The sequence below is a fragment of the Liolophura sinensis genome, chromosome 3, assembly GCF_032854445.1.
Source record: "Liolophura sinensis isolate JHLJ2023 chromosome 3, CUHK_Ljap_v2, whole genome shotgun sequence".
Taxonomy (NCBI): Eukaryota; Metazoa; Mollusca; class Polyplacophora; order Chitonida; family Chitonidae; genus Liolophura; species Liolophura sinensis.
Window position 1 is genome coordinate 20,640,204 of NC_088297.1, and position 144,179 is coordinate 20,784,382.

At 38.5% G+C, this 144,179-nt stretch overlaps 5 protein-coding genes across 8 annotated transcripts; 2 read left to right on the top strand and 3 right to left on the bottom strand.

Moving 5' to 3' along the window:
- Positions 1-6,039: 6,039 nt before the first annotated feature.
- Positions 6,040-22,650, bottom strand: LOC135463630 (F-box only protein 9-like). Its single transcript, XM_064740975.1, has 14 exons — positions 22,544-22,650; positions 20,733-20,957; positions 20,343-20,400; positions 19,847-19,930; positions 17,972-18,005; positions 17,249-17,348; positions 14,751-14,852; positions 13,634-13,695; positions 12,909-12,994; positions 12,560-12,673; positions 12,238-12,356; positions 9,625-9,738; positions 8,601-8,680; positions 6,040-7,722 (listed from the first exon to the last, which is right to left on the bottom strand). The coding sequence occupies exons 1-14, from the start codon at positions 22,544-22,546 to the stop codon at positions 7,608-7,610; spliced, it is 1,296 nt and encodes a 431-aa protein (XP_064597045.1). The 5' UTR covers positions 22,547-22,650; the 3' UTR covers positions 6,040-7,607.
- Positions 22,651-23,318: 668 nt separating this feature from the next.
- Positions 23,319-63,328, top strand: LOC135464237 (phosphatidylinositol 4-kinase beta-like). Of its 3 annotated transcripts, XR_010443646.1 has the most exons (16): positions 23,319-23,411; positions 41,582-43,585; positions 48,191-48,308; positions 49,648-49,782; positions 50,076-50,221; positions 50,409-50,581; positions 52,458-52,548; positions 53,221-53,357; positions 54,649-54,882; positions 55,446-55,598; positions 56,903-57,085; positions 57,553-57,818; positions 58,212-58,347; positions 59,050-59,170; positions 59,678-60,284; positions 60,381-63,328. XR_010443646.1 is itself a non-coding variant. In XM_064741742.1 (15 exons), the coding sequence occupies exons 2-15, from the start codon at positions 42,451-42,453 to the stop codon at positions 59,860-59,862; spliced, it is 3,213 nt and encodes a 1,070-aa protein (XP_064597812.1). In that variant the 5' UTR covers positions 23,319-23,411; positions 41,582-42,450; the 3' UTR covers positions 59,863-63,328. The 3 variants fall into 3 exon arrangements, 2 of the variants coding, with proteins under 2 accessions (XP_064597812.1, XP_064597813.1); XM_064741742.1 differs by having other exon boundaries at positions 59,678-63,328; XM_064741743.1 differs by lacking the exon at positions 23,319-23,411 and adding an exon at positions 35,764-35,871 and having other exon boundaries at positions 59,678-63,328.
- Positions 63,329-65,019: 1,691 nt separating this feature from the next.
- Positions 65,020-67,655, bottom strand: LOC135464238 (cytochrome b-c1 complex subunit 7-like). Its single transcript, XM_064741744.1, has 4 exons — positions 67,605-67,655; positions 67,115-67,177; positions 65,769-65,935; positions 65,020-65,247 (listed from the first exon to the last, which is right to left on the bottom strand). Exons 1-4 carry the CDS (start codon positions 67,636-67,638, stop codon positions 65,170-65,172), a joined length of 342 nt encoding a protein of 113 aa, XP_064597814.1. The 5' UTR covers positions 67,639-67,655; the 3' UTR covers positions 65,020-65,169.
- Positions 67,656-67,729: 74 nt separating this feature from the next.
- Positions 67,730-72,695, top strand: LOC135464111 (HCLS1-binding protein 3-like). Of its 2 annotated transcripts, none has more exons than XM_064741602.1 (6): positions 67,730-67,862; positions 68,367-68,529; positions 69,900-70,107; positions 70,390-70,617; positions 71,744-71,918; positions 72,247-72,695. In XM_064741602.1, exons 1-6 carry the CDS (start codon positions 67,837-67,839, stop codon positions 72,626-72,628), a joined length of 1,182 nt encoding a protein of 393 aa, XP_064597672.1. In that variant the 5' UTR covers positions 67,730-67,836; the 3' UTR covers positions 72,629-72,695. The 2 variants fall into 2 exon arrangements, with proteins under 2 accessions (XP_064597672.1, XP_064597673.1); XM_064741603.1 differs by having other exon boundaries at positions 68,367-68,445.
- Positions 72,696-83,209: 10,514 nt separating this feature from the next.
- Positions 83,210-139,484, bottom strand: LOC135463958 (protein PHTF2-like). The gene is given in 18 exon segments (XM_064741429.1): positions 83,210-83,370; positions 83,882-83,977; positions 84,606-84,761; positions 86,327-86,413; positions 86,899-87,030; positions 87,471-87,567; positions 90,100-90,355; positions 90,953-91,007; positions 94,997-95,104; positions 98,765-100,166; positions 100,168-100,173; positions 101,223-101,347; positions 102,513-102,627; positions 106,957-107,053; positions 111,455-111,524; positions 112,184-112,240; positions 126,409-126,591; positions 139,413-139,484. Coding segments are annotated over 17 exon segments (3,051 nt in total). The 5' UTR covers positions 126,451-126,591; positions 139,413-139,484; the 3' UTR covers positions 83,210-83,220.
- Positions 139,485-144,179: the final 4,695 nt, after the last annotated feature.

The window sequence follows — 144,179 nt, forward strand, 5'->3', positions numbered from 1 at the left end:
GGATGTCAGTACACTGACTGGTTGTCATGTCTGGTGTCAGTATACTATGGCCGGTTGTCATTATCTTATGACTGGGTGTCATGTCTTGTGTCAGTATACAATATGTGTCATGTTTGGTGTCAGTACACTGACTGGGTCTCATATCTGGTGTCAATATACTATGGCCGGTTGTCATTATCTTATGACTGGGTGTCATGTCTTGTGTTAGTATACAATGTGTGTCATGTTTGGTGTCAGTACACTGACTTGGTGTCATATCTAGTGTCAGTATACTATGGCCGGTTGTCATTATCTTATGACTGGGTGCCATGTCTTGTGTCAGTATACAATGTGTGTCATGTTTGGTGTCAGTACACTGACTGGGCCTCATATCTGGTGTCAGTATACTATGGCCGGTTGTCATGTCTGGATTCGGTATCTTATGTCTGGGTGTCATGGTTGGTTTATTATTTGATTGGTGTTTTACGCTGTACTCAAGAATATTTCACTTATACGCCAGCAATATCGTGGAATGACACCAGGTAGAGCCTGGGGGAAATCCAGGACAATCTGCAGGTTGCTGGCAGACCTTCCCTTGTAGGGTTGGAGAGGAAGCCAGCATTTGCTGGACTTGAACAATGACCTCTTTGGTGAGAGGTTCCTGGGTCATTGCGCCATGCTGGCGTGCTAACCCCTCGACCAAGGAGGCCCCTGTCAGGGCTGGTGTCAGAATACTATGTCTTGATGAGGCGTCTTGTCTAATGTCAGTATACTGTGTACTGCTCCCAATATTCAATCTTTGTAACAAACCACTTTGAGGAAAACCACAGATATGGCAAACGATTAATGTGCATTTTTATTTTGTGTCTCACTTGAATTTTCACTAATCATACATCAACACTTGAGTTTCAGGTAACCACATGTCAACAATGAGTTTCCAGTAACCACATGTCAACAATGAGTTACCAGTAAAGACACATTACCAATTAAGTTACCGGTAACCACATGTCAGCAATGAGTTACCAGTAACCACATGTCAACAATGAGTTACCAGTGAAGACACATTACCAATTTAGTTACCAGTAACCACATGTCAGCAATGAGTTACCAGTAAAGACACATTAACGTGCATAAGTTTACCTCAGCTAAAGTTAATGTGCACAACTGAGTTACTGGTAACCACATGTCAACAATGAGTTACCAGTAAAGACACATTAACGTGCATAAGTTTACCTCAGCTAAAGTTAATGTGCACAACTGAGTTACTGGTAACCACATGTCAACAATGAGTTACTAGTGAAGACACATTACCAATTAAGTTACCGGTAACCACATGTCAGCAATGAGTTACCAGTAAAGACACATCAATGTGCATTAGTTTACCTCAGCTAAAGTTAATGTGCACAACTGAGTTACTGGTAACCACATGTCAACAATGAGTTACCAGTAAAGACACATTAACGTGCATAAGTTTACCTCAGCTAAAGTTAATGTGCACAACTGAGTTACTGGTAACCACATGTCAACAATGAGTTACCAGTAAAGACACATTAACGTGCATAAGTTTACCTCAGCTAAAGTTAATGTGCACAACTGAGTTACTGGTAACCACATGTCAACAATGAGTTACCAGTAAAGACACATTAACGTGCATAAGTTTACCTCAGCTAAAGTTAATGTGCACAACTGAGTTACTGGTAACCACATGTCAACAATGAGTTACCAGTGAAGACACATTACCAATTAAGTTACCGGTAACCACATGTCAGCAATGAGTTACCAGTAAAGACACATCAATGTGCATTAGTTTACCTCAGCTAAAGTTAATGTGCACAACTGAGTTACTGGTAACCACATGTCAACAATGAGTTACCAGTAAAGACACATTAACGTGCATAAGTTTACCTCAGCTAAAGTTAATGTGCACAACTGAGTTACTGGTAACCACATGTCAACAATGAGTTACCAGTAAAGACACATTACCAATTAAGTTACCGGTAACCACATGTCAACAATGAGTTACCAGTAAAGACATATTACCAAATGAGTTACCGATAAGCACATCAATACTTCAGTAAATGTTCAAAAACTGAGTTAACACTAAAGTTACTGGTAAGTAAATGTCAAAACCAAGTAACCAGTAATCGCACATTAACACTTGGATTACCGGTAATGACATAGGCCTATTACCATTGATCAGAGTTATCAGAGTTATTACCAGTATTACAATTTGTACATGCAACATGTATTGATGCCATATAGCAATAATTAAGAAGAATAAAAATCAGTGAAACATCAATTACTTACTAGATGCCAGTATGAATGAAAGGATTGGGGCCAAACACTGACACAAACACATCATCCTTGCAACAACAACACTTAACTGCCTCTTAAGAATTTGAAACAATGTTTTTCCAGCTGCAGCTCAGCTGCCTATTAATTACCCTAATTCCTCAACACTTTCGCATATGAAAGAGCAACTTTCAGTGCAATTTATGCACAATTTTAATTTGATTTTGGGGACAAAACTACATTGATTGGAACGGCCAGTTTCAGGGCTTCACAGAAAGTATAATTTTATCAGTCTACACAGAACAATGCCTCCAGGATATTCTTGAATGAACACCCTGCAAACATGCAAAAAGGTTGAAAAATTATAGTAGTATGATGTACCTAGACAAGCTCAACAAATTACAAAACCCTAAAACCTGCCTCAATCTCACCCATACACCAATAAAGCTGCCTGTAGTGATGTAATCATAGCATTTCACCTAAAGTTCTGGCATAAAAAATGCACTTTAAGAAGAATACAAAGACATAAAAATGATACTTTTGATCTCACACCAGTCAAACAGAATTGATTCCGTATCCTTTTAAGTGACTGTATAAGGTGGATGAATCAATCAGAATCAAGCAGAATGTGTCACCTGTCAAAGATCAGGTGAAATACCCCAGGTGTCAACCACACTCACAGGCAAGCACAGGTTAACACTTGTAATGAAGACAACACTTATCAGATGGTAATACCAGATGTACAGAGAAATCCTTCTGTAAACAATGCATGACGTATCTCTAACAATTCACATCACACCTTTCTGTGAGTGCAGTAAATAACCCCACACTTTCACCCTAAATAATGTATTTTCAGACATTTTTCACAAAATGATTTCTTGTGTTAAAACGTAAATTTTTCAAGAATGATATCATCCATATATCATCGTAACACCTTTTCTTAGAGCAATCAAACTGTAAGAATCAGAACTAAAATATACAACTTTTTTCAAATTTTCGAACCTTAATAATCATATACTGTGTGGTTAACTCGTCACATCAGCAATATTTGGTCTGCGACAGTTAATCATCCCAGGTTAACACAGTGTATGTTAACAGTGTACATGTTAACACAGTGTGCATGTTAACACAGTGTACATGTTTAACACAGTGTACATGTTAACAGTGTACATGTTAACACAGTGTACATGTTAACACAGTGTGCATGTTAACCCAGTGTACATGTTAACACAGTGTGCATGTTAACACAGTGTACGTTAACACAATGTACATGTTAACCCAGTGAACATGTTAACCCAGTGTACATGTTAACACAGTGTACATGTTAACCCAGTGAACATGTTAACCCAGTGTACATGTTAACAGTGTACATGTTAACCCAGTGTACATGTCAACACAGTGTGCATGTTAACACAGTGTACATGTTAACACAGTAAAACATGTTAACCCAGTGTACATGTTAACACGTGTGTAACAGCCTCATCAGAAAGCAGAGAGCAAGTTTTCAGATAAAGTGTTTACTGTAATAAGCTAAACTTGCCGTGTCAGTTATCCGTGGACTTCATCTGCTACAAAACACTAATTCCAGTTTAACCAAGATCTACCATAACATCAATAACATTCAAAACTGGCATCACCTGGAGTCCACACATGAAAAAAAAGCTTTGCCACACACTTTCATCGTCTTGGCGATTGATCAGAAGTCGGGAAATGACTCCCACAATTTATTTCATTATTGTGTCACACTGTACTAAAGAACTGTAACTCAAGCTAATGGGTGGAGAAAACCAGCTGGAGAGTCGAGAATAAACCACTGGCCCTTGGCAGGTACCTGAAAAAGTTCCTGTCACCAAAGTTTCAGCCAAACTACTGTAATTCTTCAATCTTTTTGCATGTTTGCAACATGATTATTCTCTGTTGACTGATAAATTATACTTTTTATGGAGCCTGAAATTGGCCAATCCAACCAATTTAGTTTTGCCTGATCAGATTAAAAATAAGCATGACATGCAATAAAAGGTGCTCTTTCATATGCGAAAAGGTTGAGGAATTAGGGTAGTGAGAGCTGGATTTTTAGATCTCACCATATCATTTGTCAGCCACAGATGGGCTAGAACCAGTCTTCCACCGAACGAACCTGCGAGCACCTCATGGTGCATATTCTTAATTAGTCAAACAAATTCACACAACAAACAGTTTGGCAGGGACTAGTATTTTGTCAGACATTCACACCATAATTTATAACTACAGCTTATATTTCATCATGGGGTCCGCCATAGTAATCATGGCAGCTCGGCGCAGTAATGCAAGAGCCTCTCACCAATGCAATCGCTGTGAGTTGAAGTCCAGCTCATGCTGGCTTCCTCTCTGGCTGAACGTGGAAAGGTAAGACAACAGCCTGCAGATAGTCAACGGTTCCCCGCGGGCTCTGCTCGATCTCCTCCCACCATAATGCTGATCGAAATTGTATAACTGAAATATTTTTCAGTATGGCGTAAAACACCAATCAAATATATAAATAAATAAACATTTCACCATGTGACACTATTATTGTGGCAGAGGTTCTTTTTATTTGACAGAAACCAATCAAAATTGACTTTACACTCCAGTTAATGAATATTATGAGTAACTGTAGCAAAATATAATTCACAAAGACAATATAAAGTACATACAAATGTGCATACAAAATGCTATTAAAGCCACTGAAAAATATTAAACATATTTTTTCCTTCATTATGTACATTCCACAGAGCTTCCTCTAATGTTTGCATGTACGTTAGGAAAGGAAGTTTGTACACAGATAACAACACAGTCAAAACAAACTGTATATAGAATTAGGCAGTTAATTACAAGAAAGAAATCACCTACTGTAAAAAAAAAGAGCAAGAGAAAAAAAAACACTCCAAAAAAAGTGTCATAAAACAATTCAAACTGAAATGATATGCGGTACTTGCTCTGATATCAGCTCACAGCATGAGTTGGTAGAAAAGGATATTAAACCTTGAAATGAAAAAAAGAAAATGACGGTAAAAGAAATTGCCCTACGTATGATGATTGATTTATATCTAGAAGCTATCTCTGTTGAACAAAACATATTCCTGTACAGTTACTGTATTTCAGCTCTGGCAAGAAAAATGCTGCTACGGAAGCAAATACAGGCCCTCGGATCGTACTGTGGACGCCAACACGTCAGCTTTTCTGATAAGAAATTAATCAAACTCAAGCAAAAGCAACACACAACATAAAATGTTAAAAAAAGGATTAAAAATTCATCTACTCCTGTTATTAAAGATGCCCTGCAGGCAAGATATGAATAGACTTAATGTTACACTACTGGCCAGTGTTTGACATGCTGAAGAAGGGCCTACACTGTCTTAGAAAGGTGCACATTTAAACCAGAACAAGCTATGACCTGGAAACTTTGTCCACCCAATTCAGAATTTAGAATAAGCCATTATGATCATTTCTATTTAAAAAAAAGGACATAAAATAAAGAAAATTGCCACCCCTCATAATTTCTGTACGTAACGGTATGCAATGCTTTTTACTTATTTATTTATTTGATTTGTGTTTTACTCCCTACTCAAGAATATTTCACTTATACGATGGCGGCCAGCATTATGGTGGGAGGAAACCGGGCACAGCCCGGGGGAAACCCACGACCATCCGCAGGTTGCTCCAGACCTTCCACTTACTTCCAGGGAGAGGAAGCCAGCATGAGCTGGACTTGAACTCACAGCGACCGCATTGGTGAGAGGTTCTGGGTCATTACGTTGCGCTAGCGCGCTAACCAACTGAGCCATGGAGGCCCCGCAATGCTTTTAAATTCAAACAAAAAATCTTGCAAACAAAAACAAAAATTTATTTATACATTTGATTGTTGTTTAAAGTGAATTATGCTGAAGAATTCTTCATTTATAAGATGGTAGTCAGGTTTATAAGCTGAAGAAACCCGAGTGCCCGGAGGAAACCTGAGTGTCTGGAGGAAACCTGAGTGCCCAGAGGAAACGTGAGTGTCCGGAGGAAACTTGAATGCCAAGAGGAGACTTGAGTGTCCGGAAGAGACTTGAGTGCCCGGAGGAAACCTGAGTGTCCGGTGGAAACCCGAGTGCCCGGAGGAAACCCGAGTGCCCGGAGGAAACCATTGCGCTTCGTCAGGTTCCTGACAAACGTCCTGACATAAAGCTGTCGACTAAAATTCAATACTGTGACTGTTTTCATTCAAATTCAACTTCTTCGAAGTTTTAAGATAGTAACAGCATGAAAGTATCTAGAGATGAGACAGTGGTTTCCTCAAGTTTCCTCTAAAAACTAGCTAAAACACTATCATATTGGTTTTTTACCTTATTGATCTCCCTCAGAAAATAAAGCATTATTATTGTTATTATATCAGCAAACTGCCAATGACTCCAGCAAAAACACCAATCAAATGCACACATGATTTTCACAGTCTAAACAGTTTTCACTTTGTTTCTTTATCAGTCTGATATTGTAGGGGGGGGGGCGGCGTTGTGAAAGATGAGTACAAAAGAACAAGGACAGCAACAGTAAATCTACAAAGTCTTGAAAATCTTCAAGTTACTGTGAAACTGTCAAAATTGATTTATATAAGTGATAACTGTTTTCTGCTGTTCTCAAGAATATTTCACTTATACGACAGCGGCCAGCATTATGGTGGGAAGAAACCAGACTGAGTCTGAGGAAAACCACAAACATCCACAGGTTGCTGGCAGACCTTTCCTTGTGTTATCAGAGAGAAAGCCAGAACGAGCTGGGCTTGAACTCACCGGGATCACATTGGTAAGAGGTTCTTTGGCCATATATAGAATATGAACCACTAGGCCGGCAGCCATATTAACCTAAGGGCTTTGGGATATTAACTTTTATTAAAATTATCAAAACTAAAAATTTTTTATCATTATGACCTGTGATGGTTGCAATTACAGGTTGCTAGGGTTTACAGGCTTACAATCTTTCACTGAAAATCTTTTCCAAAATGCTGATAAATCTTTGCAAAACCTCTAAATAGGCATGTACATGAATAACTCAGTAATTAGCTACCATTATTGAAAACAATTTTTATCAACGTTTGTCATTTATTTTCAAAAAACCATGTGAAAACAAGCTCTGGTTGTGTCTGGTTCTGTACATGATAACTCAATAAAAGACACCCATACGAGTCAACAAATTCTTGAAATCCTCTAAAAATTTAAGTATACACAACCATAGGAGGGGTCAACTAAAAATAACCATTTGTGCAGGGTTTCTGACCAAAAATTCCATCTTTATAGACCCACTTAAGGGACCATCTCCAAATCTCTCCTCGAGGCTCTCAATCACTGTAGGGGGCGATCTGCGGAGGCGGTGTAGCTTTTGACCCGAGAGAAGTACAATGGTGGATATGTCTTGTTGTTGAGATCAAACTCCGCCACAGACTCCTCACCAGTTAACCTGTAATAAAAATCAGTCCACTCTGTCTAAGTGATAATTTGAATATTTGAATATATGCCTGAGTTGGTGGCATGCCATGTCTGAAGAGAAGGTGTGTACCTTTTAGCTGCTAGCTCAAACCTGATGTTAGTTCTATCCCAGTCACAGATAGAGAATTTTCTAGATTTCATACATCATCCCTGCTTACCCACCCAAGAACAATGAGAGGGGGATATCCAAGTAATGTCAGTACACTGGGTGTCATGACTGGTGTCTGTAGCAATATAAAAGAATTACAGCAGAGACAGTAAAATCAGTGCAACAGCTCTACTATAGTCATCCGGATTTGCATCTGACATTACTTGAGAAAAATCCCGAGTGCTGATGTGAAATGCTGTAGGTATAAATCAGCACTGTACTTACAAGACACCACTGAACTAAAAGTGCTGCCACTGAAGCATCATGCCAAAGACACCCGATATGACAATGCACCAAGTCACATTATACTGACACCGGGCCAACTAATCCTGTTTCCTTACTCTAACCTCTCAGAGTGTCAAGCGAGGCAGCAGCAAGTACCATTTTTAAAGTCCTTAGCATGAACCAACCCAGGTCTTTTGACTTCGAAGCAGACACTCTCACAATTAGGCACTAAACCTGTGCTTGCGCACATGCTAGTAAGATGACAAATGGTAAAAACAAGCCTCCTATAGTCATCCTAAACAACTTCACCTCAGAAAAATCCCCAGTGCTGTAGTGTATGCATAGACCAGCATTGTAGTTACATTTTCTGTACTATTAGTCTAAACACCGAACATTAACAATTATAATTCAACATTTACGTTTCATAGCATCATCAATGAGGACATGGCACATGAGAATATGATGTCGTTTCCTACCTCCTCAGCTGATGTACAGAGTAATGGGTCCATACCATCTGAGCATACTTCCTTCTCCCAGCGTTACAAACCTCCAGCTCCTAAACAACACATACCGTAGAAAGTGACTGACTGATTTACAAATAACGCCAAATAACACGAAAATGTGGACTGTTGTTGTGAAGCTTGTGACTTTTTATTTATTTCATTGGTGTTTTACACCGTACTCAAAAATATTTTACTTATATAACAGCCAGCATTTTGCTGGGAGGAAACTGGGCACAACCAGAGAAGACCACACAGCCATTCACAGGTTACTGGCAGACTAGTTTCTTGTCAAAAGCCTGTTATCTTTCATAATGTGTTTAAAATGTGAAGAAAAGACCAGATAATGACAAAATTATCTAACCTTTATAAAACTTTGAGAAGGGGTTATACAGCACAAACAGCAACAGTTTTATCAGATACTGAGATATCTCACCGAGAAAAAGTACTATGAAAATTTCTTTGAAAGCTGCCCCACTTTACAGACACTCTATGTAATCTTAGGTGTCTTTTACATTATTATCCCGCAGATAAAACAACCCTTAACATGTTCTTTATGCTGATGTCACCATGAAAACTTAATACGCATGTTTCAAGGTATGACGTTACGACGACAGAGTGAAGTCCCTTTATGATATGACGTCGTCACTTTACAGCACGGTAGGACTAATCTGGTAATTTTAACATGGGGTGGCATATAGAATATTGAGAACTAATTGAAAGGATTACACTGATCTTCTGAATTGTGTTCAGGGGTGAATTTGCGTTCCCAATATTGCACAAAAAATGATGATCTGCCGTTACTTTGATTTAAACACGATCACTGCCATGTTAAAAGATAGGCAAGTAGCCCTACTGTGCCATAAAGTGGCGACGTCATTTTGCACCGGGACGTCATTCGGTTGTCGTAATGTGGTAACTCGAAAACTGCGTATAGGTACTCAGTGTGCATCTAGGCAGATTTCAAGCGTTCAGTGCTGAGCGTGCTCATTAGCCTTACGAGGTGGAAGGTCCTCTCTGGTTCGTTCTGGTTAACATTGAGAAGTCGCCGCTTGTAACGAGCATAGCCAGATGTCAGGTACTCCGTCTTCACTCTCTTCAGCACTGCCGTTACCTGTGGTGTAAACAAATGAATGCATGAAATCACTACATGTAATTAATAACACAGCTTGTAACCAGCAATTGTTCGGTAGTGCGAAACTGATAATGCATTTACTAACAGGCCAGAGATATTTATTTATTTGATTTGAGTCTTTAGGCCACACTCAAGAATACTTCGCTTATACCATAGCGGCCACCATTACGGTGGAGGGGAAGGACAGATCCCAGAAGACTTACATGTAGACTGTGTTTGCAGTCAATATATTGAAGAAAACAATTATAAATCGGGCTTCAGAGTGTGACATCGTCGTCATATGACTGAAAAATTGTTGAGTACGACGTTAAACCCCAAGCACTCACTCACTCAGAGTGTGACATCTGTGTCTATACATTTAACTTTTCTATCTCTGATAGGGCCTTATATATAGCCTTTCTATCTATGACTTCATGCACAATATTAACCTTTCTATCCATCAGTGTTCCCACAATACGCATTTCTAGTTTCCGCTGCCTACACTGGTCTTGTCTCTCCGTGAGTACTCCACGACAGGCCTTCCCACAATACGCATTTCTAGTTTCGGTGCCTACACTGGTCTTGTCTCTCCGTGAGTACTCCACGACAGGCCTTCTCACAATACGCATTTCTAGTTTTCGGTGCCTACACTGGTCTTGTCTCTCCGTGAGTACTCCACGACAGGCCTTCCCACAATACGCATTTCTAGTTTCCGGTGCCTACACTGGTCTTGTCTCTCCATGAGTACTCCACGACAGGCCTTCCCACAATACGCATTTCTAGTTTTCGGTACCTACACTGGTCTTGTCTCTCCATGAGTACTCTACGACAGGCCTTCCCACAATACGCATTTCTAGTTTCCGGTGCCTACACTGGTCTTGTCTCTCCATGAGTACTCCACGACAGGCCTTCCCACAATACGCATTTCTAGTTTTCGGTACCTACACTGGTCTTGTCTCTCCGTGAGTACTCCACGACAGGCCTTCCCACAATACGCATTTCTAGTTTCCGCTGCCTACACTGGTCTTGTCTCTCCATGAGTACTCCACGACAGGCCTTCCCACAATACGCATTTCTAGTTTTCGGTACCTACACTGGTCTTGTCTCTCCATGAGTACTCTACGACAGGCCTTCCCACAATACGCATTTCTAGTTTCCGGTGCCTACACTGGTCTTGTCTCTCCATGAGTACTCTACGACAGGCCTTCCCACAATACGCATTTCTAGTTTCCGGTGCCTACACTGGTCTTGTCTCTCCATGAGTACTCCACGACAGGCCTTCCCACAATACGCATTTCTAGTTTTCGATACCTACACTGGTCTTGTCTCTCCATGAGTACTCCACGACAGGCCTTCCCACAATACGCATTTCTAGTTTCCGGTGCCTACACTGGTCTTGTCTCTCCATGAGTACTCCACGACAGGCCTTCCCACAATACGCATTTCTAGTTTTCGATACCTACACTGGTCTTGTCTCTCCGTGAGTACTCCACGACAGGCCTTCCCACAATACGCATTTCTAGTTTCCGGTGCCTACACTGGTCTTGTCTCTCCATGAGTACTCCACGACAGGCCTTCCCACAATACGCATTTCTAGTTTTCGGTACCTACACTGGTCTTGTCTCTCCATGAGTACTCTACGACAGGCCTTCCCACAATACGCATTTCTAGTTTCCGGTGCCTACACTGGTCTTGTCTCTCCATGAGTACTCCTACGACAGGCCTTCCCACAATACGCATTTCTAGTTTCCGGTGCCTACACTGGTCTTGTCTCTCCATGAGTACTCCACGACAGGCCTTCCCACAATACGCATTTCTAGTTTTCGATACCTACACTGGTCTTGTCTCTCCGTGAGTACTCCACGACAGGCCTTTTCACACGTATAATTCATTACAGGCTTACTCAGTGATTATTATACTTGTGAATACACCAAATAAGGCCTTTTTATAAGTGAATACCACATTCAGGCCTTTCTATTCATTTATGTCCCCCAATAAGGTCCCTTTTGAGGGTACAAATGTACGATTTTTTTTTTTTTTTTTTTTTGATTGGTGTTTTACGCTGTACTCAAGAATATTTCACTTATACGACGTCGGCCAGCATTATGGTGGGTGGAAACCGGGCACAGCCCGGGGGAAACCCACGACCATCCGCAGGTTGCTGCAAGACCTTCCCACTTACGGCCGGAGAGGAAGCCAGCATGAGCTGGACTTGAGCTCACAGCGACCACATTGGTGAGAGGCTCCTCTCCAGACATGACTGTGTCCCCCATCCATAAAACAGATAGCCATCATATTAGTAAAAGATTTTTGAACATGACCTTAACCAATAATAAAATAAATAAAATATATAGAATGAATAAATAAATAAATAAATAAATAAATAAATAAATAAATAAATAAAACATATGGCATTTTCCTGCGAACACGCTCTACATCAGAGCTTTTCTACATAAGCCTGCTCCTAATAAATCACTGTTGTCTTATTCTTAATCTAACCTTATTATCCGTCATCCTGTACACTCCCCGTAACAAGCCCTGCGGTTTGCCTCCTCTGTGTTTCAGTTTGTGTAAGATTTTTACAGGATCTTCAGGGCTTGTTATCATCAGGATCGTACCTGGTGGAGAAAGACACAGGTAAATGTCAGATTGATATCTTAAAAGGATACATCAAAAGGCACTGTAAAACAAAAGTTTGGTTTTAATGAAAAAAGACATTCCAAAACAATGAGACAAATTTTCATTTTTGAGGCATATTTTACCCATCTATCCGATGCATCATTTCGCTCAATACGTTCCAAATGCCCCATCAGAATCTCACCTTCAGGGAAGAACCTCAAATATCTGTAGTACTCCACCGTGTGCCATGCCCGGTAAAGGTTGTCCACATTCCTCTCTCCTGGACGCACGTACGATGCCTTACTGATGTAACAGCCTGCCAAAGGAAAGATAAACGTCATATCATTCATTTTTGACTGAAATCTGTCTTTTGTAGTTACTACATGCACATGTAATTGATATCCATACAAAGACTGGAGAGATGTAACTCTTCTGAAATGGAGGGGAGGTTAGGTCATGTATTCTGTATTCTCTTGTTACAATTATTATTGTTATAATTATTACGCTCATTCACATTTACCACGTATTGTGCTCTACATGTGTGCACTCACCATTGTATCTGAGATGAGGTCTTTCAATATACATGTTTCTCCAGCCCCCATATTTTTTGCTCTTTCCAGTGTTGACTCCCCATATCCTGTCAACAACAACAAAAATTTACTTTACTGACTTAATGTTTTGATGTGCTCATGTTTGAGAGTAACTGAATTTATCCTGATAGCTGCCGCATGTAATGGTAAATGAAAATATAGAGAACGTTAGTGTGATGCAAGCAATGAAATTATTCTTGGCATTAAAAAACTGCTTATCCACTAAACATCCAGGACTGCAGACAGCTACATGTGTAGTCAACTGGACAACTTTCTGATTTTAAAAACTGAATTGTTTCAAAATTAACTGAAGACAAATTCGAAACAAACCCATGAAAAATGATGACATTCACTGGCACTGTGACAAGAATAGATGGCTAGAAGGAGAGCCGAGATCTTGCCTGCAACACTGCACCTATGTCATCTCAGAGAGACAGTATAAAATGCTGGTCTTGTATTCAGTTCTCCATCTCCAAGCACCTTTCTGGAAACTGGTTACAGACCACTATAAACCGAAGGCCAATGGGTTCCCATGTTTAATTTATTTTTCTTTATTTGATTGGCGTTTTAATCAGGCTTCAAGAAATTCCTCAGCAACAATCTAATAAAACACTTGTACATAAACATTTAATGATGCATTTATAGGAATGGGGAGAAACGAAATGGAGAAATTGGACAAGACTCACTTGAGACAGGCACGTCTCCAGATCTCATCATCACGGGCACACAGGTAAAAGCCTCGACACACCTGGAAAAGAAAAACATGGGAGTAGTATTAAGTGGACAGTGGTTAAAACACTGAAAAAAAAAAATTGACTGTATGTAGAAATCTGCTTTAAAATAAATTCTTTTACTTGGATGACTTCTGCCATGGTTATTCTGTGTTTTCGTAACACAGAGATTGCTTCCCTTTTCATGGATTATCCCCCTGAAGGTGTCAGTTCAACTATCCAATGCTATTAGCATTTGGAAGTACTGGTGTGATGGAATTTAAACAACCACAATGATTAACTGTGACTAATCTGCTTGCAAAATTTCTTGTAAGGTTATTTACTTCTGAATTATTGCATTTACTCCTGTGCTTGGAGAAACTGACAAAGTAAACGCTAATATTTTCCTTAGTCCCATATATTTTAATTCTGAAAAGAAAGACAGATACCTACCATCAAGGAAAGTAACCCATGTATTATGAAAATAGGTAATTAAAGGATGGAGGAAAGTATGTGACAAACGGTTGAATCTGTCTGCACTGGATGAGATCACCTGACCTCATGGGTGAAAACGTCAGGACAATGCTATTTTGTACAAGACGGAGCATGATGTCAAAGTGGTTTATTGCTTTGGGATTTGCAGTTGCAAACACCAACGCCTTCTATCCAATCAATGCTGCACATTTGTTTATTTAAATTGGTGTTTTATACTGTACTCAAAATTATCCATCATCAGACAAAATACTGCTTTTTTCATTAAACAGAATTGGCCACGTGGCGAGGCGTGTATATACCCAAATCCTACAGTTGATGTCTGCCGTCATATGTCTGCCGACTAAGTTATTTCCCTTGGTTAAGTTGTAAAAACAATGGTGACATCGCTGAAGCAATTCACCTATTCATCTGTTTTTTGTGCTGTTACATTCATTACATGCTTACTCAGTATTAGGATATGGAAATATTGACACCATATATTTCCATATCCTACCACTGAATAATCATGCAACTAATAATACTTCACTTATACGACCGTTGCCAGCATAATGGTGGGAGGACACGCTAGCTGTACAATGCACTCTGTCCTTCAACTTACCATTGCAACATTCTCCAGGGCTATCATGTCAAGGTCATTAGTGATGACCCATTTGAAGATGTAGACCAGAACTTCCACAGGTAGGACAGATATGTGGACAGACTGAGAAAAAAAACAAAAAAAAACAAATCAGGGAATAAAAAATTAAGGGCAAATACAGGCCATAGGCAGAACAGATATGTGAGCAGACTGAAATAAAACATTTAAACAGAAAGTTCATGAGAATAGGATTCCATGCATTGGGCTAATGCTTTTCAGCATTTTGTTGCCAAATCATCTAATTTTACAGGAAGGAGTCTTTATGCCTATACTTTGATTTTCTCGCTCATCTCATCAACTCCACCTGCTACGTGTATAAGCCATATTTGCATTTCAGAATGCACGCCACTACACTCGACAAAACAGAGCAGCCGGAAGTTAGAAGTATGAGGCTGTAGCTGCTTTTCACAGCCAATAAAATGGCAACATTTCAAAGTAACACTTTCTATTTGGCATTTTCAGTCAATTTTATTTGGCATTTTCTCCATTATTTTTACTAAAAGTTACTGCGAATGGGGACACGATTTCAAATGCACAATTTCAATGGTACAGATATGTAGTGTAGTAAGCATGCTGCCACTGGGTTAAAGCATAGATGGATGAGTGAAAATTAGCACCCAGCACTTAGCTCCTGTGGAATGTGAAAGTGACTTAGTGCTCAGGACCCAAAGAATTCTAGTGTCCAGTCTTTAAAAAACTTAAGGCTAATAAGGCAATGATAATGTTATACATACCTTCCTTAGCAGAATGAATACTACACAAAGTGGTGGCATTACACTTCCTTCTATAAGACCAGGATTACCAATGGACACTGTACCAATCTTTCTAAAAGGAAATACCTCAAATTCTTACCACCCCACAAGGCCTTCTAAGAAACATCTCCTCGCGATCTATACCCTGTCAACACCCCTAATCTTCACTGTTTCCAGTCAGACTGACAGATAGTCATGGACTGTAGCTTTGTGAACTTCACCCTGTCGCAGCAACACCTCCCCCCCCACCCTCGATCTTACCCTCTGTTCTCAGTCAAACTGACAGATAGCCATGGGCTCCACCTGTAGCAATATGAATACCCTGACACAACCCTCACTGATCTTACCTTCTGTTCCCAGTCAAACTGAGAGATAGCCTTGGACTCCACCTGTAGCAATATGAATACCCTGTCACAGACCCCCAGATCTTATCCTCTGTTCCCAGTCAGGCTGACAGATAGTCTTGGGCTCCACCTGTAGCAATGTGAATACCCTGTCACAACCCCCCAGATCTTACCCTCTGTTTCCAATCAGGCTGACAGATAGTCTTGGGCTCCACCTGTAGCAATGTGAATACCCTGTCACAGACCCCCAGATCTTATCCTCTGTTCCCAGTCAGGCTGACAGATAGTCTTGGGCTCCACCTGTAGCAATGTGAATACCCTGTCACAACCCCCCAGATCTCACCCTCTGTTCCCAATCAGGCTGACAGATAGCCTTGGGCTCCACCTGTAGCAATGTGAATACCCTGTCACAACCCCCCAGATCTTACCCTCTGTTCCCAATCAGGCTGACAGATAGCCTTGGGCTGCACCTGTAGCAATGTGAATACCCTGTCACAGACCCCCAGATCTTACCCTCTGTTCCCAATCAGGCAGACAGATAGCCTTGGGCTCCACCTGTAGCAATGTGAATACCCTATCACAGACCCCCTGATCTTACCCTCTGTTCCCAATCAGGCTGACAGATAGTCTTGGGCTCCACCTGTAGCAATGTGAATACCCTGTCACAGACCCCCAGATCTTACCCTCTGTTCCCAATCAGGCTGACAGATAGTCTTGGGCTCCACCTGTAGCAATATGAATACCCTGTCACAGACCCCCAGATCTTACCCTCTGTTCCCAATCAGGCTGACAGATAGCCTTGGGCTGCACCTGTAGCAATGTGAATACCCTGTCACAGACCCCCAGATCTTACCCTCTGTTCCCAATCAGGCTGACAGATAGCCTTGGGCTCCACCTGTAGCAATGTGAATACCCTGTCACAGACCCCCAGATCTTACCGTCTGTTCCCAATCAGACTGACAGATAGTCTTGGGCTCCACCTGTAGCAATATGAATACCCTGTCACAGACCCCCAGATCTTACCCTCTGTTCCCAATCAGGCTGACAGATAGTCTTGGGCTCCACCTGTAGCAATATGAATACCCTGTCACAGACCCCCAGATCTTATCCTCTGTTCCCAGTCAGGCTGACAGATAGTCTTGGGCTCCACCTGTAGCAATGTGAATACCCTGTCACAACCCCCCAGATCTCACCCTCTGTTCCCAATCAGGCTGACAGATAGCCTTGGGCTCCACCTGTAGCAATGTGAATACCCTGTCACAACCCCCCAGATCTCACCCTCTGTTCCCAATCAGGCTGACAGATAGCCTTGGGCTCCACCTGTAGCAATGTGAATACCCTATCACAGACCCCCTGATCTTACCCTCTGTTCCCAATCAGGCTGACAGATAGTCTTGGACTCCACCTGTAGCTTCATGAACTTAGCCACCAAATCCAGTTCTTCCTCATCTTCTTCGATCACACTGGTAACAGAGAAGATCACAAAATGTTCTATTAGATTTAAATAAAACCTAATGAAGTGGATTTGATGTTATTGTTTTTTTACTTTATATATTTATTTTTTTCTTTTGATTAGTAATAGCATTGCACAGAAGAATATATCACAAACATGAAGATTATTACATTTATTGTTGGAGGAAACAAGAGTGTCTTTAGTAAACCACCATCATTTGCCCTGTACCTGAAAATTCTCCTGAATTACAGCCACAACCAAATCAGCTGAAGTTGGATTCAAACCTGTAACCTTGGACACAAAACCTAACCAAAAAACCCTGGTTAAAAAAAGACTGAGCAGGATTTGATCCTGTCCATGTGAGAAAGTTTAAGTTTGCAAATTAGAATATTTGTCATGCTACTGAAGTCACAATTATGACTTTGGCCCTTTTCCTTTGGTCAGTGTATTTCAATAATATTGCCAATCTTTATCATTAAAAAGAAAAGAAGACAACGTACTGATGTTTTTCTTTCAACAGTTTCATTTAATCACCAATAAAACTTACACAATCATGTCATTGTTTTCGTTGTCTTTTTTTTTGGTTTCTTTTGTAATAAAATTAGCAACACTATATGTAAATAGCACACTCACCAGCCTTCCACAGAGTTTTCACTCTCTTTCCTCTCTGTGTAAAAAAGATATATTCAATATAAGTAAAAATCAGGTTTATGTGCGATTCCAGCTAGAGAGAACAGCTGGGGAAGAAGCATTAATGTCAGATGCTTTGAGTAAACCACCAGCTTTTGGTAAGTAACTTTCAAAACAAACTTTAGCAAGAACTGTCCAAATTATTTGCCATTAAGTAAATATCAGACTCATACCTGTACAATTTATCTGGTTAAACTGATTCTAAAATTTGAAATAGTTATATTGCAGCTCACTTCTGAAATTTTGGGAATTTCATCACTGATTTTGAAAGGTAACAAGTGCACAGACGAGGGTAATAATTTGGGCTATTCTAAAATAAGGGCAAAAATTGTACAGGATTTGCGACAGTCAATTAACATATGAATATGTTATTTATTATATGGACTAACCCTGTGGAGAAAAAATTACAATTACATGTATATGGCTAAAAAGAGCAGACGAGGTGTCCCAAAAATGAGAAGAATTAGGGTTTTGAAGTGGAAAGGCAGGTACAAGTATAGATCTGAGATTTGTTTCGTTCTTCCCAGCTTAGCTTTCAGAAACATAGATCTGTACTCTTCCATTCACTAACCTGGAACACAGTGTTTTCAAGAGTAATAAAGACCATAAAGTCACAATTAACACAAATGTATCTGTTAAATTTTCCAATGAAACTTTCTGAGCTTTCTGAGTCCTACTGACAAATGTGTAGCTATTGTTTTCGCAGGTGGCACTTGCACACACGTGGCTGACGTTTAAGTGGTACAAAAAAAAAAAAGCTCAAAGAGCGTCAATTTCTGTTCATTTTAAGAGCATCTGGCACTTCATACTTCTACATGTACTTCATACACTCAACAATTAGCTTTCAAAACCTCATTGTCCACTTTTGCGTCCTGAGCTGTTCTATAGATTGGAATACTTAAATAACATTGTGATATACTTATACAAGATGTCAGATTTTCAATAGACGTCAGCGTGATTGACATACCAGTTTAGGTCTATCGGGTAGACAGTATCACGCAGTGAGCAGCTCAAAACAGACCTTATTTTTTAATATGACTGAGATTTTCTGATCAAGAATCGACTAAGGTCAGTGTCAGTGGTTGCAATAGGTGCAAAAATGTCTTAGCTTGCGGGCAGACCACGTACTATTTATTTATTTCATTGGTGTTTTTACGCTGCACTCAACAATATTTCACTTATACAACTGCCGCCAGCATTACGTTGGAAGGAAACCGGGCAGACCATGGGGAAAGCCACAACCATCCGCAGATTGCTGACAGACCTTCCCACATAAGGCCGGAGAGGAAGCCAGCCTGAGCTAGAGGCTCCTGGGTCATTACGCTGTGCTAGCGCGCTAACCAACTGAGCCACGGAGGCCCCGGCCAAGTATTAAGTGGATCTGGATATTATAAGTATTGCATATGCAGCGAGATATGCTGTTGGGGTAGCAGAATACAGATACAATGTCATAATCGGGTGCACACGGCGTCTGGGCTAAGGGTATATATATATATATATATATATATATATATATATATATATATATATATATATATACACATACATACATTTATCAGTAAATATAAGCCATCCTTAGACTGATTTTTCAAAAATTATGTACCTAGAAAGAGTGCCTGTCACCTGTATAAACACAGTGACATTTCAAACGATCAGCGAAAAGAAAAAAAAAAATGAAATAAAATAAAATAATTTAGCATCTGTAAAAACACGAAAAAAAATTCCAGTCAGGCCTTTTTTAAGGGCCGGTCGCATAGCATCACACATGTAATATTTTAATTTTAGCCTATCCTACATAATCTACTAGAGGAGCCTTACCTCTAGCAGATGGGACTGGCCTGTAGTCAATCATTGATTCCACCTCAGGAACCAGCTGTATAGCTCTTCTGTACAAATCCACAGCTAAAAACCAAAAAGTCAAGTTTAAATTTAACATTATTTATCAATTTCCACCTTGCAGTACAAGTCGTTTGTTCAGTTGGTAGTTGAACACCCGTCAAACGAAACTTAAGTGAGGGGTGAAAATGAAAGATAATACTAATTTGATATAACAACTACTTGTTATATCTTTAATTTATCATACGGATTTGTCTACAGTATACTTCTGTATGACATGTTGTAATATTTCAATTCAATTCTCCAAAAAAATTCTACGTTTAAGGCACTATTAAAGTCAATAGTCATGTGTATTTAACAAATTTTGTGTCAATTTATACAAAGTGTTTAACAAGATTGTTCAAGTTCATACCATGTGTTTAACTTGTGTTGTGAGAGTATAATATATATTTGAAACAAAATGTTGATCAAATCTCACCTTCTAAGACATTTCCATTCTCTTCAGCTTTAATTCCCTCCACAAACAGCAACTTGGCCTGAAAAAATATAAATAATAATTAAATAATAATTGAATAATAAGGCTAGTATTGAACAAAAACATTAAATCTCACTTGATTCAAGCTCCTTACCACTGAGCCACATCTGTCCCATTTTCTTTAGTAGTTTAGTATCATAACAAGCAAGTATATGTAATTTTTTCACAAAATAGTCTACCTGTAAGCCATTTGCACAGTCCACACGGACTCCTTAGTCTCAATGAAAAATAGTTTTAGAGTTTGGTGAAGACTTTAGGCAGACACAACAACAATCAAATAAATAAACAGATAAATAAATACATAATAAATAGTAAATAAAATTATCATCATACCTTGTCCTCTTTGCTGAGCTTTGCCAGTTGAAGCTCCTTCACATTGTGCTCAGTGATGCCACCATCGATGGGGCTGTTCCGGGCACTGGACTCACTGGATGACGGCTGACGCTCGATGATCTCGCGCTGCCATGCCATTCGAAACTGGCTCAACTGATTGTCCAGGCTCGGGGGATCAGCCAGTGAGAGATCGTCAATCTCTGCTGGTAATCCATTTTCTGATGCCTGCAGGAAAATGTAATCACATTTACACATGTATGATTGGAATTTTAAACTTAAAGGGAAGCGAACATATATGTGTAGAATTTACAACTGTGTGGTTTTGGCCTTATAAAAAGACAAAGCAGAATGAAGAATTCAGCTTTCGAGTGCATCAAATACTCTAATTTTCAAATCCTTCTTTTAATGACCTTATCTTTCATTTGATAACCTCACTATTTCATGATGACCAGGATGGTTGGACACTGTAATCATGATGGCTGTAGGATGGTTGGATACTGTATTCGTGATGGCTGAATTTATTTACTGATCTCTTTATTTACATGATTGCTGCTTAATACCATACTCGGAAATCATTAACCTTCGGCAAATTATGGGTGGAAGACGAATGTACAAACAGCCACACAAGTGTCATCCAATGATCATTGTCAGCAAGGCCCGAAAAGCAGTGAGCCCAGGTAAATTTACAATTTACCTGTATAAGGCCAGGTTCAAACCCACAACTCGCTTGTCCTTGCAATCAAGGGGCAAGCGTGTCTAACTACCACAATGTAGTATCATGATGGCTGCAGGATGATTCATTGATGAAAAGTCAGGTACAACTTATATAAAACATGGATCAAATTAAGACTTAAACACGTCTGTGTTCACTGTTGTGAGACACATCTGCATTTCAGACTGTGTGCTCCTGCACTCGCCAGAGGGACTGTGAATAGACGAGCACCCAGTCGCCACCACTCGGCTTTGAAGTTTGAAGCTTAACCTGCTTTCTTTGGCCACTGAACACAGTACATGTGCCTGCAGGGTATCCAAGAAACGCTTTTGGGAGATCTATTTGCAATGTGAAATTTCAATAAAACTAACATTTGGCATCAAAAACATGCTGCCGCAAACAGATAAATAGAGAGAAAATTATATCCAAGGCCACGAGTAAGGCGTGATCTCGCAACATTTCGACTCACAAAAACAAAATGGCACAGAGAGCCATCTGAAATATGAGTGTAGCTTATAAAAGTTGTACTCCACCATAACTTAGGATCATGTTATTATTTATCATACACAATTGACAGGTGCTCTTACCTGTCTGCAAGAGTCATTAATTACAGTCACGTGTAAAATATGAACCTACAAAATGAAACTGAAAGGTCATAATCAATGATAAAAATACTTTCAACGAAAAAAGGCGTAAATCTATAGAATGTGATGCACAATATCAAGGCTGTGATTTTTTGTTTTTTGGTTTCTTCCTTGTTGAGTGCTGTTGACCTGTGAAAGTTTCCCCTCTTTCTTTTTTTTTGTTGCTTTTATCTGGTTTGTCCTTGCGCGCTTATTTTCACCTGACAATAAGTTGTGTCTTGGTCTTAGCGTTTTTGTTACTGACACTTCAGTAAAGCTATCAACCTTGTTGATTAAAGATAGATTGTCTACGTATTTCATCATAAAGCTCTCCGGTTTCAACTTGTCAACAGACTTGTTGTTGTTGTTGTACGTTATGGCTTAGCGAGCACCCATTCAACTTTGTCCTTGCCTTTTTTCACCCTTGACAGTCTTAATGATAGCTATATTTTACCTCGGGCACATTACTAACTCACCATTTTTTCCAGCTGGGGAGCTGAAAAGGCTCAAATAAATAGCTCACGGAAGGAAAATACGATAACAGTGGTTGAAAACAATCTTGCTTTGCGTACGGCTGCCATCTTGAAAACGACTGATTTAGCTGTCAACATGAAAACTGCTTTTCGTCGCGCAAGACAAAAAGTGTTCGAACAAAGTATCACTACAATCACGCAGACAACTGTTACCGACCTTAGAAACGTATTATTCTTGCCATATGACAAACGGGTGCAAACCACAAGTAATCAATTCCAGGGCTAACTTATAAATATTATATTAATCAGTGAAAACAAACCCTAGAGGTAACAGCTGTAAAACATAAATAGATATGACAAGATCAGCTCGGTCGATGTCAGAGGCACCAAAGTAATCATTGTAGCAACGTGAAATTTATAGTCAGGGTCACTTGCGATCTGTTAGTGTTTCTTTTGTTTCATGTTTATCTCAGAACATTTTTTTTAATCTTAAACATATTGACGTGCATAGGGAAGCTATATATTTAGCACATGTGGCAAATGACTCTAATGTTACATCCTTTCGCTTCATTAATGCATGTTTTTTAGTTTTTAATTTTCATTTTAAATCAAGAATATGTTTTCAATGTTTTGACATTGCCTAAAAGAATGCACAAGGAGCGAGAGGACTGTTGCACTTTTAAAATATCTCGTCTCTGGTAGGAGTACAAGGGAAATGACCTCATCGGCACGGATCGCCATAACGAGGCTCTTCATATTCCACAAGATGGCGTCTTGTCATTAGTACAAGCCGAACGATCGGCTTCTCTCTTCAGTAGTTTTTCTTGAGGAAAAGCGGATTTTTTCTTTCCTCTTACTGTGGATCCGTTAGGTAAGTGTTTAATGTCCTTGTGGAATTTACATCTATCCTCATGAAGTTATATATTAGTCTTTAAACTATTCGAATGAGTGCACTGATTTCTAAGTTTGGTTGCGGTTTTCCGGTTGGGGGTGTCAACAGGGAGCCCTAGGGGGAGAAAAGTAAGGGTTCCGTGGGGGTGGGGGTCAGGGACCGCGAAAGTGGGTGTGAGGGAGGGGACCTGAGGTGAGTGGATTATAAGAAAGGCCATGTCTTAACTGCTGGTCTTTGTGTGAGTGGTTTGACTGAAATGCACAGTAGTCAAGTAAAAACTGTCAATTAAATTGTTCACTACCGTCTACCGGTTTGAAACTCATGTCGTTTAACTCTCATATTTGATTATGAGATCCACTTGAGTTACACTAGTTATAACTTTTATTTTATTAGCTGATCATTTTTATTTGATGAAAAAGAACCAAATATGAAGAAAAAAAAAAACGAAAACAATAAAGTAGTCAGCAGTACATCGACTTTTGGTTAAGGAATATTTGGAGATTCAAATACTGCAGATATTAGCGCAAAATATTTAATCCTCTTCTTGGTGCCTAGATTTAATTCTTACCGTTTCTTCCTTGTTGGGACATGAAGTGTAGTCAGTGTATGGGCCATAAACTCAAAAGCTGAAGCAGTAGTTGCTAAAGCAACACTACACACACATTGATTTCCATGGCTGTTGACCTAGGGAACCCTTCCCTTAGAAAGTAAACTGTCAAAATGTAGTGCAAAGCGACACCTGTTTCCTGATTTGTGCAGAAAACAAAAGGGCATAATCTAAATAGAAAAATCCGTCGAGGGACCATGCATATTTCACCAAGAATAGAATAATCTCCATTACACTTATAGCTGTAAAATAAAGACAGACATCGGTAAGAATATATGACCTCTAGAATAGTTTGCCATCTTGGATTCTGGCATATTCTAAATCAAGGGGCGGAGAAGACCATCTTACCATTCGTTTGACCATCTGCAGGTGAGTTGTTGTTTGGGCCACCACCTGTTTCCCACCATTTAGATAACGTTGTTGATCTCAGGCGGTAGGTTGACAGCAAACAGCTCCATGGAACCTACAGACTCCACAGTGCAAGAATTAGGCCTATATACAGTTTAGCAACTACACTAAAATCTCGCCTTTAAGCCGCATTAAGTTGCCAGTGCTTCTGCCTCGTCTCATCTAAACAGCCATGAACCTCTGAGACCCCTGAAATGCCGATTCAGCTTTTACGAAAACCCATACATCTAAATGAAAATCAACATATTGTTGCTCACCCTGCTAAAAGACAAAATGAACTAACTTGCCATATTTATCATTTTGTAGTAGAAGTTAAATCTGTTGAAACTAAATGTACTGTGGTTAGTATCCATTTGTAGCCCCCCAAAAAATTTATCTGTTGTGATTGAAAATCTTACATGTAAGATCTTATGACCATGGTGCTCTACTTGTAAAGGTATGTTGGTGAAAGGTGGTTAAAGTTGTTCGGGATGGAACACAGCTGGGTACTTTCCCTCATGCTCCTTCACAGCTAGGTGAAATATACATCTAATAATAAATGCGGACAAGGAAATGGTCAACTTGTATTTCAAGAATCCTACACAGGGCCTCTCAGTACAACTGGAAAAAGAAAACGTATCCAAAAATCCAGTGTTGTGCTTATTTCGCATCATTTATTAGATTTCCTCTTAAAGAACCAATCCATAAATGTATCTAACAGTAATGCTATTTTAAGTTTTTCCCTGTTTGGAATCATCGCAGTGTTGTTAGTGGATTCTTATTTCTATATTTTGTTTGTGTTCTATTTTTGTATTCTTCAAAATCAGATAGTGACTTCACCAAAACACTGGATGTACACAAGTAACACACATCAAATAAGATTACAAAAGGCTTCTTTAGTCTTTTAAGATCTACATTTTTACACCATGAGGTGTATTAATGTATAATGGTGAGATCACTGGTTATTCCCTTGAGCTTGTCTCTCGTCCTGTGGCCTGCATGTATGTACACCTTTTGACCCACATGCGCATACATTATCAGAATTCAGTACATGCCAATTATGTTACATGCAAAGTTCACAGAGATATGGAGATGATTGACCTGAATGCCCTGGATATTCGCTTAATTTGACCCTTGTAACAGTATATCGTTTGTTTACATGTTCAGCCGATTCCAAAGGAGGTCATGTATACAGATATGATATGTACAGTAGTGTGCGCATCCATGTAATGTCGCAGTTGACATGCTTCTCTTTGTACATGTAAGAGGAGAAATTTCCAAAATTTGGTTCCCTTGCCTACATAATTCTAAACTGCTCAGTCGCAGTAAGCTGTCAGCAGAGCTTTTAGGCCCATTCACGTTCAGCATACATGCCAAGGAGTTCATCTATTGCATTTGGCCCTAAATGTTTGTGTATGTGAAAAATACTGATGCGACCCAACTGGAGTTGAACTCCAGTTATGTGTACAGTCAGTATATGCCAGTAAATGTTAATAGTGGATTGGAAATCAGCAACTGGTATCAACTCAGTAGGTCCAGTTGAGTTTAGTCGCACGTTAAGCTCTGGTGTATGAGAAGCCTAACACAAATTTCGTAGAGATTATCACTTCCTTTGTACCAATGTATAAAACATACCATAATTCCTCAACCTTTTCGCATGAGAAAGAATAACTTTCAGTGTAATTTATGCACATTTTAAAGTTGATTTTGGAGACAAAACTGCATTAGTTAGATTGGCCAGGTTCAGGGCTTCACAAAAAGTATATTTTTATCAGCTCACACAAAAAAAGTGCCTTCAGAATATACTTGAATAAACACCTTGAGAAGAATCGAAATGGTTGAATTTCAGTATGTCGACCATAATTCCTCCAATTTTTGGGACACCTGATCTGCTCTTTTAAGTAAATATACATGTAATTGTAGCAGGACTATTTGGTTTCTTTTTTTTTTCCACATAGTCTATCAAATGAACAAGACAGTCTTATCTTTACTTTTCCAGAAGAAAAATGTAATTGTTTGTTTTTAGCAATACTAATATGAGTCCTAAAAATTTACTGTACACTTTGAGCTCACTCTATGGATGAAAACCTATGTGAGTGTCATGTGGAAAAGCTCATCAGTTTCTTGCCAAAGGCCAGTGGTTATCTTTTCCATGCCATAAAAGGGATACATAATCAATTTTGATTGGCTGGTGTGAGCAAAAGACAAGTCCAGGCTATGCCTTGCCTGAGCTGAATTTTAGGTATGGTTTATTTATTCAGGTGTGAAGATTTAAATCAGGAAACCCACTGTCAGCCAATCAAGGTCGATAAAGTATCCCTTTAAAACCAGCTGACCAAATCATATCAAAATCAATGTATTGGAGGAGTATGTAACTTATATTTGTTTGTTAATAAAGTTTGGGATGCACTAAATGTGTCCTGGTTTGAAAATTTTAGATTGTTTGTCTTACATTTCACATTTGTATTGAACGTCACAGTTTTTAGGTTTAGTGAACATGAATTCATTTTAAAACAATGATCTTCAGAGGATTAATCTGACAAACTGTGTCAAATGGTGCCCCAGGCAATACTCAGTTTTCTTACTAGTTGGCGGAGTTTGTTCGCAGTAACATGCGTGAAGAATAGCTTCTGTGTGTACCTGTAATTTGTTAATTTACATTGTAGAGTCATAGAGTTTATACTCTTTGCTGCAGGCCTTTTGCTTTGTTTTTTTTTTTTGTTTTTTTTTACAGTGTTTTACAGTTTTTCTGATTACAGCCAGAATCAGCTCTGATGAACTAACAGAAGATTGTTTCAGTAGAATCAATTCATAAGCACAAATGATATTCTAAAACCCCCCTCACTTAAAAAATATTTCTTCGTTCATTTCTTTTGTAACTGATGAGGTTTACTCAGGACATTCCGGTTTCTAGCGGTTAAAACCTGAATGCTGTTGTAGAAGAGAGAAAATTCTTTACTGCAGCTTTGAACCTTAGGCAGATAAGAAATCACAATCACATCACATTACAAGTGGTGTAATATAATATGAGTCTGGCTGGTTTGTAGACCTGGGCCCACTTGTTCAAAAGTGTTTTAAGACTTAATATCATATTAAAGTGAAAGACAGCACCGGACTAATGTTTATGTCCACTGACACACTACCATTCAAAGGATCTTAAATAGGTATTAAACATGTTTTTTAGGTTTTTTCTAACCCAGTAAAAGTTTAGTGAAACTTAGTCTTGACACAGCTTCAGAAATGGTTTGGTTAGTCTTAAGGTACAATGTATATCTTTTATACTTGGTATTGCTAATTATCACCTGTCTGGTGTTATTTTAATGGCAAGGCCTGACTAGAACAATAAAAAAAGACATTGTTCATATCAATGCGCTTCAAGGTAAGAAAATTTTAGGGTTGTATAAAACTTTTTTTTTTCTTCAAATTTAGACAAAAGCATTGAAAAAATGATCCACACCAATTAAGATACATGTACAAAGGGAACATAAGTTTAATTAATAATTTCAATTTTCTTCACCTTTCTCCGATATCACATAGTAATGTCAAAGTTTGTTTAGGCCGAGTTTATTCTTCTGGTATTTGCATGTACAGATTTCTTACTTTTTGTTTTAATCTCGTACCACATGCATCTCATGCTAGAAGACTATTAACTTGAGATCTAGAATGTATATGACATGTGGACATTTCTTTTATTCATTTGAATTATTTATTTGATTGGTGTTTACACCATACTGAAGAATATTTCACTTATATGACGGTGGACAGCACTAAAGTGGTTTGAAACCAGGCAGAGCCCGGGAAAGCCCAAGACCATCCGCAGGTTATATTTCTTTTAAGGCATGTAGTATATGCATCGTGTGAAGAGCTCTGTGTGTCCTTTTCTTACATCGTGTGTTGTTATTGAACAGCCCTGTGGATCAATGTCCATTGAGTGTTTGTTATTAGTTCCAGTAGCGTGTTCTCAAGTGAGATCTGAACTGTAATGATTTCTCTTGCGAGTAAACATCTAAATAATTTGCAAGCGTCCTTAGGACAAGGGCCTACACCCTTAGGTCGCTTCTCGGAGGAATACTAACAGCTGCCTTTGTCTTTCCCATTAGCCTTCTTATGATTATAATCAAATATCAGAATTTTGAGTTAAGAAAAAATGGTTGGAACATGTTTGTCAAAATGTCCTTTTGTTTTGATCACATTTGTTGTTAAGAAATTTGGGAAAATATTTAATCTTTGTAATACATTATGACTGTGTAAATTACTTTTTGATAGTGTGCATGCAGGTAAAGCCATGAGACACCATAAATGTACAAGTTTGTAGATCCATCTTGCATGAACAGTATCTTACAGCCTGATGATTTTACATGTAGGACACAGTGGCCGTGTACTTTAGCCTTGTAGATATCCATGTGCAGGTATTATTGATACAGTTTACATGTTCTTGATACTGTCACCACTTGTACTATGATCTCACCTCATTTGTTTACAAATGCAAATAAACTTATTTCAGGTTTATCCATTTACCTCTTGTTCTCTGGCCTAAATTTGAAATTTGAGCTCTTTATAAATAGCAACCAGAACGTAGATGTATATATATCAAAGGTTTGAAATAGGGAGTGACCCTGTTTTGGGACAGTTGTCTTGAATTTTTTGTTTTTCTTCCTGTTGTTGGACCAGAGTTGTGAGGTGTACTTATTAGTTGTTGATATAAGTTCATTGTGTCATTGGCTTACAGGTAAAATGTGTGCAGGTATGAATAAAACGGAAGAAAGAGCCAGTGACCCACTATCACACATACATAGATGTAGTAGCCAAATCATGGCTGTTAGTCAGATAAATGGTCAAGGTGCCATTATTTTGTAACATTGTACATGTATGTATAAATAACATACAAGTAGATCCCATATCTTCAGTGTATTGCACTTTTTGTTCTAAAATATACCTGCTTAATCAGCAAATACATTTACTTAAGTGTATAGTATCATGGAGTTTGACTTGTAAAAAAAATATTCCTGTCAAAAAAGTTAATTTATTAATATTGCTAGAATTTGTTTACACAGACTGTAGGGTATGGCTTGAAGCAGAAGCTAAAAGGATTGATATTGCTAACATAATCATAAATTCTATTAATGCAAAATCGTCACAGAGTTTGTGCATCTTTTCCATCATGGCAGAGGCTCTATCTGTCAAACAGGGGTCATTATGCCCAGGAGTTGAACAGATTAAGTGTATTTGAAGATTCCTTGCGGTTGTCAAGGATACCACCATCTGCTGTATAATTCCATCATGTGGAGTACAGGTTTTTTATGATGACCAGAGAAATCGCCTTAATTTTGTTTTATGTGGTCATTAAAATGACTTGCAACAGAATTTACAGAGGGGATTTGAGATCTGGGAAATATGGGTAGATGCGAAAAGATGGGTGGTGTGATGGGCTATTGAAATTAAATGTTAGATAATGGATTGTTTGTACAATATATGTACATGTCAATAGTTGTGAACAGATTTTTGGGGGTGTATTGTGGGTGTCCCTCAGTGGCTCAAATTAAGCATTAAAAGTAGCTTTATTTCCATGTACATTTACAGAGGTTTATTAGAAGATGGTCACCAGCGACCTGAAGGCTGCTACTGGAGTAAAATTTTGAGTATGTAGCGATCTACATTGACCAAAGCTCCTGTTTTAATTCATCTACATGTAGTTCTCTGCCATGTAGCTGGCTACTTTTCCAGGGGAGCATTTTACTAAAAAAGATAATTAAAGCCCTAAGTGTGTTTAAACACATGTACCTGTAGGATCATGGAGATTTCCTCACAACATTTGAGTTACTGAGTTACTGTAACAAATGCCTGAAACATAATATACTGAACTTGTACGTGTATACTTACATGTATAATAAACAAAAATGATATAAAATGTGATAAGTTTTAACACACAAAGGAAAATGTGACAGGAACATGAAGTCATAAACAACTGTCGTGACATTGTGACGTACATGTACATACATGTACATGTGCACACGTAAATGCAGTTTGCTATTTTTTTCTAATTTTTTTCAAGTCATTGCAACTGTTCATTCAAAAAAAAAAAAAATTACACGGAAAAAAAATAACAAGAATTTAATATCTAGTGATAGCACCTCACCTGTGCAAAAACAGATTGAATACTCTGTGCATGAAGATGTGTAATCTTGATTAAGCTTCATGACATCATGTGAATGACGTAACTCTAGTTTTCTCTGACCCACATGTAAATGGAATTATTTCTTGACATAACTGTATATGTAACATGCATGCAATATCATGGTTGTTAAATCAAAAAGGAGAAATATTCTAATTTTTACCTGAGCTCACCTGGCTGCCTTAGATCAATACTCTGTGACGCAGATTGCCCGCATCTTTTACTGACAGCACTTAGCCAGGTGTGTGTGATACCTAGCCTCTACCTTTAGCTTGCCCGGGCCTGTGACCCACACTGTTAACCCCAAAGCCAGCTAAGCCAGTACCTGTAACCCCCACATCTCACAGGCTGTTTCAGCAGCTACTAAATCTGAAATGCAGAGTCAATCCTAACAAAGACAGGTAAAACAGGCTAGCTGGTACAAGCTTACATGTAGTGTGTCATCGTTCAGTCAGGAATAGGATAGAAACAGGCACATGTACTTGAAAGTTCGTGTGGTAGTCCATGTGTACTGTACTGTATCTGACCTTGTATTTCATCCAAAACTGACTAAATTACTCATTTTGCCAGATTTAGAGGGTTTTTGTTAATCTTAAGACATTTGTTTGGGGGGTAGGGTAGATATGGAGGGTTTTGTTAATCTTAGAGAGTTGTTTGGGAGGTAGGGTGTTAATTACTGTATGTTCTACTTAAATTTTATTAGTACCAATAGTCACATTTTATTGCTTTGATTTGCCTTCAGAAACAGACTTTTTAGGCAAATTTAATGGGTCAAATACAGAATACACATGTAGTTGTGGTGGTGTTTGTGTGAACACTGGCACTGTAGAAATTATATTAATCAATCATCAGCAAAGTAAATCTGTGTATTGAGGGAGAAAAAAACAAACAAGCAAAAAATGTAGATGACTCATATGAAGGGTCAGCACAGCTGACCAAACTAAGGTTGATTGTGGTTATCTCAGCCTATCTGGCTATCTGGCTTCTTACACAATTGTTTCACCAGTTACATTTTTGTGTTACATGCACATGAAGAGGGTTTGTGTGGGATATAGGGCATGGAGAGGATGACTGCCTCAGGTGTTTTGCTGTCATAGCAATACGGTACAGTAATGGCACAGGGGCATGTTCATGTGTATCAATCTAACTCCAGTTATTATATCCCACGGATTATGAATTACTTGCATGTCATTGTTTACGTGTTGTACAATCCTCTCTTACCCTCCCACTGTGGCTAGTAGCCTGGGATCTGGGGGGAAGGGAGGAGGGAGCCTTGGGGAGGGTAGCCTGGGCGTGCTCACATGTATGTACTTAGCTGTTTGGTTGTGACAAGCTTTGCAATCCCCTGTCATCACAGCCTAATTATACTACATTGCACAAGTGCTTTTAGGCTTAAATTGAGATGTACATTATAACATGACATGTAACATGTCAACACAATTTGGAGACATCCCTTGATGATTTCAGCTGCCTAAGTGGTCCTACATATCGAAAAAGGTGAGAACAAACATCGGGACATTAGACAATGTCTTACACGTTCTAAGAAAGTTCAAACTTTTTAAATGTACTTGTAAGCTAAAATGTCTTGATACTGAAATTAGTCTACATGTTGAAGATTGCTGAATAAAAGGGCACCCGCGCATATCTCAGAAGTTGGTGTGTTTTTTCGCCCCACCTTCCGGTATGTACGCCAGCCCCCCCCCCCCCCCCCCCCCCACGAAAAATTCCCAAGAACTTGTATCTCTCGTAGGCTCTATGAAACAGGTTAAAGTAGAACACTTTAATACCAGAACTACATTATACATGTACAATGCTGCCAAAAGCATTAACAGAGTAATTCTTTAACCCTTCCCAGCATAAGTAATACAGCTCTGAATGCAGCGTATAACCGCAGAAGATCTAATTCCAAATGTAAATGCAGAATCTGAGTGGTGCCTTTCACTTAGGCTTGGGTCAGTAGACATTTGAATGCCCTTTTAGTGGCCAGCGAACAAGGATTCAGTCTGAGCAGTACATATGTAGACGGCTGGTACATTGAGAAGGGCAAAGAATTGCATTCAGGTGTAATCTGACTGAACTGTGTAAGGTGTCCTTAAGCACATATATGTACTTATGTACTTCTAAAAGAACATGTCATTTCCAAGCTAAAGTGAACCCTTATATGTACAGCCCTGATCTCTTGTGTTTGCATTTGTGAGTACATGCTGTATGTCTTTCTGCTCACTCTGAACACAACCTCAAAGTTTGCCATAGTGTTTTCTGAATTTCTGTCATTGCCAGCTTGAGGGCATTCCCACTGTTTTACCAACCACCCACTGCGGGTGCTCCATGGACTGTGAGTGAAAATGTTCATGTTTTCAGTATCCCCTGTATGCATCCTCCATTGAATGTAAGAGGAAGCACAAAACATGGGTGGAAATTTTGTTCTTGTTTTCAGTATCCTCCGTATGCATTCTCCATTGAATGTAAGAGGAAGCACAAAACATGGGTGGAAATTTTGTTCTTGTTTTCAGTTTCGGCCGGCCAGCATATATTTTATCCTCAGTTGAGTGTGAGAGGAAGCATTGTTCACATTTGGCCTGTTCATGTGTAATCTTCCACGGATCATTGGTACAAATTTTGTTTATATTTTCATTATTGTAGTGAGTCATTTATTCAAGATAGATGCACAAGACAGCTCAGTCTGTATTTCATAATGTCATATCACATGTGATATGTGTAGCTCTGCTTGATAAGGTAAAATTCATAGGTTTATAGTGATGCCATGGCTGCTCTAAGCCATTCAGCGTATGCTTTGGTTTTGTAACCAGAGTACTGATTTGGTTATGTAACTAGAGTACTGGAGGTGAAAACAAACTGAATTTAACTCAGGGGAGATAGGCATTGGAGAAGATTTTTCTATAAAAACTGAAATACATAGCTTTTTTGTAAGAAATTCTCTCTGGAAAAGTAATCAGAATGTGTCAAGACTTCAGATATTATGGATTCAGTGTCTTGCTGTACTTGAAACTTTAGGAATCTGGAAAAATCAGTATTTTGCCCATTTAGTTCCATTTTATTTATCACCTCCTGCTCCTTGAGAGGAACCCCGTTGCTTGAAATTCATAGTTTCTTATCAAAATTTTTATGGCTAAGAAACATACACCTGTATCAGTATGTAAGAAATCTTGAACAACATACCTGTATCTATTAACCTATTAATTACTGAAGCTGCTTAGTGGTTTTAAAACTTCTTTAGATATTTCAAACATGGAGTTTCACACACCCGTACCCACTTTGACCTTTGTATTATATTTTCTGTATTCAGAATACAGTTTATATACATTTATATTAATATTTATTTAAGCCTAAAATTAAACTAGCTAAGATGACTAAACTAGTATGAATTTTCGGGATCCACAGAAATTTGTTAATGGTGAACATGTAGTGATGTGATTATATTAAGACAGGAACAAAACTCAACTGGGAGATGCAATACTAAACATTCATGTCATACAGGCTGTGGAATTACACATGCTTTATTCGTTATTATATTGGATGGTCTTAGGCTCTGGGTGAACTAGGGAGCTGTGAGGTGTGAAATGAACAAAGACAGAGGTGTGTGTGCCACCCGATCTGCATAAAAAACTTTCTGGACTTTTCTATGGTTCCTTTCTCCTCAGCTCTGTGTAGTAACTGTCCTTTAATAATATACTCTTTCTACTGCAAGACAAGAGTACTCAGTGTCAGATTTCAGTTTGGAGGAGTCAAGGCTAGATGTGATTAGTACTGACAGAGATATGGTCAGCTTGACCCTTGCTTATCACAGGTCAGGGTTCAAAGGTTAGATAAACACTGGTAGCTTGCTATAGAAGCTGCTTATCATTAAACTGTTGTACATGTACATGTATGGCTAAGTACTTGTATGTTTTTTCAGGGGGATGTAAAATTGATTGGATCATATTCAAAGACTGAAGGAATTGTACGGCATGTATATATACATGTATGTATGTATATATTTACCCTGAAGAATGGACTTCTCTTTGTAAGTGTTGCGATTTTTGTCTGAAATCAGCACATTTTTTGTCAAATTTTGTCATACTTGTATCATATTTGCTCAACTTTGTTGATCTGTTTTTGGACATGTGCATAGCGTTATAGGCCTTGTTTACACACATGTTCTTCCTGATATTTTGTAGTAACAGAAAAGATATTGAATGGTGATATGAAATTATTGACAACAGTAATATTAAGGAACATATTACAACCTCAGACAAAGGTGTACTTGTACAAAATGTGAAAGAAAAAGCACACACACTGTATGATGAACATATCCACATGCAGCTGTTGAGAACTTGTCCTTAATAAGGCTTTAAATTATTGATTAAATGTGAAAAGACAAAGCATATTGACATAGCATAACAGGAAGCTGCACGACTTCATCGGAGCAGGATGTAGGGCTGTGACATCCGTGATGGCCGGATACTGCTTGTGATAAACTGATACTTCGTTCGTGTACATTGATCACATCAGATTATCACAGTTGTCACTGTCCAGTGTTCAGAAACAGTAAGCCCAAAGCCATGTTCCGTAAGATAACTGCATTACTGTCATAATCATATTTGTGGCATATCTACTGCTCACTAGCAAGTCTTCTTTTGGGTTTTTTTTTTATCTGATATAACACGCACAATACAAACAGTTCGTGTTGGAATTAGTGTTTTTGACTTCCGGAGTGAATCTAATAAATCCCGCTACAAAGTACACGCTGATTGTGCACGAGTGAAAAAGTTGGTCAGTGTTGAGAATTCTGTGACTAGCGATATTGTTCTTCTCTGATGACATCAGACGAGGACTTGCCGGACTTGTTTGGTTACAGTGGTTTCCTAGTTGTTTAGTTCCTTTTGGATGTACTGCTATAGAAAAGCACCACATTAGTGTAATACAGGTTTGATAGTCACACTTTCAGCGCTGCAGGTATGTACATGTAGTTGTTACATGTATGTAGCGGGATATACATGTATACATTCATTTGACAAGGGGAAAAAATACCAGGTCATTTCTATGAGGTGCCCTTCAGTTGAGGCCAGAGTGAGTCATTTCCTAGTGGTTGGAGATGATTGTCTGTCACAGACTGGCTAGGATACATGTGCTCAAGGTCTGAATTCAAACTCGGCCTTGGAATTTGTAACTTCCCCCCACTCTCACTGTTTGTGGAGGCTGTGGTGACAATATGAAGCTAGTGTGTCCACAGCCTGAGGTTCGTTGAAGGTCACTTGTCTCCCTCCAGTAAGGTGTGCATATACTGTAAAGTACTTATTTTTTGCTGGAATTTATTTTTGTGGATGTACTCCGAAAATTTGTTCACGGGTAGTAATTTTCGTGTATTTAATCAAGGGAATACTGGAAAAAATCTAAAAACTGTAATTTTCCTTGTTATTATATATCCGACATCAATCAAGCACGTCAAACAGGAATTATCAAGGGTGGCTTTAATCCTCCTTTGTGCAGTGTCACTAATCCTCGTAATCTGGATCAGGGCTTGAAACAATGGGGAATGGATTATCACTATGTAAGAAGATTACTTTCTCAACTGATTGTGAGCAGTATTTAAAGAGGTATCACTTGTTTTCGCACCTTTGATGAATAGGCCTATTTTGAATCAAGTGGTAAAGTGATCCGTCACTTTTTGAGCAGTTCAACGCAAAACATGAATTAACCATTATTGACGTCAGTCATTCATTTTTTATCAAGAAACATGATTAGATTTGCATTGTTTTCTGTTTTAATCGTCCTCTGTAGCTGATCAGAAACCGGTAACATTGCCGTAGCCATCAAACAGCCATTGTGTTGTAGTTCACAGTTTGTTAGAAGCTCACTCATTGGTCCACTGGAGAGACACAGCCAATGGGATAGCATGTATCAAAGCAATATTCATTGGAAGCCAGTACATGTTGGTATCTACTTTTCATTCATTTTACTGGCATAACGAAGATTGATCAGACTAAAAACGAATGAACTCCCATGTGTTTTATATGCACACTGAGCCCTGCCACCAGAGTTTGTATATATTTAAAGCATAATTTTTCTTCCCTAGTGTTAAAATTTAGCTGGGGTTATACAGTCAAGAGCCCCACGGGGCTTTCTTATCACAACTCATGTCAGTTCGGTTTCACTTTAGTAATACTACCACCTGTAAAGTATGATTCAATATGGCAATTTATTTTGCTGGAATTATTTTTCACGGTAAATAATTGGCCGTGAAATCCGCGAAAATTGACACTATGTATGTCATATGTAGGAAAGTTGATCAGTAACTCTCCAAAGGCAAGTGGTTTACACTAGGCATTTCAGTTCCTCCACCCATATAACTGACTGCCATTGTGTTAGTGAAAAATTCATGACTGCATATAAGAGCTTATGCTTTTCTCCTTTTGCTGAAAAGTTGTGTAAGTGAGAAATTTTTGACTGTATAATTCTCCTTTCACTGAAAAGTTGTGTAAGTGAGAAATTTTTGACTGTATTATTCTCCTTTTGCTGAAAAGTTGTGTTGGTGAGAAATTCTTGACTGTATAATTCTCCTTTCAGTGACAGTTGTATAAGTGAGAAATTTTTGACTGTATTATTCTCCTTTCACTGAAAAGTTGTGTAAGTGAGAAATTCTTGACTGTATAATTCTCCTTTCAGTGAAAGTTGTATAAGTGAGAAATTTTTGACTGTATTATTCTCCTTTCACTGAAAAGTTGTGTAAGTGAGAAATTCTTGACTGTATAATTCTCCTTTCAGTGAAAGTTGTATAAGTGAGAAATTTTTGACTGTATTATTCTCCTTTCACTGAAAAGTTGTGAAAGTGAGAAATTCTTGACTGTATAATTCTCCTTTCAATGAAAGTTGTATAAGTGAGAAATTTTTGACTGTATTATTCTCCTTTCACTGAAAAGTTGTGTAAGTGAGAAATTCTTGACTGTATAATTCTCCTTTCACTGAAAAGTTGTGTAAGTGAGAAATTCTTGACCGTATAATTCTCCTTTCAGTGAAAGTTGTATAAGTGAGAAATTTTTGACTATTATTCTCCTTTCACTGAAAAGTTGTGAAAGTGAGAAATTCTTGACTGTATAATTCTGCTTTCAATGAAAGTTGTATAAGTGAGAAATTTTTGACTGTATTATTCTCCTTTCACTGAAAAGTTGTATAAGTGAGAAATTCTTGACTGTATAATTCTCCTTTCAGTGAAAGTTGTATAAGTGAGAAATTTTTGACTGTATTATTCTCCTTTCACTGAAAAGTTGTGTAAGTGAGAAATTCTTGACTGTATAATTCTCCTTTCAGTGAAAGTTGTATAAGTGAGAAATTTTTGACTGTATAATTCTCCTTTCAGTGAAAGTTGTATAAGTGAGAAATTCTTGACTGTATAATTCTCCTTTCACTGAAAAGTTGTGTAAGTGAGAAATTCTTGACTGTATAATTCTCCTTTCACTGAAAAGTTGTATAAGTGAGAAATTCTTGACTGTATAATTCTCCTTTCAGTGAAAGTTGTATAAGTGAGAAATTCTTGACTGTATAATTCTGCTTTCACTGAAAAGTTGTGTAAGTGAGAAATTCTTGACTGTATAATTCTGCTTTCACTGAAAAGTTGTGTAAGTGAGAAATTCTTGACTGTATAATTCTGCTTTCACTGAAAAGTTGTGTAAGTGAGAAATTCTTGACTGTATAATTCTCCTTTCACTGAAAAGTTGTGTAAGTGAGAAATTCTTGACTGTATAATTCTCCTTTCACTGAAAAGTTGTGTAAGTGAGAAATTTTTGATTGTGTAAGAGCCTTTTAGCCTTTCACTTGTTTTTTAAAACTGGAAAATGCAGGAAAAACATGCATTGTATTTGTAATTTATATCAGCAATATTATCAGTGATATTTCTACAAGTATTTTTTTTTGTTCTAAACAGTTGAACCCTGGCGTGTGAAATAGGGTTTACATATGTACATGCATGTTCAGGGGCAGTTGTTGGTTTGTAGATGTGGAGGACATAGAGCTCTTGTGGGGTATACAAGTCTGTGGAATTAACCTCAGAGGTCACAACTTTATTTGAGCCAAATGGGGTCAAGTTACGCTTCAGATACTGAGTTCTGGTTGACCCACAAGTGGGTGAGGTCACTTTCGGAGAAGTCACATCTGTCATTTGTCTCTTGTGGTAGTGTGTTTTCTGCCAAGCTGTGCAAGGCTGGGTAGTGTAGAATGTGGTATGAACTGATGGCAGCAACCTGCCTGTGGTCATGGGTTTCACCCTGGGCTTAGTCCAGTTACCTCTTATCATAGTGCTGGCCGCCCTTGTAAAAGTGAAATATTCTGAGTACGGCAATCAACTAATAAATAAATACATGGTCAGGTGGTACATGTACGTGTATGTACAGTAAGTGATACCTCCAGCTCTCCCACATACATGTACATGTATGTGGCAGATGTAAATACAGCCTGGTAATGAAGTGAAGAATTTCTGTGTCCAGGACTGGGATTGAACTCGGACCAGCAAGCAGCTGGGAACCTGACACATCATACCACTCTTGCTCCCTATGTTCTAATGCAAGCTATTACATTGTCAGGTGGGGTGTGAGTGATAGCCCCATCTCTCCCATGTGGCAGAGGTAATTAGAGCTGTGCTGTGCTCACTCTCCCAGGTGGTGAGCCATAAGACAGCTACACTGTGTATAGCCAGGGGCATTGACCTAACAGTCTAAGCTGTCTTCCCTTATGTAACAGAGCTGTTCTGACAGAAGTGCATCCTAAGCAGGCATCATTAATTGCTGATTTTCTTTTTAAACCAAATTCTTCACGTTTTTGCCCCCTAAGTCATTTGTGACCTGGGCGCTTTGCCCTTGTCCTGTCTGTCTGTTCATTTGTCTGTCCAGTTTTCACACACACAATGGTCTATAAACATGTACATGCGTGGATAATCTGTTAGCCACAATGAACGGTAAATCGTTGATCCAAATCCATCGATTCTTCTCTGATCGAACATGTTAGTTGTTATATAGGACATGTACTATCCTTTGCTTAACCTATTCTAGTCTTTCAGCACAGAAAACATGAACTGCTGTTGACATCTGTAGTTGTTTGCCATGTTCATGTACATAGCCATTTTGCTGGTTGCACTTGCAAGTACTCCTTGGAATTCCAATTCAGCCGCTGAAATGTTGTATTCTATTTTGATGAAAGTTGTGACTGTGTGTACTGAATCCTTTCTTGATGAGAGAGTACAGTAATTCATGACTCATGTAACTTCTTGCCTAAAGGGTATTATTTTTTTTTACTTTTTAAAAAATTTTTTAGCATATATTAACGCGTACTTGATTTTTTTTTTTTTTTTAATTTCGATGTATGTATGTGCATGTAGTTTTACTCCTCAACAATTGTTGAAGCTTGTAAATAATGATATAGCTTTGTACCTACTGCAAAAACAGCTCCAGCACTTGGCGATGACATGCATATGGTTTTATATTTTACATAGATTATAGTCTAGTGCAGGTGAGGATAATTCTGTGGGTTATGAGTTCTGTGTTCTGAGGTGAAATGAACATTTGAATGAATCTGTAGATATGTACATGTATATTTCACATGACAGAAACAGCTGATTCCTGTCACTGATGATAGCAGTGTGTACTTCACCTTGCACTTTTAACCTTTATGATTGTTCTCACGTTCTAGCCTGAACATTGGACTGACTAAACCCAGATCACATCATCTAGTGGGTGCTCATCTAGTGGGTGCTGATGAATCACACTGCACACAGGTGTCAAAGGTCGTTAGTCAAGGTAACAAATACATGGCCAAGATAACAGTTACAGATATGCACATGTACATGTCTGTGTAGATTTGTCATCTGTAAATATGAATGTATTGCACATGATCATGCTCCCAGCATAATGCTGGCGGACTTCCTGTAAGTGAAATATTCTTACGTAAAACACCAATCAAATAAATAGGTAAATAATCACACGATCATGAACAGTTGTAATACCACTCAGCCACTTTAATCAAGTTCCGGTTCTTTTCTACATGTAGAAATAATGAAATAAGAAACAATTATCCCGAGACTTGGTCTTACTTCTGGACTTGGGTCACAGGTGGGTGAAAAGAATACGACCTCAGCTCTCTGAATAAGCTTGTCATAAAAGACGACAAACCGAGACCTCTTCCGGATGAGCGAGGTGAAATGAACACATTTACATACAGGTCCCCCTCTTTACAGACGTAATTTGTTCTTGATTAAGTGATATACCCCCAAAGGTGTTCTGTATGACAGCTGGTGATGTGATACATGTAGGGATATCTTTATGGTTACAGTGTAAGAACCGTGTTTCATGATATACATGTACATGTAGTCAGGCTTAATCTTTGAGGACTATATGTTTATTTAATTATTGAAAGACAACCGTTTTCTGTTTCTAACATGTTTTCCCCATGATATGGCTGTAACACTGCCAATGTGTCATTTAAACCTTTTAACCGAAAGGGGCAAATGAGCTTGTGCGTACATGTAAGTGCTGGGCTGTTTACATTTATTTAGGCAGCCACAGAAAAGGTTATGAAATTGAAGTACACATGTACTTATTCATGTACATGATGTACAAATGTGTTCTTGTAAATACACATATGTAGGTGTACTAGTATTCAATGGCCGATTCTCAAAGCGAACGTAAGGTAACGTATTTACAATTTGAGGTTAAAGGGATACAAAAGAAGCATGCACTATAGTATTGCTTACCAGTCCAAGACACATGGTTACAATCACTTAAGAACTGACTTCCTTGTGCAGTACAGTGTGTAAATAACTGCTGCTTGTAAACTGTGCTTAAATGTACACCAGACTACTTAACATACTTGCCTGTACACTACAGTATGTGGGGGTGCCGATACTCTAATCTGTTAATCAGCTTAATATCCTAACCCCCACAGATTACAACTTTGTAATTCTGTTTACCTCACCCACTGTTTTCTTTCTTTTTCCAGGGTAACAGAAAAACCAGTACACTTGAACTCAGCCAACCTTTCTCTCTCTCTCCAGTTGGTCTACAAGTCAAGCTGTACTGTGTGGAGGTTTGTTTGTGCATGCGAAAGAGAATGGGAAGTATAAAAACGGGCCTTTGAAAATACTAAGGTCCTGATCACTACATCTTCTAAACAAGACAGATGTGTGTGGGGCAGGAGTTAAGCAAGTGAAAAGTCTGAAAAATTCGTTGTTGGGGAACTTTTTCTTCACAAACAGCTGTCTGGGTGACAAATGACTCTGAGTAACAACAACAACGCCGTGTTACTCATCGAGCCCAGATGTTCCTGTTTGCATTTCCGTTACCGTGGAAACTAGGCATTCGTTTGGCTCAGAATTTCTGTTGTGTTTGAATGACTGAGAGGGAGGCACAGCTGGCAAATTTCTCACATTGCTCATACTTTCCTTGTAGTAGATATACGATAGACCTGTACTCTCTGAATTTTAAGCATTTTTTTTGTTTTTTACTTCTCATGGGATTTTACAGTGCTACTGGTTTTGATTTGAATTTCGACATCTTTTTTTACACTTGTGTGTTTCTGTGACAAAGAGATCAATTTCACAGGACCTACTCAAATGTGAATAACAGGATACTGACCTACCATACCAGGTTTTCAAGTGGAAAAGAAGTCAAAGTACTTGACCTGACTGAGAAGGCGTGTGATAATTGTGCATTTGGTAAGTCCTGTAAGCAGTGTGATTTCAGTGTGTCTGCTGTCTGACCTGCTTCAGTGTGGCTGGATATGGAAATTTCTTGCCTGGAGAAGAATTCAGCTGAAAGGTACCAAGTGGAGGAGATCACAGGGTGGTGAAAAACGCCCAGTTCAGAAGAATGACCGAGGAGCTCTTCACTGTGAAGGCAGAAATGGACAGTCTGGGAACGTTGGATACTTCTCCCGTTGTTATAGCAACCAATCAAGCCAATAAACCAAAACCAAAGAAAAGTTGGTTGGGGATAGGCGTACATAGAGGCAAAAAGGAGATTTTGAAGGTGAAAGGTCACCCAGATATGGAAATCAACGGTAATTATCAAGAACATCGTGATGGAATTGATCCAGATTCTGGAGGAAATCCTCCGACTACAGATTATTCAAATCTCAATGGTCAAGTTATCCATGAAGGAGATGCTGTTGATGCATTGGATGGGAAATGTCCGCCATCAGAGATGAAGCTCAATTCTCAGAACAAAATTATTGACATGAAACTGGCTCGAAAGACACGCTCCGTCGTTGTTGATGGGCTCAGAAAGTGCTGGAAATTTGAAAGTACAGACACTGACGAAATGCCGTGTACGTGCAAATCTTTCAATGCACAGTCAGGGAAGAAATCACGACACAAATCAGGCGGACCTGAACAGCATGACTTGTGTGTCAGTTGTAGAAGTCGGCGAGCTTTGAACGCTCATCAGTTTGAACGTAGTCTTTCTTTATCTGCTGTTGAACACACAAATAGTAAGGAGTTGACCTTAGAAAGTTTGGCTTTGGATAGTGAGGAATCGGCTGAAACTGAAACAAAAGGCTCAGGCGATTCATGTGTCAGCCGAACGAAAGTGCCTGAAGGCGCGGCCCATCAGAAAAACTGTTGTGAAGATGCATCGAATAATGAACCATGTGACTGTTCATCCGATTTGGACATTCCAAAGTTATCATCTCCCTTTACACCCTCTAGTCCGAAAGTGGTTGTGTTTAATCTCGACTCTCGAATCCCACCTGTCATTGATGAAGCTGAAGACACACCTGTCTCCACGAAAAACAGCACAAATTATCCATACAAGGATGGACAGACGTTCAAGCTTGACCTGAGTGACAGCATAAATAAACCAATCATTGCCAAGGTGAAACACAAAACTCCGCCCACTCCACGCCAGTCCTGGTTGCTACGACTATTTGAGTCAAAACTTTTTGACATGTCCATTGCCATATCATACTTGTTCAACTCCAAAGAGCCAGGTGTGCAAACATACATAGGTAAGTTAATATGATTTGTGTTTAAAACCATTGTGGCAGTTACGTCCTTGTTCATGTGTACTGTACTTTTACCTGTACGTGTATGTGTGTGACCAGACCAGATGCTGTATGACCAGATATTTACCATACGAGAATTTAGAACTGTGTATTTACGATACAAGAGTGATGGAATTTAGAACTGTGTATTCACCATATGAGAGTGATGGAATTTAGAACTGTGTATTTATGGTACAAGAGTGCTGGAATTTAGAACTGTGTATTTATGGTACAAGAGTGCTGGAATTTAGAACTGTGTATTTACTGTATGAGAGTGATGGAATTTAGAACTGTGTATTTACGATACAAGAGTGCTGGAATTTAGAACTGTGTATTTACCGTATGAGAGTGCTGGAATTTAGAACTGTGTGTTTACTATATGAGAATGATGGAATTTAGAACTGTGTTGGCCAGAACAAAAAAAAGTTAGCCGTTTTCCACTCTCCTCCTTTTTATTTTGGGTGAGCAGCAGGTAAGCGTCAAAATCAAATGTTGTCATATGTGTATTGATGTATATTTTTTGCAAGTAGCAGATCACTTTGATTTTGAGTAAGATTTTAGGGGCCAAACCGAAGGTTTTATGATTTTATGATGGTAAAAAGAAATGCATATTTATTAATTAAATCAGATAGTCTCTATTTACCAAGAAGAGCTGAAATTATTGCCCTTCAGTAAATATCAGACTCATACCTGCATTATTTAATATGATTTTAGAGTTTGAAGAAGTTTTCACACGACCTGCTTTTGCTAACTTTCAGAACCTCATTATCGATTTTAAATGGTGACACATGCATAGGTGAGGCTGATATTTTCTGAACGTTAATTATTTGGGATATTGTAAAATAATTGCCAAAATTCAGTTGGATTGGCGCAATTTGATTTTTTGGACAAAAATCTCTGGTATAATGTCTTCAAGGATTGGCACGAGTTTCCTTTGGCTAGGGCTGAAATGTGAACCATCTTGTCTATATTTTTACACGTCGGTATTACCTTCTGACCAAGCACCATGTTGGACTATGATAGGGTTAATTGAGGGCTGTTTTGTAAACCGTGTACTCATTGATACCTGGGATGAGCGGTGTGCAGATCATGCATTCCTCACTACATAGCAGGTTCATATTTTGTGGGTTATGTTTTGGCGTTTCCATGGCAACTGAGAAAACTGGCGGTTGTAAATCATTCCACACAGGTAACTGAGTCTGTTAATGAAGCTGTTTCTGCACCCTGGGGAGAATGGGTCTGTATTGGTGGCTGACAGAAGGAAAATCCGTGGTATTTTGATTGGTTCTGTTTATTTCAGGGGTTAGAATTTTTACCTTTCTGACCTCAAGCCTTCACCTCTGTGTGTACATGTGCATACTACATGAACAAACAACACATGTTATACAGTCCACATGGGGCTAAGCTTATACAGTGAAGGTCAAATATACATGTACATGTGAGAACATTAAGATACCCTTTGCAGGTACTCAAATTACAACAAACTCTAAACAAAAGCACGGTCTCCCTGGCTGATGTGGTTATAGCAGAACGCAAGCATGGCGCGATGACCCTGGGGTCTCTCACCAATGTGGTCGCTGTGAGTTCAAGTCCAGCTCATACTGCCTTATTCTCTGGCTGTATCTGCCAGCAACCTACAGATGGTTGCGGGTTTCCCCCGGGTTCTGCCCGGTTTTCTCCCGCCATAATGCTGGCCTCAGTCGTGTAAATGAAATACTCTTGAGGATCAAGTAAATAAATAAAAAAAGTTCAAATTTCATTTCAAATTACATTTCATAATGTCTTAAAATATTTTTGCGCATGTTAAAAATAAAGTTAAATTGGTCAGCATCTACATGTAGTTGGGCCTGGTGGTAAGATAACATGCTGTATGTACATTTAAGTAAAAAGTACGAGGTTATGAGAGCTTGTCCTGCTCCGTGTGAAGCCGGAGAAGCCTAGTACATGTGTAGTCCAGGTCAGGAAATGGTCCACGGGGATTCTACGCCGTATTTGTGGCTTTCCATTTCCTGGTGACTTCCTCATGCCAGATCTTAACACCACACAGTCTGTGTCCTGGATGAGGAGTTACCACAAGGTACACATACTGTAATCCTTCAACCCTTTCACATGTTTGCACGGTGTTTCTTCAAGCACATTCTGAGAGCATCGTTCTGTGTAGACTGATATAAAAATTACACTTTTTGTGAAACCCTGAAAGTGGCCAATCCAACCAATGCAGATTTGTTTCTAAAATCAAGTTAAAACAATGCATTAATTTGTACTGAAAGTTGCTCTTTCATATGCGAAAATGTTGAGGAATTAAGGTACATTGTACATGTACCACATGTGTACAATTTGTACACATTTGTGCACATGTACAGTGATAAATGTTCATGTAGACATGGTGGATTTTGGAGCACAATGACTGCTACTACATGTACATATGCATGTATGATCTGATAATGATAATCTTTGTCTTGAAATACAGTTTTTTGAGACCAAGTACATGTAACTAAGCTGTGTCAAGTGATATTGTACATGTGTGTTTGAGCGAGATTAAGTTGTGACTTTTCAGCTGTAGTATACACTCAGTGCCGCTGTATTTACAATGTAGACTGATTTACACAAGAAAATAATCAAACTTTAGACAGGTGACAAAAAGTACATGTAGATCTTAAATGACAGGTTTGCATTTCTTACCTTGGTGCTGAACAGCAAATATAAAATTAACATACACATGTACACACATTTCATAAGGCAAGATTAGGTGTCAATCCAGCTGGTTTTTGCCCATTTATTTTTTGGGAAAAGTCCTTGGAAAGACGTCCAGAAAATCGTTTATCCTGTAGATGAAGAACGCTGAAATTTGGTCTTCATTGTGTGTAACATTATAAAGTTCTGTGAGGGATTTGGTTAGAAAGTACATGTACAGTGTATGTAAATGGACAGAAAAAGGAAAATCTGTTAACAAAGACTCGTTTACCTGTGATTAGATTTATTACAAATGCCAAGAGCTTTTCTATTATATGATGTGGAAGAAACTGAAGTGCCGTTTGCCTTTTAAACTGAAGTTACCTTTTCAACCACTAAAACACTTTTTCAGTGGAATTATGAAAATGATGCTAGAAATGATCTGTTTATGTCTTTAAAGATGCAAACTTCATAAAACTTTGTAAATGATTTCTCTACACCCTATAGTTCTTTCAATATGTTACAAAATATAGGTTACAGAGTTGGTTTGAAAAGGTTGAAGAATTAGGGTATGTGTACATACATATATGTGATATGTCCTTGGTGATATCTACGTCGACCTGGTGTATAAATGGCAGTGGCCCTGAGGAACACACATTCAGTCAAGTGTTTGTGCAGGGAGGGGGGCGTGGCAGGTTCAGAAAACTCGGATTCTGCATAACATGTACTCTTTTTCTTCTTTTCTCCACACCTTAACATGCAGGTGAACATCATTCAGCTATTTGTGACACTTTACCTTTGTGGTACTCCTTACATGTACTTGTGTATATCTTTTCAGTTTTCCCAAAAATCTCCATATTTTAGAAACTAGAAAAGTGATCCAGGCCTCCAGTCCTTCAGGATGTATGCAGGGTTACATGCACTCAGTAGTGTTTGACACAGTTCATTCTGACATTCACTAAATGCTGCACTTGCTCATGTACTCTTCCAGATCAAAGTCCCTGGCTGTACATACCAGTAGTTGTACATGTACATGTTATAGAGATACTGTCCCACAGCACACACCTTCTCGTATGCTACAAGCCACGAGGGGTAATTAAAACATATAAAACAAAGGGACAAAGGGTAATTAAAACAAAACAATGGGATCAAACCAGAAGTTGGGTCTTAAAAATGGTACTTGCTGGTGCCTTGCATGGCGCTTAGCCCTGAGAGGTTAGAGCAAGGAAACAGAACTGTGAGTGGATGAGGTGTCATGACTGATGTCTTTGGCATGATGCTTCAGTGGCAGCAGCACTTTGGTGACATGGACTAGCCCTGCCACAAGGTGACACAGTATGTACATGTACATACACACCTAATCACTCCTTGTCATCACATGACTGAAAAATTGTTAAGTGCGACGTTGAACACCAAGGATACATATAAAACAAGGGTGAGATTAGGATAAAAGAAAGACATTTGCAATACAACCAAAACTAACAATTTACAATCCTGCTTCCTATTATTGCTGGAATTTAAAACTATTTTAAATTCTGTCTTGAAATGCTTTTACATGTACATCTATTTCTTTCGGAAGCCATGTTTTGGTCCCTTAAAGATTGAATCAGTGTTTAAGTATTTTTTTTTTTTTTCGCTTAACGAGAGTCCGAAATACTGGGTTCTATAGTATACAAGTACATGTACATGTTTGTACTCATACCTCATCCTGTATTTCGTCATCAGGTTCTAAATCGCTTGTACAAACTCATGAAAGTGCAGGCTTGGCTAATGTGGTACCCCAAGCACACATGTAGGTGAAAGCAACGTTCGGGTAAACGTTAGGGGTGGTGTCTTGAATTCCTCTATGATGCATGTTCTTTTAACTGTTTTTGTTTTTTGGGGTTTTTTTTTCAGGTAACCGGATGTTCAGTTTCAGTGAAGCAGAGGTGGAGTTTTACCTTCCTCAGATTCTCAACATGTACATCCACATGCATGACGTAGCAGAGGCCATACACAGATATCTAGTCCACAGGTCAGTCCACTCATATTATTCACACCTTGTTACTTACCGTAATTCTTTACTAACCATTTCGCATGTTTGTATGGTGTTTCTTCACGCATATTCTGAAGGCTTAATTCTGTGTATACTGATAAAGTGATACTTTTTGTGAAACTGTGAAATTGGCCAACCCAATCAGTGTAATTTTGTCTCCAAAATGAAATTAAAAATGTGCATAAATTGCTGTGAAAGTTGCTCTTTTATATGCGAAATGGTTGAGGAAGTAGGGTAGTCCCATATATTAAGCTTCACTATGTAATCTTCATTTGCTGGTTAATTGCTACTGTTTTCTTGGCCAGTGGGTTTCAAGTGTGAAGATTCAACTATACACTTGATACAAAGTGCAGTAATATATGTGTATTTGTGATATTATTTCTGTTTAGAGGTCAAGTACCAGTCAGCTCTTTCATTGAATGAGCTGATATATCTGAAGGCAAAATATTATGAATTTCATTGATTTTTCAGGAACCAGTGCAATAATTTTAATAAAGGCTAACTGTGGTTTGTTAGGTTCATTTCACAAGATCATATTTGTTCAATAACCAACAAAAGTCTGGATGTGTTATTGTAACAGGGGCCACGCTAAAGATCAGTGATACTGGGTTATGAGTAATGACTCAGTAACTCAGGACCATTAAAGAAATCAGTTCGTTCCAACTCCTGCTGATTTGGCCTCAAGTTTCAAGTCAGAAAAACTCCTAACCTAAAACACCTTTTGTGGCAAGGCCATCTTTAAAAGATATGTTGATGGAGGGTAAACTGAGTGACGGTCTACAAAAGGGCTTTACTCTAAAGCTTTCACTAGACTTTTAAGAGAAATTCTTGTAATGTTTTTGTCTCAGTTTGAATTGTTTTTAAAAATCCCAATCTTTTATTAACCAAAATAATAATGATAAAAAAAATTTCCTAATAACTGTATCAACTTACACCCTAAATGACGATAAATTTCATCCATGACTAGCTTGCCCATTTTTCCTGAGACTGAGAGTTCTATTGCTTTTAGATAATTGTTTTTGGGTTTGCTCAGAATATGGGATGATATTCTACAGGAATATTGTAAGATTCAGCACAAAACATTTTTTGGTCATTTACACGTATGGTATTTTTGCTGATAAATGTAGGGCTATGGGACCCCCAACAATCATGCTTTAGTGATGACCCAACATATGGTGGTTTCTTTGCATAAACTTCACTTCAGCCATATATGATTTTTATTTGTGTAATATGTACTTGTTTCTGACTAAACCTGTCAGGCAGATTGGTAGAATCATTTCCTGTGACTCTCTAGAGTTTTGTTTCTGTTCCTCACCAGGTGTCGTTCCAGTGTGGAGTTTTCTATCACGGCTGCCTGGTTACTCGGTGCTTACTCAGCCAGCGTCCTTAAACCTTCGTGGAAAAACTCCCAGGGCGTTAAATTAAAAAACATGATTCTCAATGAGGAATTAAGGTAAAGAGTTACTTTAAATTTGCAGTTAATCACGCAGCAGATTTAGAGTTAGCAAATATCCTTTCAGTGGAATTCTGATTATTGGTCTTTTAGTTTGTCATCAGAAAGGATGTTGTTTGAAAAAACAAAAAACAAACAATAAAATGAACTCAGTTATGTAACAACTTAAAAAGTATACTTTTATAAGATTATACTCATCTTGAAAGGTGAAAAAGAAGAAAACCTACACAATCATCTCAGTTTTAAATCAAATCTCACTGTATTTGAATTTATGAGTGTGGCTGTGTTTTCAGGCCGTCTAAAACTCACCTGAACAGAAGTAACTATTCCGAAGCCTCCAGCCCCACCCAGGCACACACACCACCCATCCCAGACACACCTTCATTTTCCAATCTCACCTCCAAGAAAACCCACCACCGATCCCGCTCTGATGCCTCAGGTAGGTTGCCAGCTAATTACACAGTTATGCAGTTCATGGTATTGTGCGTAAGAGGGTTCTGGATTTCTACACAGTAGACAGATTACATCTATTATAATGTATTCTCCATGATTTGAGTTTGAAATTCTATCACTTTGTCATCCACAGGCAGTATTACATGTCTTTGATTGTGTTTTTCCCCAATCAGCTGTATACCTGAAGAGAAGCACAACAACATCCAGTCTTCAGTCAGCTGGGGGATCATCACTGGTCGGGGATTTGGCATCAGGGCGTGCGTTTGAGAATGGTTGTACGTGTCATGACAGCTCAACGGCAATTATGAACAACCTGACAGGGAAATTGACGGACTGTCACTGCGAGGTAAGAAGTGTAGAGTCAGGTAGATTTTATGAGGTTCATGCAGGTGGTCCTGTGGAACACCTGTTGGAATTGTTCGGATTATTATTATTATGTATCAAGTTATTGTGCCACCTACAGCCTAGACTGTTTGACGGATTGACTGGAATTTTTACAGTATTATTCCCCTATACTTGAAGTTGTGCATCACGGAGCAAGGTTTGGCGGCCATATTGCATTTTACATGAAATCGTTCTTCTCCAGAACCACAGAAAGGATTATTCTGAAATTTAATATTCAGGTAGACCTACCTATAGTAGTTCAAAGGAGTTTGAGAAAATCTTTGACTTCTGGTAAAAAGTCTGGAAGATCAGTTGACTTGCTCATTTGTGCTGCCCTTTCCAAGATTTGCCAAAGCAGTTGTGCTCTTAAATAAGGCCATACTGTCACCCCTGTGATAGTGTACAATTAGAACTTCAACAACAAACAGTGTGGACCCTGGCCAAAATTACTTTTTTGCTCTATTTGTATTTTTTTTTTTTTTTGGTATTTTATACTTAAAAAATAAACAGATGACTAAACAGAAAAGTAGCAGACTTGGAAATTTTCACCCAATTCGCTGATTTAAAATTTTTTTGTTTAAATTAGGATAACAAAAAAACAACTTTGTTTTCATCAGAAAAGGTGTTTGCTGATGTAATTTGGAGGTAGGTTAAAGTATTTTTAAACTTTTTTGAGAAGTTTCAGAATTTTTTCAGTTCCCATGCCTGAAGAAGATTCTGCAATAATCTTTGAGTTGAACCTTTATATCACCTTGATTTTTGGAACCAGAAAATCATTTTCAAGATGCAAAATAATCTAAACTGAATGGAGGAAGGTGTTTTCATTTGATTTCCAGCTGATTTTACCTATTGTATTTTTGACATAGATCCGTGAAGAACCCAATACAACCCTGTATAGCTAGAACCCAATACCACCCTGTTGGGGGTGAAGGGCACCTCATTGGTGAATATTTCGATTCTCATAGATTTTTAAGGGCCTCGGTTCTACGGTTGATCCCAACCCCACGTGCACACTGCAACACGTGCCTAGCCCGAAAATTCAGTCTAAGGATGGCTTGTATTTACTGATATGTGGAGAACTCTGCCATCCCTGATGACATGTGCATCTTATCATCACATTGTATCATAGTTACCCCAGAGCATCATTAAAAAGTTGTTTGTTTTGGGTAACAAACCCTGTTTTTTGAAGTCGAGTAGGGTTGGTCAGCATTTTTTTTTTTTGTAATTTTCGTCAGCTGCTTTCAGGGCATACATTTCCGATTCTAAATGCTCTTTAAAAACTTTGTTTTTTTCATAAGTTCTTTCCCACTGAAGTCAAATATTCCTTCTTGATGCTGGATCCAACATTAAATTTGAGTAAATTTAGGAACTTTTGAACGTAAACAACTGAAGTTGAAAGGCATTCATTGCTTGCGCCACTCTGGCGAAGGAACGCCAATTTGCCTTTGCCACACAGAAATTGTATTCGCATTAGAAACTAATGTGGCGAATGGCTAGCCCAAGGCCAGAGACCAAGTAGGTAGCCTGAGTCTTATAATGAATTCGGGCTGCTTTTTTAAATTTTTTTATTTTATTTTATTTTTTTGACAGAAAGGGCACTTCAACGGATGCTGAGAAGGGCTGGATTAGGCCCTGCTTATGTAATTAGTTTATCTCAGCGTTCCTTAATGTGATCTATGAATACATTTACATTTTTTTAATACATCAAGATTTAACATCTATAATTTTTTTGTGTAGTTTGTAGTGACTGCACCATAACAAACCTAATCCTGATTTTTCATCAAGGTTATCTTGTGCCGAGATTCACCGTTTCACTATTTTCCGTCTTCTCCCAACAGGCTGCCAGACTACAGCCAGAGCTGGAATTTGTCAAGGCTCTCATGAACATTGGTAAAAAATTGCAGCATCTTCCCACCAAAGAGCTACGCAGTGAGTACCAATTTCACGGAGGAAAATGTTACTTTGTGCCAGTGGATTGTCAAATAACAAGCTTTTTGATCAGAATGTGATCACTTTCACAAAGCCTGGCATAGGAGGAAGTTCGTGTGAAACAGAGCAACATAACAGCTTTAGTATTGGTTGCGACGTATACAAGTATGTTTGTTGATGCCTATACTGATTGATATAAGCTCTGCTCGGTTTTCTCCTGCCATAATGCAGGCCAATGTTGGATAAGTGAAATATTCTTGAGTAAAACACCGATCAAATATGTCAATAAATTATTGATATAATTGTATTTTTAAACGTTGGATTGATGGGTAGTTCCATCTCCCCATTCCAGACTACCAGATTACCATTGTAAGTCTGTATATCCAAAAATTAAAGCAAAACTTTAATGGTTCCAAGATTCTCTTGGAAATAAGAAAGAAAGACTTGTCATAATTTTCATTTAATAAATCAATAATGAAGTGTGAGCTGACAGCGGTAATTTACTACATGCAGTATTATTTGCTTCTTGTTTTGATCACATGAAGCTTACTTTCACTTCCTCTCCATTTAGCGCACGTTGCATTACTTTCAGTTTCGTTTTCAGCATATTGGTGGATAGCAGAGCTAACCATATTAAACCTCAACTTGCATTACTTTCACTTTCATTTTCAGCCTCTCGGTTGATAGCAGAGCTGGCCATGTTAAACCTCAACTTGCCAGCAAGGGTGTGGTTGCCCACAGTGAGGAGTAACCATCATGTTGTCAGGATCCCTCATACACAGGCTGTCGTCCTCAACTCAAAGGAGAAGGTAAGATAGCGCCTTAGTTACTTTCTATAAACGAAAAGGCCCTCACGGGCAGAGCAAACAGTTAGAATTGAATGAAATTAGAACCTTTATTTAAAGATGGTATCCATCAAATTGAACAGCTTACTTTTCTGTGAAGTTGTCTTTAGCAATACATGATTTAGCACTAACATAAACAACTTCATTCTTAAGCTATGAAGAAAATTAATAAAGCATCACTAGAAACATCAGCTGCAATGATGAAAGCCAAATTCTTTTTTTTTTCTCTGAAAAGATATCTTGATTGTTCATTCAGTGTAAAAGTTTATGTACCTGGAAAGGTGTAGTTCTTTTCCGAGTTTCTTTGTTTTGGTTGTAAGAAAAAAAATAACACTTTCAGAAGCGCATTAAGGCCTTAAAAGGATACTTTTGATACCAACTCTTAAGTTTTTCTGGTAAGGAATTAGCTGGGTGAATCAAGCAGAAGTTGTCTTTAGCAATACATGATTTAGTACTAACATAAACAAATTCATTGATTGTTCATTCAGTTTAAAAGTTTATGTACCTGGAAAGGTGTAGTTCTTTTCCGAGTTTCTTCCACCCATAAACCAGACAGTAGTCAGTCATGTAAGTTTCTAAATTCTTGAGTACAACATTAAACGTCAATCAAGATTTGAGTCAGTCCTGATGAAATTTGTTGCCCTTAGTTGGTTGGCCACAGGTGGTGGCTTACTCCTGTTTTCTCCACCCATAAGCCTGACTACTGTGATATAAGTTTTGGTTGTAAGAAAAAAAATAACACTTTCAGAAGCGCATTAAGGCCTTAAAAGGATACTTTTGATACCAACTCTTAAGTTTTTCTGGTAAGGAATTAGCTGGGTGAATCAAGTAGAATGTGTCGCTTGAAAATGCTAAACTTTAGGCAAAATACAGTAAATAAATAAACATAGTCCTATGTCTGAGTGTTTTCTAAGCCAAAAGCAGAATGTGTCGCTTGAAAATGCTAAACTTAAGGTGAAATACAGTAAATAAATGTTTATTTATTTATTTATTTGATTGGTGTTTAACGATGTAGTCAAGAATATTTCACTTATATGACCGAGGCGAGCATTATGGTGGGAGGAAACCAGGCAGAGCCTGACAGAAACCTTCGACCATCCGCAGATTGCTGGCAGACTTTCCCACGTACAGCCGGAGAGGAAGCAATCATCACCTGGACTTAAACTCACAGCGACCGCATTGGTGGTGAGAGTAAATAAATAAACAGTCTGAGTGTTTTCTAAGCCAGCCTGTAACCATCTGTATTTCTGCACAGGCCCCGTTTCTGATCTACGTGGAGGTGCTGGAGTGTGAGGACACCCTGAACAGTCACATCCCAGCCAAGATCCTTGAGAATACCCTGAGGCTGACACGCTCAGAGGAGGACCTCACCCACTACTGTCTGCCCCAGACCAATGGATGTCCCCGCCCAGAATTCAGCGTCTACGGCAATAATGGAGAGTTTGATGACGCAGACTGTTGGTCCCAAGACGACGATGAAATCATACAGGTGGGTGCTAACATCAAGGGCTTAATTTCACAAAATGTGTAGAAATGAATGACTGTGGCTTTACTCAATATATTTTAGTTGTAATGTGGCAAGAAAATGTTCAGTAAGGGAAAAAACACACCAAAAAACATCTGTTGGACCTTTGGGCATTGTGCCTCATAGTACTGTACTTGTAATTATTTATTGGGTTTTTTTTCTTTTTTTTTTCTTTTCATACATAGTATTGTGATGCCAAATATTTGAATTTCTGTATAAAATGCTCATTTTATATGAATGTTTAAATATAAAATAGCTACACAAGCAGAACATTTTTATACTTAAGTTGGTTTTTTGCTGGAGCACCATTAGACTTATGCTGTCACCTTGGTCCATAAAGTTCACATCACAGTGAGAAAGGAAAGTTTTTAAAAAAGTAATCAGTCTTTTTGGATTTGGTTTTCTATTACTTTTCACAAAACCTTTTCATCTACCTTTAGATTATAGACACATATAGTATAGTAAAGAAACATAATATGTTTTAGAAAGGTTTTGCTCTGTGTTAATATTGCAAATTCTGTCTACAGTTTGCGGCTCGCTCCAAGTCCAGTGACACCATATCCCAGTTCTCCACGGAGAGCTCTGCCAGTGCTGACAGCAAAGAGCCTGTGTACATTGCAGCGGGCGATATCAGGCGGAGGCTGTCCGAGAACTTCTCAGCACCAAAGAAGAAGTTTGATGTAAGTAATTGTGGTGATGTACAAATCAGGGGACCTCTTTGGTGGTCTGATGGTTAGAGCGTCCACCTCGACACGGGTCGGGTCATACCAAAGACTTTAAAAATGGTACTTGTTGCTGCCTCGCTTGGCACTCAGCACTGAGAGGCTAGAGCAAGGAAACAGGACTGGTCGACCAGGTTTCAGTATAATGTGACTTTGTAGGGTGTCATGTCTGGTGTCTTTAGCATGATAATTCAGTGGCAACAGCACTTTGGCGGCATGGATTTGCCCTGCTGCAAGAAGACACAGTATATGTGTACGCACACCTAATGACTCCTCATCGTCATATGGCTGAGAAAATGCTGAGTGCGACGTAAAACTGGAGCATTGAACATTCATTTATTCCAATCAGGGTGGCATCATGGTCAGGTCAGATTTTAATCAGTAACTTTGTTTAGGCCACATCAATTTTGATTGGTGTGATATGTGCAGAAAAACTCTTTTTTTTCAGTGTTAGAGGAAGGTATAAAAATAAAACTTAAAGGAGAAGAAAACTCTAAAATATGACATTATAGGCTGAAAAGAGCTCATTTTTTTTTAAGCTGGTAGTGCCTGTTGCATAATTTTGCCATTTTTCCTTGCCATACTACGTAAAGCCTGAAAACGGCAAAGCTGGCATAAATCGCAGAGTCCATTGCATCCTCCATCTTTAACACCCTTTAATTTATGCTGGGGGTGTGTTGCCTCTCAGCCATTGAGACTTGTAATAACTGTCGGCTTGTTCATGTAAACTCGGAACCTACGTCCAACATTCCGGTTTCCCAATCGTCAAGTGGAAAATGAACTGTCTTGTTCTCTATCTATGGGGAGGAGAATTCTACAGGAAATGTGGTAACTGCACTTCGGCGGTTTCCGACGGCAATTCCCCTCCTAACACAGAAGATTTCAGGACTAGTTTTAAGGCAAAATGGAGCCACCCACAGCGGATTTTGGCACTGACTTTATTTACAATCTATCGACTTGAGGTGCATATTAGAATTTTTTTTATAGCATTAACCTGCGCAGAAATGCTTACTCTTTTCAATGGTATTTATTTCATATTTAAATTTTCTTCTCCTTTCAAATCATCTCATTTATAAAAGTGTAGACTATCTGGATAATTTTTCATGTTGAAGACATATTTACGTGATTGGAGAAACTTCATAAAAACGCCCAAATTGGAAGACATATTTATGATTGAAGGGCCAACCAAAAAAATATCTCCACAAATACAAGTATTAGCTAGTCAGTCGGTCATTCATTAACTCAGATCTGTTTTTCCTCAGCGTGACCCAGAAGACCCATCTGCGGCTGCCCTCAAGGAGCCCTGGGAAGACCGCGAACAGCGTATCCGTGAGGCATCTCCGTATGGGCACCTGCCCAACTGGAGGCTTCAGTCTGTCATCATTAAGTGTGGGGACGACCTCAGACAGGAGTTGCTCATGTACCAGGTGCTACAACAGCTGGAGGTCAGTGCTTAGCCACATTGCTATTAACAGTTTGTCACAGGTGATCTCAGTTTTAAGTCCTGGGTCCAAAAATAAGCGTTTACTGTAAATCACCTACAGTTTCATATTTTTCAAGTGACACATTTTGCTTGATTCTGATACTTTTATCCACTTTATAGAGCCATTGAAGAATTTTGTGACGTTTGATGAATTTCTTATTGGGAAAACTTAAGTTTTGGCATCAAGTGTCATTTTAAGGCCTTTATTCACCTCTGAAAGTGCATTTTTACATGGTAAAATACAGTACATGGTGAAATACAGTAAATCAATTATCATTTTTAAGCCATTCACATTGACTTAGGTCAAAATTGTTTTAATGGAATCTGCCACAGAAATTTTATGTTTGAAAGTTAAGTTAATTCAGATAATCTCAAGTAAAGTTAAAACTTGTTGTAACATAATGTTGTATTTTGTTTTCCTCTTATCAGTCCATCTGGAGGTTAGAACGAGTGCCTCTGTGGATCAAGCCCTACAACATTGTTGTCACCTCCAACGACAGCGGCATGATCGAGCCGGTCGTCAGTGCCGTCTCCCTCCATCAGATCAAGAAACACAGCAAGGGAACGCTCCTCAGCTATTTTATCAATGAGTATGGTCCTCCAAACAGTGAAGAGTTCCTCACTGCTCAGAGAAACTTTGTCCAGAGTTGTGCAGCGTATTGTTTGGTCTGCTATCTCATGCAAGTCAAAGATAGGTTAGTTCACATCTACTGTTATGTTGATAAAATTGTTACTTATTTTTATAGTTTTTTTTGATGAATAATGTGAAATTATCAAAAAACATATTTAAGAAGGATGCTAATAAAACAGCAATACAGCAAACATCAGTGTTTTAGAAAAAATAACTGAAAATTTATTGTTCATACAGTTTTTTGCTTAGGAACAAAAGAATTTAATAAACAGTGTTTTTAGTAATAAAATATGCTGATACAAAATGGTGATATGAGATGAAATTCTGTATGTCAGTTTCTTGAATTGAAAAATGAAATTAGATTTTAAATTTCACTTAGTGTATTTAGTGTATTTAAATACATTTTACTCGATATCCAGTTGCATTTGTGAATTGACATGGTTGTATTTTCTTGTAGACATAATGGGAACATTTTGCTGGACTCTGAAGGCCATCTCATTCATATTGATTTTGGCTTTATTCTGTCAAATTCTCCCGGTAAAAATTTGGGATTTGAGAATTCTCCGTTCAAGCTAACCCATGAGTTCGTAGAGGTAAGGCTCCTGTCAAATTGCCAAACTGTTTTTGTTACACATACATGTGCATCTGAAAGATGTTTGTGTTACACACATATTCATCTCTGAAAGAAGTTTTTGTTACACATAAATATGCACCCGAAAGAAGTTTTTGTTACACATAAGGATGCACCTGAAAGACGTTTTTGTTACTTGAAAGAAACAATTTTTGCAGTCACCTGTCGTAATTCTTTTCAACTTTTTTGTATGTTTGCCAGGGGTTTATTCAAGCATATTCTGAAGGGACTTTATTCTGTGTAGACTAATAAAATTATACTTTTTGTGAAGCCCTGAAATTTGCCAACCCAAAATCAAATTACATGTGCATAAATTGCACTGAAAGTGGCTATTTTATGTGTGAAAAGGTTGAGGAATTAGGGTAATTTTAAATGAAAGAAGCTGACTAAAAAAAATTAAGGTTAACAGTTGTGATCAACACCTGAGAGAATCTCTTCGGAGAAAGTAATTAGATGTAATAACTATGATGAAAGGGATGCACAAAATAAATGGTGCAGTAGTGCATACAGTAGACACAGAAGTAGTACCTGCAGGGCAACCTTCCACTTTCAAAGACGAAAAGCTTGAAAAAAATTTGTTGTTACATGTATACAAATTGATTGAAATATGTGAGCAAGCTAAACTTTGCTCGCTAAGCCAGTAATGTCATATCTCTTGTGACAGGTGATGGGAGGTCTAGGCAGTGACATGTGTGAATACTTCAAGATCCTGATGCTGCAGGGATTTGTGGCCTCCAGAAAACACATGGACAAAATCCTCATGTTGGTGGAGATCATGCAGACGGGTGAGTTATTTCCCCTTAGTCACTGGGGTCTCTCTGGCAGAGCACATTTGAGTGTAATTTATCATTGATAAAGAATTTTGATGAGTGATATTTTAAACACAGTGCTTTATGAATGGATTATATGGTTGTTGCAAAGTAGTGCTGAAGTTAACTGGTTATAGTAAATTGTGACGGATACTGTGTTTTGATATGAAGTTTTATCTCATTTTTAAAGCAATTCACCAATTTTGATGTTTGGTCATCATAATTTTTAATGAACACTGAAACAGCTCTATCAATATTAACTGTGTAGTGAGATTCAAATTCACAACTCAATGTATCCAGCTCCACTACTATAAAAGTGGAGCGTTGGAAATTGTAGCAAGCGTTTTGTTTTTTAATTGAGACTGTCTACATAGCAGGGTAATGGGAAGAATTTTTTCTGAGTAGATGTACTCTCTCTCTCTCAAGAACATCATCCTTCACATTAACAATTTTATGTGTTATTTTTGTTGTTTTTTATGGCAGGCTCTCAGCTGCCATGTTTTAGTAAGGGTGTCAGCACAGTGCGGGGATTAAAGGACAGATTTCACATGAGTCAGACAGAGGAACAACTCCAGCTGTTGGTGGATAATCTAGTCGAGTCCAGCCTTCATTCTCTCACAACAAAACTGTATGACGGCTTCCAGTACCTCACCAACGGTATTCTCTAAAAAGCCAGAAGATAGGACACTGTAAAAATCTGCATCTACTGTCTGCACACTCATTGGTGGATCAGGGTAGTCTTGTCTTTGATTGGTCAAATAAGAAAGAAGACTCCCTTGCTTCTGACATGCAGTTGTAAAAGTGATGCTGGGTTTCAGAAGAACCAGAAAGTACTTGAAAATGCAGTGAAGCTTTGTTGCTGATTTGAGGAAGTTGGAGTCTGTTAAGCCTGGTTACAAAGCTAACAGTGCAGATGTTACTATGACTGTACAGGTGCAAAATAATTATCATCTTCTGTGTGAATGTGTATACGCTGTAAATAATGTACAAATTGAGAAACACCATTTGCATGAATGAATGTACTCTGAGAATAATGTACAGATTGAGAACGGCATTTTCGGGAATGAATGTACACAGAGAATAATGTCAGGTTGAGAACGGCATTTTCGGGAATGAATGTACACAGAGAATAGTGTCAGATTGAGAACGGCATTTTCGGGAATGAATGTACACAGAATAATGTCAGGTTGAGAACGGCATTTTCGGGAATGAATGTACACAGAGAATAATGTACAGATTGAGAACGGCATTTTCAGGAATGAATGTACACAGAATAATGTCAGGTTGAGAACGGCATTTTCGGGAATGAATGTACACAGAGAATAGTGTCAGATTGAGAACGGCATTTTCGGGAATGAATGTACACAGAGAATAATGTCAGATTGAGAACAGCATTTGCATAAATGAATGCTTGCTATGAATGTGAATTGCCAGTCTCACCTGAGATTGAGACACCGATATAAGCAATTAAGCAGTCGACAAGGTAATTATTTCAAGTCCTCTATTTTTCATTGACGTAAATAAGAATGTTTTGTTTGTCTTTTATATTCTTTCAAGATGTCTTTAGTACATGTTCATCTCAGCGAGATTTGTGGAGGGGAATTTGCAGTTCATGGTGGTAGAGAAGCGTTGCTTTCTATGCAAATCAACCGTTGACTTCCAGTAAAGCTAGCTGGTATATCAAAGATACTTCAGTTCCAGTTCATTATTTGGGCATTTTTATCTCTCTCCTTTTTTTTTTCTCTAATTTTTTTTCTATAAAACTTAAGAAATCTTTCAATGGTATGTAAACTTCAGAAGTATTTTCTGAAATAATACAATGCAGACTTTTATAGTACAAGTGTCTTTCTTGTGTACAGTGTGAAGTTGTATATTGTTTTTGCCATCATATGATCAGTAATACTCATCACTTATCTAATCACTTGGCAAAAGTATGTATAAATAATCAGTGCATGTGTGTTCCTGAATGTGTACTGTGGAAACGGGGAGATAACTCTTGTTGACACATTAATATCATCATTACTTGTGTACCGAGGACATGACATCCATTTCAGATTTTCAGCCATGATTTCGAAACACAAGTTTCATCGAGTGAAAATCTGCCTTGTTTGTTCTGTCTGAAGTCATTTCTATGAAAATTGCGCCACAATCATACCTGTTGCTTATGAGACCGGTGCATGTTGTGATTTTTAGATTTTTTTTTTTTTTTGTTCAAACGAATGGAGAGTCTCATTATGTAGTGGACAAAACGAACCAATGCAATGGATGCAGTAAATGCAACATATCTATTTTAGTCAGTTGAGTCAAACGAATTACATATATTTATGTGTGTATTTGCCCATACTTATAATGAGTCAAGTGTGACTCAATTCCCGAGTCGTATATCGGACTATGTCAAATCTGATGTGGAAACTGATGACGAACTGTCATATTTATTTGCTCTAAGGGATGTGCTGGAACTTTTGAGGCGGACTTCTTCTGCGCAAATTCCAGTGAATATTCCACACAAATGATTATGTTGGTTTATTTACCCTTGTGTAGTGACAGGGCTACATTTTCTGAAAAATCGGACTTCTCCTTCCTTGAACTTAAACAAGAATAATTTTGTTTTATTCAGATCAAAGTTCCTTAAAAATTAAGCAGTTCATCCTAACTTTACCTTGTTCTCCAGTAACACCACAACTTTGTTGCTTTTATGTCTTTGGGGTGCAGGCAGCAAGAGACAAAAGGCAATGGACACAGAAATACAATGTACATGTAGGCTGGGGTAGGGTATTAGTTTTACTAAAAGGAGATAGTAGGAGCCTTGCATCACTTAATCCCATGTACATGAAGCCTAACTCACAGGCTCTTGATTGTTTTGGTAGGGGTAAGATCTACAGTATGAAAGCAACCCTCTATCTGATTGTCAATCTGGTCAAACTGCATTTCCTTACAGGTATATCCATTTGTAAAGAGACATGTTGAGGCTTAGAGTGTACTCAGTATACTGTTAATTACACATTTTAGCTTATGCTGGCTTTAATCTAATCTGAAAACAGCACCTGTTTAGACATGTCTGTGAACTGACGTCACAGTATCATGTCTTGAATAATCGAATAATTAGTCAGACTACAATCTTCCCGACTGGCTACAGTTTTCACATTAACATTTGCACAAGTTTTAGTTGGCAAAATTAACATGAGTGGTACATGTTTATGTCGAGAAAGTTTTCTATGCTTCTAGGGTCTATTTTTCAATGTTACACCCCACCTATAATACCTTCATACCCTGGATACATGTGAATTTACAAAAAGGGCCACTTTTAGGGGGTTTGTTCACTTCCTGTTTCAATTTTTGCAATACATTTAACTGACATGGAAAATCTTTATTTAATCAGTAAATGCCACACTTCCATGCATAGTTTTGTTTCAGACGTTAAACTGCACAGTTTATTTAATCACCCATGTTAATTTTATGTTTTTTCATTTTTTTTTTTTTGTTCGTTTAAATATTGCAAATGTGAAGCATTTGTACCAGTTATCATGTTATGCCTAATAGTGTAGGATTTTTAAAAGCGTAGCATTTGATTTTTATATTTGTTTCATTTGCCCTTATTTTTTACAACTGCTCATGTGTTAAATGTTTGTTTTGGATTAGCTTTGCTCTGTGTAATGTATTGTTAGGTGCTTTAGTTTTAGCTCTACCAAACATTTATGGTTTAACTTGGAAAAGAGCAGCCTGAAACCAATTTTTAGCAGCCAAGGAACTTGTGTTGAAGGGGCGGTGGGGGGCTGCTTATCAATTGCATGTACAACTACGGTACATGTCCTAAAGTAATTATATGCAGCCATCAATATGTGCTCAACAAGTTAAATAGAAATGGAACATTTTTTTTTTTTTAATTCCTGGTATCAGAATGCCTTGTCCTACACATAGCTGAATAAATGCTGTCCACCGAAAATTTGTTTAACCATCTAAAGAGCACAGATGTTGTGCAACAAGGCAATCAGACTCACTCATAACATGTATGCTTGTATTTATCATATTTGTGTTTTAACTGTTGGCCGAGTGTAGCCAAGGCAACTTGATCGTGTTTTCAGAATGTGTGATATGTCATTGTCAATCAATCATTCATCAAATAAACTATTTTATCCGCATACTTTTGCTCGTCAATTTCCGTTTTTCTGAATTAACTCCATTGAATGGATATTTCTGATACATGTACATCTTCATCGCCTTGGGTTTTCGAATGTGAATGGTCAGTCTGGTGTATGCATACCAGAATATTTAAAATTTGTGTTTCAGGCTACAGTATTTCACTTCGTCTTTTTCTGTGTAAAGATAAGCATAAGTACCAGTTAGCCCTGGTCTCGGTGTACTTGGGTGTTAGAGGGGTCACAACTGGTGTCTTCAGGATGGTATTGGAGTGAGCCATTAGAATTCTCCTGTTACCAGCATTGCACATGTACTGGTTAGTGCTTACAGGTGTCACATTTGATGTTTTCAGGATGATATTTCAGTGAACAAGCATGGTTTGAAGTCTGCTATTGCCCGAATTCCATAAGTCCCAGTTAGAGCTTGTGCTAGTATACTAAGACATGATACTAATATGCCCAAGACACCCAGGCACATTATACTGACACCAGGCCAACCAGTCCTGTTTCCTTGCTCTAACCTCTCAGTGCTGAGCACCAAACGAGGCAGCAGCAAGTACCATTTTTAATGTCTTTGGGTACGACCCGACCTGGCTTTGATCTTGCTTCTCCCGACTTTGAGGCGAACTCTCTAACCATTAGGCCACTAAAGCAGTCTACTTGCAACTGGTGTCTTCACAAAGATACTTCAGTGAATGTGCATCAGTGGAAGCTTTCTGCTGCCATCATAATCCCTTTAACTTACAATTAAGGTACCATTTTATTTTGTGTTTTATGGGCGAGGCGATACTAAAAATCCTAAATGAACTAGAAATGAAAATTCACTTAATTTGTCTCATCTTGATGTTCGTATGACTTCCTCTTTTCAACACATTCCTGTATCATGTAAAATGGACTTCAACAGGATATGGCATAGTCAACATTTTCAACAAATTATGTGCCACATGACAACTAAGCACGCCCGCAAGATAAATTTTGCTATTCATGTCTCCAGGCATTTATTTCAGTCACAGTTTTTGCCACATATTCGAACAAAAGAAAGAGTACAAAGGTCTGCCAGCAATCTGCAGAGCTCTATCACTTGTGTGCCGGCGGCCGGCATATAAGTGAAACATTCTGGAGTACGACACAAAACTCCAATCAAAAAAATAATGATCAACTTTTCGAATTTTACTTTTCAGCTCATACTCTATACCTTTCGCAAAATTGGTATTACAGGCTCCGTAGTAGCACAATTTTACCTTCCTCCACTCTTCCTCAATCCTCCACTCTTCCTCAATCCTCCACTCTTCCTCAATCCTCCACTCTTGTTGTCTATGTCATGCTGTGCCTAATAAATCACGATTCCTGATTGGGTAAAAAGAATTCTGAGGCATGGCCATACATCATTTAATTGGTTCTTTGGTTGTTGGTAGTCTCCCTACAATGGGAGACTCGAAAAAGAGCTACACAGACGGTCCAAAATGACAGTAGAACGCATCATTTTTTTTCTGTGATGTTGCAGTGTATGTGTACCTTATATATGTTTTATGATAATTGTGACACAATAAAAGGAAGAACAAATGAGTTCACAGAGTTTGGGCCATCTTGACACAGGCCGAAATGAGTTCTACGGGTTCCCCACTGCTTCCACGCATCTGACCATCTTATAGCCTGTTTCTGTATACTAAAGTTTGTGAACACAAGGAATATTTTCCAAGAAGATTTTTTTTTCATTGTATTTATTTACAAATTCACACCATTCTAAAGTCACTTCCATATAATGACTTTTTAAACAGGAGGTCTACCAAACATATTCATACTTTAATAACTGAAAACAATTGACTAATATTAATGGCGTTACTTCTTGTTCCATTCAGCCTTCTCAGCTTTTTCTGCCAAAACTTCCTTCAAATACGGCTGGAGGTAAGGAACATCCTGAAAGTCAGAAGCAACCAGAGTTTATTATTTATTTGACACATGTACTCAAGAATATTTCACGCTTGGCCCTGGGACAAAGTTTAAAAATAACCAAAAATTTGGCGTGTTCATTTCCGTTATTTTATCTGAAATTTGTTGTACAATACCTTACCCAGAGTTCACGCAGTCAAGGAACAATTTTGAAGTGATTTGAAATTTTGACTTAAATCCAAGATTGCTTTGTGAGCCCGGGGCATGGTAAAAATCAATGACATGAATTACTTACTAAAAAAATTCTGAACCCTGATGTTAGCTTATTTCCATAGCCGATAGGGTATCCTTCATATCATTTTACTATTTCTGCTTGATATCTTTTGGGGACTGAAGTAACGCTTAAAGGTTACTGCTATCATTCAAAGAATTCCACATCATACTCCTTCGAAGGTGATTTCAGAAACAAAAATTCAACTCTGTGAACTACTTACTCTGTGAACTACTTTCAACTCCTTTTAATTGCACGCTTTTCACCAATGACTTACCATATCATAATTCGTCCATTCTTCCTTCGGCAACACTGTTTTCTTATTGGACAGACTAAGTGCCCGAGCTATACGAAACACTCTCTCATCATACAAATCCTTGGGCAGCCGTCGAATTGCCTCCTTCACATCTTCTGTCTCGTTTAGGCAATCATCTCTCATCAAGCCTAAACATGCAAATTAGAACTTATGTTCCATTCTGAACCAGGTGGATTACATGACCCAAACTAGGCAATCATGATAAAGTGAATGATATCCAGGGATTTCATTATGGTCTTAAGGAGCAATTTATAGCTGTGACAATCAGATCTGCAATCTGTGTGCCGAAACACATTTTCATATGTTTCAGCTATTAACTAACATGGATGTTCCAGGTCAATAATTGCAAGGTCAATTCCCAAAACCACATTCAACACAAACCACCAAAGAACTAAGAATGTATATCAGGTACAAAATTCATGTCTTTTGGTGTCAGTCACACTTTTCACATTCTGTGGATATTTTCCTACCCAATTTTCTTTCAGAAACTCAATTTCAAACATATTTAAAAACATTTTTTTCAAGCCAACAGCAGAGAAACTCAATTTTATATAACTTAGTATTTCACATGAATAAAACTCAATAATCATAGGTCTTCTACACTTTTATTGCAAAACAAAGAAAAAGACATTTTTGTATTGGACCATGTGTGAGAAATTCCTAAAGGAGATTGTGACAGTTTCTAAAGGCCAATGTTTGTGTGTGTAGATGTCCTATGCAAGCATACTCATGATACTGGAGCTCTTTATTGCTTACCATGCAAGATTTTGGTGGATTTTGTAGGCTTGCATAATATTTTCTGACAAACAGACTGAAAAAATTTAAAAGCCGCTGAAGTTACATCAAAACAGTGATTTTTGGGAGAGGCAAGAATGGTCCTGAGTGTCAGAATTTCAACACAGCAGCACACCCCGAGTACATCTAGAAGGACTAACCTTAGATGTTAGAGACAAGTCTGCTATCTCTCTTTATTTATTTATTTATTTATTCATTTGATCGGTGTTTTACGCCATACTCAAAAATATTCCTCTTATATGACAGTGGCCTGCATTATGAGGGGAGGAAACTGGGCAGAGCCCAGAGGAAATCCACGACCATCCGCAGGTTGCTACAGACCTTCCGACGAAACTATTTCTATTTAACCTGAAGTGAAATTTTGCAGCAGTAAATGACGATTCGAATCAGTGACATAGAAAACCACGTAGAAATGAGCAGAGGGGTTTAGTCTCACAGCTGACTGCCACATTTACCATAGACTGTAGATGGTCAAAAAGTGATTGATCAAGTCAATGAGTATGTTAGCTTACCCAGCTCACAGAAGTAACTCTTGCTATACAGCCATCGACCCAAAGTCGCTCTCCATGCTGGAACTGTCGAAAAGAAAAGACAAATTTTTGAATCCCATCCCACAGCTGTCCAACATTTTAGCATGATAACATTCTTGGTACTGAAACTAAGAAACAATAGAAAGTACGATGGCAACAAATGTCATCATAACATCAGAATGAAAACTATGAAATGACAATTTCAAATACACTCATGTGCAGCACATATTTCAACCGGACAAACTTTGACAGCAACGACATTTGGACCAACCGTGATCCACTTGTATAACACTAAACAGTGAAGGTGTTTACGACATGGACAAGATTCAAAAATGCTCGCGTTGTTGTTCATTTGGCAACAGAAAAAATGTTAGCCATACAATTTACAAGAAGGACACGAATGGCTACGTATGAACAACGTCTTTAAACGTTTCCGTGGCCAACAATCAAATAAATCCAAACTAATTCTCACTTTGTTTCACGACCTGCTTCGCCGGAGCTGCCATTTTCGATCACCTTGAGGACGCAGAGGATTCTGGGAAAATGTTAAAGATCTTGTCACGTGACAACAAGATGGCGGCCGGAGTGGGCGTGTAAAGTTACTATAGCAGACGATGCCTTGTTTTAACAAAAAATTGTACTGTAAATTGAGGTCATAATTTTCTATTGACGTCACAGCGTCAAAGTTCTGCTTGGAAGTCAACATGCCAACTGCCACATTAACCGTAAGGTACGACAGACACGGCTTCTAAATGGAATTCAGTCAGTTTCGTTCAGAATTTCATCTAGTTCAAGCACGCGATCTTTTGCCGTTGAGTTTTAGTTTGAACGGCTTAATACTGAATGGCTTAAGTGTTAATGTAACTAAAACATCTATATGCACATATATGTGAATCTACTACCCAACAAATAAGAAAAAGAGTGATTTAAATATGTATAGTCTTCAAATGAATCCCCTTTTCTTGTCCTGGCATGCTCATCGAGAGTGTGTGTGTAATTTATGATATTCATCGTAGCAGTGTTTTAAAATTTTGTTTATCATCGTAACACTGTTATGATGAATGTCAGAAGTTTAAAGTAGCACACTGAGTCAACCTAGTGGATTACTTTCGCTTCAGCTGCATAAATCCAACTATATGTACTGGTAGCTAAATGAACTCTGGCCCTCCTTTATTCTCACATCAGAAAATTTTTTTAAGTGCATGAATTATTGGCATTGTTCTATACTTTTTAGGGAGGTGAAAAACAAAGAGACTGGTCTTGACATCTCTATTCCGAATTACAAAGAGACACCAGGTCTTCTTGGCAGTACTGTGAGCTTCAATGTTGTTGTTGTCTCTAGATTATCTTTCTTCAAGTCGCCAAAACATAAAGAAAGTGATGTTGTTCAGTTTATGGTAAGAATATGTCCTTTCATTTATAGCTGGATCATTTGTGTATAGATATATGTAGTCAAATATTTCACAATGATTAGAATACCAGATACATAAATATACATGTAATCAGCCAATCCTACTTTCATTCCGATCAGATATTATATAGGGATAATGATTTATACTGAAGGAAAGTAATGGAAGAACCATGTGATGTACAGATGATAGGTACATGATTCCACCATGGGGCCACATTTGCTCATCCATGGGCACCATATGACCACTCTTGGGCAGTCATGTGCCCTTCATAGGGCCACTACATACATATGTCTGCCCTAGAGTCGTATGTATGTTTATCATAATGCCATCATATGTCCATCCCGGGGCCGTGATATGTATGTCCATCCCGGGGCCGTGATATGTATGTCCATCCTAGGGCCATCATATGTATGCCCATCCCAAGGCCATCATATGTATGCCCATCCTAGGGCCATCATATGTATGCCCATCCTAGGGCTATCATATGTATGCCCATCCTAGGGCCATCATATGTATGTCTATCCTAGGGCTATCATGTGTAGGCCCATCCTAGGGCCATCATATGTATGTCCATCATAGGGCCATCATGAGTATGCCCATCCTAGGGCCATCATATGTATGGCCATCCTAGGGCCATCATATGTATGGCCATCCTAGGGCCATCATATGTATGCCCATCCTAGGGTCATCATATGTATGTCTATCCTAGGGCCATCATATGTATGTCCATCCCAGGCCCATCATGAGTATGCCCATCCTAGGGCCATCATATGTATGGTCATCCTAGGGCCATCATATGTATGCCCATCCCAGGGTCATCATATGTATGTCCATCCTAGGGCCATCATCTGTATGTCTATCCTAGGAGCATCATGTGTATGCCCATCCTAGGGTCATCATGTGTATGCCCATCCTAGGGCCATCATGTGTATGCCCATCCTAGGGCCATCATATGTATGTCTATCCTAGGGTCATCACATGTATGCCCATCCTAGGGCTATCATATGTATGCCCATCCTAGGGTCATCATATGTATGCCCATCCTAGGGCCATCATATGTATGTCTATCCTAGGGTCATTGCATGTATATCTGTCATAATGCCATCATATGTCCATTCTAGGGCCATCATATGTCCATGCTAAGGCCACCATATACTGAACATAAAAACACAATTTTGATCTCATTATTTCATATTCTTTTCTGCATTGTTGGTGCATGTCCAAAAATAAAGTATCAGGCAAAAAATGGATGTAATTGGTAACTAAAGGCAAAAACTGTATGGTACTTGGGGGAGATGTTGTTAGACATTTTTTACTATACATAAGTATGCCACATGTTCATTTGATTTTTCCAGGTGACCAGAAAATACCCAGACTTCGAACAACTGTATAACCAGGTTGGGGCGCAGTTTCCTGGAACAATTTTACCACCACTCCCCAAAAAAGTTCTACGATTGACAGAAACGGTGATCAAAGACAGAAAGTCAAAGTTGGAAGGCTTCCTCAAGTTCTTAGCTTGTACACCCAAACTAGCAACATGCTCCAAGCTGCTGGAATTTCTCGGTAAGAAGAATAGATTTTTATGTTCATTTAAAAACTTTGCTGATTATATGCTGCATGCTGAACATCCAAATACTTTTTGTTGTTTTGGACACATTTCATACATTCATTCTCCTTTATGTCACTATAGGCCCATTGGGTATGGTCAGATTCTCCTTAATGTCACTATGGCTCCATTGTCTATGGTCAGATTCTCCTTAATGTCACTATGGCTCCATTGTCTATGGTCAGATTCTCCTTAATGTCACACACTGTTTAGGCAACATGTGCGTACGTTTTCTGAAGGTGTAAATGCCATAAAAGCTGGACGGTACAGAAAAGGGGAGATTGGAGAGACAGAACAGAAGGTGGAAAGAGAGGAGAAGCCAGAGGATGAGGAGGAGGATGTCACCACAGCAACCGATGAGGATATGTTTGGTGAGGAAGAGTACCAAGAGCAAGAGGACATGTTTGGAAGAGGGGATGAACAAGACATTTTCTCCACGGCATTAGACCACCCAGATTCAGGAGCAGGTAACTCATGATGAACTGCGAGTGCTATTATGTGTTTGTTTTCAAGCCTATGTCAAGCTGTGCCAATTTTGTTGACAGTGCCTATGTATGAATGAACTAGTAACAGATTATTTGTCAGTTAGATCTCTATGTTTGCTACTTTGGGTTTAATGTCGCTGTTACGGGTAAAATATTAGCCAGTGCTGACACATTCACTGAAATGTCATGCCAAAGATAGCAGGACATAATGCTCCACCAAGTCACAGTATACTGACAATGGATGAACTAGTATTTGGCTTTTGATTTTCTACAAAATGCCAGACCAATATATTTGAAGGTTCCTAAATTTAATATTTTTGACTTTTTGTATATATGTTACTTGCATTGGTGTACGATTGTCAGAATTCCATTGCCTAGAAGTATGCAATTTCTCCATAGCTAGTCCCTACAGCACTTTACACTTTTCTTTGATTTCTAACACATTATGTGACGTATCTGTGCCATGTATTTTTTTCTCTCTATTGTGCAGCAAATGTTTGAGAAACAGCTGATGCATGGTGCGGAAAAATGTTCCCAAAACAGTTGTGTTGAAATACTGGAGAGTTTTTGAAAAAGGACAACAAGGACAACTAAATTACATAATTGTTTTAGAGTTACTTGGAAATTTGAAAATAGTCAACAGGTTCTTAACTGCATAGCAACAATGATTAGCAAAATCATAGTTTTTAAATATGGAGTTTCGGTTTCAAGGTGTGGCCAGTTCTTGTTGCGTGAACTTCTACAGAAGACGTAACATGTGTAATGCGCTGTGTACTTCTAGGTGATTTATTTATTTATTTATTTGATTGGTGTTTTACGCCATACTCAAGAATATTTCACTTATAGGACAGCCGCCATCATTATGGTTGGAAGTAACCTGACAGAGCTAGGGCAAAACCCATGACCGTCCGCAAGTTGGTGAGAGACATTCCCATATACGAGGTAGAGCTGGACTTGAACTCACAACAGCCGCAGCCTCCTGGGTCATAGCGTCTAGATGATTTACAGTGTTATCACTGCCTTGACATATTGGTAACTTCTTGACAGGCCTTGTACTGTTTTTGTTGAGTAACCAATCTTATTTTGAGAATGACCTTGAATGTTGTAGGTTTCATCACAGGAGGGGAGGCGCGACTGTTTGAGGAGCAGGATTTAGGGGGCGGGGTGGTGGAAGGCGATGACGAGGAGCTTCTTGGATTTCTGCCTGATGCACGCACGCCAGACAAGACAGTCACCATGGTAACACAAGATCAGGGGGAAGAAGACAGTTCAGATTTACTACAGTAAGTTATTGACTTTTCTGGCTTATTGCCAATTACTACAAGTCTTGGTGTTAAAAGAGGTAACATTGAATGTGGTTAGGCCATCAGTTAACAAAATTTATAAGTTTGCCATTATAATTGAGTCAGATGGTTCGCACAAAGTAATCAAATGTTCATGATGTTGCTGCTATTTTCTTTTTTTTTGTAATATGACCTAATAATGTAGTGAAAAACAGATTATAAACAGATCAAATTAATGAACAAAATCCTTCAGCCATAATGAGGAAATCTATCATCCTGTTTGACTAGGTATTTAAGTGGTATGCTACTCTTTCCTTTCTGTTTTTAGTATCGATGATGATTTGGACAAATTTCTTGTCTTGGAAACAAAAAAGCCTGAAACAACTGAAGAAGTATTGCTCAAAGACATGAACACAGAATCAAAAAGCCTGGCTGACACTAAACCAACTCTCAGTCCAAAACCCAAACCAGAGCTTCCACAAAAACCTGCCCTTGCTCAAAAACCAAAACTCCCTGGCAAGAAACCCACGTTACCAAAGAAACCAAGCATGGAACAAAAGGCTGGGGAGGAAGACCAGACAAGCAGACAACATGATAATACAGTGGCCAAGGGAGATAACCCAATGCAGGCATTGGCCAATGATGACATTTTAAAGTATATCCAGGACAATGCGTCATCTGCAGACAGTGACTTAGATTTGTTTTCCTGAAAACTCAAAATTAACTCTAAAAAGAGGAGTAATAAATATTATATTTTATCTTTTTTATATGCCACTCCGAACCATATTTTTTTTTCTTTTTCTTTCATAGAAGCTACTGACCAGTGAGGTTGTATTCCTTGAATCCAGCTTTCGCTACATGTAGTTCAGGTGTGGGTTTTAGTCAGAGTTTGTCAGATAACAAGCAAGACATAGTGGTTAACACTGGGCAGTTTCCTCCACCTGTGATACCTGTAATACAGGTGAGTAATTGGCCATGCCTCAATGTAAGGGTTACAGACACCATGTATTTGACACGTCACCCAATATAAAGGTTACTAACACCATGTATTTGACACCTTTACACAATTTGAGGGTTACTGACACTATATACAGTATTTGACACCAAGCCCAATATGAGTGCTACTGACACCATATATTTGACACTTCACTGAATATGAGGTTTTTCTGACAGCATGTATTTAATGTCTTGCCCAATATACCTGGGTAAGACTTTGTAAAAATCATACTTGCTGCTGCCTCGCATGCCATTATTGCAAAGAAACATGACTGGTCGGCCCTTTGTCGGTATAATGTGACTGGGTAGGGTGTCATCTCCTGTGTCTTCAGCATGATACTTCAGTGGTGGCATCAGGCACTTTGGTGGCATGGACTTGCCCTGCCACAAGAAGACACAGTATATGTACTCACAATTAATGACTCCTCATCGTTGTATTACTGAGAAAGTACAACATTAAAGCCTAAGTATACATACAAACAGACTGATGCTGATGCACAGGGTTTGATTATAGACGTGACTAAGCAAGCACTGTGCGCATATCGTAGGGTATATCGCATCGTACTTCATTCATTGATAATGAGTAAAGCGGGACAACATATGCCCGCTAATATTTATATCAGCCTGTGCAAATACAGAACAGCCGTCTTTGAAGCACTGTTTACGACTCTGAAATGCAAACACCATGCCCAGTGATTGTATGAACACTTGTCCAGTAGATTTTAAAGCCTTAGCCAGACTGACATGACTGAACCGGTGTCTGGGATTGATTTTTTTTATTTATTCATTGATCATTTCTAGTTGTCACCATACTCAAGAAGTTTCACTTCCCTGCATGCGACAAGTATTCTTTACCAAATTGTGGTTGTCTTTAACCATCATTAGTCACAAAAGCCTTGTGAACAGGCCAAGGCTGGGATTGAACTGCTCCTCGTTTGTCCTAGCAATTGAAAGACAAGTGTCTCAACCACATAGCTTGGGCCCACTTCATAGAACCGCTGTACCAGTACCTTAATTCCTCAACCTTTTCACATATGAAAGAGCAACTTTCAGTTCAATTTTTGCACACTTTTTAATTTGATTTTGGAGACAAAACAATATTGGTGGAATTAGCCAATTTCAGGTCTTGACAAAAAGTATAATTTTATCAGTCAGCACAGAATAATACTTGAATAAACACCTTGCACACATGTGAAAAGGTTGAAGAATGACATAAGTGCTGTACCGTTAGCAACAGTAAACGGCTTTTGCTGAAGCATTCTCTGAATTCAGGCTTTTCCCAGCTGTCTGTCACAGATGCAGAGCTGGTGTAAATCCTTGTTAGCTAAACTCTTTTCATCACTTTCATTAAAAAAAGAGCTACAACATTTTTCCACAAACTCTATACTCAACACCACAAACAAAAGAACAGTTGCATACAATCCAGGAAACTATTTATTATTTTTTTCTCCGATACAACATCTTCCATAAATTAACAATTAATAAATATGAGTCTAACATGAATACATTTTAGTACGGTTGCTATGACAACTAGAGCCACCTGGGCGAGTTGGATGAGGTTACACATTGCAAGTTAACAACAGAGGTTGATACAAAAACTAGGAGATCCATTGTCTTATACAAAATATATATACACATACACTAATACAAATGATACAAGAGGTACAGGAAATGCATGAATTAACGAGATGTTTTCCATACAAATGGCGTACAACCATGTACAACAAAAACAACAAGGAAAACGGGCATATAATTATGATCTGAGGACTTCATATTAAAAAAACAAAAAACAAAAAACAATCCACTGTAAGGCTTCAGGGATTCAAACTGTGACATGAATTTCACTGTGGATACATGTATGTCCACAGAGTTGTGACGACCTCCACAATTGTGACGTTGCACCCACTAATGCATTCATGAATGCATTACAATGCATGAAAATGTAGTTACAAATGGAACTTTTAAATACAGTTTCTTGCACTAAACACATCTGCGCACATCTTTTGGTACAAAATGGTAACAAAATGCACGTATAATGAAAAACCGTAAGTTTCAAGATATGCGATACCAGGTAAGCCCAAAGTAATAGTGGCTTGTGACTTTCTTGCAAGTGATAAATGAAATACTTACAATATTAAAAAATGTTTCAAAAAAAAAAAAAAAATCATGAAATGATTGTGGATATGATTTGATGTTTACGTGGCCTTATTCAAAAACAATGTGTAATGTTCACAGGTAAAATCTTTTTGCACGAAACAAGCTGTTCTGATACTACGTTTAATGTAGTATCAACTTGGAGCACTGAATGAAGTTGAAATGTTTAGTCATTCAACAATACTAATAACATGAATGAGACCTGTATACCGCAATATCTTGAACTGTCATAATCCGTTCTACACACCTGAAGTCTGTAATATCCATACCTGTAGATTCATATTTCCTCGCACACACCTGTAGACGCATATTCTGTCATACACACCTGTAGACTGTCATATTCCGTCATACACACCTATAGACTGTCATATTCCGTCATACACACCTGTAAACTGTCCTATTCCGTCATACACACCTGTAGACTCATATTCCGCCATACACACTTATAGACTGTCCTACTCCATCATACACACCTGTAGACTGACATATTCTGTCATACACACCTGTAGACTGTCATATACACATCTGTAGACTGTCATATTCCGTCATACACTCCTGTAGACTGTCCTATTCCGTCATACACTCCTGTAGACTGTCATATTCTGTCATACACACCTGTAGACTGTCATATTCCATCATACACACCTATAGATTGTCCTATTCTGTAATACACACCTATAGACTGTCATATTCCATCATACACACCTATAGACTGTCATATTCCGTCATACACACCTGTAGACTGTCATATTCTGTCATACACTCCTGTAGAATGTCATATTCTGTCATATACACCTTTAGATTTGTATTCCATCATACACACCTGTAGACTGTCATATATACATCTGTAGACTGTCATATTCCATCAAACACACCTGTAGACTGTCATATTCTGTCATACACACCTGTAGACTGTCACATCCCATCATACACACCTGTACCCTGTCATATACACAGATATAGGTTGTCGTATTCTGTCAAACACACCTGTAGACTGTCATATTCCGTCATACACACCTGTAGACTGTCATATTCTGTCATACACACCTGTAGACTGTCATATTCCGTCATACACTCCTGTAGAATGTCATATTCTGTCATACACACCTGTAGACTGTCATATACACATCTGTAGACTGTCATATTCCATCAAACACACCTGCGCTAGCGCAGCGTAATGACCCAGGAGTCTCTCACCAATGCGGTCGCTGTGAGTTCAAGTCCAGCTCATGCTGGCGGCCGTATGTGAGAAGGTCTGTCAGCAACCTGCGGATGGTCGTGGGTTTCCCCCGGGCTCTGCCCGGTTTCCACCCACCATAATGCTGGCCGCCGTCGTATAAGTGAAATATTCTTGAGTACGGCGTAAAACACCAATCAAAAAAAAAAAAAAAAAAAAAAAAAATCAAACACACCTGTAGACTGTCATATTCTGTGATACACACCTGTAAACTGTCACATCCCATCATACACACCTGTACCCTGTCATATACACAGATATAGGTTTTTACTTATTCTGTCAAACACACCTGTAGACTGTCATATTCTGTCATACACACCTATAGACTGTCATATTCTGTAATACACACCTGTAGACTGTCATACGCACCTGTAGACTGTCATACGCACCTGTAGGCTGTCATATTGTACATTTAGGTGTTCTATATTAGGTCAAGGGGTTGTTTAGGGGGGCGACTTGTGTGAACCTTCACAAACCAACATTCGCTGACAACAAGGCAGGTCTTTCTTGTTACGTTGTACCTGTGTGTGGGTTTTCCAGGTATAGGTGCCCGTTCATGTGCAGCCAAGTTATACATGTGTGTGGGTGTTCCAGGTAAAGGTGCCCATTCAGGTGCAGCCAAGTTGTACATGCGTGTGGGTGTACCAGGTAAAGGTGCCTGTTCAGGTGCAGCCAAGTCGTACGTGTGTGTGGGTGTTCCAGGTAAAGGTGCCCGTTCAGGCGCAGCCAAGTTGTACATGTGTGTGAGTTTTCCAGGTAAAAGGTGCCAGTTTAGGTGCAGTCAAGTTGTACATGTATGTGGGTGTTCCAGGTAAAGGCGCGCATTCAGCTGCAGCCAAGTTGTACATGTGTGTGGGTGTTCCAGGTAAAGGTGCCCGTTCAGGTACAGCCAAGTTGTACATGTGAGTGGATGTTCCAGGTAAAGGTGCCCGTTCAGGTACAGCCAAGTTGTACATGTGTGTGGGTGTTCCAGGTAAAGGTGCCTGTTCAGATGCAGCCAAGTCGTATGTGTGTGGGGGTGTTCCAGGTAAAGGTGTCCGTTCACGTGCAGCCAAGTCGTACTTGTGTGGGTGTTCCAGGTAAAGGCGCCAGTTTAGGTGCAGTCAAGTTGTACATGTATGTGGGTGTTCCAGGTAAATGTGCTGGTTTAGCTGCAGCCAAGTTTTAGATGTGTGTGGGTGTTCCAGGTAAAGGCGCTAGTTTAGGTGCAGCCAAGTTGTAAATTTGTGTGGGTGTTCCAGTTAAAGGCGCCAGTTTAGGTGCAGCCAAGTTGTACATGTGTGTGGGTGTTCCAGGTAAAGGTGCCGGTATAGGTGCAGTTAAATTCTGTGTGACTAACGATTATGTCAGATTAGTTCTATTGGAAAGAAAAAAAATCATGTGAACAATGAATTGGAATGAGACACTGGCAAACATCAATTTGTTACTGACAAACATCAAAAATAACGAAACTTTTACAAATACACCGCTGTGTCATTTACAACATAAAATGTGCAGGTAATTATAATTCACAATGTCACACATATTCATAAACACTACTGAAGTCTCCATTTCTGACCACTCTTGTATATTACACACCTGCAAAACAAAAAAACAATTAACATACCACTACGGAAACATTAAAGACTTGTCTGATTGTCAATTTACATGTACAACAGAGACGCAAAAATATATCTATTCCAATACCACGCTGCACAAAAAAGATCTGAAACAAATCCATAAGATTTGAAAGAAAACAGTGAACAAGAGAACAGTGGTGCACAAAGTGAACAAAGACAACAGTGGTGCACAAAGTGAACAAAGTCAACAGCACTGCACAAAGTGGACAAAGACAACAGCACAGCACAAAGTGGACAAAGACAACAGCACAGCACAAAGGGAATATGCAGTTTTGCTAAAAATGAACAGCAAGGTGAAAAATAAACAGCTCAGGACAAAGTGAAACAGTAATGACGTGACAATAAAGTGAGCAGTATTGGACAAAGTGAGCCGCATATTATGGAGGATCGAACATCAAAATATGGCTACAACACAGAACAAAGTGTACTCGGCCCGGTTTCACGAAGCACCCCTAACATTACGTTCACTTAACTCCTACACTAACCAGTACTGTGCTACATGGTAGTAGCAAGCCCGTGATGTTAAAACAGCTTTGTGAAACTGGGCCCAGGTGTACAAATAACCAAATGTGAATGATATTAAAAACAAAGCAACCACTGTTAAACTGAACATGAACTGTGAACACTAATTTCGTGAAACAGTCCTTGAAAACCACATTCCTAATTTAAACCCCTAAATAAAATCACACAACGCAACAACAAAAAAGAGCCTCACATCACGTCACATGCAATGTAAGCACAATCTAAGAATATTATTATATCAAACTGACATATTCAAATTTTAATCATCAAACACAGAAAAATAATTTTCACTTATTACAAACATTAGATGTTCAAAAGTTAACTGCAGCTACAGAAACCATACCACTCAAAAAGTCATGTCTTATCTTTCTAGTAGAATATCAACACTGACTCCATGTGATATAAAGTTAGTTTTCAAATTATCAACCATACAGGAATGTTTCTGTGATGAGACAAGATTTAATTTTTCCACAGGTGTTAGTCTAACCCAAGGTAAAACGATATATTGTTAAGCAAACAAAACAATTATAAGGTTAATCTTTGAGGAACCATAAGATGAAAGTTTCCTCAAAATTCCTCTGTGTAACTACAATATGCTGATCACAACAAACAAAAAATGCCTGAAAATGTCTCACATTGGTTACTCAAACTTTTACCGTAACAATACTTGGTTATCGAAGTCAAGGCTAAGGAAGAATATAAACATCTGTTACAAAAACCAGTGCATTATACCAGTCATTCTTATGTTACAAAGCACAAAAGTATCCAAGTGCTAATCAGAATGACAGGAAGTATTGTGCTTCATGTGAAATAGGTTAAAAAAAAAACATTAGACTTTTTGTCCCAAAAAATGAAAGACATTGTCTGTCACTGCTTACTATGCCGCTTGCTTAGCTATTATGATGCTATTCCCCACTCCCACCTATTCCCAAACTGGCTAGGCTAGCCTCATTAAGTCAGACTCCATCATCATATCTCAATCTACAAGTACCCAGCAAACAGATCATGTAAAACATGACAGGCTCTTGCAGATCTTGTGTGCATTTTCTCATCCAGTCTGAATTTGTATTAATTCCAAAAGTACCAAGGATTGCGCTCAAGTGAAGGAAAGGGGCACCATTCAGTTATGCACTGAAGAAAGACAATGTTGGGTAATAGCTACTTACTGTTATGGTGACATCAGAGTGCACATTTAATTTCATTAAGTGTCAATACATAAACTTTCACAGACTGGAGAGCAACTGCCATGCCTCATAATGCTAATCTGCCTCCAATATGGCAGACACTGAAATGTTCTGTTCACATCTGGGTGCACGCATGCTGTACTGTGATTTTATAAAGCGTCAATATACCAACTTTCACAGTCTGGAGCACAGCTATACCTGCCACTGCTAATCAGGCTCCAATAAGGCTGACCTGGTACTATTCTGCAAGGTTGGCACACCCTCTAAAGACATGCGACAAGATCTGCATACATCTATACCTGTACCAGTGGATTAGCCTTTACGTGTACAAGTGACAAGAGACATCTGAAACTTTTCCAGGAAAGGAAACCTTATACAAATACACATTAAGCTCTTATAAATCACAGGGTAAAATGTTACAAATATTCAGCAGTTACTTCAGTGGATGGGTATGGATATGGCGGCCATCTTGGTTGTCATGGTAACAAATACTGTTGGGCAATCACACTGACATTCTTTGTGAGGACTGAACAGAAATGTCAGTTTATCATAATCATTAAGCTCCATATGGGTGGTTCAAAATTATTGTTGACCTACAAATATATTTAAGTGGTCAAATTTCTCTCAAAATGTTAGCTTTAAGCTTCACAACAAAAACTTTGTCTGGTTCTTGACCTCTGAGTACATATTTTCCCTAAACACAAGAATATTATCACAGGCAAAGGAAACTAAGACTAAAACGAAGTATTTATCAGATGAAAGATCATTAAACACTGCCCAAGAAAACAGTTTGATTTACTTTTACAGAATTTTTCTAAGCGAGTAAAACATATATGTAGTATTCTAAGGTGACCTGCTGGGATCCAGAGGGTATCACTGACATCACAACAATAATTGTGGCTTGAAATAGTTTATTTCAAGATTCATTTGGTGCATGTGCACTCATGGCTATAAATGTGGATGTATTCTCAATGATGACATCTAGCCGCTTATGTGCACCGCGTGTCAAAATTCTGATGTGGTCAGAAAAGGCCACCGAAAAATTCAATGTTTCAAATGCAGGTCGAAAAATATTCTCAAAAAATAAATCAATGAATTTTACTGTACAGTATTTAATGGTCGTCTATCTGACATATATACTTCATACTAGTGTTTTCTTTCCACTGAACAGCTGTGTTCATAAAATGGGGCAAGAACTCCTGATTTACACAGTTACCTCCCCTGAATATATCATTAACGAAACCACTTCCATGTTGTTAAGCTAGATATAACACAAGTATATGAGTTATTATTTCCCAAGATTCAGATTTCACATGGGAATAAGAAGGCTAAGGAAGAGTATGACATGATCTGAGATTTCTTGACAAAATACATGTGCACATAGCAAAGCAAAACCCACTGCTGCACGCATTTACATTGAAATGTTTGCCTGCTTGCAAAAGCATCGGATTTTTCATACAAGATCTTGCTGCAAGCAAAGCTTTGGTATCATGGCGGAGCAGCTAACCCATTTCTATCTTGTAGGTTAAACAATTTACAGAATCCTTCAATATAAAAATGGAGAGATTCGAAAATATGCATGCACTGTCACAGCTACAGAAATTATGCTCAACACAAAAGCACCATGAATAGAGTAAAAAAAAGAGAAGAGAAAAAACACACATCAGATGGAGTTGGCTTGTGGGTGATTATATTATGTGACCCCAGCCCCTCCCCACTATCGTGCACACACCAAGTAAATGCTGCATCAAATAACTTCACAAAAAAAAAAAAACATCATTTAAATATAACCAGGCCAACTTTCAATAAACTTTATAAATTTGCCTTTCCTAACATTTCCTGCATATCCAGCCACAATGACATTTTAGTCAAGATATTTCGTGCAAAAAAAAAGGGGTAAAAAGTAGTGAATGGCCAAACCAAATTTTGTCACAGTGAAAGTTCCTGAACTGTGATTTTTAAGTCCAGCTTGCACGTACATGAAAGTCGTTCACAAATTCAAGTATGTTCAACCAACTTGTAAGATGGATATACAAAATCCCTTTTACAAAGTTGTATCATACAGCCACAGGTGCACAAGTGATCTTCTCTCCCCAACATCTACATGTTATCCCAGCCCCTTCACTCACACACACACAACAAAAACGCCTACAGTATTTAAGTACTTAGACATGAATACTTTGTACAGCTTTTGACGACCATACATTTCGTAATAAAGCTAATACACAGTCTTACTGTTACGAACAATGTTTAACTTTGACGTAACTTTTGATTCACAAACAGTTCTTTCATATCAAATAGAAAGCTGGCCATCCTCTTCGGCCTGTCTGTGTCCTTACAAGTAAGTAGTCCCTCAACATGAGGGATAGAAGTTGTAGATATTGCAGAGAAAATGTCTCCCAACAAATATTCTACTATTATTAATTATTAATTGCTATTTGGAAACAAGCTGCATGCATACAAATGACTGATTAACATTTTAGTTCTTTTTCTGCACAAGATGGCTTATGTGAATTGTCGGTTATGAACTGCCATACAATAATAAATAGACCTATCCTTTCATCTCTTCATTTACACAAAAAAGCAAATTTAATATTAAAGCAAATTGTAAAGATCAATCAAATTGTGATCATTAGCATACACAAAGAAAGGTAAAAAAAAGAGCAAAAAAATGTCTGGTGCATATAAAATGTTTTACTTTTGAGGGTGATTGTACCTGTTTCAAAGGTCAACAGTTGACTTGTGAATGTAATAAAAAAAAAAAAAATACCAACTTCGGAAATAATTTGGTTTCAAAAGAGTCTATACCCCGTCTGGGATGAACATTTTTTATTTTTTTCCTGATACAGAAGCATAAACTTTCCTGTTTATAAACACAAAAATTTTTGGAGATATTATGCATGTATAATTTACAAGAAAAATACAGAAATGGTTTACAGCTGAAAAAAAAAAATTTCCAAACTCCCTCAGAGCTTGGAACTTAGGCTGATCTTAACAGTATTCCAGATACTGGGTGTAAATGAGGTGACAATGCCAATGCTTGTCATACTTGGGGCCATGACAATAAATCTCTTGATTTGACAACAAAACAATAAAAATTTTGTCACAAAAAAATAAATCACAGTTATTGTGCTGGCCACACTTTCAGTTCGCGTTCGTATGAACACAACTGCTGATTTAATTTGTTTGCATGAAACATCTGGCTGTACATCTCATCTCCATTTTTTTTTTTTTTTCAGGTAAAATTTAATAATTAATATGTTTTAAGTTTGTAACTATAGTAAAGCCCCACAATCATCAAGTGAGCAGCCATATATATTTTGCTATACAAGAGCAAAAGCCAAAGGTTCATTTACAAAGCAAAAACTTAAGAAAAATAAGTTTTTGGAGATCTTGTAGAACACGTTGTGGACTTAGAGGCAGTGACTTGAATCAGGGCTGTTGTGATCCTGCTAATGTACACAATGTCCATGTGAAAAAAAAAAAAAAAAAAAAAAAAAACCAAAAAAAAACAACAATTGGTAAAACTGCCTAAAGACAAATACGCTGCTGAAATTCACAGCATTGCTGAAAACCCCGCACAACACAATCTAGGGTATTTTGATCTTGTAAAGTTTCAGCTTAAAGCCAAGCAGTTCTGTGAGGACAGCTGAAAATGCTGAGAGCAACACAACTTTGGTGGCGTTGTAAACAAACGGATTGGCAGACATTCCAGAGATCTTGAAGGGACTCTCTAACTCCTAAAGGACAGAAATAAAATAACATCAAGATTAAATTTTCTGATTCTTATCATTTGATTTATTTTACATATCTGATTGGTGTTTTACGTCGTACTCAAGAATATTTCACTTATATGACAGTGGCCAGCATTATGGTGGGAGGAAACCAGGCAGAGCTTGGGGGAAATCCACAACCATTCGCACGTTCCTGACACACCTTCCCATGTACAGCTGGAGAGGAAGCCAGCATGAGCTTAAAAAGTCAACTCAAAACGGGGAAGAACTCAAATTGTGGCTGACATATAATACTGTAGTAAAGAATCAATGTACAAATTAAAACTTCCTAGAGAAAACATTTTAATTGTTGCTGTGTTTGAATTTTTGACTTTAGTCTTGAAACCTCTGACAAATATGGGCCCTGTATTTGGGCAAAACAACCTGATTGGTCAAGGGCTGCCAGTAAGGGCCCCTGGAGCTGTAGTGCTGTAATCAATGACAGCAGTCCCATAACTAGTAGAGAAGAGTTACCTACCTTGAGCAGATCTTCAGCTAGTTTCAGCACATTGTTCGCCAGCATCAGCTCTTCCTTTTTGTGAGGTTTCTGCTCCATTTGTAGATACAGGTTAATCTGAAGGTTCAAGTAAAAATTTTTAAAAATTTCAATTGTATGTTATTTTGGTTGTTTCATAAAGATTAATGCAACTGAATGATTGGCTAATTGACTTACTGATTGATAGTTGAATGACTTAACTCCCTAATGGCTAATTGACTGACCAACTGACTGACTCACAGGCTGCAGGTAAATGACTGACTGATTTGCTAAATAATTAACTCTCTTCTAGGCTAAATGACTGACTGACTGACTGAGAGGTTACATGCAGATGACAAACTGTCTGAATGGCAGAATGATTCACCGACCCTCTGTTTCACTGGCTGATGATTTCACTGACTGGATGACTAACTGACTAGCTGACTGAATGATTGATTGGCTGGCTGACTGATTGTGATTGGCTGATTAGTGGACTGACTGCTTGGCTGATTGATTGTGATTGGCTGATTAGTGGACTGATGATTGTGATTGGCTGACTGATTGTGATTGGCTGACTGATTGTGATTGGCTGATTAGTGAACTGACTGATTGTGATTGGCTGACTGATTGTGATTGGCTGATTAGTGGACTGACTGACTGATCAGCAGGCTTAATGACCAATTAGCTGAGTGACTGTGACTGACTGATCTACTCTCAGATTACTCACCTGCTCTGTGATAAGTACAGAGAGGTTGCGATATTTCTTGTTGATCTTCAGCCCCAAGGTCATAAAGCGGAGGAGGTAGACCCCGAGGGCCAGGCACCAGGCGCACAGCTCCCAGTTACACAGAGAATCCAGGAACTTATCAGTGTCCTTCAGTAACTGATAACAATAGACAGCGGCAACTCAGGTAACAGCAGAGACCTGCTCACTTCTCATTCACAAATGTGTTTTATAACAACGGAATGGTTTAATTTCTTGGGGTTATAGATAAGGTGAAATACTCAGCAAATCAAGAACGGACTAGAGAAAAGTAGATATCAAACAGATAATGTTTTAGTCTGATACAACTTCAAAACTGCAAGAAATTGACAAACCTGCAGATGGACATATATAATAATAAATCTTTATTTATTTAAGGTAACTCTGTCAATTTATACAAAACTGTTCTTCTCTAAATTTAGCCTTCACAAACAAAAACAAAATAATACATAGAAACAGTTATACAGTGACAAAGGACAAATATGACCAGCAGGTGAGACAGGGTAGTTGGAGATGGCCCATTACCGATGTGTTCTAGCCCACCTGCTGACTGAAACCCCCTACTCACATGTACAAAGCTCAAACCAAGTGAGTGGGAGACATAGTCCAAAAGCAGATCAGCTGTTGTATTTATTTATTTATATATTTGGTGTTTTACGCCGTACTCAAGAATATTTCACTCATATGACGGTGGCCAGTATTATGGTGGGAGCAAACCGAGCGATCAGCTCTTGTAATGTAAAGAAATGTATGTGTAACTTCAGCTTCAAGCCATATCAACCTCCACATGGTCGTTTCTCCCAGGCTCTGCCCGGTTTCCTTTCACCATAATGCTGGCCGCTGCTGTATGAGTGAAATATTCTTGAGTATGGCGTAAAACATCAATCAAATACATAAATCAAACCATATCTTTATCTCTATCTAACAAGCCTTCTTTTCTTTCTCTCTCGCTCTCTAAGCCCTCAGTGCTGAGCACCAAGTGAAATGAAGTCTTTGGCACGACCTGACCCAGGTTTGATTCCAGGTCTTTCAGCTTTGAGGCAGACTCTTTAATCATTAGTCCACCGAAGCAGTCAGAATGGAAAAAGTTAGGGTGTGCTGCTATGTCAAAAACTCTTGACAAATGGACAAAAAAAAAGAACACATAGGGATGCCATACAACTGATCATTTCTGAATGCCTTTGTCATTATAAGCTTCAAACCACATCTGGTGAAGATTGATCAATTAGTTCTGGAGATATTTTGTGGACAAGGGGATAGTAGGTCATTTTGGGGAGAAGGCTACCCTGAGAAGGTAACCAGCTACCAGACAGGGAACTGACTGAAGTAAAATAGGAGAACTGGTCAATGTACGTGGCTACTTCCTCAATTTTCTACAGGAGCCGTAAGCTGCAGGTAAGCGGTAACAGGCTTCTAACAAACTCCTGCTTAGTGGACTGTGCGCAGTACAAACACCAAGATGTGTCCCCACCCCCAGCCCAGCTCCTCAATACAGACACATACAACTTTACCTGTATACACATCATGGCCAGGTGAATTATGGACAACATGATGTGTCCCCACCCCCAGCTCCTCAATACAGACACATACAACTTTACCTGTATACACATCATGGCCAGGTGAATTATGGACAACATGATGTGTCCCCACCCCCAGCTCCTCAATACAGACACACACAACTTTACCTGTATACACATCATGGCCAGGTGAATTATGGACAACATAAATGCTGATGACACAATCACATCAACCGAGCGCTGGGGACCACGTTTCTGAAACAGACAGCCATTTATTTGATTGGATGGTTGGTGTTTTACAGTGTACGCTAATCACGATTATTAACCTTATTTGATAGCGGCATCGTATATGGGTCGAGGAAACCCCGGTCCTTCACTAGGTACTTGGAGAGCCTTGTGATTTAAGATAAAGCTGCAGCTCAACTAACGAGATGTGGATTTGAACCTGTGACATCATCAGTCACAATAGCAGATCACCTGCCAAAGCTTTTCTCATTATCCTATTTATTATTTTTATCCACAGTTTTGTGTAAATAATAACAAAGTACTTGTGTAGGTCAAAGGTTACTGTACATATTTGCATAATAACAAATACCATATATCAAAGTGTGAAATATCATTGTAATCTGTGAAGAAAAAGCCTTATATTTTTATAGCTCCATGAAAATACTGAAGAAATGCACTGAACCACTGAAGCATGTATGTACATATGCACATTTGTAAGCAATCTGTACTCTTACCTTGAGATAAGAGCGTAAGGAGAGCCACATCTTGATGTTTCTCACTTTATTCAGCCGGAAGTGAGGCATGTCATACTTCTTGGCTCTCCGCGAAGAGGTTAGGTAACAAAAATGTTTGGCATACAGAAGCCTCTGCAAGAAGAATTAAATTAGCATGCGGTTAGCAATCAGTCTCACCAAAACATAAAACACAAATCAAATAAATAAATAAATACAACCTGTTAAGCTTTATTTGAACAAGATCCAAATCTGGGCAAGTTCACACTTCACTAACACAGAAAATTAAAAAAAAAGTTTTTTTTTCCATACAAGGCAACCTTTCTTCACAAAAAATGGTACAAAAAATTTTCCTTAGCATATGTCGAAATGTTCCCTGTGAATGTCAACATCAACGTGTTATGTCAACATCAACGTGTTATGTCAACATCACAGTGTAATGTTAACATAAAGGTGTAATGTAAACATAAAGGCGTCACATCAACATCAAAGTATAATAAATGCATTTCATCCAATTTTTGGGCACCCACCTGTTTGTTACAAAGTGATATCAAACATACACCTCGTAAACATACCTGTTTAAAGGTGCGGTCTGCCACCGAGAGTAAGAAGAAGAAAATCATACTGAGACAAAATCTCTGTAAGATTCCATTAAAGGCAATCAGGTTCAACCTGCAACAAAAAATTGGTCAAGTATTATTAAACAGTTTGGTCAGGTTTGAGTGCACAGTAAAATGAAATGAGCAGCCCGTGTCAAACTATGACATGTCACCAACAGCTACTGGCAGGAGCTGGAACAATACCTGGACACACATCAGCCACTATTTGGACATACATCAACAACTGTTTGAACACAAATCTGGCAACATTTGGACATACATCAACAATGTTTGAACACACATTACCAAGTATTTGGACATATATCAACAACTGTTTGAACACAAATCTGGCAACATTCGGACATACATCAACAACTGTTTGAACACAAATCTGGCAACATTTGGACATACATCAACAACTGTTTGAACACAAATCTGGCAACATTTGGACATACATCAACAATGTTTGAACACAAATCTGGCAACATTCGGACATACATCAACAATGTTTGAACACACATTCCCAAGTATTTGGACATACATCAACAACTGTTCGGACACAAATCTGGCACCATTCGGACATACATCAACAACTGTTTGAACACAAATCTGGCAACATTTGGACATACATCAACAATGTTTGAACACACATTACCAAGTATTTGGACATACATCAACAACTGTTTGAACACAAATCTGGCAACATTTGGACATACATCAACAATGTTTGAACACAAATCTGGCAACACCTGGACATACATCAACAACTGTTTGTTCACATTTGGACCACTGTCTGGACACAAATGGAGAATGGTTTTCAAGCATCATTTGACACACAGACCACTGCTTGGGCACAAACAGACAAATCATATCCACACTTTGCAAAATGGAAATGGTAATATCTAATAGGTTTAAATATAACGTTTTCTTCATATCCTTGTCAAAAATAAACGTATCCTAAAAGGAATAAATCTGCCTAACATATACTGGTTCACATTTAGTTGGTGGAAAGCACACGTTAACTGATGAACTTCATGCCAGACTACGAGAACACCGCTGCCATCTAGTTAAAGCAAGAGAGAACAATGGAAGCAGGTGAATCCAGTAAGCCACCCCACCCAAGCCATTATAATGATACGGGTCAACCAGTCGCTGCACTATCCCCTTCATGCTGAACGCCAAGCGAGGAAGTTACAACTTCCTCTTTTAAGGTCTTAGGTGTGACTCCACCCAGGATTAGCCCTGGATCTACTGCCTCCCGAAGCAGATGCTCTACCAACTGTGCTATCAGGGCCGGTAAACACAAAGGAGGATTCTTGCCTAGTCATTGTAGGTGGAGAAAAGGTCACTCCACAATACATATATTTCCAATTTTTGTTTACATAACAGCTGAAAAGATTAATAATGTTTTTCAACCAAATTCCCACCACTCAGGCAGGCAAGCCTCATGGCGATTTGAAAGAAACGTGAAGAGATTCGCAGTTTTTTTCTGCGCTGATGAACTGTCTGGCATTCAGTGTTTTCGTAAATGTTTTCATGAGCGGACAGTGTCACATACCAGAAAAATCCATAATTATGCGCAGAATTTCGCGCCACCAAATTACTTAAACATGTGTGCAACTGTTGAATTTCATCAGCGAAGCTTTAGGTTTTAGATAAAACAGCAAGCAACATCACATCGGGAGGGCTATAATAGCACTCAACAAGCAATTTAGCTGAAATCCCGTTTGTTCCTAGACTCCCGCTCGAGCATGTCTCATTGTTTACCCAGGTACGATAGGATTACGATTCTCAGCACAGTTTTTATTTTGTCATATTATGAATTTACATTAGCAAAAACTTGATGTACACTCAAATCTGCTGATAAGTTATGCCTGAAGATGTACTTGTGTCACCAATTTAGCCCTTTTTCCCGTGAATATCTTGGTACTGTTACAGAAAAAAAAACAAAAAAAACACAATGGGGGACACCATACCATCACGTTAATTCTGATTTTGCAGTAAATCGATCCACGTAAATTCAAGGGAGCAGTGTAGCTCCTAGTTCACATTAGTGTATATTAAAACACCTGAGCAGGAATAATTACAGCCATGTATTAACCAGACAGAAAGCCCACTAAACACAAGCTAGTGGCCAGCCCTAAGCCTGCCAGTAGTTTGTCTCATATTTCACTTTGCCAGACTCTATCATGTCTGTATCTATTTATTTATTTCATTGATGTTTTAAGCCGTTCTCAAGAATATTTCACTTATACGACGACAGCCAGCATTATGATCAGGAAATCAGGCTCCTCTGCCTGGGGGAAACCCACGACCATCTGCAGGTTGCTGGCAGACCTTCCCACGTACTGTCTGTATCTAAAGACTACAGTAAAAGCTTAAAGCCCTATTGTTAATACTAGTTAATTAAGCCTGATATTAAAGAACCGTGGATTTCACACGATGCCAAGATTGGTGTTAAGATTTAAGCCTGATTAGTCTTAAAACACACTTTTGAAAAGCCTTGCCAACAGTGGTGAGCCAGTGGCATGCCAGTGGTGAGCCAGTGGCATGCTACAGGGAACACTGAGCATGGTCTGTCCATTAATGGCATACATGTACATACCTCCACGGGTTATCCATTATGCTGTAAACGATTGTGACGAGGCCGTGCAGGGAAGTAATATCAAGGTTCGTCTTGCTGAGGTAAGCACGAAATGCCAAGGGAACCAGGCCCATGAGGACCGAGAAGGCTAGGCCAATCAGAATGTAGTCAGAGCTCTCTGCGATGGAGTCCACCTTTTCTATGATGGCCCAGCCGATGTCCAGGGCTGTGAGATCGACTTTCTTACACTCATTGCCTTCCCATATCACACAGCTCACTGTAAACAGAGAACCAGAGTGATTGATTGATTTATTATGTAGAATGTAATACAAGGTGTCACATGGCAAGTACAGAAGTCAGGTGAAACAAAAACTTAATGGGCTTTGTTTTATTCTTATCAAAATGTATTGTTGATTGTTTCATTTGTTTGCTTCATTTATCATGTATAAGTAATCAAAGTTCACCAAGAAGCCAAACACACTTTTGATACTACAGCATATGCATGTTAGCGAAATATTATTGAATAACAATGAATAAAACAGCCATGTTCCTTTATTATCTGAAACGACATAAAATTTCATCCATGACTAACTGGCTCATGTTTCCTGATTATAAGAGTTCAACTGATCATAGAAAAGCGCTTTAAGAGTTGTTTGGAAGGTAGGATGATATCCTACTGGAAAAATTCAAGTTTTAGCACCAAAAATGGTATTTTGTGACATTTGTTTACCTCTACAAATGCACTTATGTGGGTGACATTTTAGGTAAAAAAATATAGCCAGGGTATATACTTTCTTTACTTGATTCTCACTGTCTTACACATTTATTTATTTAACTGATTGGTGTTTTATGCCATACTCTCTCACCATCTTACCTTTATCAGGTTGAGGTGCATTATGGGAATGGGAAGACACGGACACAGTGTTCAGCTGTAATCAGAAAAACATGCGAATACTTAAAAAGTATGAAATCAAACGTATGAAGTGGAGTTCATTGTTTCAGACCAATTTAAAAAATTATACTTAGGAGACTATCCTCAATTCCATTTTCCAAATAAAAGCCATGTAATATGTACGCATATACCTCCCTATCCACCATGACATCCTGCAGGTGAACTAAAGTTTCATTTCTAATATCTAACACTGAATGTTAAATCCAAAGCATTAAGCATTCAGAGTTGGAAAAAAAGATACATTTACTAATGCAGAATGTCAACAAAGTGCTTAAATCGAATTAACCAGCAAACCTAACATGAACATGTTCAATTGCTCCACTTGTATATTTGGTTTTACTTAACATTTAGATGGATGTGTTTTGTTGTCCAATTAGTGTTTAATGCTATACTCCGTATTTTATAACTAAATCGTCTGTGATCAGTCTGTGAGCTTTGTAAAAACGTTACTTAATTCCGTCCCCATCAAAAAACATCAAGATGAAACTAATACTTTTAATAAACTCATTATTAACATTTGAACATTTACACGGTCATGAAAGTCTCAAATATCTGCACATTTTCATGACAATGCCAATATGTTGGAGATGGAAGGAACACAGAAACATTTTTTTAAAGTGTAAAAATATTCAATAATTAGATAAGAACAATGATGGAAGCCCAATAAAATTGTAATTAGATAGGCATTTGATGAGTACAAATAAGCGATGAAGCAAGAAGAAGAAATTTAAATATCGAATTCCAACCATATTTACATTTAGTATGAACTTTCCTAAAATAACCGTTATAAATACGCCGACTGGATTAGTTGAATTTTATTACCTTTACAATGTTACGGTTTGAATACCATTTCCATTCACATAATGTACAAATGTGAAGAACATTATACATGGAAACCGGTTCTTTATATTCACTTGACATTATTAAGTTTGTGTAAATTCTTCACCCAAAGACAGTAACCATTTTAACATGTGATGGCTGAAGAAAAGGTGTTTTAGGTGAAGAGTCAATATTAAACACCATGCCTCACATATGTGCACTCCATTAATAATGTGTAAGGAAATAAAAAATCTTGTATTTAAGCACAATTATTTATTTATTGATTTGATTGCTGTTTTGCCCTACGCAAGAAATTTCTCTTGTACGACTGCGGCCACCGCGTCCATCCACAGGTTCATGGTAGAGTTTCCTGTGTAGGGCCAGACAGGATTTGAACTCACAGCGATGGCACTGGTTAGAGCCTCCTGAGTGATTGTCCTATGCTAGTATTCTAACACCTCAGCCCCCTGTCAGTTTGATGATGTGCTGCATGAATCTTAACACACACGAAAGCTTGAATTTTAAATGGTGCAACTTTTACAACAGAAGTACGTTTAGGTATAAAGTGTAACTGATAAAAGTGTCCACTTTCCAAGATGTTGAAAGTGGTAAATCTTGATCTCAGAAAAGCATGCTATGAATATTTAGTAATCTAGAAAGACTTTCTGTCTTCTTAGATTTGAGATCTGTTTCATTCATCCCAGCTCAGCTTTCTGTAATACAGATCTGCACTGATGCATTCACAAATCTGGAACTGACTGTATTGTCTTTAAAATGTCAAACTTTGTACATTGTACTCTATAGAAACAGCTTTTTTTTGAATAGAAAGTATATGTTAATTAACTCTGACTTAATACTACCTTGTTGTTTGTAAACAAGGTACATGTACATGTACCCCAACTCCTCAACCTTTTCACGTATGTAAGAGCAACTTTCAGTGCAATTTATGCACATTTCTAATTTGGTTTTGGACACAAAACTACACTGGCCAATGGCGGGCCTTCACAAAAGTATAAATTTAACACACAAGTGACACAATAATACCTTCAGAATATGCTTGAATAAACACCTTTCTCACATGCGAAAAGGTTGAAGAATTACAGTACTGCTAAGTCACTATTAACAGGAATCATGTACCTGGTATATCGACAGCTGTCAACTGCGCAGACAGCAAAGATAAAATGTCAGTAAATAGATAGATTGAATACTGATTCAGGTCAGTAAATGTAATGATTCAGACTGTTTAACATGAAAGCAAAACTGGCAAAATGGTCAACTGATCTCAAAGACAGAAGCACCTATCCCTGTACATTAACTGTGACAAGGCCAGCTGCACAAGTACAGTACAAATCTTTCTACATACTTTATTCTAAAAAAAACAGACCCCTAGATCACAAAACGATACCAGAGTTAAGTCAAAATTTCACATCACTTAAAACTTGTTATTTCTGATGTAAAAAAAAAAGTCAAACTTTTGCTGGGCATGTGTAAATTCTGAATAAGTTATTGCAAAACAAATTTCAATTAAAATAACAGAAAGGAAAATTCCAAATTTAATGATTAAAATTTTGACTTAAGTATAAAATCCCCTTGTGCTCCAAGGGCCTGGGTGTTAACAGGGTAATAGGAGAGTCAAATCAGCAAGGTAAAGAGTGTACAAGATCAGTGTTAAGTCTTGTCCTCACAGTGTCATTTCTACATTTATTTTTAAGTATGGGATGGCACACAGAATGTAATAAAAACTTTGCGATAACACTTCTGCGTGCAAATTATTAAACAAAACAAGATGGTTCTTATATACTGCTAGATAGTCATGAACTTATAGTATTGCGTGGATTCAATAATAATAATAATAATAATAATAATGATGAAATTATCACCTTGTAATTGTAAAAGATTTAACAAGCTTTCTCAAAGATCCCACCAAGTGGGACGATTGCTAGAAAAATCCTTTACATTTATATGATGATGCCTCGACTTCATTATTATTAATAGATGGCAATTACTATTTTTATTCAATTTAAATTCTCCACAAAAGGTAACAGAAGTGTCTGGCTACTCAGGCAATGCCATAAAAGCTATGTACTGTATATCTGTTGAAAGTATAGCCTAAATGTATGTTGTGCAGACTAGTATGAAAAGCTAAAGACATAACTATACCGCAGACACCATGGTGGTACTTTTGTTCCATTGGACCAATTTGCCAAGTCACAGTTCAGACACCGAGTGCTGGCTATATCTACAGATAAGCCAACTCTATATTAAACTGAGGTAGCTGCCTTCCAGGTTCATGTTGTTGGATGCAGCCATTGCTCACATTGCTGAAAGGATCTGCGAGAACAATTGTTATTCTCTCCCTTTAACAAAACGTAACCTCCCTAAACTTATTTATGAATTTGAATTCATGCCCTGAATTCCTTACACGAATCCAACTACATACACAAAATGTTGCAGGATGTGCCTAAGTTTTTCTTGCAGGTCTAAAAAGTTATCTGTAAGAAAAACTATTATTATCTCCCTTTACCAAAACTTTACTTCTCTCCAAAATTTCTTCCGCCTTCTAAATTTATGCCCGACTAAGTCCAACTATCTTATTATAATGTTGCAGGATGCATTTAAGTTTTTCTCTGTGGCTGAATCTTATCTGCAAAAAAATTATTATCTCCCTACACCAAAACTTAAATTCTCTCCCAATTTATTCATTCTCTTGAATTCATGACCAAAATTGCTTATACGAATCCCCCTACAGAAAACTCAGCACCATGGGAACAAGACTTAAGAGAGCAGTGTTCACCAAAGTGACATTTCTTTTCAAATCCATCTATATTAACATAATGTTGCAAGATGCACTTTAGTTTTTCTCTGTGGTTAAATGTTATCTGCAAAAAAAATTATTATCTCCCTTTACCAAAACTTAAATTCTCTCCAAATTTATTCATTCTCTTGAATTCATGACCGAAATTGCTTATACAAAAACTGCTACAGAAAACTTGGCACTGTGAGAACAAGGCCTAAGGGAGCAGTGTTCACCAAAGCATATATACATACAGGCTGTAGGATATTGATCACATGCAAGACGCTGCTTGTGGAAGTGGTGAGCCCGACCCCAGCCACCCCGCCACCCTCTGTCAGCTCTACCTCGCCCACCTCCCCCTCTGACATCTCACGATCCGATGCACAACTGCTGGCTGATGACGTCGATGTCGCTACGTCTGACTGGATCCGGAACTCCCATTCCTCAGAGCTGAGCGCCCCCTGTGGACAGAGCGAAACATATTAATTACATGTATACAACCGACTGTTGTTTAGTGCCATTCTCAATAATATTTGGCTTACACAACGGTGGAAATAGAGACACAATATAGAAAATCTGGGGGGCTTGGAGTTAAACCACCAGCCTTTCACAGGCTATGGTCAAACTTTACCACATCAACGTTCACCATACTGGAGGAAGGTACCCAGTCTCCAGAAAAATTAATGCAAGACAAGAAAGTATCAAAACCAGCTCCCTATCTACTACTTGTTATACATATCAGAAATTTTGTTGATGTACTTGATTGGTGTCTTATGCTGTGTTCAAGAACATGTCAATAATGTCACGACGGTCAGTACTATGGTGGGAGTACTGCGGAAACCCATGGCAATCCACAGGTTGCTGCCAGACCTTCCCAAGTACGACTGGAGAAGAAGCCAGCATGAACGAGTACATAAACAACTCCGCTGCGGAGGCACCAATATCCAAAATGGACATGATGCCGTTTATACTAAATTCTGAATAACAGATACACGTGGGCCAATGGACACTCGATTTATCCTCTTTAATATGCTGACTGCCAAGTCAGGCAGTTAAAAAATTGCAAATTTTACAATCATGTGCAAATGATGCCATTCAAGATAGAACAGAGATTTCTTGTTCTATACCCTGCTGAATTAAGCTTTCCTCATTAATTATGGTAAATTGCACTCATGTACAGTGTGTAAGTAATTGTACATATTTCTTTCTTTATTTGATTGGTTTTTACACGGTATTCAAGGGCATTTCACTTATACGACAGAAGTCAGTATTATGATGGGAGGAAACTGGGCAGAGCCCAGGGAAATCCACAACCATCCACACCTTGTTGACAGACCTTCCCACAAACGGCTGGAGAGGGAGCCAGCAGGAGCTGGACTAGACATTCTAGAACTCATGGCGACCACATTGGTGAGATGCTCGTGGGTCAGCACATGACACGTACATGTACCAGTAATTAACCACTTGCCCTGTTCATATGGCTATTAAACTAGTTGGAACCAACAACAACATGCATACCCTAGGACCTATTAAATATCAAAGCTGCAACGTTCTGAGAAATGCAGACTGCATACCCAAGACACATCACCACAATCGAAGCCCAAACAAGCCCTCTAACAGGCTTAGTAAGTTTGAATCAGCTGGAGTTCAGTCAATAGAAAGCTCTGAAACCTATGAATTATTTCACATAGCACAGCACTGTCAGATTATTTCCGAACATGTGGCCAAGATAAGCTGAGGAAAATGTCCACATGTCTGCCATGCATTCAAATCAAAGGTAACACCCTATGTATTGTCAGAATACCAGCATGTGAGTGTACACTGTAGAAATATCCTCAGTTCTTACATGAAAGGCCACATTATTTCATTCATCTGCTTGCTATGATGTACAAGTGCCCTGGCTGGCCAAGCGGTCTAAGTTGCCCCAGCTCTCACTGGCTAGGCTGTGACCTTCTGTCAGGAGGTTTGTCAGGTGCACTGGTCCCCTCCAAGCTCTGTCTAGTTTCCTAACTACTCTCATATAAAGTGAAACATTCTGGAGCATGGGTTAAAAAAATACGCCCCAGCAAATAAAACAAATGAATTTACCCTGTACCATTAACCTCCCTTCCCCTCAAGTAAAACCCACCATTCAAAATATTAGAATCAATTTTAGTTTAGCAGTTTACCTTTGAATCCCACAAGGTGCCAATTAAGCCTAAAGTCTTTGGACTATATGGTCTCAAATATTGCACTGTCAACACCTTGTCCTTGTTCCAGTAATAAGGATACTGTCACCTGTGATGTACGTCACATGTTCTTTTCTATCTCTTTATTCACTGTTGTTTTTATTTTTCTATGGACCTTATACATGTATGTGTCAGAAATAAACATAATTTATCTATCTATTTACACCCAACATTTGTTAGACCAAATGTGATACATCTACTAACACGTGCTTCTGGACAAGTTTGAAATGTTAATTATAAAACAAAACCATGAATTGATTTGGCCTGCAGACTATACAGCCAGACTGACAGCACTAAGCAGGAGTCAGCCTATTGTAATTGGAGACAGGTGCTGTGCCTAAGGTATCACATATACATACATACATACATACATACATACATACAGGTGCAATGTGCCTTATTTCTCTTCCAAAGGAGGGGTGGCTTTTGTGAGCTCAAACACTGTCCCTATTAAAATGTCAGGGAGTTGGCAACATAACAAAGACATAAACTCTCCAAAAGGTGCTAATTTTAGCACATACCATTCTCAATACAGATATGTTAACAGGTGTGTGTTTGTAAGCATCCCCTTCCCAATCTCTCCCCATTCCCTCTCTCCCCCCTCCTCCCCTCCCTTACTCATCAGTCCTTACTCTGGACAATTCTTGTTGAAGAAGAATGTTCTAGTCCAATATTATGTAAGAAATATACACATAAAGGGTTGAAAATTTTCATTCTTTAAGGAGGTAGACAAGACATACATGTAATTCAACCTTATCTAGTTACCGGAGTTTTGTTTTATGCCGTATTCAAGAAAAACACTTACAAGTATAAATTTATTTATGTCATATGTTTTACTGGTGTGTTACATGGCAGTGACGAATTAATATGCCATTCACACATGTAATACTTGACATGATTGAGTCATTTTTTACATAGATGTTAATCTTTCACATTCCTTTATATCTTGACATCTTCGTGTTTTACATTATAAAACTTAAAGAATGAATTTTTAAGAAGAAACCAAAGACCATACTCAAAAATTTTTCACTTTATGTATGATTACGGTTGTTTTTAAGGGTGGGGAGAACCAGAGAACCTTTGACAAGTTACTGATGAACTTTCCCACATGTTACAGATTTGCACACTATATTGGTGGTCTTCAACAATGTGACACTAACAAATCAGCCCAACAAACACCATCAACCACGTACTGTCAGCAAGGCCAGACAAATAATGAAAGTAGAGGGAATCTACAAAACGCTGTCCAAGGCCGGGTTTGAACGTGCGGATCATGTACTTAGTGATGAGGAGGCAGGTACTGTCCATGTATCTTTACTCAAGTGAGCCATGTCCAGATTCATCAGCACTCAAAAATTTTACTAAATTATTAATTTTTATTTTTTATTTTTTTTTCCTTGTCTAGTGATCAACTAGCTATTAAACAACCAGTGCTTCATACACAAGGACATGCGCATCTCTTTCAACACAAAAAGGGAGCCTGCATCTGACCCACTTTTCATTAGTTTAGCAACATGTTTTCGTCGTCAATAAAAAACAAAACTCTTACTTCATCTTGTGGCAGATAAAAATGATGTTGTAAATCCTCTAACAATGTTTAGCAAATCACACACTGCAGTGAACGATTCTACAAGGAGAGTTTTGACTGAAGTCAAAATTTGAAGTGATTTTAAGGTTAATATTAAGACATTATGAGATACCCCAAACATACATTCATAGACATTGTGAGATAAAATTGGGAGCATTAAAGAAGTGCCAAAAAAACTGTCCAAATCTGACCCCCAGTTGCCATGAACTGTGTATTGTATCAAGGCTTAAGACTTGTTTTGGCATTTGTGGAATCTGCCACATGAAGTTTTATTTCTAATACTCTGACCTGATTGGCCATCTTACCTTTGAGAAGAGAGGAGAAGCGGGGCTTGTCTCCCCATCTGAGGAGCTGAGACCCGTGCTTTCCTTCAGGTCCTGCATTCTCACCCCGAGGGACGTGGGTACCCTCCTCGTTCGCGTCCCAAAACTCGCAGACTCATGGGCGGCAACATCGCATGTCCCTCCGCTTTTGCGTCGTCTCACACCGTTATGTCCTGAAGAATATGTCCTACGAATTTTAAAAAAGTCACTGTCTCCAACATCATCCTCAGTCTCCGATCTATTTTCCCTTAGAGAGGTGCTTTGATTAGCCTCCCTTTGCGTGGACCTCTCCAGATCTGCACGTTCTTCTGTTTCACACCCTCGGGAGCAAGTATTTGTTACTTCTTCAAGAAGACTACGACTCCTGCACAATGAGTTATGATGAGATTTACAGTCTTTGCCTCGAGACTCACTTTTCTTGAAACGCTTCCTGCGAACTTCTCGATCGACGAGTGTTGAGTCCAGCTCATCATCATTGCTCGTTGTTTCTTCCTCATCTTTGCTAAAACTCGCATCCAAGCTGTCCTCTATGAGAGCAAAAGTGCTGTCACATGCAGAACCGTCCACACGCAACGTGTCTTGGTAAAAGTTCCGCTCGCCACAAGACCTACATTTTCCTGGTGTTGTGTTGCAGCTAAGATCTTGTCTGTTTACAGACAAAATCTCAAATTTCCCCAAGCTTCCCGAACTATCCTCCCCAGATGTTCCATTAGCTTTACACTGCTTGTCGCAGTCATCCAGTGTGATCCCTGAGCAAGGACCATTACCCTGGCAGCCAGCCAAAGTTATCTTCCCTTGTCGCTTCCACTCGTGTCGCGAGAAGTTCACGGGGCATTTTTTATCACAGTTTTTGGCATTACTATGCTTCACCTTGATTGAATTCCCTGAGTTTTCACAGTTTACAAAGATTTCTGCTGAATCCTTCAGTCGGCCATCTTGCGACACATCAGCCTGCTGAGATGACATTCCAATGGCTCTTGTCACACCTTTTGCCACATTTGAGTGGTTGTCACACAACACACCCTTACACTTCTTCACGACCACACATGTTTTCATCTCCTTGGTAACACTTCCGTTACAGTTAACGATCATATCACTCGTCGTAGGTGGCTGAAAATCTTCCTCTTTGCTGCTACTTTGCTCTTTTTCAGAGCCTGGAGTGCGTCCAACATTACTGTTTAGTCGACTCTGTTTGCCTTGCTCGGCTGAACCATGGCGACTTGATCGAGCAGAGCTGGCGCCGGTCTGCTGCTGAGATTGTTGTTGTTTACCAGGAGATTTTTTGTTGCTCTGATTTGGGAGATTTTCCCTCTGTGCGAGACTTGTCGTCCTGGTCACATAACCCCTGACTACGTGCACTGCTCTTCCTGGTTCTAGGTCGAGCACCATCCCTAAAAAGAACAGGCAAATTTTTTCTTTCCTTTAAATCCCAAAATATAAAGCTACGCAGTTTGTGATGAACAGAAGAATCATTCGGACTATAAGAAGGAAAATAAAAGCAATCATCACAAAACTGAGACATGCTATCCAATGAAATGACTATAAAAAAAACTTTGTGACTTTTCTATATAACTATATTCCATTCACTATGGATGGGGGTGGCGCCCATACAATGATTAGGAGAAGGGGTGGTTCTTAATTCACTCTCTTGGCATTCATTGGTCTAACCCCCTGATGACTACAATCTGCAATGATCATGTGATCATGCTATAACTATTACTTGTAAATCAAACATTTCCACCCTCTTTATAAAAAATTTTCTTTCAAAAACCTTCATCAGTTAAACCATGTTATACATTACAGTAAACCTGGCTTAAAGTAGTCAATGATTCAATTAGCAAGAATCAGCAATTTATCTGTGTTGTATGAATGTTGTAATTACTTTCATTTTCTTAAGTGTTGTTGTTGTTAGTTACTGAATTACACTGATATAGAAATTCCTACAGGAAAAAATTGAATCAGAAAATTATTTATTTATTTGATTGGAGTTTTACACCATACTCATGAATATTTCACTTATACAAAAGGAGACAGCATTATGGCGGGAAACCGATTAGAGCCTATGGGCAACCCATGGCCATCACAACCTGGTTGCGAGTAGAGGAAGCCAGCATGAGCTGGATATGAAATGACAGCGACAACATTTGTTATGCTCCTGAGTTATTACACTGCGCTGGCACGAAAAAACCACTCGGCAACTGAGGACCAAAAGAGAAATTTTGGTGAGAACTGGGATCATCAAATTTATTATCACCTTACAATTCCTTAGTGACATTGGCGTATTTTATTTTCATAAATGACTGTATAGTATCTATGTCCCCAACTACAAGTGACCACTGAGGAACAGCATCACACAAATGTTCTCATGAAAGACGACGGCACAAAAATGTTTGTCTGGCAACCACCAAAAATTGACAGCTGATTTCAATGTTGTACTGACCGTTTGGATTTGTTATCTCTCACCAGTGGCTTGTGTGACCAGTGAGTCAGTACTGTCTGAGAGTGGACAAGAGCCAGGATGACCATCAACACAAAGGGAACTACCACTTCCGTCAAGGTCACGTTCTGTAAGGTCAAAGTCAACATGAAAGTTAACACATGGTTCAATTTATCCAATTAGCGTCCCGTCCACCGGATGAGGGACTAATTTCAATATATCTCATTACCGTTCACGCACAATGAAGAATATTTATTAAAATTATGCGTCAGAGATTTAGGACAATGACTATTTACTTGATTCTTGTTTGTTCTACTATAAAATCTACCATCAAGATCACATTCTGCAAGGTCAAGATCAACACGAAAGTTAGTGCGTTCTGGAAATATTCATTGATTTGAATATTTACATGTATTTATCTGATTAGTATCACGTTCATTAAGGTTGACTGATTCGCTTACATGCATTTATCTCATTAGAAGTTTTCATGCACAATGAAGAATGGCTATATGTTGCTGATTTAGCAAATTTACTTGATTCATTATTGTTTACTCGCAAATCTTTTCACTTATACCATGGGTGAAGGAAACCAAATGGCAAACCAGGGTAAACCACAGACATTTGGCAGGTACTTGACAAAAGCCTGACATAAAGCCGCAGCCAGAGATGGATCCAACCAAGCATCCTCATTAGTCAAAGACACGATACCTGTGGCACCTTAATCGTATGAGACACCTGAGTTTGAGTGCCTGGGGATTAACGTTGTACTTCACAATTTTTCAGTCATATAACGATGAAGGAATCGTTAGAGTGCATGTAATGTGCCTCCTTGTTGCAGGACGGATTTCCACTGCAACTTCCTCTTTTAAGGTTTTAGGTGTGACTCGACGCAGGATTGACCCTGAATCTACTGCTCCCGAAGCAGACCAGTTGAGTTTGAGATAAGAGGAGTAATTAAAGTGTGTTTGGCTATAATAACATCTCCTTTGTCTTCTATCAACAAAAAGGGTGGTCAGGGTTTAAGATGGAGAAAACTGAAATGCACACTACCTCAGCTCACCTTAGCAAGTACCTGTGACACTTCTACACCCAAGACATCAACTCGTACTTTCATCTACAATTTACTGCAGTGTTTTAAAGTCTCATAAAAATCTGATAACAGATTACGACCATAACAAAGTGAGTACAACCTCAGTGCTGTTCATTTCTCATGTATCGTATTGTGATGGTAGTTTGTCAGTGATTTCTGGCATGGTGTACATGTAGAGATCAGGGGAGATAAGCGCGTCTCACCTCCTCTGTGATGTACTCTCCCATGTTCATGATGTAGACGATGGCTGTAGACACCTGTAACAGATACAGGAACAGCAAGAAGCACCAGAACTTTCGTGACGTCTGCTGAACCCACCTGAAACATACACGACAAAACAACGATATGTAATAAAACGTCACCTTTCTGACCTCTAAAGCATCTTTTCCAGACAAATTTATGCATAAAATTATCATGAAAATCATGCTAAAAATGATTCGTTTGTGTTATTCAAGATGCAAGCTTTAAAAAAAATTGCACATTGTTCTCTGAATGTTTCAGAATATTGGTTGTAGCCGTGGTTGAAAAATTTGAAAAACTAGGGTAGTCTTTTGTTAAATCTTTAAATTATGTGATATTAGGTGGAACGTTGACTTGACATCAGCTGCATTCTATTTTGGGTAATAAACATAACATTCTACATTATTCACTCATACTATCACTGACGATATCTTTTTGTGCTTCAGCTTCAACGGAAAACCATGCTTCATGTAAGCTGACATGAAAGCAGACTAGTTTTTCAAAAAATCATAAATGGCCAAATTCTAAGCAAATATTTAGCTAACTTCCCATCATTTCCAAGGACATTTAACTTTTATTGAGAAAAATAATTCAGAATTCCAGAAAAACTGCAACCTTACACCAACAAAATTTGGAAATGACCAAATTATATCTGCAAAATTTAGTTCACTTTCAATCATTTCCAATGAATTTAAACTTTTAATCAGAAAATCTATCCTGAATTCCAGAAAAACTGCAACCTTACACCAACAAAATTTGGAAATGACCAAATTATATCTGCAAAATTTAGTTCACTTTCAATCATTTCCAATGAATTTAAACTTTTAATCAGAAAATCTATCCTGAATTCCAGAAAAACTGCAACCTTACACCAACAAAATTTGGAAATGACCAAATTATATCTGCAAAATTTAGTTCACTTTCAATCATTTCCAATGAATTTAAACTTTTAATCAGAAAATCTATCCTGAATTCCAGAAAAACTGCAACCTTACACCAACAAAATTTGGAAATGACCAAATTATATCTGCAAAATTTAGTTCACTTTCAATAATTTCCAATGAATTTAAACTTTTAATCAGAAAATCTATCCTGAATTCCAGAAAAACTGCAACCTTACACCAACAAAATTTGGAAATGACCAAATTATATCTGCAAAATTTAGTTCACTTTCAATAATTTCCAATGAATTTAAACTTTTAATCAGAAAATCTATCCTGAATTCCAGAAAAACTGCAACCTTACACCAACAAAATTTGGAAATGACCAAATTATATCTGCAAAATTTAGTTCACTTTCAATAATTTCCAATGAATTTAAACTTTTAATCAGAAAATCTATCCTGAATTCCAGAAAAACTGCAACCTTACACCAACAAAATTTGGAAATGACCAAATTATATCTGCAAAATTTAGTTCACTTTCAATAATTTCCAATGAATTTAAACTTTTAATCAGAAAATCTATCCTGAATTCCAGAAAAACTGCAACCTTACACCAACAAAATCTGGAAATGACCAAATTATATCTGCAAAATTTAGTTAACTTTCAATAATTTCCAATGAATTTAAACTTTTAATCAGAAAATCTATCCTGAATTCCAGAAAAACTGCAACCTTACACCAACAAAATCTGGAAATGACCAAATTATATCTGCAAAATTTAGTTAACTTTCAATAATTTCCAATGAATTTAAACTTTTAATCAGAAAATCTATCCTGAATTCCAGAAAAACTGCAACCTTACACCAACAAAATCTGGAAATGACCAAATTATATCTGCAAAATTTAGTTCACTTTCAATCATTTCCAATGAATTTAAACTTTTAATCAGAAAATCTATCCTGAATTCCAGAAAAACTGCAACCTTACACCAACAAAATTTGGAAATGACCAAATTATATCTGCAAAATTTAGTTCACTTTCAATAATTTCCAATGAATTTAAACTTTTAATCAGAAAATCTATCCTGAATTCCAGAAAGTGGTTCCGAAATGTATTACAGTTTTATCAGAAAATGAACTTAAAGTTTACATGTGTAAAGGGACAATATGGCCCACCTTACTTAATACAAGTTCATCTATTAAATTTATCATTAAGTCCGCATATATGTAGGACGTTTTCACATGTAATTTTCAGTCGCACCTGTCTGATGATGATGCTTTTAGTTTAGCTAAGTTTCCTTTTTTTATTTCCTTTTCATTCCAGAAACACATGCTTTTACTGGAAAAACAGCCTTGCATAACACAACATAACTAACACGCTTTATTTTTCATTTTAACTTCTGCACAAAAAAAAGCAAGTACAAGTTACTCTAACAAAAAAAACTCTTGTTTGTGGTTAATTCTTAAAGGTGGTTGACCGTGAAATCTTTAAACAAATTAAACAATTACCAATCCCTGTTTAATTAATTAGTCTGATTGCCTCTCAAGGAAATGAGACATTTATGTAAATAACATGCACCTGAGCAAAGCGAGAGGAAAAGGACGGCATCTGATCAGGTATCTGGTAAACTATCTCAATCACCTGTAAAACCTCCGTCACAAGTCAATGATAAAGTCACCTTTGTTTTCAGACTTGGGCCTAGTGTGAGGCAGGTGCTCCAGACATTCTTTCGTCTTAGATTGATTGTAGTGCAACGTCTACAATGTTACAGAGTTACCACTTTCTGCTGTAACGTCGTTCTGTTTTTTAAGTGATACAGCTGTCATCACGAGCTTGGAGGGAATGTTTGACGCCAATAAAATGGTGACCTGGTGTTGAAAACCTTGGCCAGAGCATGCGCATGTATTCCACTGCAGACATGCTACTCTTTAAGGACAGGCTGAGTGCAAGACGACATGGGCCTTTTGCCAGATATTGCAGCTATTCTGCGTTTCGTGCCCATTTCTTTCATCATTTTTCAACATTACATAAGATTTCATGGTTACAAAACATTCTTCCCATCCCAAACTAAAATGGGCCTTTGAAATTTCAGGAAATACTTGATATTCATTGCTGTTTTAAACAAACAAACAACAGTTCGTGTTATGAAACAAATTTGTTCTCCACTTCCCTTTCAGGCTCTAATGGCTTAATTAAGACTTCGGGATATTAGTGGGTGAGGAAAAAAATGAACGTCATGACACCTGTAAAGGACCACCGTCAAATACAGGAAATGCTGAGTGCAGCCATTCAAAATTGCCTCTGAAGAGCAGAATTTCTTTCATCAAAATTATATGCACACAAAAAGCCATCAAGAATAAGAGCGTCACTGCGACAAGTTTCATTAGGTGCCATATGTGGAAAAAATTTAGAAACATATTCAAGTTCCCTCCTTCCCAGGACAGTAATGGCTCTGCCCAAAATACATAGCGCCCAAAATTACACAGCGAGCAAAATACACAGAGAGCACCCAAAACAAACCAACAAAAAATATAACAGTTTTCACTGAATTCAATGTGACCCTTTTTCTTTGCTGACCATGGTGAACTTAAGGTGAAGATTAACATATTTAACCCTTTTAAAAGACCTCCAAATAAATCATCAAAATGAAATGTGTTCAAAATTTGGGGATTTGCTCAAATTGAGGCCAAAAACTAGACTGCGGATTTGCTCAAATTGAGGCCAAAAACTAGACTGCGGATTTGCTCAAATTGAGGCCAAAAACTAGACTGCGGATTTGCTCAAATTGAGGCCAAAAACTAGACTGCGGATTTGCTCTAATTAAAGAAGCATAAAGCCCTTATTCCAGACACATGGTACCACTCCATACAGGCATGGTGTATTGACACCAAAACATGACATCCTACGCAGGTAACTTAGGCTGTACGTTGGTCATGTGCCAATATGGCATTTATTTATTTATTTGATTAGATGGTTGGTGTTTTACAGTATACGCTAAGCACGATTATTAACCTCATTTGATAGCGGCATAGTATATGGGTAGAGGAAACCACGGCCCTTCACCAGGTACTTGGGGAACCTCGTGGTTGAAGATGAAGCTGCAGTTTAACTAACGACAAGTGAATTTGATTTATTTATTTATTTGAATGATGTTTTTACTCATACGACGACTGCCAGTCTTATGGTGGGTGGAAACTGGGCAGAGTCTGGAGAGAATTTTATGACCATCCGTAGGTTGTGGGCAGACCCTCCCAATGCGACCGGAGAGGAAGCCAGCAAGAGCAGGACTTGAACTCAAAGCGACTGCATTGGTGAAAGGCACTTGCATAACTGTGCTCCACAAGCATGCTTACCCCTCTGCCTGGAAGGCCCCTGTCCTTCTGGGAAAACCAAGATTTCTTATGTTATCAAAGGCACAGCAACTTAACTCACGAAAAAAAAAAAAAACTCATCATCATTATGTTGTTGTTGCAATGCTAAAACCAACAAAGAGCCCTAAATCTTTTGCAACCTTTAGCACTCACCATTTGTAGTAGAGTGGAAAGAATAGGACCCTGAGGACTGCCCGCTGGGTGATGGCCGTCCATGGTACCTGTGGCTTGGCTTTGGAGAAGGTTGAACCTGCAAAGTCACCAAAAGCATTCCAAATTGTAGGTCTACAATAATGATCACACTGATCACTGACATATATGTCCTGGTACCTGTGGCTTGGCTTTGGGAGATGTAGAATCTGCATAAATCAGCAAAAACACTCCAAATATTAGAAATAAGTCTATTACCACCATGAATGTTATCCCTGCTAAACTGCATGCCAAAACTCTGCAAGCTGGCATAAAAAAAATTGTGTGAATTCTTAAAAACCAACTGACTGACGTGGTCGATGGACACTGCGACAGAGCTGCTGGTCACAGCTGAAAGTATGATACAATGCTCTCACCAAACTAAACCAAAATATAACAAATAAACAGCCTTTTTGTCAGACTACCAGGAAATAAAAAACAATGGCTGTCTAAGGACTTGATCTTCCATGTTTTCCTAAACACTTTTGATGCAAAAATCTGCTTAAAACTGACAGATTGACAGACGCTTTTCTTGTCTGTAAAGAAAAATGCACATGAACAGTGTAGAATGAAATGGCAGTGAGCATTTTGACATTTACAAAAAAGTAGAACTACATGCATTGAAGACGAAAGAAGTTTATACGAAAGCACTTTTCTGGAAACCTCTAATGACAGCTACTTGTACAAGCTTGGTAAATTGACCAGGGGAATTTTACACATTACCATTTTGTTCTAGAAACTTAATGCAAAGCCCAACCGGACAACTCACTTACGTGTACATCATGCAGGAAATCTGCAACCTGTCCTTAAAGTTTTATAGACATTTTTTTTAAAATTTATTCTATCTCTCATACACAAATATTGTTCATATTCTACCGCAAGCTTGGAGATAAGCAGAACAACATTGCCCTACACCAAATGCTCTAATTCAGCTATAAAAGTTTGTTGTGTAAATTGCTCTTTCAGAAGTACATCAAGTCCTCGCTACATGTACATGTGGTGCCAACTCTTAGGTTTTCCTGATAATATCAATGTTTAAATGACTCCTATAATATTCCGCTATAAAGTATATGGAACCTATTAAAGCAAATCTGGATCTTATAGAAATAACATACATCTAACAGAAAAATGTTTAACGCACAAAAAAGCATACCAAATCGCCAAATACACAAAGAAATTGATAAATAAATACAAGTACAATGAGTGCCTGCAGACATATATTTTATAGAGTCTGCAAAAATCTGCCTTAATCCCTGGTTCAAACTGAATGGACCTAGGCAGATTAAAACAAATGAATGGCCTGAGGCCAAATAAAACCTGAGTGGCCCCAGGCCAAATAAAACCTGAGTGACAATTAAGACAACACAGACAGAGATATGTCCACACATGTCATTCATGTGTGCACTCAATTGACACCGAACCCTAGTCGCCACACTCTAAATGAAACCATCGGCTAAATTACTCCCCCCCACCCCACCCCCCAAAAAACCAGGAGAATGACTGGTAAACAACAAAACCATGTTGTGTTGTTCATTCAGTGGAAGTTGAACTATTAAAATCCATGCAAGCCAGCTGCTCCAATTTCTGGCTGCCTAGAGAACAGTAATCTGGTTGACATGTTGGGCGCTGGAGGTTAATACAATAAACCACCTAAAATCCCCCCCCCCCCCCCACTAAAAGTACATTTTTAAATGAGCCCTATAAATCTTACAATATGTTACTTCTATTGATGAAACTTGCATTTTTCCAGTAGGACATCATCCTATCTTCTTAATGAGGCTCTAAACACCATTCTCAGATCAATAGACCTCTCAGAATCAGGTAAAACATGCAAGTTTTTAGGTTATTTACTGAGGCTCTTGTCTCTAAGAGTATAATAACAGTAAACGAACATCAAACAAACGCAATTCCATTGTTTATTGTGTAGTGATAATGGAATTAACAGACAGCTTAACACCCTGACACGGTCACAGGTAAAAAAAAGCAAAAACACAACAGGGAACATTATGAATGTTTTCTTACATCCCCTTCATTCACAATATGTATTATCTTCAAAGCCATTAAAGGCTCTCCCCTCTTTTTTTTTCTCTCTTCTTCTTCGTCTTTGAATAATGTATTTGTCCTAAAAATCTGCACAATAAAGCAGTCAAATTAAGATCATAAACTATAACTATTATCACCGAAATTCACATTTTCCCCATAGAATATCATCTCGCCTTCTAAACAAACTTAAAGACAGGTTTCAAAGATAAGTCGAAGTCTCAGAATCAGGTAAAATGAGATATTTAGTTGAAATTATTGAAATTTCACTTCAAAATAAATTACTTTGTTGACAGCTAACATTAGAGTTTAAATCCAGGAGATACAGACTTAAATATCCACGAGGCTATCTTTTGGAACTAAGAAATATATCTTACTTAATTAAAACACACATCATTCTTAATTAAGACTTAATTTAAGCTCTCAGTCATTAACTTAGTTCAAAGACAATTAAGTGAACGCTAAGAAGAGGTGGCGCAAAAGCAGAAGTTACATACGCTGATAAGCCAGTAGATCAAACAAATCTGTAATCGTATCCATCATCGCTTAATCAACAAAAACCTCCATCTTTAATTAAAAAGGCGAAAGGGGGGGGGGGAGGAGGGGGGAAAGAAGAATGAAGGCTATTAAGTCGTCAGACAACTAATTGTTTTCAGTCTGGCAAACTTTAAGTCTTACATGACAGAGTTTATTATGAAATTTAATAAAATTTATTTCATAACTATAGCTTCAGGCCCCAGGTTCAATAAGCAGTCTTGAGTTCAGCAAAAACATAGCCTTCATTTGTCCGTTTGTTCCTGTTCTTAGGTTTGAGCTTGAGCCCTGTGCTAAAATAAAAATGTAAATGGTTATAGATGCTATTTTAGCACTGCAAAAACGTTTTGAAGTTCAAGGCATATTATGCATTACTGAACGTCAAAGTCAGCTTCACAATCCTGAAATACAAATTAAGTCATCACTCCCCCTCCCCCCTCCCCCCTCCCCACCACTTTAATGTTTGCTTCTCTGTGAACAAGTCTTGCAACTAACTCTTCTGACATGTCTTCACTTTATCGATAAAACACATAAAAGAAAACAATCTGATGAAGGACGACAAAGGTTTCATAATCAGAGGATGATAAAATATCAATGCAAACATTTATTGAAACAAATGAACTGAGTCACCCTTCATGTACATATCCATCATGCTTTAATTGCTGAAGTTATTTAAATATGGGAATTTCGAACATTACAGAAATATTACTACATGTAATGATTGGCTATTTTTGTGTTCAATAAAACAGAAGTGCAGACATACATGTGTATATATATACATATATATATATATACAATATGAATTACTGTTCCATCTGCATGTGCACACAGACATCATAATTTCTCAATTATTAATTTAACAAAAGTGAAATGTTAGGATTTCCTCTTCCAAAGATATAAGTGTTATTTCACACCAAGGCAACAGTTGTTGCATTTTTGTTATCATATAGTTGGGTGCATTTCCACCTAAGACTTTCATTATTTACAAATGTAGATACACGTTTAACTGAATTTTATCATTAACCCATTTGACTGTCGTTTTCACATATTTCTGGTTTACTACCTGGAATATACTCTACAGTTCCACTCTATGATTTCCTTGTGATGGAACTTTAAAATTTATCCTCTATGTTACTTGTATCTACAACAGCCTCCTGAAGTATGTTGAGAGAATCCAATTTCGCATCTCATCATCTTTTTTCACTTTAACCAGTGATATGCAAAATAAGAAATGAGTGTGAAAAACAGATTATGCACACAGGATATATTTTTTATGGCAGAAATGACACTTGTAGTTTGAATCAACATTCTAAAACTGTATTCCGTTAAATCCTTCAACAACAGTCTCAATTCTTGCACATGTCCAACAGCAGTTGGAAAACAGGTATTATCAAATTACATGTACATATACATCAAGACACCTATTTATTTATTTATATATCTGAATAGTGTTTTTAGGTACAATCAAGAAGAATTACACAACAGCAGCTAGCATTATGGTGGCAGGAAACCTGCGACCACCTACAGGTTGCTGACAGACCTTACTTGAACTCTAGAAAACTTACTTTCTCAAATTTACATGCAAGTTGAATTCTACTCTTTGAAAACATAACTCTGCTCGTATAAAGGCAACCAGAAATTATCGCTGGCAGGCCTTTTTGATGCACTGGTTAGGAAGATGTTCCGTACATGTACACAGAAGCAGTCTGAACTATTATGAAAAGAATTTGTCCAAAACTGCCATTTTGGGATTTAACAGGGCAAATGGGACAACTTTGTAAAAACCAGGGCAAATGGGACACTTTGTAAAAACCAACATTTGTACGATTTTTCTTTTTTTTTTTTGAGTACAGAATTGAATAATGATATAAAGAACACAGTCCTTTACCTCTCACTAAGTCCACGTCAATCAGTTCAGTCTTCACCCGGCCACTCTTTCGTGGGGCATGTTGAATACCCTAAAACAGAATACACCTAATGTATTCCAGCTGTTCACTGAGTTCTACACACACTGTACACACAACCTGAGTGGAACAACCCAGGTGTTTATCACAATGGCTTGATTTGTTTATTTGACTGATGTTATAGGTCGTACTCAAGGATATTTTACTTACATGTATATACAGGGCGGTGGCCAGGATTATGGTGGGTGGAAACCAAGCAGACCATGGAAAGGCTGCTGACAGAACTTCAACCTAGCGATCATCGCACTGGTGAAAAGCTCCTCGGTCACTGTCATGATTGTGAGGCACTAGCTAACCACTAGGCCACGGAGGCCCCTTAACACTATATTGACTGACCAAAGAATACTAACATATGATTGCAGTCACGTTTACGGATGGCCGAAACCACACCCATATTGTCAGTGTAATACAGTATTGGATCAGAATATCTGGTATATATAATAGACAATATGGGTCTTACCACTTTCTCTGAAGGGGTGATTTTTATAATGTCATGCAGGCATCTGTTTTCAAATTTGAAGTTCTACCTGTGATATGTCCTCATTTTTGTTTTTGAGTGTGAATAAAGTCTGATGTCAAAGGCAACAAAAAACAGAACTCTGAATAAATATTGTCACCACAATAATTATTTTAATAAAGTTTGATACACTTACCTTTAAAACCTTTTGTTCAACTGATTGCTCCCAAAGCTGTTTGTCATAAGTACCAATCTGCAAGAACAAAAACTTAAAAACATTTAAGTGTTCATTTAATTTTCTTTAATATTTTGGTTGGGGGGGGGGGGGATGAATTTACATTGCAGACACACATTTTGGTTATTTTGCAGTGCTGCCTGACTGAAATACCATGCTACAGCCAGAGGGTAAGACACTCAACCAAGTTATGGTGTACCAAAACTTGACCAAATTGAGCATCTTTTTATACAGAGTGGAAAAAGCGGGAACATACACTAATTTTAATGTAAGTATAATTACCAAATTTCACACAGCTAGTATACACAAAGGACAGCTTTGTAGTCATTTGTCAAAAAAACAGGGTTACATGTATATATCTGACAAAAAATACACATGATAATGGTCTCAAAAATAAGAAGTTACTAAATGTCATAACCCTTAGCAGCCAGTCACTCACAGGTAATATTGCATTTTATGCAAGTCATATAAGCAAATTTACAATATCACAGGTCAATGAGGCTGTTTCCTGTTCTGTCTGTGTTGGCCGAACGTGCTGTAAAGAGAAATCCTGCTGATGAGTAATATAATACCAAGACATTTTAACAGCTGGAATTTCACTGGATTTGCTGCCCTAGTGACAACACTTGATTGGGAATATATCTGTAAAGGTGAAATTTCAACTATTGATTCTTTTCCTTTAGACAGAACTTGGCAAAGGATTTAAATCTCATCCTGCAATTCTTCAACCTTTTCGCATGTGCGCTAGGTATTTATTTAAGCATCATTCTGTGCCGACTAATAAAACTGCACTTTTTGTGAAGCCATTAAAATTGGCCAACCCAACCAATGTAGTTTTGTCTCAAAAAACAAATTATAAAAGTGTATAAATCACATGAAAAGCTGGTTGAGGAAATCATTTAGCATACAGTTAGCCAGTATGTTTACATAATAAGTACACCATTATGTTTGTTAGTTCAATTCATTTCTCTTTAATGCCATACTATAGAATTTCTCACAATATGACAGATGCCGGTTTTATATTAGAGGTGCCCTGAGTAAACCACTGACATTAACAGGTACCTGCCATGTGTTATATGTCATATATGGTGGAGCATTACCCAGGAACCCATTGCTACCCACTGATTTGCCACCAAGGCCAGAACAATGAAAGCTTGGAGATGCAGAATATTACCTGTCAAGGGAAAATGGGATTACCATTAATGACCTAAAATTTCAATCGCAAAAGCCCATTTTCAAAGGCAAATAAATAGAATACTACTTTTGATATCACCCTACCTTCCAAACAAACTTTAAAACATCTCAGAAGAGGCAAACATGAATTACTAAGTCATGGGTCATTAATAGGGTAAACCCAGATGTTGTGCGATTGAAAAGCAAACACCTTGACCACTCGGCCACATCCTGCTCAGAGTACAACATTACAACCCAATCAGACAAATATATCACATGTATGTTTGGGGTCCTACTTAACAATTTTTCAGTCATATGATGACGAGGAGTCATTAGGTGTGTGTCTTCTTGTGGCAGGACAAGTCCATGCTGCAAAAGTGCTGCCGGACATGAAACCCCTACCCTGCTACATTATACTGACACAGGGTCAACCATTCCCGTTTCCTTGTTCTACCCAACCAGTGCTGAGCGCTATGCGACGCAGCAACAAGTACCATTCTTAAAGTTTTTGATATTACCTGACCCGGGTTCGATCCCCAGGCCTCTCGATTTCAAGGCGGACGCTCTAAACAGAACGCCACCTAAGCAGTCCCTGCAATTACATTGTACAACTGGGTGAAATTTTTTCAGGACACACAGTAGAACTGCTACCTTTAAATGCTATTGCATTTGCAAGGTTGGTTAGTGCGTGTATGTCTCATGAAAGGTGCGTTAATTGTGTTTTGAAAATCCTTGATAAGATCATAAAACTGTCTGTGTGGTGGTGGAGGGAAGGAGGGATGACTATATTCACCTTAGAGCAAAAAGCTTATATCCATTAACAAATTTTGTACATCAACATTCAATTCCGGTTTCTTACAGGCAAATGGTAGTTTAACACAGTGCAATCAATCAAATGGAACAAAACCTATGCACGTGTACAAACCACAAACAAACAGAAAACCACACATTCAAACCGCTGAAAAATAAAAAAAAGAAGAAAAAAAAAAGCAGTGGTTTAAAAGCATTCAAGCTCCGCTGAAATCCATTGGTGGAAAAATATTGGAGTTAACTTGAAGTAGTTCGTCAAGTGCAAAGCACATAAATCAAAATGAAAAAAAAAAAAATCCACAATTAAACCAAACAGGTTACATAGCTGAAATTGACACACACATTACAACTGAAAGCCCTTAAACCGTGAATTAAAATTCAACACACCCTCTAGTTTATGACAATTAAAGCTCTGCCAAACCACTCTTACATTGCGTGGGTGGAAGCATTTTCGGGGTAAACAAACAAAAACATAAAATGAATTTAATATTAAACGTTACGCTAATTAGCTAAGGACCTCACAGAGGAGAGTTTGGCCCCAAAGTCATTAAACCACCTCACAGGGCGATTATCAAGATTGAATGTCTCAGCAGATTGCAAGAGAGCCTTCGCACTTTAAAGTTAAATACAGAACTTTTTTTCCTCACAGGTTTTCCCCAAGCATGTAATTCTTGGGGTTGAACACACAATGCTGGGAGTGGCCTTGCCCTAAATGTACAGGGAGCCCCATTACGATAATTCTGATACACAAGTCTGAATCCTGCCTGACAAGTCCCTGATTCCTCAAATCAGGAAGTCAAAAACAATGAGCAATCAAGTGAATTCAAAGTGAATATTAAACATTCCAGTCTAGTAGAAATTCCTAGATAGAGCTAGAAGATATTAGACGTGCTGTTGACTTAACTCTCTATGAACAAATTAAAAGATCTGCGGATGTGAGCAATTTAAATACACACTGCAGTAAAGCCCCTTGCCCATTCAACAAGGCCACTTCTGACTATTAAGTCAAAATCTAAAAGAGCTTATTTTTGGCCCTAGACATTAAAATTTGGTCCACCACTTATGTTATCTTGAGACAAAAGTGTCAAATTTTCAACTTAAACAAAAACTGAACACAGTGATGAGGTTTTGAATATGAATTTTGAGTGATCAATACTAAACTGACCGTCAACAGTGATTTGATCTGCAGATTTATTTACTTTGCTACATTACAATGACAACCTTTAACTTGGTATGTACACATTTGCCATGTGACATGCGCAAGTCAGCTAATGGTTTCCTTAAACACTGAGACAATTCAATCAACAGATTTCCACTTTTCACTTTTTAAGATCGCCATCAGACTTTTTGGCCAATGATCTTCAGTTTGACATTATACTTTGCAAAACAGGTACATGTAGGTATGCCAGCAATTCGGCTCTAGCACAGCTCAGTATGTAAAGATGAAGTTTGCAATGTAGCTCTTGTCATCCATAAGAGATGACACAGTCTTATTACCAATCACTTCAACACAGACCAACTTTTTACTAGATGGGGATCATGCAGGGATTGGGGGGAACATGGGGGGACCACGAGGGAGACTGGGGGGGGGGGGGGGGGGGGGGATAGTCTTCTTTATGTCAGAAATAGCTCTTTGATTATAAACAAATACCAAGCACAGAGCAAAACTCATGACTTGACGCTGGAGCAAAACTTGAGGGGGGCTTCTAGATTTTTTGAGTCAAATTTTTCAAACCTCGGAGGTTCAAGAGATTTTTTAATTTTCGGCACGTTGCCGGTAAATGTAATACAGAGCTTAAATAGAGCTTTTTTCCATATGCAATAAGAAGCAATTAGTTATTGATAAGTTGAAGTTGGACATAAGTCCTTGTGGCTATTGACAAAAAATGAGATCAAATATATATTACGGTACAAATTGTGAAGTAATCAGTGCACAAAAATGGCACCAGTAGGACTGCACCACATGACGTGCACAATGATCATTTAGTAAGATTTTCATTTTATTTTCTATCAAAGTATAAAAATGTTAAAGCTACTTTCAAAGAAGGACAATAAAACATGCCATACTTAAATATCAAATCATGCCAACAAATAAAAAGACACGAATTAAACTCTAGAAGGCTTTAAGAGCTTGTGCCAAGCTGAGGAAATTTAATCAATGAAAGTTGTATGAATAGTCACCAAATTCTAGCAGCTTGAAACAAAAAATACAAAAATGTGATTTACTGTTATCCTTCAGCCTTTTCACAAGTTTGCAAGGTGTTTACTCAAGAATATTCTGAAAGCATTATTCTGCGCAGGCTGATAACGTTACACTTTTTGAGGAGTCCTAAAATTGGCCAATCCAACCACTTAGTTTTGTCTCTAAAATCAATTTAAAAATGTGTGTAAATTGATATGAAAGTTGAATGAGGGTACATCAATAGCACTTTTAATAGCATTAATTGTAATTTGACTTTATAGCAATTTGACAATAAATGAGAACTAAAAACCATCATGTTTGAACAACATTTATAGGCAGCATAAAACTAGACATATTTATTACCCATTTGCTGAAATACTGTCACAAAATGGAGGACAATAAAAACAAACAAATTCTGAGACTGATGCACCCATTCCAAATTCTTGTTATTTTTTCCTCCTAAAGGCATAAGTTTTAATAAAGCTGGACAAATGGAATATTAAAAATATTAAACTAAAGCACTTTTCAACAACAGAATGATGCCTAGAGCAAGTATCATGAATGCAACTTTAAGCTCAAGTCAGATGCATTAAGACCTCTCAACACTGTACTCCCATGATGCTAATGATGCTAACTATGCATGTATTCAAATTAATTCCTAAAAATATGTTAATAGAATTCCAAAGATTGTGTGACATGTGATGCTACTTTCTGCAAATAAACTTTCAGTAGATGGTAACATTAAGAGACGGAAAGGATGAGTGAGATGGATCTACAGATTAAACCAAATCAATTTACACTCTCCAATTATTATCTATGAAGTCAAATATTTTAACGCAGACAATATTAAAGGACTTACGGGATTAGCATGATGGACCCATTCAAACAGGCCCTGGTACATGAGTAGATGAACTCTAGGCCAGCCTGCCATCTCCCCCTACTAAAACAGAAGGCCTGACGCTTTTACAAAGACTGGTGAATGAAGGCAGAGCAAATTCAGGCCGGCCGACTCTGAGAGCGGAAAGCCTTTTGGGACGTCCTGCATGGCCTTTTATACCAGCTGGCTACGTACGTACGTACATACGGCAGATAGTGGAGGTGGGTGAGATGTGTACACCTGGCAGGTAACGAGCCAGGGCTCTCAGGTGAGAGAGCTGATGGGGGGTGTCCTGGGGCATCAGGTCTGCAGGATATCTGCTGCCTGTTTACCTCGAGGACGGGGGTGGGGGGGCATGTCCGCTTAGAGAAGCACACAGTACTATATGAATATGGAGGGGTAAACTCCGACGGCCACTGTATAAAGCTTAGAGATTTACGAATATGTATATGCAAAGATCTCACAACGTTCTGTACACTGAAGTGCTACCTCAGATAATAGTTTAAGCAGTGAAATAACTGAAATTGAATTAACAAAGGTACAGGGGCACCCCACCATAAATTTATTTATTTGATTGATGTTTTACACCGTACTCAAGAATACCCTAACAACAAACATGAACATGTGTCTGTGAAGACAGGGATGTAATAGTATATTATTATTAACAGATGCCTTCATGTCAGCATCAATGGAACAGAACACACATGCCAAACTATGTAAACAATACAATAAATTAACAAATTATTTATTACAAATTATTTTTCTCAATAATACTTTGTTCACATCAGGGTGGTTCAGTATAATGAGGGGAGAGAACAGGGCAGATGACAACAGTATGGCTGTTAAACTTTTGAACCAGCAAGGGTTTGAGCCCACGACACCACTGGTCAAGAGTTAATGATGTGACCTGAAGCAGTCTAGACCGCTTTGCAGCTCAAGCCTTTTGCAAACATGCTAATTATTATTTTTTTTTTACACTTTTCACTGTAACTGAGCACAGGCTGTCATTTTCGTAACACCATATTAATGAAAATAATCATGACTGTATTAAATTGCCAACGTTGCATTGAGCCACAATCATTCATTCATTCATTCATAAATGCATTCTGTTTAACAACATCACCTGCCGAATAATCACATACACATGTCAAGTAGGGATAGCCTGTTAAACAAACTCTTACAGTCATCTTTGTTCAACTGCATGTTTACCTCTTTATTCTATGAAAATTTGTCCACACTTGCAACCTTTTAAATTATTAAAACTTGAAGAGAACAATTACATGTATGAATGACCAAACTTTCACTCCGCTGTTATCATCAATTTAATGTATATATATGTGTATGTATCAAAGTCTGCATTCGTACAAACTAGCTTGAAAAAACATCAAAAAACTTACACCTGTACCTACGCATGATGTAGCCTACATGAGAGATACAGGTATACCACTTTCCCACCCTTATTCTAAGGCATCAGATTATCAGCGTTCATTTACCTTTCCAAAACTATAGTATTTCCCCAAAAACACTTCTTTACAAAATGCAGGTAATCCTGTTCTACATCAACATAATCAAGCTCAAAAAGTGCACAAAAAACGTAACCAGCACAAAATTGCAATTTAATTTTCCTAAACTCCTCTCATAAATCTCTTTGTTTTTACAGCAATCCTTATGTCACTCACCCTAAATCCTCAGCAAATCTGTGATAAGCAATTTTAAAACATACCTCTTTATGCCTTGAAGAAATGTGTTGTTCAGGTACGAGTACAAATGTATTGTTCAGGTAGGAGTACAAATGTATGGTTCAGGTAGGAGTACAAATGTATGGTTCAGGTAGGAGTACAACTGCATTGTTCAGGTAGGAGTACAAATGTATGGTTCAGGTAGGAGTACAACTGCATGGTTCAGGTAGGAGTACAAATGCATTATTCAGGTAGGAGTACAAATGTATTGTTCAGGTAGGAGTACAAATGAACTTTACAGAGATTATCAAACAGCCTGTCATATAAGGTAATATCTCACAACATGCACTATGTGTGGGGTCGAATTGTTCAGGATTTAGGGTACATAAGAACTTGATAAAAGACAGCTGATTTACCGTAAACTGCCAGTGAGGATGTAAAATAGTAGATATTGTCTGCTGAGGTACAATGTCATGAATGTAGACCAAAAGAGGAGAGTCAGGAAAGAAGAGGTTTGGGATTGGAACATTGCATATTTTTCTAGATGTGGCCCTACCCAGCACCCCCTACCATGATCTACAGACATGTGGGGGGTAGATTAGCACACGTGGTATTATAAGAATTAAAACTGTGTGTATTAGGTCTTTCAACAGAACTGTCATCATTCCTTTATTAAATACCTTATTTCATATACCTATATACAGTCTAAAATAATTATCTAAACAATTATGCTTCCAAAATAATATACATGTATGTAAGACCTTAATTTTTATTTCTTTTAATGACACTTTACTCATCATGCTGCACAAGAACAGAACTGATGACAGCTTTATATATGCACTGAACCCAAATCTGGAAACATGAAATCTTCCAGCTATTCACTTTATTACAAAATTACTAAGTTTTTTTTATATGACAGTTTTGCCGTGTACCAAACAGTTGGCCCTCTATCTGGTGCAGGGAATTGTCATTGTCCCGATAACTTTTCCAGGCTTAAAAGCCACAGCGGCTTTTCCTTAATGCTAATGTACATCCACATGTACATGACTACGGTCACAACTTCTTCAGGTTCCCACGAATAACAAGTCCGCAGAAAACCTTCCACGTCCACAACGGTTTCTTTAGTAAAACATTAGATCACTACAGGTGACTTTATAGTCAACATAGGGGGAGACTGGCCTTAGTCTTACTTTTGTACCCGTTAAGCCTTTCCCACAGGCCAGAGTCATTTCTTACCGGTGTTTTGTAATTTTCTCACAGCCTCTACCTCCTCGTGCACATTTTGTGTGCACACAACTTACATGTAACTAGCACTAAGACATTCCTTTCAACAAATCCTACTTCCAATGAACTACTAACATATCATTCAAAAGATAACTATTTTACAAGGGGCCTCCATGGCTCAGTCGGTTAGCGCGCTAGCGCAGCATAGTGACCCAGATGCCTCTCACCAATGCGGTCGCTGTGAGTTCAAGACCAGCTCATGCTGGCTTCCTCTCCAACCGTACGTGGAAAGGTCTGCCGGCTCTGCCCGGTTTCAACCCACCATAATGCTGGTCGCCGTCGTATAAGTGAAATATTCTTGAGTACGGCATAAAACACCAATCAAAAAAAAAAAATAAATAATATTTTACAAAATGTAAAACTTAACTTTCAATCTGCTTTTCTTTACCCCTGAAAATGGCAGGTTGAATATTATAGAGAAATCCTTAACTTTGTGTGAAACACTGATCTTTAACCTTGTTTTTTTTTTTGTTTTTTTTTTTTTTAGTGGCAATCTTTTAACATGAGTTCATGTGGAGGCAGACAAATTAAACTTATGACTCTATGTTACTAACCTCCAATGTTCTTTGATAGTAATCAGTACAGATTCTTAACATAAGAAATCCTTAAACTACATAATATGTGCCTGCAGACAACAAAAGGTTATTCTTGTATATCATCCATTAAAAGGAAAAGTGCTGGTGACAATCGACCCACGTGAACACAGATCTGCGGAAAAGACAGACGAGGAAGAAGAGGGGTCAAGAAACAAAAACTTCCAGATGAAAGGCTAGCTTTTTTTACAACAAAAAAGTGACTGGAGAATCAGTGTTGGATAAAGTCATTAAAGGCATTAAGACAATCGCGTGAGCAGCTAACACACACACAAAAAAGAAAAACAAGAAAAAGATGACTTTCATACAAGTAAAAAATAACTGTATTTAAGCCCATTCAGTAAAAAGAGAAATGGAAACAGACGAAAAAAATATACAAGTGAAAAAAACAACAGATTTCAGTTTAAAGACCACTACAAAAAGGAAGTTGACAAATTGGATAACATGACATGAGGTCACAAAAAGGGCTGGGTGATTTTGTCTGTCGTCTTCAACGAGGTGACTAGCACAAGAACAGAGCACCCATTCAACGTCGCGTCCCATTGAGGAAAGTCGAAAACAAATCTCCATTCAGTAATCCTGTCTCCTGACAAGCCCGTGCTTGACTTTAGCAGGTCGCCTATAGAAGGTTCAGTCACTCTCTAGCAAGGCCTAAAAATAGCTCCTGTGTAGCCAAATTTGTCTGTCACAAGTGTGTGCCTGTCAACAAAGCTAGGCCTTACCACAGTGTTTGACCTGGTTATGTAGCTAAGACAGACTCAAAAAATAAAATTAACCGCAGGTAGGGCAAAGGCAAGTTTGTCTTGTGTTTTACCAATGAGATGATCCATTCCTTCTTGTGAAAACCAATGCACTTTGCCAGGTACCAGACAAGGTCGAAACCAATGCACTTAGCCATGTATCAGACAAGACGAAAACCAATGCACTTTGTCAGGTTTCTGACAAGGGGGAAACCAATGCACTTTGTCAGGTATATGACAAGGTGGAAATCAATGTACTTTGCCAGGTACCAGACAAGATGGAAATCAATGCACTTCGCTTGGTTCTGACAAGGTGGAGACCAATGCACTCTGCCAGGTATCAGACAAGGGGGAAACCAATGCACTTTGCCAGCTTCTGACAAGGTGGAAACCAATGTACTTTGCCAGGTATATGACAAGATGGAAACCAATGCACTTTGTCAGGTTTCTGACAACGGGGGAACCAATTTTGCCAGATATCTGACAAGGTGGAAACCAATGCACTTTACCAGATATCTGACACAGTGGAAACCAATGCACTTCACTAGGTTTCTGACAAGGTGAAAACCAATGTACTTTGCCAGGTACCAGACAAGATGGAAACCAATGTACTTTGTCAGGTTTCTGAGAAGGTGGAGACCAATGCACTTTGCCAGGTTTCTGACAAGGTGGAGACCAATGCACTTTGCCAGATATCTGACAAGGTGGAAACAAATGTACTTTGCAAGGTACCAGACAGATGGAAACCAATGCACTTTGCCAGATATCTGGACAAGGTGGAAACAAATGTACTTTGCCAGGTACCAGACAAGATGGAAATCAATGCACTTCGCTAGGTTTCTGACAAGGTGGAGAAAAATGCACTCTGCCAGGTATCAGACAAGGGGGAAACCAATGCACTTTGCCAGGTATATGACAAGATGGAAACCAATGCACTTGTCAGGTTTCTGACAAGGTGGAGACCAATGCACTTTGCCAGGCATCAGACAATGGGGAAACCAATTTTGCCAGATATCTGACAAGGTGGAAACCAATGCACTATGCCAGATATTTGACAAGGTGGAAACCAATGCACTTCACTGCGTTTCTGACAAGGTGGAAACCAATGTACTTTGCCAGGTACCAGACAAGATGGAAACCAATGTACTTTGTCAGGTTCCTGAGAAGGTGGAGACCAATGCACTTTGCCAGGTTTCTGACAAGGTGGAGACCAATGCATTCTGCCAGGATATCCGACAAGGTGGAAACAAATCTACTTTGCCGGGTACCAGACAAGATGGAAATCAATGCACTTCATCAGGTTTCTGACAAGGTGGAGACCAATGCACTCTGCCAGGTATCAGACAAGGTAGAAACCAAATGCACTTTGCCAGATATCTGACAGATGGAAACCAAATCTACTTTGCCAGGTATCTGAAAAGGTGGGAAACCAATGTACTTTGCCAGGTATCAGACAAGATGGAAACCAATGCACTTTGTCAGGTTTCTGACACGGTTGAAACCAATGCACTCTGCCAGATATCTGACAAGGTGGAAACCAATGTACTTTGCCCGGTACCAGACAAGATGGAAACCAATGTACTTTGCTAGGTACCAGACAAGATGGAAACCAATGTACTTTGCTAGGTACCAGACAAGGTGGAAACCAATGCACTTCATCAGGTTTCTGACAAGGTGGAAACCAATGCACTCTGCCAGATATCTGACAAGGTGGAAACAAATGTACTTTGCCAGGTATCTGACAAGGTGAAAACCAATGTACTTTACCAGGTACCAAACAAGATGGAAATCAATGCACTTCATCACGTTTCTGACAAGGTGGAGACCAATGCACTCTGCCAAGTATCTGACAAGGTAGAAACTAATGCACTTTGCCAGGTTTCTGACAAGGGGGAAACCAATGCACTCTGCCAGGTACCAGACAAGATGAAAACCAATGTACTTTGCCACATATCTGACAAGGAGGAAACCAATGCACTCTTCCAGGTATCTAACAAGATGGAAACCAATGTTCTGTAAGACATCTCACAAGATAGAAACCACATAAGGTGAAAACAAAACATACTTCATCAGCTCACTGATGATGGATTTATTAGTTGTCTGCACCGTAGCTGTCTAAAACCTGTAAAATTATCGGCGAGTACCCTACACACCTAAAATCCATTCTCAACATGAAGTACAAAAATATTGACTGTACAACGAAAAATTAACTGTGTGCAGCCTATATGGTCAGATCTGTCTGCAGAAAGCCAGCCATGTGGTCCAGCATAGAATGAACTCTATATCAGCCCTTCTGAAAAAGTGACCGAGTTTTAGGCCCAGACAAGTGGAGAAGAGAACGAACGTACTGGTGAAAAACTGAGCACCTCTAGGTGCCTTGCAAATGAAGACACCTGCGTCATTCACTGATTGGCTGAGGGGTATGTGTATCAGTCCCAACCTCCCCACACTGGCATGATGGGGGCAATAAAGATAGCCAGGTAACTGTCCACCTGTCGAGGTGAACATGTGAAACAGAAAATTTGCCCTATTTGAACTCCCTGTTTTGAGCATTTTTTACACTAGAGAGATAGGAAAGTATAAAATTTGGACATCTTACTAAAAGAAATGGCCTCAAAACAAACATCTTCTTCACATTTCTGGTTGGTACCCCTTGCCTCCCTAACATCAAAAACTTTCATCACAGAACAGGCAAAGCCTTTTTAAAATAAACCTGAAATATTTACATACGCAACAGAAGCTGTCTCCATTTATTAGGTTAAGTAAACTTTAGCAAAGGGCTGTCATCTGATGAAAGTTTGAAAATTTGATATACACTTATGTGGAGTGAACGTACTAAAATCAAACAAATGAAGAATTTGGGAATTTCTTACAATCATGCTTTAAGTCAAAACTGGAACTGTGAGAAAAGCAGGGCCTTGATGTATCCCTATACTGTAATACACTGCTACAAAGGCCATGGGCTAGGCTTAAACTTTATAGTATGGGTGGTGGCCACATTTCTAAGCTAGATTGTCGCACGAAAACCTACATGTATGAATGAAACTGCATACTACTGTAGTTTGAGCTAACACGCTCCTGTCTATAGGCAGCTCTGTCGAATTCTGCTCGGGTGGATCAAAGAAGAAGTTTCAATCATCCCTCTATTATATGCGACGAGTCAGACGTCACGACAAGCCATTACGTCAGGCGACAATGTGGGTCAATCATGAGGAGAAACCACAACAACGAGGCAGACAATAGCCGACCGCAACTCCAGGTCGTGTGTGTCTCTGGCTGTCAATAGAGTTGTGGGGAAGACCATTGTTATTAAATGAGGTGTTAGTACCTGAAGAGCTGTGGTACATAAGGCACCAGGATGAACTCTCCACTTCATAAAGGTGAAATAATTATACATTCACAGCTGTGTAGAATGGTATGCATGCACTTGTATTCAGTAGACTGTACAAGGTTCAAATCATACAAAAGATGATTCAACAGTGGGTATGAGTTTTTTTTCTCAGCCGAAAGCAAGAAAGCAAGAGGCTGAGCTACATGTAGATGTTTACAAAACAAATACATGTACATGCATGTCTTAACCCCGATACATGTCCTTGCCCAACCCCTACCCCCTTCCCCCTACCCCCCACACACATGGGCAAATTTTTCTTAGTTATTAGGAATATGCAGAAACACTCAAACCCAGGGAAAATTGCAAAAAGGAAAAAATCTGTAAAATCTGATAAATATGCTGGAAAACAATTGTGCAATGTTTTTAAAAACAGCTGATCATTAATCAAGACAGCTGTGTTAAGAGAGAGTAGACCAAACTTGAGTAGTTGCACTAATTAGATTTCGAGGCATCTCACTTACCAGATTATGGCACACATACACAAGCTGACACAACCACATAACAGACAGATGTAAAATAAACAAAACATAAAAAAAAACCCACCCAAAATTGACACAATTTCTGCACACCTTTACACCAATAGAGCTATCTCCAAGAGCATACGATACTGGTGGAAGGTCTCCACAAAGCGTCGTGTTTTAAATTTATTTATCTATTTGATTGGTGTTTTATGCTGTACTCAAGAATATTTAGTTATACGACAGCAACCAGCATTATGGTGGGAGGAAACCAGGGGAAACCTACAACCATCCGCAGGTTGCTGGCAGAACTTCCCACATACTACATAAACGGTTATCAAGTACTTAATGCTAACACAGCCCTCAGAAGACACAGAATATCAAGGATTCCCTGCTCAATACACCACTGAGTAAGCCCATTTGATACCTGCAGACCTGAAGTGAAATATTCTTCCGTTCAGTGTAAAACCGAACAAAATAAAGAAATAAATCTGTAGGGTCAGCACTTTGAAAATTGGCTACAAGAGGATGGGGATCATGACTCGCAGCTGTGGCCAGCATACCAGTGGCAGGTTGAAAATCACACAGACTAGAATATCCATTGTTTTACTGGACTTTACACTGCATTATGTTGAGTTTCTCAGAATGTTTACACAGGCTTCAGCTTTTCTACTTAGGCCAAGTACCTAAATCTGAACACTAATCGGTTTTCTTCCGTGACACTACAGAGAGAGTGTACTTCATACATGTATATGAACAAAGGAGTTCACAGCTTTGGACCATCTGGATACAGGCGGGATGAAGAAAAAACTTCCACCTGTATTTAAGCTTTCTATCTCCTTTTTGATGGTGTTTCTAATGATGGTTGATTCCGTGATTCCGAATGATTTTTACCTTTATTAGTGTCACTGTACCTGCAGTTCAGTCCAGTCTCTATCCAGGCTTCACAATCCTCTTTGTCTCTGAATAAACAAAACTGAAAAGTTCAAACTGTCTTACCTTTTTCTGATACCATGCGACTGCATCATGGAGTCTGTCCATTCCACGAGCACCATCAATTTGATTGGTCAGCTCAGACCTCTCTCCTCACAAGTACCGACACGATTGGTCAGGGCCTGGTAGGTGCCGTCTGCCTCGCGTCAAAACTCTGACGCGGCCACCTCGGACACATGGACACCATTTCTGATGGACAGAAATACAAAAGGTCCATCATTGAAAGAAGTTTATTTATTTACTTATGTGATTTGTGCTTTACACCATACTCAAAAATATTTCACTTATACGACAGCGGCCAGCATTATGTTGAGAAGAAACCGGGTAAAACCAGGGGAAACCTAAATGTACAACCATCTGCAGGCTGCTGGCAGACCTACCCAGACATGGCATAGATGACAACAGTCAAGACACTGATGAAACCACACATTTTGGTGAAGACACCGGATATAACACCACAACGAGATGAAAACACCAGCCATGACACCATAATGTGACAAAGACACCTGTCATGACACCAGAATGTGACAAAGACAACATACAGTACACCTGATGTAGAGAGTTGAAAAGCATAGTGTTAATTTTGAGTAAAACTGCATGAGTATTAAAAGAAAATGATTGAAACCAGTCTCATGGCAAAATGTAACAACTGCGTGTACATGTAGATTGTAGACTGTAACAGATCATGAAGTGGACTCAGATCTTTTCACTTTTTATGCTGAAACAAATATTGTAGACAGAACAAATCTAGACTCAAACAAATATCAGGCTAAAAAAAATCTATCAGCTGAAACAGACGACTGAAACATCATGTGTTACCCACGTATCCAGGTACATATTAATAAATTATCCACATATTCTTAAGCATACATGGGTGTGTGCAGACAAACTATGCAGACACACATTTGTATAGTGCACATGTAAGTATGGCTTTACATTAGTACACAGGCCTCCAAGATGTCTGCAACCTGTGAACTATATGTACAAACCCAAAATACAGCAGAACAGACTACACACCTACAACACAGCAGAACAGACTTCACACCTATAACACAGCAGAACAGACTACACACCTATAATACAGCTGAACAGACTACACACCTATAACACAGCAGAACAGACTACACACCTATAATACAGCTGAACAGACTACACACCTATAGCACAGCAGAACAAACTACACACCTATAACACAACTGAACAGACTACACACCTATAACACAGCAGAACAGACTACACACCTATAACACAGCAGAACAGACTACACACCTGTAATACAGCTGAACAGACTACACACATATAACACAGCAGAACAGACTACACACCTATAACACACCTGAACAGACTACACACCTATAACACAGCAGAACAGACTACACACCTATAACACAGCAGAACAGACTACACACCTATAACACACCTGAACAGACTACACACCTATAACACAGCTGAACAGACTACAAATGCACATGTATTACTCAGCAGAACAGACTACAATCCCAAAACACAGCACTGCAGACTGCAAGCCTATAACACAGTAGAACACTACAAACCTGTAACACAGCAGATCAGACTACAAACGCACATATTACACAGTAGAACAGACTACAAACATACAATACAGCAAAAGAGACTACAAACGTCTTACAAAGCAGAACAGACAACAAACATATAATACAGCAAAGACTACAAACTCTGCAGCACTGATTACAAATGTATAACACAGACAGACGGACTACAAACATATGCCACAGATAAACAGACTACAAAACCATAACACAGCAGAAGAGACCACAAATGTATTACACAAAGACTACAAACCCATAACACAGCAGAACAGACCACAAATGTATTACACAAACAGGCTACAAACCAATAACACAGCAGAAGATACTACAAACCAATAACACAGCAGAAGAGACTACAAACGTATAGCACAGCAAAGACTACAAACACTGTAGCACTGACTACAAATGTATAACACAGACAGACAGACTACAAACATATGCCACAGATAAACAGACTACAAACCAATAACACAGCAGAAGAGACTACAAACACATGTCACAGATAAACAGACTACAAACCTATAACACAGCAGAAGAGACTAGAAACGCATGACACAGCAGAAGAGACTATAAACTTACGACACAGCCGAACGGACTACAAACGTATGACACAGCAGAACAGACTACAAACGTATGACACAGCAGAAGAGACAACAAACCTATAAAACAGCAGAACAGACTACAAACCTATAAAACAGCAGAACAGACTACAAACGCACATGTATTACACAGCAGAACAGACTACAAATGTATAACACAGCAGAACAGACTACCAACCTATAACACAGCAGCACTGAATACAGGCAACAGCTGCTACATGTACAAGTACTTCATACAGGTGTACTGTGGTTGCCTGCTCCAAGACAAATGACCACAGCACCAGTTTAATCCCCCACACCCCCAGGGCAGTTTACCCAGGCCTCAATTCCTGTGATCCCAGATCAGATAACCTATACCATATAAAACCATAAACCATATCAGTCGTCAGTGAAGATCCAGTGATCATTGCACCGCCATATCTTATTCCTTGTTTTTTTCTGTCTCTTTTTATTTCTTTACCCCTTGACACTAAAATGGGTTATGCATCTAAACATAGGTGTGGAGGTCATTCTACAGACATGCAGGGAGCACAGGGTGCTCCTGTCTTCTGGTAGCTATCAGTCTGTTCAGAAACTGGGTGACACACATCAGATTCTCAGAGTCACAGTTGTATATGTGTTCATTTCACATTATCTATAAATACATATCACATCATGCTCTCTACATTTTATGACATCTTTTAATACCCAGCTTTCCTCTCTGGCCATAAGGTGAGAAGGTCTGGCAGCAACCTGCGGATGGCAGTGGGTTTCCCTGGGCTCTGCCCGGTTTCCTCCCACCTTCATGCTGTTTGCTGTCGTATAAGTAAAATATTCTTGAGTACGATGTAAAACACCAAGCAAATAAATAAATAAATAACCAGCATCACAGCATAGAATCTGAGTTTGTCACATTTTGTAACACGAAAGACTTTGTAAAATTTGAAACATGTCATCATGCCATGCACGAAAAAAATCACAATTAAATGAAGAACTATTATTTCATTATTGATATGGTAAAGGATCTAAAATTTCGTTCCGAAAAGAGCATTTTTGGAGAAAATAAATTTGGAGACAAATCACATGCTGAAACTTTTTTCCACTAAGATATCATCATACCATCCAGGCAAACTTCACAAGTCCCTTCCAAGACCACCAGAACTCTTAGAATCAGGTAAAATAAGCAACAAATTTTAGATCATTTACCATATGTAGTAGCAATACAGGTACCTATAGCACATGTGCTCTATCTCCTATTTATCTACTTAGACTTATAACGCCTTTCTCTAACCCCATTTTTCATTGATAAAGCATTTTGGTTTTGTTTATATCACATATCTGTCCCTTCCTTCAGACACGCTTAATTTTGATTACTGTGATTCTTCAACCTTTCTGCTTGTTTGCATGGTGTTTATCCAGACATATTCTGAAAGCATTATTCTGTGAGCACTGATAAAATTGCACTTTTTGTGAAGCCCTGAAATTGGCCAATGTACTTTTGTCTTCAAAATCAAATAATAACTGTGCATAAATTGCACTGAAAGTTGCTCTTTCATAAGCGAAAAGGAAGAGGAATTAGAGAACTGTTCCTTTTTTGTAATGTCACAAGGCAGATTATGTTGTACGGAGAAGACAAACTTATTTCTTGAGGCCTAAATCAACACTTTCACTCAGGTTTTAATCAGCCCTCGACCTGAACACTAGGGAATAAATCACTTAGATGTGTATGAGCGAAACTTTTTTTCTTGCCATAAAATTGTGTCAAGACATGCCATATTTATTGCAATAATACACATGCATGTGTAAATCTAATTTTCGACTGAGAAACTCTACTTTCAATTCACTGAACATACTGAACACAGACAGCCTCAATGTCTCAAGGAGAACTGGGTTGTTCAGAATTGTTTTACCAGTTAAGCCAAGTGTTAACTTAAGTCTGGATTAAAGACCTCAGATTAGTTTTGTATTAGGTCAAGACTGATGTTATTTATTTATTTATTTGACTGATGTTTTATGCCATATTAAAGAGTATTTCACTTATGGGAACGAGGGCCAGCGTTATGGTGGTAGGGAACCGGGCAGAGTCCAGGGGTAACCCACGACCATCCCTACATTGTTGGCAGACCTTCCCACATACGGTCAGAGAGGAAGCCAACATGAGCAAGACTGGTATTAAGATTTAATCTTGGCTAAACCTTTAAAACACTTTCGAGCGACCGGCCCCTGGGACCAAACCCGTGTCAGTCACACCACAGGTTTTATTAAAAAGTGGTAGGCCTACTTGTTACTGCCTCACTTGGCATTTAGCACTCAGAGATCAGAGCAAAGGAAACCGGACAAGTTCGCCTGGTGTCACTATGTGACTGGGTGGGGTGTCATGTCCAGTGTCTGCAGTATGATACCAGTAGTTATCTGGTCCTAGCACTTTGGCGGCATGAACACGCCCTGCCACAAGAAGTTATAGTATACACGTGTATAAATATAGAATCACATACCAAATGTAACTCTATATGACTAAAGACTGTTAAGAAAGACCCAAGCAAAACCCAAGCAAACATGTACATTTATAGAGGCCAACATTTATGAATTTAGAGTTATCATGCACATCGGACCAAAATGGCCGTTTCCATCCTTCATCCAAAGTATGTAAGGTGATATTATTAGTTGTTTTTTCCTTACACTAAATATGTTCGAAGTACTCCAATCTTACGCACCTCAATTTACTGATAATAGCGTATCATGTAGATAGTAAGTTATCCATTAACTGTCATGATGGAGAAGTTTGAATGGAAATTTGAGTCTGTTTTATAAGAGAAATACAAGGGAAGTATTGTATATTCTGACAGATAACCAAACTGAGGATTATAGCGAAAACTTTACAGTACAGTAAGAATTTCCCTGAAAACGGTCATCATTTTAAAATTCAACATCAAACACTTCAAATGTCAAACAGTCTTTTGATCATGTTCTTCTGGCTTTAATCATGTACAAAGTAACATTACACTAATGCTGGAACCCTCTGCTCGAAAGCATGGGCAATATATCAAACCCAACAAACACAAAGGGATAAACTTACAACACTGCCCCAGTTCCTTCTAACCGAGTTTTTTTACTTTTTTTTTCTTTATTTCAAGTGACAGTGCCACCTGAGGTTCACTAAAATTAAACGCAGCAGGTCTAAAATTAGCAACAAAAATGCCCAATACTTTGCCCCGGAAAACCGCAAACTTTCGGTCAATTAGCCCCGGCTAGCTTGACCCACCCTTTAGCGCTGTTGACCTTTTCTCAACACTTTGATATTCAACATGCTAATTCCCAGCATCCTTACTCTTCTACTATTTCCTGTCCGACAACAGACACTCGAGGAATAGTAGGAGCTGTCTTCCACATTTGCGCGGATAAAGTCGACATTTTTCTGAGAGCGAACTGTGTGGTAAGCCACATTCCTTACCAAACTTTTCTACAGTTTTGTTTAATTTTTGGCTTCTTCCATTTTTTTTTCCACGTTCCTTTCTAATCATGCCAAGTCAACCTCACCTCCCTGCCCTGTTTTATTTTTAAACCATACTCGCTCTGCAATATGTAAATTATTTCTCACAGCAATGCATTCTCGACGACCTTCAGCTTGTAGCTCAAAACCCTCTGAAAAACTGGCATTACACTGCTAATTATGTCTGTGTGTCAACTGTCAACAAATCTGTTGCATTTGCGGGTTTCCCACGAGTCCAGGCCAGCAGGATCTAGTCTTGTGTATGAGCGCTAAATCCTGTCTCCACAAAACATCTGTGACAAGAAGGATAATTTAGAAAGCTAAGACACACGCTGAAAGTAACACGCTCAATTTAAATCTCCAATGAAAACAGCTGTACATGTACAAAGTTAAATACTTTCTTACAAGGAAGAAAAAAAATATATATGTATTCAGACTTTCCAAATTCCACTGGCTTGTCAGGACTGAAAATTTCCTAGTATGGAAAGGTCTGAATTTCAACACCAAAAAGAGTCTGAAAAAACATCCCTGATTTTACATCCATTGATAATGTACATTTGTGTTTCAAACAAAACTATAGGAATATCAATTTTGTAAATGATCCAGTGACAAAACATCTGAAATCAGGATTACAAGCTCAAAATTTGAATCTGACCACTCCCCATGGACAATGCGATTCCACATTCGCACATAAATGATCCTAATGACCTTCAAAGGATAGGTCATTAATTGGAAATGAATATACAGCTTCTTCCAAATGCCAAAGTGTACATGAGGTATGCAGTAAATTTTCTAAACCTCACCAAAAGTCTTCCAGAGACAGTGTTTATAGATAAATGGTGCCAATTTCATAAACCTGGTTACAATTTATTTATTTATTTGATTGGTATTTTATGCTATATTCAACAATTTTTCACTTATACAATGACAGCCAGCATTATGATGGGAAAACAGAGGACAGAGCACAAAGGAAACCAAGACAATCCACAGGTTGTACAAGGTCTGGCTACAAGCATTCAAAAGACAAAGTGTTCAACCCAAAAAATGGAGAGATGGGTGGACTGTGGCCAACCACTACAACCAAAAAAATGGAGGGATGGATGGTCTGTGGCCAACCACTACAACCAAAAACATTGAGGGATGGACAGACTGTGGCGAACCACTACAACCAAACAAATGGAGGGATGGATGGAGTGTGGCCAACCACTACAACCAAAAAAATGGAGGGGAGGGATGGATTGTGGCCAACCACTACAACCAAAAACATGGAGGGATGGACAGACTGTGGCGAACCACTACAACCAAACAAATGGAGGGATGGATGGAGTGTGGCCAACCACTACAACCAAAAAAATGGAGGGAGGGATGGATTGTGGCCAACCACTACAACCAAACAAATGGAAGGATGGATGGACAGTGGCCAACCACTACAACCAAACAAATGGAAGGATGGATGGACAGTGGCCAACCACTACAACCAATAAAGTGGACGGATGGATGGACGGTGGCCAACCACTACAACCAATAAAGTGGACGGATGGATGGAGTGAGGCCAACCACTACAACCAAACAAATTGAGGGATGGATGGACTGTGGCCAACCACTACAATCAAACAAATGGAGGGGTGGATGGACAGTGGCCAAACAGTACAACTGAACAAATGGAGGGACGGATGGACTGTGGCCAACCACTACAACCAAAAAAATGGACAGATGGATGGACTGTGGCCAACCACTACAACCAAAAAAATGGACGGGTGGATGGACTGTGGCCAACCACTACAACCAAAAAAATTGAGGGATGGATGGACTGTCACAGCCATTTATAACATATAGGCATGTTTTACCTGTGCCTTGTTTGTTAGTCAGTAGATTATCTAACCTATGTTTTATGATTAGCTCATTCTCTGTAATTTCTATCCGCAAGTCCCTAAAATCACTGGTTATGAGTCTTGTTTGTTTAATTACTATAACAACCCATATCACTGCACAATGTATACATGTATATGTCATTGCCTGTTCCATTTTGAACACTCTCTTGATTATGGCTAAACAGAATGCCGAAATATTGAGTCACAATGAAGTCTTTTTTCGGAGTTACACTACATGTGTATAATTGTTTGGGAGTAAGCATTATTTTAATATGATTTTGGTCATGTTATCACAGTTTTCTTTGAGGCATCCCACTGAAACTCTCATCTAAAATAGATGTACTTTTAATAAATTTAGTAGCCGTGAATACCGCATTATTAACTTTTTGCCCGAAAATTCTGACGCTTTTATTTAAAAATTAAAAACAGATGTCAGGCTTCAGTCTTCAAAGTTACTGAAGCATCAAACTTGAAAACGTTCCGTCTTTGAAATGTTCTGGTTCTTAAATGTAAAAGTCCCATTCATCTCTGAGCAGCATTAGCTATTTAAATTAACACTTTGACACTGACGTATGTACATCCTTTCAACATCAAAGCCCTAACAACATGAAGTCTGACAGGTATGGCGTAAAAACTGGCTCACAATGTCTCACCTGTAGACAACGCAACCAGCCCTAACGAATGACCTCTGATAATTTATTTGTCTACATTTCTCTTGGAAGTGCGATATTTCACGAATTCACACGTAAAACTGACAAAGGCATATACATTTTTGGATCTTGGCACTTAACCGGGGCACGGTTACTGCAGATCATCATCATTTTTTGGGTCACGCAATAAATTTGCTTCAGATTTGGATGATGATAATACCGCCAAACTTGTCTCATCAATTTATAACTTACAACTTGAGAAATAACGCACAAAAATTCAGATTCATCAAGGCTCTAATACCTGAAACCGGCAAGAAAAAGATGATAAGATGAAGGAGGAAAAAGAGAATTACGAAATCAGATATAAAACTTTCTTTTAGTGACCAGACAACAATACCGCAAATTTTCTGCAAATAGGCAGACGGGTTTGGTCAATTCTAGAACAAAAATAGTTCAGTTCAGTGTATATGTAACATACTACATTCCTTCATAATACATTAATGTCACAATGACATGTGCGAGACACTTCTCACTTTTCTTGCAGATGCATACAACAAGTACACTTTACACAAGGGAGGGGATATCTAAACGCACTTTCCAAGCTCCAAAATAATGTCAATATGACTTAAAGACTTAATCCGATCACATAAGTACAGGGACTCTGTGCCCAAAAAGTTTACATGTACCTTTAGTTGGGATTAATTTCTAAAAGTTACAAGTATGCTACTGTCTACACAGCCTATAAAATTTACTGGCACTCAAAATACTGAACAGCACGTGCATGCGTAATGTCACAACAAAGACATCCTATACCAATCCTTCGTTGAGATAATATTAGTATCATCCAGTACACGAACTTTTCCACAACCTATAATCATATAATACGCTATACAGCACTGTGACCTGTACTTGAAGCAACTGTGGTATTTGTTTAGTCGATCTGATAGCTGCCTAACACGGCACTCGAGCGTGTGTCACTTATCAGTAACAGTAGCGGCTTGGTCTATGAGTGGAGGAAACCACACACGCCATAATAAACCATCCTCCTTTGGCAAGTAGCTGACAAACTTCTTGACTTACATGTAGAACCACAGCCTTTACAAATAATCCACTTAACCCCTTCTATAGCCAATACACTGAAACTTTCTGAGATAACTATGGGATGAAGAGAAATAATTTGCAGTTTTAGGAAACTTATATCTTGTAGTGACATAAAAATATCATTTACTGTCATTTTCATAGTTTGCAGCTGTCTGCATAGATCCCACTGACAAAAACTGCTTTAAAGATTAAAAATGCTGGATTTACAACACATGTACATGCATCCTCTTGTCCAGCAGGGCAAAGTGAATGAATGAATGAATGATTATGGCTTTACGCCACATCGGCAATATTTCAGCCATATCGTGGCGAGAACATGTTTAAAACCAGGAATCAGTATATGGTTTTCAAGACTGAAGTATGAACATACAAAACAAATGAAAAATGACAGACATGTTTAAAACTAGGTAAAACAATCAAAGCTCTTTAAAAACTTGAAAACCACAAAGCTTTTGAAATTTTAATATGTATATATGAACTAGAAATATCTATGTGAAATAAAATGAAATTATATCTTATTATATAATCCAATATGTTTTAAGTAATTAATGACAGTATCGCCAGCGACACTGTCAAATAAATCAAATATAGAGCTGACTGTGTAGAATCTTTGCCTAATATGAGCAAAGTCCACACAGTCAACGAGAATATGTTTCATGCCGTACTGGGCATTACAACCAACACACTCAGGAGCACTGCTCCCATCTAGGATAAAATTGTGTGTTAGACGAGAATGCCCAATACGGCACCTTGTTAGAACTACTTGGTCCCTACGAGACCTATTAAGAGTATAAGAATTATTGCCAATGACAGGATGAATAGCATGCAGTTTGTTGTGGATCTGCAAATCCCATTCATCCTGCCAAAGGCGACGAATATATTTAAGAATATGATATCTAAAATCACTGTAGCAAATTTTCATCTTCAATATGGGTTTATTAAGGGCAGCTTTCGCCTCCCTGTCCACGACTGTGTTTCCATGGATACCAATGTGACTTGGTATCCAACAGAATACAATATTTTTACCTCTTTTAATTAGATTTTTATGTACGGCTAATATCTCAAGGATGGAAGGATTTTTAAATTTATTATTCTGAATTGCCAAAAGGCAAGAGAGCGAGTCCGTGCAGATCACAGCCCTCTGGGCATGCCCAGCAGAAACATGCAGGGCAAAGTGAAACTCCTACACAACTGTCATGCAGTATGAATGTGTTGTATGTATGTATGCTTAGGGTTTTATGTCAAACTGAATATGCTGAGATTTTTACAGCTTATTTGGAGCACTTCCTTGTAGCAATTTTGCTCTTCCCAGCACGGAATTCTTGTACATAGAAAGTGCATGTATATATATATGTGCTGACTGAAGAGGCAAAAACATTAAATATTTCCGTGCTGTTTGTCAGAATGCAAGCACTGACGACAAGCCACATGTTCACATACAATTTAATGATCTGGCCTTCGAATTTAAGGTGTGCTATTACACACCCACATCTTCGAAAGCTGGAAACAAAATGCAGGTGCAGGTGGTGTTATAATCAGGCACTGCTCAAAATCAAAAATGAAACCCTAAATGATACCCCTGCCTTACACTAGAGGTGCACTGCTGGATCACAGCTGAGGCAAGACCCAACATTTTTAATACACTAGTGTACACAAATGTTCCTTTTGTATTCATAAAAAGTATATTAAACGTGTGTCAGCCTGGGTCAAAATGTTCCGTCCTGAGGGATGATCTGGACAAAAACTGAAGGGATGATTATGGCTCAACTCCACCTCGGCAGACAAAGTCATCCAACATCCTTTAAAGGTGTGAATAGTACTAGATTCATTCCATCTATATTAGCACGAATATTTGCATAATATGAATATATATAGTCATCTTTGTGATGACAAGACACCTTAGCTCAATCTGTGATCATAGTTTCTATTTTGAGCTCTTAAAAACAGGTGAAATACCAACCATTCTGCCGTGTAGCCTGGACATGTTTTAAACCGTGTTCAGATGTTAGTATATGTTTTGGGTTTTTTTTTCTGTGATTAAATGAATAATTCATTTGCCTACAAACAAACTAATATATTTTGCTTTAATAACCAGGTGAAAAAAGCACATGATCACAAAAGGCAGTCACATAAACAGGTAGTAGTTTTGCTCAATTATGTTCAACTTTTGTAGTGTTTGAACTTCCAACAACCCTCCTGCTGCAATGAATCTCTGAACAAAAGAACACATGCACTGAGGTCTTATTTTCAGAAGTCATCTTCAGGTAAAAAGAAAGCAAATGTCAAGGTTCAAAAGTACAGAAAAAGAGTCACTTAAGTATGTCAATATTTTAATGCCTCATTGACAATGTCCAGCAGCCCAAATCCTGGAATTCTGGGGGGGCTGATTGGGCGGTCACTCAGCCAATCAGACATGCCCTTAGTGTTTCAAGGCCATGCTTTCGTGTAGTGACAGATGTTGACATACCCTAATTAAAACAGTAGTATTTTGCTAAGTGCTCTAGTGAGGCGTCAAACTAGGGAAGCTGTAGTCACGTGTTCTAAGCTCATGACAGTTTGCCAGCCTCCCCGTGGCTGTGGTTGACGGGCGTGTTACAATTTGACGTAGAGTGTAAAGATCACTGTTGGGACTCTGCCTCAACCCACACTTGACAACCCCACCATGCATGCAGTCAGCGACGTCAGAAAGGATGCACGATTTTACACTTTATGCAAATTTTGGCATGATACCTACAGCATGCACGTAATGAGCAACTTAAAAAGAGGAGACCAATGCACCAGCATGGACACGTACCATAGACAGTCAGAGAAATACCATGACCTGTGTGCAAATTCTGAACACACCAACATCGTGAGCTCACAATCAAAACTTGAAGCCCGACTAAGTACCTTATTAGACCAGTAATTTGACAGAAATATGTTTAATCCAATGTTTGGACAACACCCCTCAGAGGAGAAATAATTTCAATACCTAGTTCTGACTACTGATGGGACACTATCAATTATTATTGAGGGCTACAGAAAGTACACCTGAAACTGGGGAAACAAAATCCCACATGTAGATAGTGCAGATTAGGGTATGAAAGTAAAAGATTGAAAAGTAGGAAGCAAATTCGGTGGCAGAAAGGAATATTAAATCATAAATAAATCCACAGCAAAAAAAAAAACACTATAGCCAAAAAACACTGGTGGAGAATGTATGAACACCTGTACAATAGGCTTTATCTCAATCTAACACATCACACCAAAGCAATCTCTTCAATATAACCTTCATCTCACATTATCTGCTTATTTATCTTTCACCTGATGACTTTAGTGCAGTGTGGCAATCGTATTCAAATTAATTCCGATTAAGAAATATGAAACGCTAGAACTGCTGCTACATAATCGGAAAACATTTGCCTGACCGAGAAAAAACAAGACAATGGCACTGCTGCGCTGACAGGGTTTCCCTTGTTTTACGATCAAACACTTTTTCCGTCTCTTATTGCGTTAAAATAAGAAGGTGCGGCCAGCTATCCTCGCAATTCGCTCAAAACAAGGACGAGGGTAAAGTGACATTTGATGGTGAAAATCTACTGTTTTGATGTTCAATTGAATGAAAAGTGAAAGACGCAAAGAAAACGTGTCAGTACTGTCACAAGAAATCAGCGCACAATAGTAGACTGAAACTCCCAATTCGTTCCGTATTTTCGGTACTGGGTAAAATTAACGTGGTTCTTCGATTGCAACCAATAATTTTCTGTACTTACATTGCACGGCTACATAATTCTTTAAACTCAACAGCTTGTGATGTAACCGAGTCACCATTTGACAGTACTGTATTCTGCCATTTTGGTTTGTTTGAAATTGACGTCACACCCATCTATTTTTACCTCAGAACGCCAAAGAATGGCGCACTTTGGCAGGCTGACAGCTTGGTGCGAAATACCCAGTCTACACCCCGTGTATCCCAATCGTACATTACTTGTATTATTAGAGGCAGACTGATTTTATCATTCATGCAGTAAGCTACAATAGGCGAAAGGGTAAAATGAGTAGAAAGGCATAGCTATAACCTAATGCAACGCGCGGCCAATAGCCCACATGTTGGCTGTCCGGACCAGAACGTTTGAACTAGGCCTGTAGCGTTTTAATTTTATAGGCCCACCTGGCCTACCGGTATGTCGTCGTGTAAAGCAAAACACACACAAAAAAACAGCTTAATTTATTCCATTTACAAATGATGATCTACTCACATGCATCGAAACGTGCTATGTTAACTATAACAACAGCCCTGTCCGACTGGGCTGCTGGTCTCCAATCACGTTGACCAGATTGGCGTTTTAAGGTTACCGTAATTCTAGCAAAACCAAGGTTACGATATTTAACGAGAGAGATAGACTTTTAAATTAATGTTCTACTGCCCCCATCAATGTGAAAAAAAATTATCTTGGTGTATGTCGAATATACTGGATACATGTACGTTTCTCTAAATGCACAAAGCGATTCGTAAAATGTTATCTTTTTATCTGTTTTATTCTATGATAAAGCCATTTGCTTTCCACCGTTAGAAATACCCTGGATGGTAGCACTCTTGTTATAATAAAATGCATGCTCCACCATAGTTTAATTAAGTAGCAGTACCGGTATGCAAGATAATACTGCAAATTCAGATCGTGAAAAACTTTTTGTAAATATAATCTTGGTGTGCAACGTACATGTAACAAATCTGGCGACAATATATATTAGTGTATTTATTCGCTAACTAGCTCCCCCCCCCCCACCCACCACAACCCACCAGTGCCGCTGAGAGGACTGTCACAATGACAAGTTATATTGGACCAAGACTTTATAAGAAAATTTTAGGTATAATTTTTGTGCTGAGCTGTTATTTACTTATTATTTTTTGGGACAGATCAAGTTCGAACTTCGGACCATTCCGTTCATTTTTAATAAGAGTATGGTCGTCATTGTCCTGTTTTTGGATTTTGACATTTTTTCGGACTTCGTCATCTTGAATTCAAATTTGGAATAATTTTCGACAAAATTTTGCCCCTCTTGCATAGTTCTATTTTTGGATTTTAATAGTTTTTCAACTTTTGTTTTAAAAACACTTCATCGTATAGAACTGTTGATCTTTATGTTTTCACCAACAAGTTGAGTTGGAGTTTAAGGCTGTTTCGTGCAATTTCAACAAAATTATGAATTTTCGTTCTGTTATGGAGTTTGTTATATAGCCATTAAACAGTTACTAAACTGTTTAGACTTAAACAGTTATGGGAGTCACGTATTGCTTTGTATTACTTACGGAATACTTGTTATAACTATTTTATCTCGGGTAATTGGCGATAAAACCTTGCTTCTGTGTTAAACGTCATAAACGTATGATTTCCAAATGTCTCCTGACTTGGAGTGTACAATCGAATGTTTTGTCTGGGTTTTCCCTTCGATCATCAGCTCATTCAAGTCGCTATACTCAGAATTTCCTTGGATCTAATAGCCATAGAATGAAGTAAAGCCCTCTTTGAACACGGGTAACTAACAAAAGTAAAATTTTCTGTATTGACAAAGAATAGCTGAAATTATTGCCTTTCACAAAATATCAGACTCGTATCCTACATGCAGTATTTATAGTGTGTAAATGATTCTTATGTTTGAAAAATTACGTAAACTTTAGCAGCTTTACACCCGCTTTTCAATGGTAGGCTAACCCTTGTACAGGAGAGGCTGGTATTTTGTGAAAGGTAATTACTTGGGAATCCTGAATACTAGCATATCCGACTGAATTTGCGGTGATTAATTTTTTTTTTTTTTGGCCAAAAACCTCCGGTATAGTCTCTTCACTTAAGGAGCGCCAATTAAGGTGCGAAAATCCTACATCTCAGGGATATCGCGAAGGAAACAAGGTTGACCGGAGCGAAGTATCGTTCTTAGCCACGCGCCGGGTAGACCAGCTCATATAAGCAGGATTCGAACACCTGTTCGAATTGGTCAAGGATTTGAGATTTACAGCGATCAAGACACTGATTTATTTATTTATTTATTTATTTATTTATTTGATTGGTGTTTTACGCCATACTCAAGAATATTCACTTATACGACGGTGGCCAGCATTATTGTGGGAGGAAACCGGACAGGGACCTAGGAAACTCACGACCATCTGCAAGGTCCTGGAAGACCTTCCCTCTTAGGGCCGGAGAGGAAGCCAGCCCGAGCAGGACTTGAACTCACAGCGACCGCATTCGTGGGAGGCTCCTGGGTCATTGAGCCGTGCTGGCGTGCTTAGTTTAACCACCTGAGCCGTCGAGGCCCCGCAGACCCGAGGAAAATTCACAAGAAACCGGAAAGTCACCGGGCGCCCACATGCATTAATCATCGTATAAATGATATAGCTTCTTCAGAATATGGCGTTAAATAACAACCAAATAAATAAATAAAACAGCTTAGGCAGCTTTGGGTTGAAAGAAAAACAAAAACACATCATCGGAGTCTACGTAGCTAATTTATTCTTGTTTTAACAGGCCCATTTATTCATCTTGGATCTTCTTTTTGATTCCGAAAATCACAAATGGATTGAGATCGGGTAAAATTAGAAACAATACAATGCTTCATTTCCGGGTGATTTAACCACATTTTCCGGTGTAGTATAAAGAAAAGAGCTCATACATTGATTATCATTTTTATTATTTGTCTCATTATTATTATTATTGTCATTATTTTCATTGTTGTCATTAATCTGCGCTAGTTTTGAAATTAATGGAAAGAAGAAATTTTGTGAAGAACCCGTAATAGTTCAAGGACAGATAACTCTGTACTGCAAATTACTAAAAGTAAGACAAACCTATTAGCTCCCCGAAATACAGTAGAAAAGCCTCACGATATACACGGAAATCTTAAATAATAACAATTCACATAAATAAACAAATTAAAAAGTCAAAACATAATTTAAGGGTAAAAGTAAAGGAAGAAGAAAGTGCGAGGAAAAACTACACTAACATAAGAATACTATCATTTGAAAGCTAAAACAAAAAAAAACACGCTTATAGCATTAAGTCATTTTGATTTTTTTTCAGAAAAAAAATCATCCACAGCAAAGTTTCATGCTGTTATAAAGCCACTTGTCTTTCCGACTCTAGCTTTTCTACTGCTCTAGGACAGGCGCCTACTGCCTGAGGCGTCCGAACAACGTGCGATAGAATTCATCCCTTTCCTGATCCCTCTTGTTCCAACTCCCTCGTTTTAACTCGGACGATGTCTGCTGCTCACATCTGTAAACACATTACAGAAAAACGACGTGAACATTAGTTGCAGAAAGCGTTGGATTGCTTTTTGATGGATTGTTAAATTGAGGTATTCGACTTAAATCTAGCTAGCGTCATCGACTTATAAATTAATCTTGTGAACAGTGTTGAAGACTGTTCTTAAAGAGAGGGATCTTCCTTGAAACATGTTTAAGATCAATATGAAGGATATTTTACTGAAATTAGTCGCGCATCACGCGATCAGCGTAGTCACTGTCGATCAGCATAGTCACTGTCACGCTGTCGGTCATCATATGACGCTGTCGGTGTCACGCTCTCACCTTCAGGCATTCAGCATGCCCCATTCAGCATTGTGTATTCAGCATCCTTCATTGAGCATCCCTCACTCAGCATCCCCCATTCAGTATCCCCCGTTCAGCATCCCCATTCAGCATCACCTTTCAGTATTACGCATTCAGCATCCTTCTTTCAACATAACGCATTCAGCATTACGCATTCAGCATCCCTCTTTCAACATTACGCATTCAGCATTACGCATTCAGCATTCCTCACTCAGCATCCCCCATTCAGCATCTCCCATTCAATATCCCCCGTTCAGCATCCCCATTCAGCATCCCCCATTCATCATCACCTTTCAGTATTACGCATTCAGCATCCTTCTTTCAACATAACGCATTCAGCATTACGCATTCAGCATCCCTCTTTCAACATTACGCATTCAGCATTACGCATTCAGCATTCCCCACTCAGCATTTCCCATTCAACATTACGTGTTCAGCATCCCCCGTTTAGCATTGCGCATGCAGCATCAAGCGCTAAATACCACGCACTCTGTATCACGCTTTCAGTATAACCTCCATCAGCATCATCCTTTTTGCATTACCCTCAACATCACTCTCTCAGCAATCACGCATTACGCACCACGCCCTCAGAATAACGCATTACGTATCACGCTCTTCGCATCATACGTACATCAAGTTGCACGTCACGCACTATGCTGAACACTTCGCCCTCAGTCAGCATCAGGCATTACACGTCACGCCCCCAGAACTATGCATTCAACACTGCATTCTCAGCATCGCACATTGCACTTCACACATTCAGCACTATGCATTCAGCATCACATGTATTCATGCAGCATTACGAATTGCGAGTCACGCGCACAGTATAAGGCACTGCGCACTACAAAGCCAATATCAGGTAACGTTTATGTTCATCAGTATTTCGCTCTCAGAATCACGCAATACACACGCTCACGCTCTTACTCACCATCCG

Excerpts from the sequence above, each read along its gene's own strand:
- LOC135464111 (XM_064741602.1), top strand. The coding sequence starts at position 67,837 with ATGCCAACTGCCACATTAACCGTAAG. Across the intron at positions 67,863-68,366 it reads ACTGCCACATTAACCGTAAG|GGAGGTGAAAAACAAAGAGA; the intron begins GTACGACAGACA and ends TATACTTTTTAG. Across the intron at positions 68,530-69,899 it reads GTGATGTTGTTCAGTTTATG|GTGACCAGAAAATACCCAGA; the intron begins GTAAGAATATGT and ends TGATTTTTCCAG.
- LOC135464237 (XM_064741742.1), top strand. The coding sequence starts at position 42,451 with ATGACCGAGGAGCTCTTCACTGTGAAGGCAGAAATGGACAGTCTGGGA. Across the intron at positions 49,783-50,075 it reads ATTCTCAATGAGGAATTAAG|GCCGTCTAAAACTCACCTGA; the intron begins GTAAAGAGTTAC and ends CTGTGTTTTCAG. Across the intron at positions 52,549-53,220 it reads TCCCACCAAAGAGCTACGCA|CCTCTCGGTTGATAGCAGAG; the intron begins GTGAGTACCAAT and ends TTTCATTTTCAG.
- LOC135464238 (XM_064741744.1), bottom strand. The coding sequence starts at position 67,638 with ATGGCAGCTCCGGCGAAGCAGGTCGTGAAACAAA. Across the intron at positions 65,936-67,114 it reads GAGTTACTTCTGTGAGCTGG|GCTTGATGAGAGATGATTGC; the intron begins GTAAGCTAACAT and ends TTGCATGTTTAG. Across the intron at positions 65,248-65,768 it reads AATGGACGAATTATGATATG|GATGTTCCTTACCTCCAGCC; the intron begins GTAAGTCATTGG and ends TCTGACTTTCAG.
- LOC135463630 (XM_064740975.1), bottom strand. Across the intron at positions 18,006-19,846 it reads GCCAGTCCCATCTGCTAGAG|AGAGGAAAGAGAGTGAAAAC; the intron begins GTAAGGCTCCTC and ends TTTTTTACACAG. Across the intron at positions 13,696-14,750 it reads CCCTGGAGAATGTTGCAATG|GTGTGTCGAGGCTTTTACCT; the intron begins GTAAGTTGAAGG and ends TTTCTTTTCCAG.